The 144179-nt window shown below is 41.5% G+C and overlaps 1 protein-coding gene, 1 long non-coding RNA gene and 1 pseudogene across 4 annotated transcripts in view; 2 read left to right on the forward strand and 1 right to left on the reverse strand.

Annotated features, from left to right (window-relative positions):
- The first annotated feature begins 19378 nt into the window (after positions 1–19378).
- USP12 (ubiquitin specific peptidase 12) lies at positions 19379–113564 on the forward strand. 3 transcript variants are annotated; one of them, XM_078070542.1, is made up of 9 exons: positions 19379–19624; positions 70345–70425; positions 82923–83136; positions 90955–91187; positions 96476–96606; positions 96724–96807; positions 105489–105686; positions 109142–109220; positions 110373–113564. In XM_078070542.1, the coding sequence occupies exons 1-9, from the start codon at positions 19577–19579 to the stop codon at positions 110472–110474; spliced, it is 1170 nt and encodes a 389-aa protein (XP_077926668.1). In that variant the 5' UTR covers positions 19379–19576; the 3' UTR covers positions 110475–113564. The 3 variants fall into 3 exon arrangements, with proteins under 3 accessions (XP_077926668.1, XP_035932915.1, XP_077926670.1); XM_036077022.2 differs by having other exon boundaries at positions 19382–19624; positions 96530–96606; XM_078070544.1 differs by lacking the exons at positions 19379–19624; positions 70345–70425; positions 82923–83136 and adding an exon at positions 90438–90551.
- Positions 113565–134430: 20866 nt separating this feature from the next.
- On the reverse strand, positions 134431–135253 carry LOC118526053 (protein max pseudogene; annotated as a pseudogene).
- A 6743-nt stretch (positions 135254–141996) lies between these two features.
- Positions 141997–144179, forward strand: part of LOC144381486 (uncharacterized) — a 31583-nt gene continuing 29400 nt past the window's right edge. The window contains exon 1 of the long non-coding RNA XR_013446737.1: positions 141997–142617. This is a non-coding gene — a long non-coding RNA (uncharacterized LOC144381486). The remainder of the gene's footprint in view (positions 142618–144179) is intronic.

The following is a 144179-nucleotide window of genomic DNA, read 5'->3' on the forward strand; positions in this document are numbered from 1 at the left end:
GGATGAAATGCATCTTATTGTACCATCTTGGACTAGAAAGCCATTGTGTTACTTTTATAATTTAAGAAACAATGTATCTTAAAACAAAATCCATTCCTCTCTCCTTGTAGCATCTATTTTGTGATATATTGATACTGTGTAGTTATTCTTTTGTACACATGCAAACCAGGACTTAACTTTCAAGTCAACGTAGCATTTGTCTTCTGAACTCCAAAACGTAGTATTCCATGAGGGAAACTGAGGCACAGGAAAGCAAGCCGTAGATGTTCAAGTCGCTCACCTGCCCTCTGCCTGTGCCCTGCTCCTCCAATCCCCCAACCCCCCAACCCCCCAATCCCCTAATCCCTGCCCTCAGGAGGGGCATATGCAAATATCTCAGCATTCAGAGAGTTCACTGTATAATCTCCACATGCAGTATTTTTTTTTAAAGATTTTATTTATTTGACACAGAGAGAGAGCACAACCAGGGGGAGTGGCAGAGGGAGAGGGAGAAGCAGACTCCTCACTGAGCCAGGACCCTGGGATCCTGACTGAGAGGAAGGCAGAGGCTTAACCCCCTGAGCCACCCAGGTGCCGCCCCCCCCCACAGTATTTTAGTAGCCAATCCCTGCCAGCACATTTCTCCTTACAAATCACCTTAAGTCACTTCTGCCCCCCCTTCCCCTCCTCAGTCCTTAGTGGAAATGAACAGCTGACCAGCCTCCTTGTCCTCCCTCTCTCCCTCTTCCTCTGCATCAGAATCCTTTATGTAGCAGAACATCATTATGTAGTCACCTTCTAGCCATTCCTTTCTCTGGCTGACCCATTCCCATTCCTGAAAGTCCATCCTAGGTCTTATTGTTTTGAGCTGTGAGTCATTCTGATGGCTTTTCTTTGAAATCCTCCCAAGAGCTTTCCTTCTCTTTTAAGCCAAGGAGAGCAGAATGGGAAGGATACTCTGGTGAACATTTCTAGGGGGACAGAGAACATAATCCTTTTTATGATTTTTTGGACCAAAGCATAAAATGCAATAAAATAAACCATTGATTGTGCCCTAACAGATAAGTAAGCAAATACATAAATCTTGGGGTTGTCTTCATTTCTCTTGAATATTATCATTATGTTTCTCGCTCAGAGCCAGCTTGTTATCTATTAGGCTGTGGTAGGGAACTCTGTTTTCCTCCCTAATATCCATTCTCTCCTTTGTTGTACTAGAGTCCCCAATTATTGGCTGGGCATGGAACCTCTCAGAGGAAAGATGACTTCCTAGTCTTCCTTGTAGCTGGATGGGACTCTGAGACCAAGTTCTGGCCAATGGAATGTTCATGGAAGTGTTGGATGCAACTACTGGCAAATATTTTTAAAGGGTTGGGGCAAGCCCATCCGCCTATCCCCCTTCTTCTTTCCACTGCTTGGACAAGGAGATCAGGTGGTTAAGCTACCTTCCAGAGCCATGAGGCAGTTCACTAAGGAGGGAGAAGCAGTTTGAGAAAAGAAACTTAGATCCAGATAACGGTGAACCCATTAGAGCTGCCCTGGGCTGCCTACCTCCTGGTTTATTTTATGCATGAGAGAAATTAATTTCTATTTTTCTAAACTGCTGGTTTGAATGTATATATGTGGGGAAGGGGTATTTATTCATTTCATGCAGCTAAACTTAACCCTGATGGATTCAATAGCCTTGAGAATGGGTTTATATATACTTTGTTTTGCTTTGTTTTACTTGCATAGGCTGATACAGATAGGAAATATCTAGCAGGTTATGCTTTTCTTTCCTCTGTGTATGAATAGCTCAAGTATAACAAATGCTTACGATCTTCCAGTTCTTTTTATGCTTTGTCTCATTTAATCCTGACACAAAGCTATAATGCTAACCGACACCCAGAAGTTAGGTAAGCATGTTCAAGGTCACACAGTTGATAAATAGCAGATCTGGGATCTGCATCTGGACAGCCTGGCCCTAGAGCCCACCCTCTTGGTACACCTTTTCAATGTGGATTCTGTTCCCCAAGTACCTACCAAAAGGTGTTCTCCTAATAGCTACCATCCACTGAGTTCCCCCGCTAAGCAGGCACTGTGCTGGTACGGAAAGCAAATTCTAGAAAAGCTGAACTGAACTGAACTGAACATGGGGCAAGCAGAGTCAGCCAAGCAGCCAGGGTCCTTTACATGTTCAGAGCACCTTTCAGCTGTGCTGTTTAGTGCAATTTTCTTCTCCCTCCGCTGATGTGTTTTGAAATTGTGATTGATGAATTCTTTTTGAAGTTCAGTAATCCAGGGCTCTTTTTTATACTTTTGTCTAAATTATTCTTTTAAATTGCTTCATCTGGACTTTCCCTTTGTTTTACGTTGAGCATCTTGGTATCATAAAAATCTTATTCATCGTATGCTTATAATAATTCTGGAAAATAGTTACTCTGAGGTACATCTTGTCTCATTGACTCACATCCAACTCATTATCAGAAAAGAGAATATGGGATATAGTAAAAATCCAGTAGTTTAGCAGCTATTAACCTGGAGATATTCTATATGAGTTAAGCTCCAAATGAACTAAAATAAAAGATTCTTTAGTGTCACTTTTACAAAACAGACTAACATTTAAATAATTATCCCCTTTTAGAGTAACAACCTTTGGAAAATTCAATACTCAGTATACTCAGTAAACTCTATTGATTGAGGACACATGAAAATAACTTCTTATTTGTTCTCCTTACTCTGGAGCTATTCTTGAACAGGAGAAAACACTTCTCTCTTTCCATTTTGAACAGTTAGTAAGGTGAAATTTGATCCAAATTAAACTATTTTTCCCTGTGAAGTTCTATCACAAAATTTTATGTTTCTATATAATTTTTTAAAAAAGATTTTGGCTCTATTTTATTGGTTCAGACAAGAAGAGATGATGCTCCTTAGCTACTATATGATTCTTGAATACCAACCTCATCATCCTACTGAGTTTTATAGATGAAAACATGGCCCAGAACTGAGCATGTGTAATCCTACACATTATAACTTTGAACCAGTATTGCAAATTGGGTTCTCTGAGCCATTTTTTTTTTCTTGTCGATGCACCATAATGACACAAATAGTGCTGGTTGTAAGATGTGAGAACTACTTTTCATAGAAAAATTGGTTATTGAAATCATAGGGCTGTGTACTAGCCAACTAGTTCTTGAATATAGAAGCGATTTAGTTTCTGTAGTATCATACGGTACTGTTTGAAAAAAAAAAGGTTATTCTCTGGGCTGGGACCTAGTTTGCAGAAACTTGGTAAAACACATCAAGAAGGTAGGAATCATTGATAAATATGGATCCCCTTCACCCAATTATGGTGCCTCCTTCAGGAAAATGGTGATGAAAATTGAAAGAAGCCAACATGCCAAATACACTTGCTCCTTCTGTGGCAAAACCAAGATGAAGGGACGAGCTGTGGGGTTATGGCACCATGGTTCCCACATAAGAACAGTAGTCCGTGGTGCCTGGAACCTCAACACCTGACTCCTGACGCCACTGCCAAGTCAGCGGAATTGAGGGGATGCCTGGCTGGCTCAGTCAGTAGAGCATGTGACTCTTAATCTCAGGGCTGTGAGTTCAAGCCCCACGTTGGGTGTGGAGCCTACTTAAAAAAAAAAAATACTAGAGGATTTGAAATACAAGTAGTAGCTCCACTGTTTGAAACCTGGCTAGCCTATAATAAATGTGTCAATTTATATAACAACAACAACAACAAAAAGAAGAAGACATGCATAAATGCAATTTAAAAAGAGAGACTCAATAGTTTCTCTCACAAAAAATAAAATAAAATGAAATAAAGTTCTCTGTAGCAAAAGTAATGACATTCAAAAAAAAGGCAAACAACAAAATTTGTAGAAATAAATATAAATACAAAAATTCGGGCAGTTTACAGAAATAACTTAAAAAGCCCTAGGACACCAATGGGCAAAGACTACGGATACATAATTCACAGAAGAGAAAATGCAAACTACTAATAAACAAATCACTGTGGCAAAGAAATGCAAATTAAAGAGTACAGTGGTTTTAAATATCTCCTATTAGTAAATATTAAAAATAATACGCTGTTGAATAAAAGTGGTGGGAGTGGACATCCCTGCTTTGTTCCTGGTCTTGGGGGGAAAGCATCTGGTCTGTCCTTGTTAAGCATGAAGCTAGCTGTACATTTTTCACAGATGCTCTTGATTGCATTGAGAGCTTTTTTCATGCCTAAATTCCTTTTTGTTCTCTATTTTAACAATAATGCACCATGTTGGCAACAGTCGAAAAGACAGACGCAGTCTGCTCTGCTGTGGAGTGCTAAGGTCACACGCTTTTAGCGATCAAGTTAGCAATATGCATCCGCTGATTTTAGGCCATATTTTATGTCAATACATTTACTTCCACATATCTGACTTAAGGAAATGATCTGATACAAGATTAAAGAAAAGTTCATCATGATATTCATTACAAAATTATTCATAATACTGACAAAGTGAAACTAACATAAAGTCAGTATCAGGAGAATGGTTGAGATAATAAGGAGAATAATACGCAACTATGCAATTTTAATTTACAAAGGCTTTTTAATGGCATGGGAAAATGTTGATATATGAAAAAAAAATTATAGTAAAGACCAGATGTGGCCCAAGAACTTGGTTTCAAGTCAAAGCAGTAAGGTAAATGGATACAAAGTGATAGGGCTCTGAGATCCTGATTAGGGTTATGATGTTGGGACCAGAGATTGGAGTAAAGACTCCAATTAGGGTCACAGGATCAGAACTCTGGGTTTGGTGGGAAAAGAGCAAGAACAAAAGGCAGGAAAAAAGAGAGTCATCAGTGAGGAGAGTCAGAATAAAGACACCACTGCTTTAATATTTAGGTCCACCCATTCTCAGCACCAATGTGAAATCTAGCACTCCGAGCAACCTTTTTCTACTTGCAGAGAAAAAAGACTAGAAAGAAACACACCAAAATGTTAAGACCGATTTTTGTCTGACTGGTGGATTATGGGTGAGTCTAATTTTCTCCTTTATGTCTTGTTATGTTTTCAAATGCTTATGATAGAGAAGTATTTTTAAAGATTTCTTATTGCAGAAAATCAGCTTTTTAATTCCAGGTGCCAAGTTCAGAAACATACCCTAATGGAACAAGATAACTAAAAGATGGAAAAGACTTTGAGGTATATCCTTTTGATCTCTAGGCCAATTCTCAATTGCTTTATACATGGACTTTTAGCCCCAAGTGTCCTCAAAGCACCGCAATCACTTTTACAAGTTGAGGAATAGCAAATGTCTCAAATATACCTTTTTTTTAAAACAGTTGGTTCAGGTTTAGCAGTCAGTGGGTGATTTTTTTGTGTTCCTTTGTTTTTTCTTAGCGTTCCTGATATACCCTTTCTTTTTTTTTTTTAAGATTTTATTTATTTGAGGGAGAGCACGAGCAAGAGAGCACGCACGCACGAGAGAGCGCACCCACAAGACAGCACACGCACGAGGGAGCACGTACAGGGGGAGGGGCAGAGGGAAGGGGCAGAGGGAGAGGGAGAAGCAGACTCCCTACTGAGCAGAGAGCCCGATATGGGGCTCCATCCCAGGACCCTGAGATTGTGACCTGAGCCAAAGGCAGATGCTTAACCAGTTGAGCCACCCAGGCACCCCCTGTTATGCCCTTTCTTTTTGCCAACATAATATTAGGCCAGACCAACTGCTAACAAAGGTTAGGAGCTGTCCTCCCTGAGGATTGAACTCAGGACCTTCACATGTTGAGACTGACACACTGTCAGCAGCGCTAAGAGGGCAGGCTGAGAGCTTGGGCTTGTGTGTTTTGTAACTGTTCTTAATATATTCATTTACTCATTCATTATGTTCCCATTAGATGTTGAAGGTCTTACAAAGATAAAGTAATTATCTCTACATGTCTTCTGTTCAGATTCCTTATGTGGTACATACTCAAGGAGCAGTTCAAATGAAGCAAAGCAGGAATTTTAGAGGCGTGAGAGAATATTTCTGCCTGAAGAGGTCAGGGCAGACAGAGGAGATGACATTTGCACTTCATATTTAAGTGCATGGGATTCCAGCAAGTAGAGAGGGGAGGATGCCATAATCTCCCTGTGAGGGTGAGATTTGTGCTTATCTTGTTTACTACTGGATTCTCTAGCTACTAACTAGTCCCTGATGCCTAGTAGGTGTTCAACAAAGATTTATTGAATGAACATTTGTATGCAGGCTAAAGAGACGAGACACATAATCAAATTCTCAGAGCCGTGGAAGCCAGGTTTATTCATACAAAAACCAGTTTACTTTTGCTGAAGGATAAGCTGCATGAAGAGGAAAACTGGAAACTGAAATTGGAAGTTATATATTGAATCCAGGTTCTACTAGACTAAGAAGTATTCAGTAGATAATCATGACAACGGATTGGAAATATTCATCCAGGGTGTTTTTTTAAAATCAATGGGATAGATCAAAGGTAAAGAAACCAATTCTAAATCTATTAAAAGAGAACTGCAGAGATGTGGACACGGGCTGGATATTTGATAATGTTAACAAATTATTGTTCATTTAAGTGTAATATTTTAGTTATTTTTTGGGGAAATACAAGGAAATATTTACAGATAAAATAATCTGATGTCTGGATTTGTTTCAAAGTCATCCTGGGAGTTGTGGGGTATGGGTACAGATGAAAACAAGCATGGTCATGTATTGATAACTACTAAAACTGGGGGATGGCAAAGGAACTTTCTGGGGTGATGGAAATGTTCTATATGTTGATTGGGGGTGGTAGTTAAACAGATATATACATTTGTCAAAACACATTGTACACTTAAAGTTTATGCATTTTACTATATGTACGTTTTATGTAGAAAAACTGGGTGATGGTTAAGTTGAGTTCATCTTACTATTCTGCTTTTTAAAATATATTTGAACATTTCATAATAAAAAGTAAAAGGAAAGGAAGAAAGGGAAAAGAAAAAAATAGAGAGGAAGACATCTACTGCAGTACTGGGAGCAGGAAACTTACTCCAAGTGGTGGCATGGAATAAAAGGGGATCGATTGAGGGTCACATTTTTCAGGTCAAAACAGCTGATCACTTGGACTGAGCAGGGTTCTGCCTCATTGTAACACTAGCGCGGTATCGCAGAAAACGGGATGGGCAGCGTTGACCCAGGCATTAAAAGGAAAAAGCACACAGAAGGGTTTTCTGATCCAGTTCCCATTTTCTCCAACCAACTTCATGATCAACATCATCAAAATGCCTACTTGTTATTCTCATCCACAAACTAGTTACTCCATCATCTCATAAGGAAAAAAACGATTTGAAGAAATTTTCTTTGATGTGCTTTTGGTAGGATTGAGACTTTCTTAGACCATAATTATGGACCCAAGAAGAAAGGTATTTAGGGCTTTCCAGGTGGGGGCCTAATCCTAAAGAGATCTCTCTTAGAGATTAGCGTCCCCGGGTGCCTTGCTTCTAGCAGAACTATGTCTGTGGAATAGACTATATTATCATTTTCATGTTTGTAGATCCATTTTTATTTTAATATTTGAATGGTAGCAATTTCTGTGGGTATGTTTTTCTATAGATTTGATATTATGATGACTAAAAATACTATTGATGCAAAAGTTAGGGAGCAGCAACAAAGAAAGTTTTAATGATAAGGCTGACCGATCTTGACCATGAACAAATATGAACAAACAGGCTCTCATGTCATGCGTGCCAAGGAAGCCATTCATCCAAGCCTCTACAATAATGTTCTGAGTTATATTCAGATGAGGTTAAACATACTGTCCCAGAGATACCCTGACAGGATTGAAAGAAGGAAGACATTACCAGATGCAGCTATGGCCCGGAAGTGAATTATTCCCCCCAATCCTACCCCAAATGGACACTGTTTAGCTGGCATCTATTCTTTGCATCTTCTCTTCTGACAGAATGCCTGTATTGTCCAGGGTGGCCCCCATTCCTCGGACAGCCCCGTGCCTCAAGGGAAGCTGACTCCCAGCCCCAGTTCCAGGAGCGAAACTGCTTAATCAAAGCGAACCCCATACTTACACCATCACCAGTAATTTGTTCAGAAATTAACTTATGTCTGTTTCCTCCACTTAAATGTAAACTCGATGAGAATGTGGATGTTCATCTGTCTTGCCGAGAACCTGGATCAGCGCCTGGCATGTAGTTCTTCATAAACATCTCATGAATTCATTTTTCCATTCCTCTTCAGCAAATTTTAAATGAACACCTATTACATGTCGGGGGCTCTTCTGAGCACTGGGGATGCAAAAACACACAAGACTCAACAAGTCTAGTAAGGAAGATGGACATATAAACAATTCTCTAACAATACAACATGGTAAACACTGTCATGAGCTATATACATTGAAGGCTGAAGGAGCATGGGAGGAGAAACTGGCTTCCTCCATAGGACTCAGGCAAGGCTTCCCAGCACTTCTTCCAGCACTAGGAGCAGACTTAGAAGATGAGCAGAGATTTTCCAGGTGAAGAATTGGGGCAAATGCGGCGTGACCACATAATCTGTTGACCAAACCAGAACATTTGGAGAGTGAAAGGGAGGCTATTAATAATTACACTGAATTACAAGTGTAAACAGAGACTGTTCTGGGCAAACCAAGCCATATGGTCAGTCTTGGAAGAAGGAGCAACATGGGAGAGGGTGGAGGATGGTGGAAGCTCAGGGGAAGGCCAGCACTCTGGTGTGTGGGAGTAAAGAGTGTGGCACAGTGGGGGGAGGGGCTGCAGCTGGGGTGGGGGTGAGGGTCGCTGTGTGAGGGACCTATTCTGGCAACCAAAGAACTTCAACTTGGTCCTCCAGCATCCGGGTCCTGTGGAGCTTTCTCAGCAGGAGAACACCATTACCAGATTTGCATCTGGGGACAATAGCTCTGGCAGGCATGTAGAGAAAGAACTGGAGGGGCACAGACTAGAGAAGAGAAACCAGACAGGAGGCTGGTGCCGTGGCTCCTCAGGGGATGACGGGCCCCTGGTCTCAGGCAGCATGGGAGGGTGGGTTCAGAAGGAAATACATACTCCAGGTAATGCTGAGGGAGAATTGACCGATTGTATGGAGGGGCAGGGGGTTCGAGGAACAGAAGAAATAGATGATGCTAAAGTTTCCAGACCAGGTAACTGGTGGCTTCTGTTGTCCTTTCCCGTGGGTGGAGACAAGTAGAAAATTACCTCAGCTGATGGCAGACTGAGAGTTGACAGGGAGCGGATACAGGAAGCTGAATTTTGTAGGAGCCAAGTGCCAAGCCAAGAGGCCAATCCAAAAGCTGAGTCACTATATCCAAAGGGGTCAGCACAGATGGGAAAGAAAGAGTCAAGGTGCCTCTTGGAACCAGGGAACCCCGTGAAGGAGAAGTACTGAAGCAGATGGGGAGGGAAGCAGGTACCCAAGGGCAGACCCATTGAAGAACAGGTAAGACATGCCACCTATGTTTGGAGAAGTAGACTTGGTGGCAGAAGAGGTGAATCTGTAGGCAAGTCAACATAATAGAAGTGATTGGTGTTTTTGGTGCCCAGAGGAGGAAGAAACTCAGCATAAATGAACAAATTGGGTGCCTGAGTGACTCAGTGGGTTAAGCATTGCCTTCGGCTCAGGTCATGATCTCAGGGTCCTGGGATCGAGTCCCATGTCAGGCTCCCTGCTCAGCGTGGAGCCTGCTTCTCCCTCTCCCTCTGCCTGCCATTCCCCCTGCTTGTGCTCTCTCTCTCTGTCAAATAAATAAATAAAACCTTTAAAAAAATAAATGAACAAATTGGCATCCTGTTTTGTCTACAAGCCCTGGGTGATTTTTTAAAAATTATTGTTTTTTATTGGGGTAAAATATACATGTATTTTATTTTTTACCATTTTAACCATTTTTAAGTGTACAGTTCAGTGGTACTAAGTGTAAGTACATCCACATTGTTGTGCAACCATCACCAGTATCTATACCCAAAACTTTTTCCATCATCCATCCTTGATAGAAACTCTGTCCCCCCTTAAACAGCAACTGTTCCCTGCTCCCCCCAGCTCTTGGCAACCACCATTCTACTTCCTGCCTCTATGAATTTGACTTCCCTAGGTATCTCATATAGGTGGAATCAAATAGTATTTGTCTTTCTGTGACTGGCTGATTTCACTTAGCATCATATCTTTAAGGTTCATCCATGTTGTAGCATGTGCAGGATTTCCTTCTTTGCCAGGCTGAATAATATTCCACTGTAAGGATATACCAATTTTGTTTAACCATTCATCCCTCGATGGACACGTGGGTTGTTTCTACATTTGGCTATTGTGATAGTTTTCAAATTAAGCAATCACACACTATTTTTTTTTTTTTAAGATTTTACTTATTTATTTGACAGAGAGAGACACAGCGAGAGAGGGAACACAAGCAGGGGGAGTGGGAGAGGGAGAAGCAGGCTCCCCACTGAGCAGGGAGCCCGATGTGGGGCTTGATCCCAGGACCCTGAGATCATGACCTGAGCCAAAGGCAGACGCTTAGCCATCTGAGCCACCCAGGCTCCCTACAATCACACACTATTCTGACTAACTGGTCTTACTGAGGAGAGGAGAGGAAAGATTCCAGGTGAACAATGGCATATTCCTTTTATCTCATTCATCCTATGATGGCCCACTGTGGTTCTGAGCACTTATGCACAGTTTCTCATTTAACCCTCAACAACGTGATGAAATAGGGAACTTTTCCTTTGTATAACGATGACACTGGAGCTTAGAGGGTTAAGAGCTTTTTCAGCATCGCAAACTGAATTGGACATCCTGGGGGGTGAGGTTGGGGAGAGGAGATTCAACTGAGCGTTCTGATGCCCTAATTATTATTATTTTTTTAAGTAATCTCTACACCCAACGTGGGGCTCAAACTCAAAACCCCAAGATCAAGAGTCCCATACTCTACTGACTGAGCCAGTCAGGAGCTACTGATGCCCTAATTCTTAACTTGGGGCACCTGGGTGGCTCAGTCGGTTGAGCTTCTGGCTCAGGTCATGATGTCAGGGTGATGAGATCGAGCCCCACGTGGGGCTTCGTGCTCAGCAGGGAGTCTGCTTGGAGTCTGCTTCTCCCTCTGTTCTTCACCACCCACCCCGTGTGCGCTTGCTCAGTGTCTCTCTCTAAAATAAATAAATAACATCTTAAAAAAACAAAAACAAAAACAAACCTTGCCCTTTAATTCATGTGTAAAGAGACTGTTGTCTTTCTTTACTAGGAGTCTCTGAGCCACTGAAGGCATAAGGGCTCTAAGAGGGTCCTAAGGAAGGAAGTGTCGAGTTCAAGTGCATGTTCCATTTAGGCAGGGAGACCAGAATTAAACCAGGCTCACACTGATAAGTTACTTTTAAAAAGAAAACATTTTTAGATTGTGCCTAGTAATTAAAAAATATTGTCACATAGGGGCGCCTGGGTGGCTCAGTCGTTAAGCGTCTGCCTTCGGCTCAGGTCATGATCCCAGGGCCCTGGGATCGAGTCCTGCATTGAATTCCCTGCTTAGCAGGGAGTCTGCTTCTCCCTCTCCCTCTGCTGCTTCCCTCTCTTGTGCTCTCTCTCTCTCAATAAATAAATGGATAAAATCTTAAAAAAAATATTGTCATATAAATACGTTGCTTAAGCTTTAAAAATATTCAATCTATTTAATTTTTGAAATAATTATACATTTGTGTGATTCAAAACCCAAAAAGTATAAAAAAATAAATGGTAAAAATTCCTATTTCCATCTTGTCCCTTAACTCACACATTCCCACTTCCTCAATCCTGGGACTATGAACTGTTTCTTGTGTATCTGACAGGAGTTTCTTTATGCTAAATATATTTTGGAATTTTTGCTTTTGTTCAGCTTTGCAAAGCTTGGCTATTTTAATAGAGTATTTTTTAGAAAGAAGAAGTGGAAGCCACGCCTGTTTCTCTCAAGTGATGACAAAGTTTGAACATTTCAGGAAACCCCCAGGTGATACACTACCTCTTACCAGGTGCCCTGGGTAGGCTGATCAAGGTCAAGGGGCGGGGAGGCTTGGTGGGTGCTAAGATACAAATCTGGCAGTGAAATCACAAGTTAGAGCCATACTTTTACAATACAAACTCCAAACATACGGTTAAACTCTGGTAAAGCGTACAGAAACGCCATCCTGAGAAGTTTCCGAGGGAGAGGGCATGATGAAAGAAGAAGCTGTCTCCATGGGAAAAAACCTAAAGACACAAGAAGGAAAATCAGAGTTCTGATTGGGGAAGTAAGACATAGGTGCTTGAGACTTTTTAGAGTCCAGAGAGTGTTATATTTTCTTTTCTTTCTTTTTTTTTTTCTGATGAATTTCCTCAAAAGAACCGAGCAAATGCCGAGGTGAAAATGGGAAATTCCGACATGATGAGAGTCAGAGAAGCAGCAGAGCATCCGGGAGTGCTTTGGGAGCCTTCAGATCTGTTGTGTTGATTAAAGAAGATAAAACACCTCTATGGACCAGAATTATTTTATTTTTCTTTGCTCCGGAGTTGGACCTATGGAAAGGTGTTTAGGAGAAGCAGGCTCCCCACTGAGCAGGGAGCCCGATGTGGGGCTCGATCCCAGGACCCTGAGATCATGACCTGAGCCAAAGGCAGACACTTAGCCATCTGAACTAAGGTGTTTATCGGTTCCGGCCCACAGAATAACAGGTGTTTATTCAGCACTTACTATTCTTCTGCAGCCTTGGGGATAGAGCTCTCCAGACAGATGAGGGTCCAGTTCTTGTGGGGGTCATGCTGAAAGGAGGGTGTCCAGTGACAGCAAGGACGTGACTGTGTGAGGGAGGGACAGTGCTCCGGGGACGAGGAATACCTAGGGTGAGCCCTCGTAGGTGGCACGGAGCTTGTTGGTGTTTGAGGAACAGAATGGAGGCCCATGTGATAGGAACATAGTGAATGAAGGGGAGGAATATGAGATGAAGCTGGAAAGATAGAAAGGAGGAGGAGGAGGAAGGAGAAGAGGTAGAGGAGGAGGGGGGTATAACAGAAGTATCTGTTCCTTAAGTGTCAGGTGCTGTTTTAAGTACTTTACAAGTATTAATTAATTTAATTCTCAAAAGACGTCAGGAGGTAGGTAATATCGTTATACCCATTTTACATAGGAAGAGATTTTTCTTTAACGATTAGTTATGAGATGTAATTAGGTTACTCTTTGAAATTTTCCAACTTTTCCCTTCGGATCAGGTGACCTGATTCTCTAGTACGCGGTAGCATTTTTTGACGTCCTAAAGAAGAAACGATCTTTCTCTTCTCTGAACCCTTATGATACTGTAAATCACACAATTGGCACTTGTCTAATTGAAAGTTGTTTGGGTACACATCTTCTCTCTCAACTAGTTGGCATACTTTTTGAAGGCAGGACTGCCCTTCCCTAAGCGCCTACCACAAGCCTTCACAAGTAGGAGGTATTCAAGGATAGGTATTGAATACAAAATGCAATTCAGATATACATTGTTGAATAATTGTGTGACCAGAACAGACCATGTTCCTCATGTTCCTATCCAAGGTTGTCAATGTGCTCTACACTTTACGGCTCTATTTCTCTCTGTTCTGCAATTTGCGTAGAAGAAAGGGGTGGCTCATGAAAGCATTTGAAAGGACATCCTCTTCTCAAGTTAAGCTCAGCAACTTTTGACTTTTTACAAACAGCTGAGATAATTGTGTCATCCTTCCCAGCATCTGGATAGTCAGGCCCTGCTTAATGAGGAGCTGAGTACATGAAGAAAATATTCTGGTTTACTTCTGTGCTCACCAGAACTCAAGGTTTTCTCCCCAGTTGTAAACCTGGGAGCTTGATGTCTCCTTGAAATTCTCTGCCATGTTTGGTCTCAAGAAATTGCAGGACTGGGAAATGAAATCGATATGATGACGAACAAGGAACAAGGAACTTCTTGAGGTTCGCTGATTCTACCACTTAGTATTGATGGATTTGACAGAGGAGATCAGAGACTCTAATCTTTGCTGACGTCACTGTGGATCGGATCGTCCCCTTGGCATTCCTCACTCATCTTCACAAGCTCCCTGCAACATGCCCGGTGCTGAAGCCTTAGACACATGCCGTGCTCTTTCAAGGTTGGTGCATGAGACCCTCTCTCTGCCTGGGAGACCACTGCCTTCTCTTCCCCCACCGCTGTTCATCCTATTCTTCTGGATCACGATGCTGTCCTCAGCTTGTCCCCCCCCACCCCCCCACCCCCCATGGGCAGAGCTCTTCTCACCCCCTCTGGGAGCTGCCAGGACTTTGTTCTTCATTTTCTCAGTGCATTTTCCGTAAATGAAGTCATCTGTCTATCCCAATGGCCTGGGTGCTTCCTGAGGGTGCAGAATTCTCTTATTCATCAGTAGGTGACCAATAGATATTTGTTTTAATGAATTCACTCACATTTCAGTTTTAAATAGAGTATAACAGGATTGTATCCTTTTAAAACCTAGATTTAAATGGCGAAGTTTTAGATACATTAGCTATATGCCATCCTGCCCAGCATATCAACGTCTTATATCCTTGGTGCAGATGACTCAACTTTACTCATCAGAATTAGAAGTCAGCCTCGAAAAGTAAGTCACTGATTTGTTGATTTGAACCAACAAAGAACATCACTGTTTTCATTAACATCTACCTCTGAACAACGGGACGATGTTAATGCCACCAAGAAAGTTGATTCATTGGACTGTCAATGGGCAGGGTAAAGAAGGGGAGAGATTATGGGTTTTCAAGTCCGAGTGTGTGGTGTGCTCCTGGGTCTGCACTGGCTAGGCAGCGCCATGATGAATGTGGTAAAATGAGCCCAAAATGATCAAGTTCCAAGGGCACTGGGAGGCTTACATTAGAAAATGTACCTAAGGGCACCTGGGTGGCTCAGTCAGTTAAACATCTGCCTTTGGCTCAGGTCATGATCCCAGGGTCCTGGGATGGAGCCCTGCATCAGGCTCCCTGCTCAGCAGGGAATCTGCTTCTCCCTCTCCCTCTGCCTGCTTGTGTGTGCTCTCTCTGCCTGTCAAATAAATAAATAAATAAAATCTTAAAAAAAAAAAAAAGAAAATGTACCTAAAGTACTAATTAGGTGTCTGGCACATAGCAGAGGCTAATTCTGGGGGAGTAAACTGGCAGACTGAGGGCTGTATGTGCCCACCCTGATTTTTAAAATATTGATTTTCAAGTGGTCATTCAAAGCTCTCCAATTTGTGCTGAGTGCCAGGCACTGTTCTAGACACGTCTGCACGTTTTATCCTTGCTGCACCCCTCTGAGGTAGACATGATTATTACCCTTCTTTTCCGGAGAGGGAAACTGAGAAAAAAAATATTTGAATATATTTCATAACTAAAACCTGCATGTGGGTCCCAAAGGAGTCAATACCTCTCAACCTACCTCATCCTACTAGAATCAAAATGAGGCATTTTTACATGAGCTGATATAGCAGAGTGGACACAAACGTGGCCTCTGCAGCCAGGTTCAAATCCTGGTTCCACTGCTTACTAGTTGTGCAATCTAGGAAAGTTATCTCTGTGCCTCAGTTTCCCTACCTAGAAAATGGGGATTAATAATAGCACTTACCTCACTGGGTTATGATGAGGATTTGATAAATCGTTTGGTGTATAGAAAAGTCCTCAAGTCATTTGATAGTTACCTGTCATTATGGTTGTCATACACCCCAACTCTACCTCCTTCTGCCTACTTCCTTCCCCACCCCACCACAGGCAACATTTCATTTATTTATGCTAGTTGGTACAAACACAAATGCCTTCAGGGAGAAGAGAAATAGCAAGAAGTACACAAGCGTACCTCATTTTATTGCTCTTCACCTGTATTGTGCTTCACAGATATTGTGGTTTTTTACACTGAACGTCTGAGGCAATCGTGTGTCCAGCCATTCTGCCAACATCACGTGCTCACTTCGTGTCTCTGGGTCCCATTTTGCTAGTTCTTGCAATATTTCAACGGTTTTCATTCTTATTGTATCTGTTATTGTGATCTGTGGTCAGTGATCTTGCAATAATTGTTTTGGGTTGCCCATATGAGACAATGAACTTAATCACTACGTGTGTTCTGACTGCTCAGGTTGTTCTCCCTTCTCTCTCCCTCTCCGCTGGCCTCCCTGTTCCCTGAGACACAACAATATTGAAATTAGGCCAGTTAGTAACCCTACAGTAGCCTCTAAGTGCTCAAATGAAAGGAAAGGTCTCTCACTTTAAATCAAAACTAGAAGTGATTAAGCTTAGTGAGGAAGCCATGTTGAAAGCCGAGATAGGCCCAAAACTAAGCCTCTTGCGCCAAACATTAGTCAAGTTGGGAATGCAAAGGAAACAATCTTGAAGGAAATTAAAAGTGCTATGTTATGATAATATGGAAGTGACGCAGCCTTACTGCTGATATGGAGAAAGTTCGAGTGGTCTGGAGAGAAGAGCAAACCAGCCCCAGCATTCCCTTAAGCCGAAGCCTAATCCAGAGCAAGGCCCTAGCTAGCTCTCTGTAATTCTGTGAGGGCTGAGAGAGGTGAGGAGGCTGCAGAAGGAAAGTCTGAAGCGGCAGAGGTTGGTTCACGAGGTCGAAGGAAAGAAGCCAGCTCCACAACAGAAAGCACAAGGTGAAGCAGCAAGGGCTGGTGGAGAAGCTGCAGCAAGTTCTCCAGAAGGTCCAGCTACGATAGCAATGAAGGTGGCTACACTCCACAGCAGGTTTCCAGTGTAGACAAGACAGCCTTCTACTGGAAGAAGATGCCATCGAGGACTTTCACAGCTCCAGAGGAGAAGTCAGTACCCGGCTTCAGAGCTTCAAAGGCCAGGCTGACTGTCCTGTCAGGGGCTAACGCAGCTGGTGACCTCAGTTGAAGCCAGTGCTCACTGACCGTTCCGGAAATCCTAGGGCCCTTCAGAACGATGCTCAGCCTACTCTACCTGTGCTCTGTACGTGGAACGACAAAGCCCGGATGACAGCACGTCTGTTTACAACATGGTTCACCGAATATTGGAAGTCCACTGTTGAGACCTGCTGCTGAGAAAAATGATTCCTATCTAAATATTACTGCGCACTGACAATGCAGTTGAACACATACCCATCTTTCTCTAGGTACAGTGAAGGTTGTGGTAAAGCTGATACAGCTGCAGGTAAAAACTGGGTTCTAAACCCAGATGACCCCTTCTAAGCTCTGGGTACAAAAGGGTTGTGTTTCAGTCAAATCTTTTTTTTTTTTTTTTAATATTTATTTATTTATTTATTTATTTATTTATTTATTTATTTGCTTGTGAGAGAGAGAGAACATGGAGGAAGAGGGAGAGGGAGAAGCAGACTGCCTGCTGAGTAGGGAGCCCAGAACCCTGGGATCATGACCTGAGCTGAAGGCAGACTCTTAAACGACTGAGCCATCCAGGAACCCTCAATCAAATCTTAACTGTATTACATATTGTTAAAAAACACCCTGTTGCTGTGCTTAGCACATAGAAGAATCTCTTTTTATATCTGTGCCTCTCCGATAAACTTCAGGCTGGGGAGACAAGTCATCGTGAAGTTCTGCAGTTCGGATCTACGGCATCCCTTCTGAATTTAGATGGTTATGACATCACCTAGACACAACTCTTGCTAATTCTACCAGGAATCCATTTTTTAAAAGTCCTGTTCTTATGTAAAATTATGTGTAAAGCTGGCGGCTTCTGTTCCTGTGACATTTTAGGATTCATGGACAAAGAGGCATGTTGGTGGACAGCGTAGATGGAGGCAGGGCTCAAATTCTGGCACATCAGACCTGTTTCCTGGAACAGAATAGTAGAAGGGGAGGGCAGGATTACAATAGGCATTTACCCAAATAGGCAAGACAGGGTCTGGGAGCATGGTGACACTGGTAGGCCCTGGGGGTCTAAGCAGAATAGAACATAGAAAGAATTCAGGTGGGTGATACTTCCAAGTCTTAGGCAGGGAGACAGGGAGGCAAGACTCCAAGATCCTGAATGTGTGGTGGTGAAAAGCAGGGTCCTAGCCACTGGCTTGGGTATCAGGGCAAAGAGGGAGCGCCCCAGCTTCCATGGAGGTAGGTGCCTGGAGAACCAGGCCAGCTACTATGGGACTTGGCTATATTCTATTTGCAATTTTTTTCCCAAGCAAGCTTATAATGGAAATCACTATGGAAACAGCATTCATGTACCAGAAGTCTGTTTTGCACCTAAATTTTGTTTGCTTTGTTTTGTGTTTCGAATGCTTTGAACCTATTGGGCAAGGCATATCTGATTTTGGAGCTTCATCTGAATTCAGGCCTCAGCCACACTGAAATGGGGGAACCCAAAAAGCACCCCATCACTGCAGCTCACCAATTGGGAAGTATTACAAGCTTTCCAATATAATAAAATTATTCTAACTTGAACTACTTTCTCAAATAGGAAGAAATAAAGCTGAGCTTCCTGACATGAAGAACAGGATGCAATGATGTATTTTATAAAAGTAGAAAAGAGGAACTCTACCCCTAACTGACCCTGCTTAAGTATTTCTCACAGGACATTTTGCTCACTCAGGAAACTTCTTGTCTATGGTAACATCATCATCGGTGTTGGGTTGAGATCTTCCCTGTTTTGCAACTCAACTTTCAGAACAAATATATTTAGGTACTATATTTATAAACATATTCTAAATTTATGGCCAGCAAGGAGGCGGGAAGGCTGCTTGGCCCCCTTTCCCCATTACTTATCTTTCTTCCTAATTCAAGGAGCTAAATATATAGTTTCATTTTTAATTACCTTTTGCTAAGTTATGGTGTTTTGACCCAGGTGATTCACCCACTATATGTCAAAGAGACAGACTACCTGACATTTTGTTAAATGCTTGGGATGTTGGATTGCCCGGTTATTTCAAACGTACAGAAGCAGGTTTCCTCCCACCCCACCCAGAATTATCCAGATCATCACGTCCGTTTTCTATTTGGGGAGTGGGGACCAGCTGTCCTCTCACCCTTAGTGGAGGCTGCGGGTCAGTCCTTTCCTGGACTTACCCAGGTCGCCGCAGCCCGTGCAGCGAGAGGACGACCCCCCCTCCTCCCGTTCCCCTGCTCCCCCCGACTCCACTCGCCGCCAGGGCTCTGCGGGTACTCGGGCTCTAGGACCGCGAGGGACGCGGGCGGGAGGCGGGGTCCGGCCGAGCGCGGGGTGGGGCCGCGCCGGAGTTTCCCTGCTCGCGCGCTCCGGGGCCGAAGAGTCGTGCGAGGCGGAGTGGGCGGGGCCGCGCGGCGGGTGGGCGGGGCGCGCCGCTGGGCCGCGCAGCTGCCGGGCAGGCCGGGCAGTAGGGCCTCGGCAGAGCCCGCTCCCCAGCGCGCAGGGCGGGGTGTACGGGCGGGCGGCTTCGCGGGCAGGCGCGGGCCCCGAGGCAGCGGCTGCGCCCTGCGCCGGGGAGGAGCCGGGGGCGGGCTGGCGAGCGGCAGGCGGGGACTGGGGCCCGAGGCGGGGAGTGCCGGAGCGCCGGCGGCGAGGACGGCAGCGGCGGCAGAGCAGGCTCGGTGCGTGGGTCCGCGGCGGCTCGGGGTCCGCCCGCGGGCTGCGGTGCGAGCGGGCGGCCCGGCTCCTCTCCTCCCCCGCCCGCGGCTGCTGTGATTGGGTGGAAGATGGCGTTGGGCGGATGGAAATCCTAATGACAGTCTCCAAATTCGCCTCCATCTGTACCATGGTAAGTGCGGCGGGAGGGCGGCGGGGGCGGCCCCGGGACCCCCGCGGGCGGGCGGTGTCGGCTCGGCCCTTGTCCCCGCCCCTCGCCCGGGCGGCCCGCGGGGCCTAGCGCGGGGGCCCGCGGCCCGGGCGGGGGCGGTTGGACGGCGGCGGGCGGGGAGCGCGGGGGCTCAGCTCTCCCCGGGAAGCGGGGAGGCACCCGGCGAGCCGGGGCGGCGCAAGGGTGGCCGGCGCGGGGGCGACCGTGCCGGACGCGGCGGGGCGCGGGCACCGATCGTCAGCTCCCCCGGGCTCAACTGTCCGAGTCTTCCCGCGGCGCCGGGGCGGAGCGGCGAGGCGCACCCCGAGCTGTGGGCGCGCGGACCGGCGCGCGGCCCCCGGCTGGGGTCGGAGGTGGAAGGACGCGGAGCAGCGCCTCTCCATTTCCGTCTGGCGGTGCGCGGAGCGGGGAGGTGGCCCTGAGCGGGGGTGGGGGGTCCGCCGGCAGGAAGGCAGGGTCTCATTCCTGCCGGGAGAGGACGGAAGTCAAGTGCAGATTTCCTCCGCGCGCCTCTGGCGAGGCCGAGGCCCCCACCCGGTGCTTAGGGGAAGGGGGTGTGTGTGAAGGTGGAAACTTTAAATAAGTGCTGTTAAAAAATTTCCCATTTTCTACTCTTCCTGAGCAACGAGCTCTCCGTTTTCCAACCATGTGTCCAGGTGGCAGTCTTGTCTTTACGAATCCACGCTAATCTTGAAAACAGCTTAAGCTTCCCCGTCGATTGTTTACTTTAATACATCAGACACATCTGTGTGTGGCTGGAAGTATTTCTGTGCAGGGACTGACTGTGAGGGTTGTTGTTGGCGTTCCGTTGGGGCATTTAAATAGACCTTAAGGGAAAAGTGCTAATGCCTGTTGCAAAGTCCCGAATTAATTACAGCAAAACGTGGGTGCGTTTAAATCTTGGTGTTTTCGTGATTGGCCAGAAGGGCCACAGTTTTCCACACGATGGGGCAAATTCGTTTCGTTAGCTCCTTATGAGCTTACATCTAGGGATCATAATTGTGAACCCTCGCAGAAAAAAAGTTATTCTTTGCAATGTGGGCCTAGGGATTATGTTATTAAAGATTTCTGAAATCTTTCCTTCTGCTCTGTCTTACTGGCTTTTTTTGTGCACCCGATTGCATAAGGAGATCCCCGAGCAATCTTCGATTTAAGGGTAGTACATTTTATATACCTTTTTTTAAGGAGTGGTGAATCAGATTGGAAGGATGCTTTAGAGGCAGATTCTACACTGCACGCTGAGGAACAGTACAAAAAATGGCTGAAGTCAGGTGGGATTAAAATCTACAGTATTAAATCATGTTGAAGAGTGAATCACTGAAGAATCCAAATGGATGTTTGTTCTTTCTCACAATTTACATTTTAGGAAATCATTGATATTAAAGGGACTTTATTAAAAACGATTCCCCAGGATCATTTGGATTAATTATTTTTAGATATGCCAGTTATTATCGTATTCTGTTTCAGAAGGAATGTGATAATTAATTCTTTGAGAGTGATAATCTTGCCAGATTGCTGAGCTATACAGATTGCCTGGTCATAGTTCGTTGTTAAAGTTTATTGCTTCGGGAGTGATGTGTTACTCTTTCCTCACCATTCATTCACTCAAGTATGTAAGGTACATACACTCAAGTATGTAAGGTACATACACTCAAGTATGTAAGGTACATACTTAGCCCTTGCTAAGGGAGAGAGACTGGCCTCAGCCGCTGGGGGGAAACAGTAGTGATCAGGGCAGTCCCTGCTTTCATGGTGTTTACAATCTAGTTGAGGGACGCAAACAGTATTCAGGTAAACATATTAATAAATATATATGTTCTAATTAGGTTAGGAAGATAGGGAGAGATTTGCCAAATCAAACGCTGAGTAAGGAATTCTGAGTAAGGGATTCTGAGCTGAAGAATGCAGGCTCCAAAGCTCTTTCTGGGGCTTTCACTCAAGTGCATTAATTGATTGCATGTGGTGTGTGTGTATTGTTGGTGAATATGGAAACATCAGTGCCTGGTCAAATAAGATTGTTCGAAAACTAGTGTTAGAATTGGGTGTGTCTCTAGTCATATTTGGGTAAATTCTGATGCACTCCCAAAATAATGCTGAATATCTCAAAGTAATCTGTAATCTTATTCTTTAAAGAAGACTGCAACTCATCTTAGAATTAGAAAATTGACAGTCAAGAAAAGTAAAAGTATTTTACCTTTATGGCTTTGTAGATGCTATTTTGGTAGACTTTGAACACTCCCTCTTTACTTCTTGTCTGGTGAGTTTTTCCTGGTCTCTCAAGCTGGTAGCCTTACTTGGATAATCCTACTCCTGTCCATCCCCACCCTCCTCTATCCCCCTCATAATTTCATGGAGTTTTTGTAATCTCAATAGCATTTATCATCCTTGCTGTGTTGTAAATTTTTCTCTCGTCTCCTCATTAGACTGGGAAGGCCTTAAGTGGAAGGACTGTTGTTTATTTCTGCAGTTTGGTGGATCACTAACTTCTGCAAACCAGAGAACAGTTTCCCCGAGTCCCTCATTTCTCCTACCAGAGTCTGGGGGGAAGGGAGTTTGTTTAGCATGGATGAGGTTGGGGCTATATGTGTGTGGAGTGGTAAAGAGGAGGCGTTGGATCTAAAGAGAATGATAGTACTACTCAGGGAGTCAACATCTGTGAAAATATTTATGATGAATTGGAATTTTATTTTAGAAATAGTAAAGTTTACCTGATTTTTTTCATTTGTCAATTTAAGGCATCTGGGCAAATTGGCAGTACCTTAATTGGATTAAGTAACTGTTAAAAACACATCTCTTCAGGTATGTCTTATTCTAGGTCACTCTTGTGCTAACATGTGAAAATCAGTTTTTCTTAAGTTAGTGTTATAGCCTGACCCAAATGAGTGATTCTTTTTAGATTGCAGTGAATAAATTTGCAAAGGTCCCTCTCGAAATGCCTCTTGTTATTTGTCCGTGAACTGATATATTTTCAGTATCACATGGTGTTTGTTTTGCCACTCAAGTGGCTTCAGATTTCACATAGTAGTTACCTAATATTAAATAGTGTACTTAATAATTATGAGATGGTGGGAAAAGTGGCCTGGTACATATTAAGAGGGGCCACGGTTTGGAAATTGAGGTGCAAGCTGTAGAGCAGTTTTGGGTGGCCTAGGACTCGAAAGTTATAATATGGGTCATGGACTGGTACACGAAGGCAGGTCTGTAATCATTGTTAGCACCAACTGGGACCATTACGTCCCTTCCTGTTCGGGTTGCAGAAGTCCTGGTTGGGAAGAGATTGCTGAGGAGGGGGATTGGGTAAAGGAGAAGTTGGTAAGGGTGGTAGGTCCTGGGGTGGCACTGGCCTGGCTGCTTGCCCACTCCCAGTCACAGCAGGGGGAGGTAGAGCCGTCGGAACGTGGTGAGGCCAAGGCCACAAGTCAGCTCTGCGTGGGTCTGACAGGTTTACTTCTTAAAAGCCTGTACCTAACACAGCACCCTACACACGGGAACCTTTAAACTACTTATTGAAGGAAAGTCACAGGTGGAGCAGGCTATTTGTCTTTTCTCATTGTTTTGCGTCTCAATGGGGTCACTCAGTAAGAGTTAAGATGTGTGCAAGGTCAGTGCAATTTATCATCACTCCAGAGAGAAAGGAAAGGGAGGAAGAACCCTCAAAGCCTGTGCCCTGTTGATTGTCCCCCCGGGGTGGCGATGGGTGTGTGTGCGCACGCGCTCAGGCTGCTCTCCTCTTACGCAGTCCGAATATTGTATTAAATAATAAAATGCTTTGTTCCTTCTCGGGAAATAGGGTGGGTGTATTTCTTTTATTAGTAAAATAACTAATTTTTATTAATATTTTATTAGTAAAATAGTACTTCTATGATAGGAACATTCAGAGTGAGTTGCCATTGTTTTACTAATTTTTGCTGTTTTTACCATAAATGTTAATTCTAGACAGGAAAATTTCAAAAAGAAGGGTTTTTCTAATCATGTAAATGGTTAAATACTGATAAGGAATGTTTGAGCATGTGTTTGAGGAGGCTTAGTGGAGAGAACATTTAGAACAAGTTATAAAAGTTTTATTTAAGCTTGCTAATCTGATTTTGGCTAAAGTACATTTTGGTTATTAAAAATTATACATTCTCATTATAGAAAATTTGGAAAATATTTTGTAAAAAGCATTTGAAAGCTCTTAAGCAAAAGGAAAGAACTGCTTTACCTCCCAGAGCATATTTTGTCTTTTAAAAAAAAACTTAATTGAGCTTATACCCTAGATAAAATTTTCCATTTCAGTTTTCCCCATGAATGGTTGTCTTGCTAGTTTTAAAATTTGTACAATTGCAGGATAAGCATGGAGAGTTTAATGTTTAAAATGATAATATGACAAGATAGTTAACACAGAAAGGTATAGTGATAGGCTACCAGGTTGTTGACAGGTTATTTATCGATCGTTAGAGGATAAAGTTATATAGTTAGGAGAAAAGGAATTTTGTAAAAGATGATGGGTTTAGTCTAATCTTAGGCACTTATTAGTTATCACAAAGGTAAGACCATTGGGATTTGAAACTTTTAATATGCTTAAAAAGTATAGTTTTAAACACCATATTCAGGTGTGTAGAATGTGTCTAAAGACTGGTTTTATTTTATATCATGTGGTTTTGCTTACCTTCAGCTTCTAGCTAATCTTTTTATAATAGATCTCAGAACAGGTTAATTATTTACCCTACCATGATCCATGTGGCCGGTTTTAGCCAGACTTGATCACAACATGTCTGTTGTCTTATTTGATTTCAGGCTTTTGACCAGGCCCCCGGAGATGGAAAACCTCCATTTTTGTTACTTGCAAGTTTCTTTCTTCCTGCCTTTGAGATAATTTTTATTCTAGTTCTTCTGAAATTTTTACTGTCTCAGGAAAGATTATTTAAGCACTTGTTCACTTAGTAGCATTAATTCCTTTCCAGAAACCTTCATTTTTCCAGATTTAGATGGTCTAATTTAGATAGTCTAACCTAAAATCTAATTTAGATTTTCTTTTAGTAACTTAATTCCAGAAACTTAATATTTAATATTTTATTATGTATCCTACGGCATGGTATATTAAAAAGAGCAGTTGAACCAGAAGATAAATTCTAGTTCACATTTTGACATTTAGATCTATATAGATGGGAAAATCTCTTAAAACTTTCTGAGTTCATTTTTCTCATCTGTGAGATAAAGGGATTAGATTGGACACTTTGATAAATATTTTTTGTATATTTGTTTCCTTTCAGATCTAAAACTGATACTTTGATCCCTTCAGGGTTTATAAATTATTATTGATATCATCAGTATTTTGGAAGCTCTAATCAGGTTTTATCTATTAATTTTTTTCTTCTGACTTTTTGACCACCTTCACCCCCCTGCACCTCTGCAACCACCAATCTGTTCTCTGTATCTGTGAGTTTGGTGGGGTTTTTTGTTTGTTTGTTTTTAAGATTCCACATATGAGAGATCATCTGGTATTTGTCTTTCTCTGATTTACTTCACTTAGCATAATGCCCTCTAGGTCCATCCGTGGTGTTGCATATGGCAAGATTTCATTCTTTTTTTCTGGCTGAGTAATATTCCATGGTTGTGTATATACCATAATTTCTTTTATCCAGTCATCTATCAGTAGACACTTAGGTTGCTTCTATGTCTTGGCTATTGTAAATAATGCTGCAGTGAACACAAGGGTGCAGATATCTCTTCGAGTTAGTGTTTTCATTCTCTTCAGATAAATACCCAGAAGTGGGATTGCAGGATCATGGTTGTTCTATTTTTATTTTTTTTGAGGAACTTCCATACTATTTGCCATAGTGGTTGTACCAATTTACATTCTCACCAACAGTGCATAAAGGTTCCCTCTTCTTCATATCCTCACCAATACTTATTTCTTGTCTTTTTGATAATACATTCTAACAGGTACGAGGCCGTACCTCATTGTGGTTTTGATTTGCGTTTCTTTGAGGATTAATGATGAGTATCTTTTCATATACCTGTTGGCTATCTGTGTGTCTTTGGAAAAATGTTTATTCAGATCTTCTGCCCATTTAAAAAATCAGATTTTTCTTTTTTTTTTTTTTTACTGTTGAGCTGTATGAGTGAGTTCTTTATATATCTTGGATATTAGTCCCTTACCAGATACGTGATTTGCAAATATTTCTCCCATTTAGTAGGTTGCGTCCAGTCATGTTTTAGATAATATAAGGAGCATGGAATTAGATATAGTTAAATATGAATTATGCCTAGTTCCCCAGTTTTGTTCATGGAAAATTGCAGTCCAAATTAATATCTATTTCTAACTTTAAAAGCATTTAGTGGAGGTTAGTGAAATTGCCATTTTATTCATTAACAGGCTATTCTATGTAACTATTTACTCATGTTTCAACATTTTTTCTTTTCCAGTACCATTAAAACGAATTTGAATTGGTGCCATTTCTTGAGAGTCTACATTTGTTTCCTTAGGTGTGAGTGTAACCTTGGACAAATTAATTGTGCCATGGTTTCCTTATCTGTAAAATGGGGATAAAATGATAGCTGGTTCATAGTAATCACTCTGTAATGGTGGTGGAGGTTCTTTAATACCCCTCTAAAGTGATTTGCTCCCTCAGTGTGGAAAGGACTCTTTGGCGCTACTGATTAATGTTAGCTCAACAAATATTAGTAAGCAAAACTGAAATTTGTTTTATGAAATGCAATTATTGCAGTTCATTTTCATCACAAGAAACAGCTCATTAGTAATATATGCCTCTGAAAGCACAGATTTATTTTGAAGTGGATTAGATTATGATACTGTAAACTAAGAATGAAGATGATCTTTCTCTGTTTTAAATAGTTTGTAGAAAGATTTTATTCTTTTTACCTGGGAATAAAAATGTCCTAATTTGTGACATTCTCGAACGTGTTTGAGAAGTTTAGATAAGTTGGGAATACTACTTTTAGAAGAAAAATCTTGCCTTATTTTTTATACTAGAAAAAAAGCAACCCAACTTTTTGTTTGTTCGAGCTGTGTGTATCAAAGTCAACTTCAGGCCTTATTTTCTTTTGTGTTTTCCTATTGTTCCTGCCTCTGTCCTTTCTTGGAATAACATCTCTTGTTGGCCTGCCATGCAGTTACCCAGTCTGCTTTCATATCTTGTCGAAAACCTGTTCTCTCCTTGTCTCATGGGCTGGAAGAGGATTAAATATCTGTAAAGTGCTTTAAGGTGTTGTAAGAAAAGGGTAAATGATAGATGTTATGAAGTTATGTATGGGTTGCTGGATTGAAAACTCGCAACCAGAGACAAAGTGTTGTTGAAAATACCTAAAACTAGAGTTTGAGCATTTAAAATCTTATGCTTAGAATTTGTGTTAGGAGGAGGTGAGGGACACAGTTTATAGACATAATTTGTTTTGGAAGAAAAACTATTAAGTCTTTGTTTTCACGAAAGTACTCAGTCAAGAATTTTGTGATAGTGTCAAGTACAAGATATTTAATAGGAAACCTAATTGAGTGAGGTGCTCTAGCTTTTCATAGTCCTCTGTGTTCACTGGCTTATGCTTTTCTGTTGCTTTTTTGTAAGAAAGACCATTAACTTTTTCTAAAAATTGTGTAGTGTCTGCAGTGTACAAGCTTGCCTAGACTCCCCATCTGTAGTAATCCACATGTCGAAGGCTGCATGCCAGTAAACATTTATTTCCAACTTAGAAGAAGAAGTGGATGTTTATTTCCGTGATAGCTGACAGATGTTCTTATTGAAATGCTTCATAGGTGCAGGAATCATCCATGCATTTCCTACTTGTGAATACTGGTTTAAATCACAGTATCTTTTAACTGAGTTATTGACTGTTGCCTTTGATTTTATTTTGGTGTTTTAGTGACCTAATCAGTCTTCTGCCTGATAGTAAGTGTTTTTCATGGGAGGATGGGGAGGATTTTTTATAAGCCAGTAGTGACACGCTTTGTTTGTTTTTTTTGTTTTTGTTTTTTTGGTAGAGACTGCCTTTTCTTCAGTAAGTACTTTTAGGAAGTATTAATGGAGAATTACATTATATTAGGGTTTATATGGGTACTGAGAATACAAAGATGACAATGATAGGCCCTGGTATTTACAGAGCTTCCCATTTAGTGTGTCCTGAATGGGTTCGAGTTGTGCTGAGAAAGTAATCCTGGTGGCCTCTGGGCAGCCAGGAGGCATGTGGATTGACCAGATCCCTTGACTAGTCTCATCCAGGTGAGAACATTTTTATCTGTATATTTTTGTGGGCTCCACAGTTACTACTGCTTATGTATGTCGTGATGAGAAAAAGGTTGAGAAAGAGGGTAGACATATAGAACAAATTAGTGCAAGGAGATGGTTTTTCTGTAAGTAATGATACATACATGAGAAAGAGAAAGTGGTTCTAAGAGAAAAGAGGAGATTTGAACTTTGTGAAATGAAGTCATATATTGTATAGACAAGAAGGGGTGGGATTCCAGATGGGAGCAAAGGTCATGAGATAATGTGCTACTTTTAAAATCTGTAGCTGGTTTGGCATGGAAGGAATCCTGGGAGAATTTAGGCTGGAAAGGAGGAAGGGACAGATCTGAAGAAGTACGAAGAGAGTTTACCAACCATTGACTTTCATTAAAATATCATTAAAATATGTATTTAACCTGAGAAAATGTAAGTTCAGAGGAAAGTTGTAGGGATAATGAAACAATGGAATTGATAAAAATATGTCAGTAATTTTATTACATTGATTGTTAAAAGTTACTTGTATTATTATTATTTTTTTAAAGATGACAGTAACAAGATGGGGTAGAAGGCTATTCAGTGGGTGGTTAAAACCTGATAAAGGTTTGATCCCCTGGAAAACCCCAGTATTAGAAATTTTAAAGTTATATAGGCATGTTAAAAATGAAGGATAGATAAATACACACCCACACAAGAAATGAATTTTCTTGCATCCAGACCAGCAGGAAATTAAACTATCACTCAAAGTCTGAGGGCAGGAAAATAGAAAAAGCAAGATGCAGAATTAAAAAAAAAAACAAAAAACAGAAAACCAAAATAAAGTGGAATAAGCCCTATTTCATTAATTACAATAAACTTAAATGGGTTAAATTTATCTGTATTACAGTAAAGGGACTATCAAATTGGATAAAAACCAAAATATTGCTAAATAAGAAACCTGCCTAAAACAAAAAGACAACATATATAACCATACAATCCTATTATCATTCCTAAGAAAACCAGTTATATAGATTGAGATATTTCAAAGTTATTTAGTCCTTTTTCTCTTAGCTTCATACTTTCTCGTAACTGTTGTCTTGGAGATCCATTTAGGGCTAGGAAAGCTCAAGTAATATTAACCCCGTTTTCACAGATTGGAGAAATAGGCTTCAGGTCATCCCCACACTCACTAGGGATGAGGTCTGAATTTCTTGACCCCCAAATCCGTAATGGTATCTACAAGCCAATATGTTGAATCTTTCATGGTTGGAACAAAATTGTTTTTCCTTCCTTTTTAAAGAAGAATTTGGGAATTTTTGTCCCTAACTTCCAAGCTTTCTGTGTGTGTGTGTGTGTGTGCGCGCGCGCGCGCACGAGCGCACGCGCGTGTCTAGCTTTGAGTCCCACTTCATTACCTATTGGTACTTGGATTTCAGCTATGAAATGGCATAGTCATTCCCATTAGATCGCATAAGGGGATGCATGTGAAATGAGATGATTCATATAGACATCCTTTGTGCTATAAAATAGAACCTAAAATCATTATATGACCATTATTAGTAGGACTCCTTGTCCTCCTAAGGAGAGAATGGAAGGCACATTAAGGTGCCATAGTCCGGGAGTTACAACAGGGCTCACAAGTTCACTTTCACAAAGTGTAGTCGTGTCAAAATTTGAAAATGTTGTTAATTTCTTCAGTACTGGTCCACCTGGGTTTTTCAGGGGTCCTTGACAAGAGAACTTTTGTAATTCTTTCAAGTTAGGATCTTATAAAGAGCCCATCTCAGCACAAATAAACTAAGCAGTGAAGGGGCAAGGAGAGAGTAAAATAAAAGCCTTCTGTTCTTTGGAATGGTAAATATGTTTGTAATATGAGATTCTGTAGACAAAAACATTTATTCTGATTTGTATGTGATTATGTCAGGCATTATAACTGAAGAAGTTACTATCTTTTTTCCTAGAGTGTTGTTCCACAGTTTTGTTTTTGTTTTTGTTTTTGTTTAGTTTTTTGCTGATGTCGGACAGATTCCCTGGTATTTAATTTGCTTCATGAGGGTACTCATGCAGGATGATTACGGTGGTACCTTGGGGGTAGCAATTGGTACTTTGAAGTTTGCATGAGGGTGCTTGCTTCGGCAGCACATATACTAAAAATTGAAGTTTGCCTGAGGAAAATGTGTTTTGAAAGAGTAGGGAAGAAGGGTGTTCTTGTTTCTGCAAAACAGGATATAATATTTAGGTTTCCAACTTAGAGCTTTGAATGATGAAGCTTTGGTTCATCTAGGAACAGGTATGGAATAGAAATGGGGTGTTTCATCATTCATTATTTGATGGACTTAGGGTGATATTCTCAGACTGATGGTTGTCAGGGTTATTTCTTTAAAGGTGAACAAAAGTTGGAACAATTTTGAAATGTCAGAGGCTCAAAACTAGATATAATTGATTAAAAACAAAACCAGAAATACTGTGCTTTGATTCTCCTAGGCAAATTTATTATTCTTGTTGTTAGTATTTGCATATGTTTTTTTAAAAGACCGTTCACTCTTTTTTTTTTTTTTACTAGTTTCTTTAGTTTACTAGTTAGTTTTGTTTGTTTTACCACATTTTTTTTTTTTTTTAATTTGAGGAGGTTTACATATCTCTCACAGGGAACCCAGTTCAGTGAAGACCTGACATATTCCCATGCCCGGTAAAGCAGATGCCTGGACTTTGACTGTCAGTTTTACAAAGAGAAAGTTGAAGGAAGTAATCTTAACTTCTGATTGATTTTTTTCTCCCCCTGTGAAAATCAAGCCTTAGCCTAGTAACCCCACTTGCGAATTGGCAATATTGTCATCTTGTTTGAAGATGCGCTAGATTGCCCTTTTAAACTAACAAGTAAAATCTGTCACTTGTTTGTTCTGTCTGTAATTTTATTGTTTTTGTTCCTTAAAGACTACATGGCCGCCTTTGCTGAGGTCACTGGTTCTCCCAGCACTCCGTGGTCCTGCTGTGCCAGCCTACTTGTTTTAATTCTCTCCTGTCTCTCCCTTCCTTCTGGAGCTAGACCATTTCAGCCCTGACAGCCTGGCTTTGTTGTGATGTTCTTGCCATTTTCTGTTAGTGACGACTTAGATCATCTTAGCAGACTTTGGAAAGTTGAATATGACTTCAGTAATTTTCAGCTTTCCCAGAGAGCTTAGATATAGATTTCTTGGTGAGAATTTTTTGCATCCATGTTCATCAGAAATATTGGTCTGTAATTCTCCCTTTTGGTGGGGTATTTGTCTGGTTTTGGGATCAAGGTAATACTGGTCTCATAGAATGAGTTTGGAAATTTTCCTTCCGTTTTTATTTTTTTGAAACAGTTTCCGAAGAATAGGTATTAATTCTTCTTTAAATGTTTGGTAGAATTCCCCTGGGAAACCCTCTGGTCCTGGACTTTGTTAGGAGATTTTTGATGACTGCTTCAATTTCTTTGCTGATTATGGGTCTGTTCAGGTTTTCTATTTCTTCCTGTTTCAGTTTCGGTAGTTTGTTTCTAGGAATGCATCCATTTTTTCCAGAGTGCCTAATTTGTTGACATATAGTTCATAATATGTTCTTATAATTGTTTGTATTTCTTTGGTGTTGGTTGTGATCTTTCTTCTTTGATTCGTGATTTTGTATATTTGGGTCCTTTCTCTTTTTGATAAGTCGGCTAGGGGTTTATCAATCTTACTAATTCTTTCAAAGAACCAGCTCCTAGTTTTGTTGGTCTGCTTTACTGTTCTTTTGATATCTGCTTCATTGATTTCTGTTCTAATCTTTATTATTTTTCTGCTGGATTTAGGCTTTATTTGCTGTTCTTTTTCTGTCTGCTCTAGGTGTAAGGTTAGGTTGTGTATTTGAGATTTTCTTGTTTCTTGAGAAAGGCTTGTATTGCTGTATACTAGATTTAGATTTCTAACATTTATTGAGTGGCTACTTTCTGGTGATGTTGCTAGGTAAACTCACAATTTGAGATCTTATAAATAAAGGTGAAAAAACAGTTTGGACTTAGGTAAATTTATAGATGATAAATCTAGAATGAATTATTCAAGAAAGGATATTTGGGTATGTTTTTGGTTGACATCAAAGTTAACAAGGCTCTCTTTAAATGTTACTTGGTACTGTAACAGGGAGAAGGCTGGACTGAATAGGTGTGGCACAGTTGAAAAGTGAAATGTAATGATGGAACTTTTGTAAAACCTCCAGAATTATACGCCTGGTAGACATGGAGTGGTTGGTAAATGTTGCCTTATTTTCCTTCTGTCATTTTTACAAACGAAATATATTTAATACTGACTCTGAAATATGACGATGAGGTCAGTTTTAGAAATGGAGTTGTAAATATGCCTTTGTAGATTAGTAACTAATGAATTCTTTTGAATTGTCAAAATAAGGAATTTAAAAGGGAAGTAAATCACTTAGGTTTAACAGTGTGTGTTGTTAAAGAACATGACATCTGATTACCTTGGAAACAATAGTTTCTTTTAATTCTGCATTTCTAATAAGTTAAAAAAATTAAACCATTTAGTATTTTAAAAAGTACGAAGCTGTGTGAAGTAAAAAAAAAAATTCATCTTCTGCAAAGAGGAGAGGCAGTCTTTCCCAAGAGTTAACTGCTTGTGAGAGTCTGTGTGTTTGTGTACTTAGACGTTTCTTATGCACGTACAAACATGATGTGTGTGTGTCACCTTTCCACCCCCAACAAAATCTGCAGATTTATTTGCATCTTGCTCTTTTTACTTCATGTATAATGGCTATTTTTCTTTGTCATTTGGTTGCTTCCTTCTAGGTCAAAACTGCTCATTTTATTCTCCGTTATTTTCAGTGTCCCTCATATTAGACCTTATACAGTACTATTGCACATTTTCATTTTCTTAAACCCCAATTGTATCAGTTTCTTAGAGCTGCCCAAACAAAACTCCAAAAGCTCTGTGGCTTAAAAATCACAAAAGTGTATTGTCTCCCAGTTCTGGAGGCCAGAAGTCCAAAATCAAGGAGTCAGCAGAGTTGGTTCCTTTGGAGGGCAGTCAAGAGAGTCCTCTCTGCCTTTCTCGAAGCTTCTGGTGTTTGCTGGCAGTCTTTGGCGTGTAGACGCATCCCGCCTTCATCTTTTCTTTATTTTTTTTAAGATTTTATTTATTTATTTGAAAGAGAGAGAGCACAAGCAGAGGGAGAGGGAGAAGCAGGTTCCCGTGGAGCAGGGAGCCTGATGTGGGGCTTGATCCCGGGACCCTGGGATCATGACCTGCACCGAAGGCAGATGCTTAACCGACTGAGCCACCCAGGCGTCCCCCCTGCTGCCTTCATCTTTACTTGGCGTTTTCCATGTTTCTATCTCTCCCATCGCTGTCCCTCTGCACATGTCTATCTCCGTGTCCACGTTTCCCCTTTACATAAAGACACCAGGCATTGGATTAGGGCCCACTCTAGTGACCTCTAACTTGATGACTTTCTAAAGACCCTGTATCCAAATAAGGTTGCTTTCTGAGGTCCTGGGGGTTAGGACTTCAGATGCCTTTATTGGGGGGTCCCATTCATCCCATAACAGCAGTGGAGCAGTCCGGCCCATTTCTGCAGTCAGAATCTGTGAATGGTCATGAAGTCAGGCTATGTCCCAGACACTCGGGATGCAAAGCTCTTTACCTCTTTACCAGTCTTTGTTCTCAAAGGACTTGAAGTCTAGTTGGGAAGACCAGACTCACCATGGCAAGGTAAGCAGTGATACAGACTTCAGATTTGTTGCTTAAATGGAAGACAAGCTGGCCTTTAGTTCGAACAAAGCCTGGACCAGCTGGAGGCTTTTGGGAATGTTGGAGAGGGGAGCTTGCTGGGATTCGAAAGGTAACAGGAAGGACAATGAGGGTGGGGAAGGGGCTTTGGAGAGGAGGCAAGAATGTATGAATGAATGAAAAACAGCTAACAAATAAGGGTTTAGTGATTAAAATGACATAAGTAGTTTAATGCTTCAGTAATTTTGTCCTCAGATTTGTTAAGTGGATTCCGTTGTATTGGTTTAGGCAAAAACCTCCTGTGAAGGTTGTCTGGTAGTTTTAAAAAAGCCATGTGTATGTGGTTAATAATCACACGTGTAGCCTACAGGACTCATTTTTGCTACAGTGAGTTAATGCAGTGGGTAAAGGAAAGTGGGAGACATCATAAATAGGACACTCACTCCTTTCCTTGCCAAAGTAGTGACAGAGAAAGACAAGTCTAAAAACCTTTGGTCCTTTTCAGCTATGGCACTATTCCTCTTTTTTTTTTTTTTAGCTTATTATATGTAAAACTTAACAAGCAAAAAAGGGATCAGAGGAAGTGGTTTCATAAAAAATTTATCTTAAAAAGTCAACAAAACCAGGTTACTGTGGGTCAGTCATTAGTAAAAATAACTTATGCAGAATATATTTTCATGGCAGATACTTGCTATGAAGAAGCCTCACCAAGATCGTTTTCATTTTAGACCACTGTATTACTTTATTTTTTCTGAACAGCAACTGTAAAATCTGTGAAATGGGCCAGTAGGTAGTAGTGTTCTGTTTCACAAATGAGAAAATGGACGAATAGCTTACTTCAGACTACAGTTATATGATCAGTAATTCGGGATTAGGAATCTGCCTGGGATCTCTCCAGATTCCATCTAGTGCTTTTGCCACTGGACTGTACTGCTAGTAATGTAAATGTGGAATTCCCCCATCCCCCAGTACAACCACAGTATCATTTACTGCCCCCCCATTTCACAATTTCTTAATACCTCAATCCAGTTATTATTGAAATTGCCTGATTATCTGAAATGGTTTTACATAGCTGGGTCCGTACATTGCATTTGGATGTTCTGTCTCTTAAGTATGGATCTCTTACTCCTTTTATAAATAACAGCTTATCTATTGAAGAAATTCGATTGTCCCATAGCTTTTCTCATATTCTGCATTTTGCTGACTATATTCTTTTAGTGGTATCCCTCCATCCTGTGTATTTCTGGAAACTGGTAGATCTGGATGCTTGATCCAGAATCCTTGTTTTTTGTTGTTGTTTTGGTTGTTTTTTTTCTCTCCCCCCCAGCAAGGGTGGAATGAGTGAGTAGGTGGGTGGTGGTGAGAAGAATATATCATAACTGATGTGTACTTGTGGTTCCATCACTTCGGGGGGTACACGTGTCTTCTCTTTTTGTGCCAGTGAAGTTGACGGTGGGTTCAGGTGTTGTCAGCATCATTCCTATTATGCAGCTCCCCAGCAGCTTTTCACCTAATGATTTTAGCAACTGTTGGTAATAATGGCCTAGGTCCAGCATTTCATTAGAGGTTAAGAATAGAGTTTTAAATGCTTTTATCGGTTTTCGTATTTGAAGAAAGTATTATAGAAAACATTTAGAGAGAATGTAGATTTATTCTTCATATCATGTTTAAAGCTACGTAGATGTAAATTTCTTACATATGCTGAATATTTTCATAATTGCACTCTCAAAGTAATAGGCTAAGTTTTAAAATAAAGTTTAACTTTTTTCATACCTAAATATGATTTTGTGATATTACAAGTGGATAAGTACCTGGGATCCTAATAAAATTCTTGCATCTGAACTATAATAAGACTTGACTGTGATTGTACACTCGTGCTAGACAAAGTAGTTTTTCTTTTCTTTTCCCCTTTTTAGTATGTACTTGTTATAATAACTCTTGTTATTAAAGCAACTTCAAATTTTTAATCATATGATTGAGAATACTAGATAAACTAACCAGATACAGTCACTTTTAGGCTATTAGAGTGCATTGATTTCTGTTTGTAATGTTTAAAATGGACCAGAAATTTGTGTGTACGTAACAGATTACCACCAATTTAGTGGCTGAAAACAACATAAACTTCTTATCGTTCTGGAGGTCAGAAGTTTGAAATGGGTCTCACTGGGCTAAAATGAAGATGTCAGTAGAGCTCTGGTCCCTCTGGAGGCTCTAGGGGTGAGACTCTTTCCTTGCCTTTTCCTGCTTCTGGAGGCCACTCTCGTTCCTGGGCTGCTGGCTCCTCCGTTTTACAAAGCCAGAGAGGGTGGGTCAGTCTTTTTCACATCACATCATCCTGACCCTGACTCTCCTGCCAACCTCTTGCACTAACAAGGACCTTGTGATTGCATTGGGCCCATTTGTGAAATGCACGATAATTTCCCGTCTCAAAGTGAGTTGATTAGTAACCTTAATTTCTCCCCCCCATTGTGTAACCTAACATATTCTCAGGTCCTGAGGATTAATGATATGGACATTTGTCATTTGGGAGGGCGGTAGTGCTATTATTTTTCTGTGAGCACAGTGTGTATGCATCTTTAACTTCAAAAAATAAAGCCAGCATTATATTTAATGTGGGAAATTCATTCCTGATATGCTTGTAATGAAGTTTGGGCTGTGGTGAAGTATTAGAAGGGAGTTTGAGTGGATTAGTAAACATAGGCCTTTTGCACTAAGTGGGTGTTAAGAGGTCATTAGCTGTTGCAACGGTAGGAGTGGAAATGTGAATTTTTACTTCAAGAACTGTTGGCACATCACCAATCTTAGCAGGAGAAATGTAAAGATACAACAGGGCATTTAAAGTGCTCCATTCAGTGGGTTTTGTATATTGTCAGAGTTGTACAACTCGGACCAGCGTTGGTTTACAACATTTCTGTCACCTCTACTATAGAGTGAATACAAGTTGTGTCTCCCCAGAATTCATCTGTTGAAAATGGTGGGTATTTAGGAGGGCACTTGTGATGATGAGCACTGGGCGTTGTATGTAAGTGATGAGTCATTGAATTCTCCTCCTGAAGCCAATATTACACTGTATGTTAACTAAGTATAATTTAAATAAAAATTTGGAAAAAAAAATGGTGGTGGTGATATATTCGAAGGTGGGGCCTTTGGGAGGTGATTAATTCATGAGGGTGGAGCCCTCACAAATGGGCTTACTGTCCTTAGAAAAGACACCCCAGAGTCCACTGCCCCTCTGCTATGTGAGCAGTGTGCCATTTGGAAGAGGGCTCTCACCAGAACTCAGCTGTGCTGCCATCATCTGGGACTTCAGCCTCAGAACTGTGAGAAGTAAGGACGTGCTGTTTAAGCCCACCCAGTCTGTGGTGACTGGTTACAGCAGCCCGAGCAGACTAAGGCAGCTGCCTTAAATTTTATAAATTTTTTCCCCTACTCGTGTCTTTTTTTTCCTCTCCTGTATTCCCCCTTTACTGCTCTCTTTTGCATAGAGTGAATGTTTTCTAATGTAGCATATTTTCATTATTGATGTTTTACTCTGTGTGCGTATATATATATTTTTAGTGGTTGCTCTAGATTTTACCATATGCATTTTAAATGATCCGAATCAATTTCAAATTTATTCTGACTTAATTCCAGTGAAATAGAGGAATGACTCCTGTGTGGGCTTATTTTCTTTCTCCCCTTTTTGTGGCATTATTTTTGTACGGATTTCATCTGTTAATGTTATAAACTCATCAATACATGATTATAATTAATACTTTACCATTTCTGTTTCCTAAGCCCATTGCCCGTTATTGATACATATATGTATATTACAGTATATTACATTTATATATATTATAGTCCCAACACTACTTTATGTACATATTATCTTATGTAATTGCTTTTTAAGTCAGTTAAGAGAGGAAAGGAGGAAAACAATGTGTTTATAGTGGTCTTTGTAGTGAAACAGTTACCATTACAGTCCTCTTTTTTTTTTTTTTGGTTCATGTGCGCTTGAATTCCTGTCTGAGGTCACTTGCTTTCAGCCTGAACAACCTCCTTTAGTATTTCTTGTTAAGTGTGGTTGCTGGAAAAAATTGTCAAGTTTTCTTCTTTCTTTCTTTTTCTTTTCTTTCTTTCTTTTTTTTTTTTTTTTGGTTTAAGAAAGTCTATTTCACAGTTGGTTTGAAAGCTTTGCCAGATTTAGTATTCTTGGTTGATAGTTTTTTTTCTTTGAGCACTTTGAATATGTTACCCCACTGCCTTCTTGCCATTGTTTCTGCTGAGAAGTCAGCTGTCAATCCTATTGGCGGTCCAGTGTAAGTGACAACTCCTTTTTCTGTTGCTGCTTTCAAGATTTTCTCCTTGTCTTTGACTCTCAGTGTCTCTGGGTCTCTTTGTGTTTATGACCTATATATTCTTAAATTCTGATTTATGTTAAATGCCTCTGCCTTTCAGTTGAAAGTATTGCTTTTTTTATTTTGACATTTCAGTTATACTATATCAACTTTGTAACTCAGAATGATTAGATTAATTCAGAATTGTTTTGTCTCAGCTGAGAATCTATTATTGTTAAATATTGTAGACATTCTCACAGAAGGCATTTATAAGAACATTCGATGCAAACTAAAACAGAATGATAATATGAATTCTTTTCATGAGTTGTATGTTGTTGTGCCTATAGGTTAGTTTCACTGTATTCTGCAAATAAATTTGTTCCATGCTAGCTCTTTTAAAAAGGCAGTGGATGTGAGGGTGTCTAGATGCATAGAATTTATAAGATGGGGTATTAGTTGCATAGGTCTTTGTAACAAGTACCAGAGACAGTGCTTAGAACAAGGAAAATGTATTGTCTTATAGCTTTGAGGGCCAGAAGTTGGATCAGGGTGTCAGCAGGGTTATGCCCCCTCTGAAGGTACTAGAGAAGCATCTGTTACAGGTTTCTCTCCTAGCTTCTGACAACTTCAGATGTTCCTTAGTTTATAGAAGGCTCTCTTCTCAGTCTCTCTTCAGATTGTTTTCCCTCTGCGTGTGTCTGTGTCTACTTTTCTCCTTTTTGGAAGGACATCAGTGATATTGGATTAGGGCTTACCTTAATGGCCTCATTTTAACTTCATTACTTCTGCAAAGACCCTATTTCTAAATTAGATCACAGCCTGTGCTACTGGGAGGTCAGACTTTAATGACTTTTGGGGGAACACAGTTCTGCCCATAACAGATGGGTTAAAGGGGTGTTGCCATCTGAAGTCCTTTCAGAAACAAGGTAGGGACTTAAGGAACTGTACTTTTTGAAGAGGAGTAGCAATTACTTTGTTTAGGTCTCTTTTAAACTAACTAGTTTAAGTACCTCTAACTTCACTTACAAGCCAGCATTGGAGCTCTACAGCTCTGATTTCACATTAATCTCATAATGGCTGACATCTTCTGGAAGTGGTTAACCAACTGCTTGATCCCCTCCCCCCCTTTTTGTAACTGCTCAACCCCCTACTTTCCACCCCCTGAACCTTTCACAGCTATGCAATATTTTCATTAATTACATGGATACTTAATAAGAAATTTTATTGTTTTACTGATAATAAAAAGAATATATGTGATGAACAGGAATGTGTAAAGAAGAAACTAAAAGTACTTATAGCCCATTAATTAATTACTAGTAATTGATAACGTGTTTTTGTATGTTCTCCTGGTCTTATCCATACATAGCAAATATGATTTTTAAAACAAATTTGTGTGATTACATAGCCTTTTAACTGGGCTGTGGGTAATTGGATTAATTATTAATGCTAGTGCTCTTAAATTAGGCATTTTTAAATTTATTGCTATCTTCTCCTCTTCTGTTACCTTTTGGAGCCCAAGATAGACTTACTTTTATTGTTTCTCATCTTCCCTACTGCCAACAGAAATGTGGTTTTTATAGAGTTTTGGAGTTAAAAGGGACCTTAGGACAGCTAGCCCTTTATGGCGACAGGTACTGCACGGGAGCTAAATCTGGGATCATGATATTCACTGTGATGAGCAGATTCTAAATGAACTCCTTCAACATAGTAATTTAGATGGAAGCTATGTGGGAGCTAGTTTACATTATTATTAATTTGCCCTTCCTTCTGAAAAGCTACCAAACCGGAATAACAAACACTGGGGAGAAAATGGTTATGCAGGAAGTCTTCAGCTAACAGATTGGTTTCCAAAGATTCTTTTTTGATGTCAGTTGATTGGAGCTCATTATTCATTTTCTCAGAAACAGTGTGTCAATTCAGTTCCTTAGCCAAACAGGGTGTGTTTTAGCACCGATTACTACCATATTTCACAACGTTATGGCATAGAGTTCATTCACAGGGGCCGCTGTTGCCACATGGAGAAAAAAGTGTGGCTCAGAATTTCATGTCTTTTGCTGCCTGTCATTCTTCAAGAAGGAAACTCATGGGATATAGTTGGATAGTTGGATAGTTATCTGAGGAGAACCTGACAGTTGGGGAGGCAGGGAAGTAGGTGGAAGGAGTGGGATCTCTGCATTTGACCCAGACTTGTGTTCAGGTTTCCCCTCTCCCATTTTAGTTACAGCCCTGGGCACATGACCTTAAACTCTTTGAGTTCATCTAGAAAAATGGGCAAAAATAAAACGTGTAACCGTTAGTTACCTTACTTCAAGCTTGACATTATTCTAAGACCTCTACACATATTAACTCATTTAATCCGCACAACAACTCTGAGGTTGGTACTATTGTTGTCTTTTATGGATAAGAAAACTGAGGCACAAAATAGCTTAAGGAATTTCCCCAGTGTCCTACAGTAATTAAGCTGGTGGAGCTGGGAATCCTGTCCTTGAAGTCTGGATCCAGAGTCTTTGTAATGACCATACTTAACTGCTTGTCCCAAAACACTGCTTTCAGGGTTGTTGGGAGGAGTAAATAAGATGGCGTGTGTCAGGCGGCCAGTTCAGTGAGTGTTCGTTCCCTTCAACTCTTTAGGTGTGTGCTAGGAACCCTGCATTTTCCTGGCGGCCTCTGCTTATAATCACAAATTATGAGTTCCCTGTATTAGCAAAAGCAAGTTGTAATAATGTAGTACCTCTCTTGACTTGTCTACACATTACCTTCTTATGGCAGGTGAAAATCCCCAGTCACAGTTGAGGGCAGTTTCAGGGTGAGTGGAAAGGGGAAGGGAAAACACTGGGGAAAGTCTGATCAGCACAGTGGCAGTGTGACTTAATGTTGGGGCTAATCAGTGACTGGGAACCCTGGACACAGCAGAGCACCTCTCCCTGCTGGGAACTGAGAGCCTTTTCTTTGTAGTCTTAAATTAAATTTATCTCTTCCTTATATAGGCTCTAAAGAAAAAAATTAACCTTTAGATAAAAAATTATAGACCTTTTTGATGAAGGGATTGAATTCTAAGGAATGATTAAGTAGGCAGACCCTGATGGATCATCTAAAAATAATGACATACTTCTACCTGACAGCTCCCATTTTCTCACCCAAGAAAAATAATGGCCATTTTCCAATGTTGTCTAATATTTAGACCATATTCTAGTCATCCCAGTTGTTTTAAAAATGTCTTCTGTGGTCTTTTGTGGGTTTTTCTGAACAACAGTCCAATCAAGGTTCACGCTCTGCCTTTGTCTCTGTAGTCTTTTTAAATCTAGAATAGTCCCTTAAGTTCTTTTTTTTTCTCAATGACCCTGACTTTTCCAACAGACAGGACAAATTGTCTCATTTAATGACCCTGTCTGAATTTGTCTGAACATTTCTTTGTGGTATCTCTTAATTTGTTCTTCTATCTCTTGTATTTTTTATCAAGTTGAAATTAGGCCACAAGGCTTGATTAGACTGAGGTTAAACATTCTTCAACAAGGATACTTCGTGAGTAATGTTACGCACCTCATATTGCAGCATCTAATGTGGAACATGATGGTAGTTGTGTCTGTAAGTGTGATGTTGAATTTGATACTATGATTAAAGTAGAGACCATCAGCTCTCTTCATTATAGGTGAAATATTTCACTTTGCAGTTACCAAGTAATCTGAGGTATTTGGCACTTTGCTGATATCCTATTCCCCTATGCACCCACTGATGATGAGGGCAGTTTCAAACATTTCTTTGGGTTTTGCAAAATGGTATTTTTCTGTCATTCCTTCCATGCTTGTTAGCAGGCATTCCTCTGTAAAGAATTTTCTTTCGTTATCTGGAGTTGAAGTATACCTCTTCCTATAAAGGCAGAATAAATGTTTAAGTCTTCAATGATCAGTTTTTAGAATAAGGAATCAGTATGTCATTCCCCACCAGTGGTATGAATGAGTTTTCCAGTTTCTCGTTCTTTTACTGGCTTTTGAGTATCATGATGGATTTTTGAATGTTTTATAGTCAGTTACAGTTGGCTTAATATTTATAATTATTCTTTCTGATGCTTAAATTATTCTGGATTTTGCCAGTGAGAGCCCCTCACTGGCTGCTGCATGACTTGTTGATATATAGAAGTTGCAAGAGTGGTACAGGGAATTCCCAAATAGCCTTTCCTCAGATTCACTGATTGTTTACATTTTGCTAAATTTGCTTGGCACGCATAAACACATGATTTTATCTGAACCATTTAAGAATAAATTGGAGAATTGTGTCACTTTACTCTTAAGTTCTTCAGCATGCATTTCCCAAGAGCAAGGATGTTCTTTCATAAGCACAGTATAATTTAGAAAATTAATACTGTTAGCTAATCTGTAGTGCATTTTTAAATCTAGCCAGTTGTCCCAGTAACATTCAATATCAAATTAAAGATTATCATAGTGTATTTACTTAGCTTTTTTTTTTTTAGTGTCCTTTAATAACTGTTCCTCAGGGAGCCTGGGTGGCTCAGTCGTTAAGAGCGTCTGCCTTCGGCTCAGGTCATGATCCCAGTGTCCTGGGATCGAGCCCCGCATCGGGCTCCCTGCTCGGCGGGGAGCCTGCTTCTCTCTCTCCCACTCCCCCTGCTTGTGTTCCCTCTCTCGCTGTCTCTCTCTCTCTGTCAAATAAATAAATAAAATCTTTAAAAAAAAAAATAACTGTTCCTCAGCCTTTTTTTGTCTTTGTTGCCCTTGACACTTTTGTGGAGTATCAGCCAAATAGTTTGTATACTGTTCCTTACTTTGGGTTTGGTGATAATTCTTTATGATTATATTTTTAACAGGAATACCACAGAAGTGATGTGTCCTATTCAGGAGGCCTATGATCTTGATTTTGTTCGAATATTGGTGATGGTAGCTTTGATCATTTGGTTGTGGTTTCCCTTTCATCATCAAATTACTGTATTTACTTTGTAATTAATTTGGGGGGAGATACTTTTGATACAAAATATATATACTGCTTCTTATCACATTTCACTGGCTAGTTTTAGGACTGTCATTTTTTCTGTCGGTATGATTTGGTATTCTCCTGCCACAAAGAGGCTCCCTTCCTTCTATGTATTTATTCATGTGTTTATTTAAGCAGTCTGGGCTTTTATTTTGTTCAATACATTATGATCTACTGTTACTAATTTTGATGTGTAAATTGCCCCCGACCTGGCCAGTGGACATTAAGCTGGCTCTTCTTTCCCTTTGTCATATTTTTATCATTCTTTGAACACTTATTAAACTTCCTGGCATAAAGTATTCTAGGTTCATCTCGTACTTTCCTTTCCCTGGCCCTGCAAACAGTTTTTTCTGTAAAGTGTCTTGGTTCCTTTTAGTGGAGAATGGTATTTAGAAACCAAGACGTGGATTCTAGGTGTGCTCATTGCTATGGTGTGTCATGGTTTTGAGGTTCTTTTCTTTTAGTGGACCTATAGCAAGGGAAATTTTTCCACATTAGTTCACATTGATATTTTCAAATCAAATTTAACATTAGAGTGCTTTTTTTCTTTGAATTTTAATTTCTGCATTTTTAATTGGAATAGCTACAGAAGACTTTAGAGAAATTCATTAGTAATCTAGTTTTTCAGTATGTTGTTTTGGCTATATAGTCACTGTCAGTGGGTGGAAATAATTGTGAAGCCTGCTGATCTCATTAGAACGGATGGATGTTTTGCAATTAAAAAAATTTTAAATTTCATGTTATGAACTTTTAAAATGAAACCTATTATATCTAGATATTGTTCTTTTTATACATGAAGAAAAAGTAGCATTGATCAAATTTCCAGTCTTTGAAGGATTCAAAGTGCTAACTTCAATTTTGTTATTTATAAAATTAGGATAATATCTAAAAGGGTTGTTATGAAGATAAAATAGATAATGCATATAAAGGACCTAGGATAGTCTTTGGCCTTTCATAGATACTTAATAAATGGTATCTATTATTATTATTATACTGTTTTTGTCTTGAATATTGCCTATAGGGACATAGTAAGCACTATAAATTACTCTAAAAACTACTCATTTGATTAAATTCCTTGTTGATGTAGATCTAAGATTTTGTATTCTAAAACTTTTGACTTTCTGTGTTTTCATAACTATACCGATTTGTTTAACATATAAGCCTAAGCCTCAGTGAATTTTCAGACTACATATACCCCGGTAACCAACACCAATATTAAGAAACATTATCAGCACTTCTGAAGTCACCTTCATGTTCTCTTCCAGTGACTACCTACCATTCTCTTTCTCCAGGGACAGTGCATGACTTTTTCTCTCTTACACGCTACCCAAAACATAAAGAATATATTAAAGAAACTATTTTTGAGATTAGAATTGTATTGGATGAGAAACTTTATATTTTCTTTTCAAAATTAAAAAAAATTTTTTTTTTAGATTTTATTTGAGAGAGAGCACGTGAGAGAGAGAGAGAATGAGTGGGGGGGCAAGGGGCAGAGGGAGAGGGAGAAGCAGGCTCCCTGCAGGGAGCCTGATGTGGGGTTTAATCCCAGAACCCCGGGATTATGACCTGAGCCAAAGTCAGACGCTTAGCCAACTGAGCCATGCAGGCGCGCCTCTTTTCAAATTTTTATTTAAATTCTAGTTAATATACAGTGCAATATTGGTTTCAGGAGTAGAATTCAGTGGTTCGTCACTTACATAGAATACCCAGTGCTCATCATAACAAGTGTCCTCCTTAATACCCATCACCCATCTAGCCCATCCCCCACCCAGAACCCTCCATCAACCCTCAGTTTGTTCTCTATCATTAAAAGTCTCTTATGGTTGGTTTCCCTCTCTCTCCTTTTTTTTCCGTCCCCTTCCATATGTTCATCTGTTCCCATGTATGAGTGAGATCATATGGTATTTGTCTTTCTCTGACTTATTTCGCTTAGCATTATGTACTCTAGCCCCATCCATGTCATTGCAGATGGCAAGACTTCATTCTTTTCGATGGCTGAGTAATATTCTATTCTGTGTACCTATCACATCTTCTTTATCCATTCATCAGTTGATGGACATTTGGGCTCTTTCTGTAGTTTGGCTGTTGTTGCTAATACTGCTATAAACATTGGGGTGCATGCACCCCTTCGAATCAGTATTTCTGTATACTTTGGGTAAATACTTAGTAGTGCAGTTGCTGGATCATAGGGTAGTTCTATTTTTAACTTTTTGAGGAACCTCCATACTGTTTTCCAGAGTGGCTGCACCAGTTTGCATTTCCAGTGACAGTGCAAGAGGGTTCCCCTTTCTCCACATCCTCACCAACACCTGTTGTTTCTTGTGTTGTTAATTTTAGCCATTTGGACAGGTGCGAGGTGGTATCTCATCGTGGTTTTGATTTGTATTTCTCTGATGTTGAGTGATGTTGAGCATCTTCTCATGTGTCTGTTAGCTATCTGGATGTCTTCTTTGGAAAAATGTCTATTCATGTCTTCTGCCCATTTCTTAACTGGATAATTTTTTTTTTGGGTGTTGAGTTTGATAAGTTCTTTATAAGTTTTGGATACTAACCCTATATTATATATGTCATTTGTAAATATCTTCTTCCGTTCCGTAGGCTGCCTTTTAGTTTTGTTGATTGTTTTCTTTGCTGTGCAGAAGCTTTTTCTCTTGATGAAGTCCCACTGGTTCATTTTTGCTTTTGTTTCCCTTGCCTGTGCTGGTGTGTCTAGTTAAGAAGTTGCTGTGGCCGAGGTCAAGAGAGGTTGCTGCCTGTGTTCTTCTCTAGGATTTTGATGGTTTCCTGTCTCACATTGAGATCTTTCATCCATTTTGAATTTATTTTTGTGTATGGTGTAAGAAAGTGGTCCAGTTTCATTCTTCTGCATGTGGCTGTCCAGTTTTCCCAACACCACTTGTTGAAGAAACTGTGTTTTTTCTATTGGATACTCTTGTTGAAGATGAGTTGACCTAGATGAGAGACTTTAAATGGGCTTTGTAAATAGCTTTTTGCCTAAATTGCATATTGTAATTTTTAATGTCAATACACTAGTGATATATTTTACATGTAGGAAGTAAACTTTAATTTGTATTTTACTTTATTAAAGGGTAATTATAATAAGTAGAACCTCTTTGAGGGACAAGGAAGTTAGACTGTCTCTTCAGTATCACTTGTTTATTAATAGTCTGTGAACAACAAAAGTGGAACCTCAGTTTGCTTTTCTGTAGGGATAAATCAACTTCGTATCTCTTATAATAGTATGTACCTAGTGCACATAAGTTGTATAAGAAAATGTTTTTAAGATAAATATATGAATCAGTATAGGCAGTGACTTATGTATGACTTCACTTGCATTTATTTATATTTTACTTATATAAAATCGTTTAAGTTGGGACTTGCATGTGTGAAATTGCTATAGGAAAGCTCTGTCTTTCTAAAGAAATTTTAGGTATTACTGATTTATATAAGAGTGACTTTTAGAAAACATTTTATTCAAGTATGTAGCATAAGCTTTGGGAAACTACCACAGTTATAGGAATATAGGGTATATCAGCATTATAGAAATTAATCATACTCCATTCAAATGTAAAGTAAGGCTCTATTAAGTGTGTCTGCATCTTAAGTATTATATTTTGATCTGTATGCTAAACTTCTTCGCTGAAGAAATCATCAATCAGGGAAAAGTCCAGCAACATGTTACTGTAATGATTAGAGATATGAAGTATATGCAGTAAGAGCAAACTGAAAAGAAAAGATTAAGATAAACTTGCCTGGAATGATAATGGGTAATATGTAGAATGTGATTATAAGACTGAGTGACCATTTATTGTCTAAACTGGGCACTTAGGGAGTGAAAAGATGTGCTCTTATTTATGCCATGACAACTGACACACATTGTCTCAGGCAAACCGGGACATCTGGTCATCCTATTAGAGGGTTAACATGGATTTCTCAGTCATGTCCTAGAGTTCTAGAATTACTCTTTCTTTAAACTCAAAAGAAGTGATAGTAGCCCAACTAAAGGGGCAAACATTACATGAAACATGGCAAACATGAGGTCTTCAAACAGAAAATACGAGGGAAAGTTTATAGGTAAATGGATGATTGTATTTTTCTATGGTATGTAACAAATTGCCATAAATTTAGCAACTTAAGCCGACACACGTTTATTATATAATAGCTTCTGTGGGTAAGCTGTGCCCTCTGGAAGGCTGCATTGAGTGGGTTGGCCAGAGCTTAGTTCTCATCTGGAGTCTCACCTGGCAATGGATCTGTTTTCCAAGCTCACTTAGGGTGTTGCGGAATTTGTTGTAAGGCTGAGTAAGGGCCCTGGGTTTTTGCTGGCCACTCTCAGCGCTGAGAGACTTTCTGCAGTTTGTTTCCATGTGGGCTTCTCCGCAAGCCCTCTGACAGCTTGGCAGCTTGGTGCTTTAGAACCAGTCAGTGAGTCAGAGAGCAAGGCTGGGAGCAATATGGAGTCTTCTGTAACGTAATCCAGTCGCAGGAGTGATGTTCCCTCACCTTTGTCATATTCGGTTAGAGGCAAGTCACAGGTCCTGCCTGCACTCAAGGGAACAATTTCTGTCCACCACAGTGAGGCGTTCCCAGTAGCTTATCGGCGAGGAGCTTCAGTCTGACAGGTTTAATTCTTACGTGGTGTGGTAAATACCTTACTTGTGATTGTCTTAGGTGAGGTGAGTGGCTGTCTCTTTCTGAACTAATGTAGTTGTTACCTCTCTCACTTGTTGGGCAGTTAATCATGTGTTGCATTTTGTTTTAACCAAACCTAATCTTTATTATAGAAAAACTTAAACGTATATTAGGGGAGACAAAATAGTATTGTATACTGACATATTCCTATCAACTAGCTACAGCAAAAAGCATCTCTTGGCCAACCGTGTGTCTTCTTTGTTCCTGCCTACCTTAAACCTTCCTAGATCATTTTGAGGCAAATCCCAGTATTTAAATATTGTATGATTTAACTTTTTTTTTTTAAAAAAAGATTTTATTTGTTTATGAGAGAGAGAGCGTGTGCGGGAGTGGGGGGGAGGGGCAGAGGGAGAAGCAGACTCCCTGCTGAGCAGGGAGCCCGACACGGGCCTCCATCTCAGGACCCTGGGATCATGACCTGAGCTGAAGGCAGATGCTTAACTGACTGAGCCACCCAGCCACCCTTAACTTTTTTTTTCTTAAGATTTTATTTATTTTAGAGAGAGAGTGGGAAGGTGAGCGGAGGGGCGGGGGCGCAGAGGGAGAGAGAGAGAGGGAGAGAATCTCAAGCCACTCCATGCTGAGCGTGGAGACTGACATGGGGCTCAGTTCCGTGATCCTGAGATCATGACCTGAGCCGAAACTGAGAGTCAGATGCTTAACTGACTGAGGTTCTCAGGCCCCCCATGGTTTAGCTTTTTATGTGTTTGATTTAGGTTCTCCTCTTGTATATTGTATATTCCCTGAGGTTCTGGAACATATATATTCCATATATTGCTATGTTCTAGTGGTGCTTTATATAAACTTAGAAGTCAGAAAGTTCTGTATTCTCAAGTTTGAGTTCAGTCTACAAACCAACCTAGGATAAGTTACTTTTCTATTTTGTTCTCTCCATTGAAGAATTTCACTTTATTAAACTACCTAAAGGGTCTTTATTAAGGTCTGTTTTGTTCTAGTTATTTATAAAACGTGGACTTAGATTGTTAGAGTCCCCCCAACTCTGCCATCCTCAGCAGTGTGACGGAAAATTAGGTTCTGCTTAAAGTAATCTTTTTATCTCAGCAAGAATCATTTCAGAGTCCTGCAAGCAGTGGGGCCTGGGAGCTGGGCCCCTCTTCCTGACTGCTTTCTCACAGCTGGCTTGTGCTGGGGAAACAGTCCCAGCTCAGGGACAACGGAGGCCTCCAGCGGGTAGGATGGTGGCGACGGGGGGACTGCTGGTTCCTGAAGTCGAGCCAGAACGAGCCCTAGGAAAACAGAGTTTATGTGTTTCAGGGTGGGCTGTTCTTATCCAATGCGGCAAGTAAAGAAAAGCAAGTTTTCCTTCACACTCCCCTCCTTCACCAGCTTGCTTCTGGCAGTCGTTGTTTCTATATGGTTATATGCCTATATATAAAATAGCAGATATCATAAGATAACATTGAACACTTAAGTGTTTGAGTAGAATATAAATGTTTAGAGATTCAGATGCTATAGGAGAGGGTTACTTACATTTAATTTATAAATGTTGTTTCATAAAGAGATTTGAGATAAAATGTAAATTGTTAATGTTTTCATTTTATGGTATGTTTTAATTCATATTCAAATTGCTCATAGGTATCTTTTTTTTTTTTGCTCATAGGTGTCTTTAACATTAGTGGTGGGTTCATTTCTAGTTATTTTTGTGACCTAGAGCATAGTTTGTCAGAGCATGTCATCTTTACTTTAGGTGTTTCCCTATGTATAGCACTTTTAAATTCATTTTTGATGGCGTCAGTGGGTACTGCAGCTTGGGATAATAGCATTTCTATTTTTATAACATTGACAATGAGTGTATTGTATTCTCTTTATTAAACTATAACATGATAGAGGATAAATGGTGCTACCAATGGACCAGATATTTTCGAGGAATTCCTAGAGGAGTGAAAAGTAGTAGGAAGGATTCAAGAGACAGCAGCGAGTGCGAAGAGTTAGAGCAGGGAAGAGAATAACCGATAAAGAACCTCGGGCCATAGCCTTCTCCGGAGAGCCTTGAAGGTTGCATTTGGAATCTGTAGCTGCTGTTGGAGTGTGGCTGTGATGTGGTCACCACGGTAGTCAATTAAAGAAGGGGGTTTGCCGGAGCTGGCTCAGCCGAGCCTTGTGTTTTCTGTTCAGAGTAGCTGGCATGGCAGGCTTTGACCTTGAGGGGGAAGCCAGAGACATGGTCCTTGTGGGGAGTGGGTGACCTCTTACCTGAGGAGAGCTGACAGGCTCCTGGGCCTCGCGACTGGAGAGAGCAGAGAGGGCCTATGGTAGTTTGGTTCTCCCACCCGAGTGGGGGGCAGGGTGCGGTGCCACCCCACTTGTTAGCTTGCCTGCCGACTGCTCACACTCAGCTGCCTCTCTAGAACGTGCGGCCGCCGCTCTCTGGACAAGTGCACGGGAAGCCCGTGCCAGGTCCTTCTGCTAATCATCTTCCATTCACAAACCAGAACACCTAACCAAGGATTTCCAGACACTTGACGAAAACCGAGAGCTTGAAAGAGAACAAGAAACTTGAAAGATTCTCCTTTGAGTGGCAGTAGTGTAATGAGTAGGGTCACATTTCTGTTCCTTTTCTTTTTCCTTCCTTCCCTCCCTCCCTCCTTCCCTCCCTCCTTCCTTCCTTCTCTCCCTCCCTCCCTCCTTCCTTCCTTCCTCCCTCTCTCCTTCCTTCCTTCTCTCCCTCCCTCCCTCCTTCCTTCCTTCCTCCCTCTCTCCTTCCTTCCTTCTCTCCCTCCCTCCCTCCCTCCTTCCCTCCCTCCCTCCTTCCTTCCTTCCTCCCTCCCTCCCTCACTTCCATCCCTCTCTCCCTTCTTCTACCTTTTTTTTTTAATTTTTGCTTTCCTGAACTGCTTTTTGTTAGAGTGATGGCATTTTCTTTATTTTTTGCTAGTTACCTATAAAATTTTTAGCATATGTGACTAAAATTTTCTTATGTCTTAAGTTATTCAATATCTCTGTCTTCTCCTCTTTACAAGGCAAGCTCCTTAGCATGCATTAGCTACTCTTTCAGTAATCTCTCTTTCTAGTTGTTTTTTGAATAAATCATGGCAGATTTAGTTGTAATTATAGCAATGAATGTTTAAGTGTTACAGTCCCTGAGTACATAAAGAATTAATTGGGAGGTGGAAGAAATAAGAGGTAGAAGGAAAGATACACCTGTTTTCTTTTGCTTCATGGCAGGAATTTCTTAAGTACTATATGAAATTGGTAAATCTAGCTAGAGATATAAATGTGGAATTACTAGAAGCCCTAGAGCAATATTGTATCCAATAATACACAGTAAAAATTAAAAGGTGACCTGGAGAAGTGGAGTTTGGAGGTACTGTGTGTGTGTGTGTGTGTGTGTGTGTGTGTGTGTGTGTGCGCGCGCGCGCACGCACGCACACCACTTTCTCATCTTGCGTAGCAGATTTAAAAGGTTTTCACTGAGGCATATGTTAAAGTGACAATAATCACCATAAAAACTAAAACCTCACTGTTAACAGTGGTTGTCCCTGGGGAAAGGAATGTAAAGGGAAGGAGTGGTAAATAAAACTTCTGTGTTTTCATTTTTTGCCCCCTTTACGGTTTGCATTGCCTTTCAGATTGTGAACATGCAGTATTTATTAAAGTCTTGTACAAGGCTCACAGAAGGGATTTGATACTAATTCTAGTATTTTTAACAACTGTCCATAGGGAGCCAACTCCAAATTTTTGAGTAGATTGAAGATTGGCATACCTGCCTTTCTGCCTACACAGTTGCTATCGAAACAAAGTGCACTTAAAGAAAGTACTGTCCTCTACTGGAATTTTCCATCATGTTGCTCAGTTTGGTAAAATGACCACTTAGAAAAACCTCAGTGACTAATGCTTTCATCCTACCTTTACATCGTGCTTTAATCTTCTAGAGAAGTTTCACATTCATTATTTGATTTCCACGACAACCCTGTGAGGTAGGCAGAGTAGATGTTTTTCCTGCATTATAAGGCGAGGAAATGGAGACTGACAAAGTGACTTGCTAAGGTCGTAGGGCTTGTAAAGTGGCGACGGCACCTGCAGTCCAGCTTCTGTGGTGCCCTGCACGTCCCACACCACTGTAACAGTTCGAGTCCTGCGCGGCTGCCCATGGCCCCCGGTGTCTGAAGTGTCTCTCTTACCAGCGTACATCTTTCTTCTTCATAACGTGACCCAAACTCCAGTTCCGACATTAATGGCCTTGATTTCTTCCTGCATTCTGAAATTTGTATTCTCATTGTGTTTAAAATATTTAAATCTGTGTTAATTGTGGAAGATGAATTTTACTGCAGTTTTTGAGAAGGTGCCACACATAAACGTTGGGTATTATTCAGCCTCTTGCTATTTCAGCAGCTGGACAGCCCTTATTCCTTACCCTGCTGAGCCGATCTTTTCTCAGAGACATAGATGCCTTCCAGATTTTTCTCATATCCTTGTTTGGCCCTGTTGTGGTTTGCTGAATCAAGCAGTGGAATTTAAATGTTTTTTACTTCAAGAATTAACTTATCATTTTGGGCTTGCCTGAACCCTACAGTTATGTTTTTTACCCAAGGAATTTTGATTTCAACTCGTGACTTGCTCTCCAGGAAAACAAGAGTGGGGAAGTAAGTGTATTTAGCTCTTGTCTTGGGAGCCCAGTGTAATACTCTTGTCCCTTGATCATGGGTTTTTTAAAAATTGTGGTAGAAACATAGAATGTAAAATTTGTCATTTTAACTGATTTTAAGGGTACACTTCGGTGACATTAGTTACTTCACCATGTTGTGTAACCATCACCACTCTCTCATTCCAAAACTTTTTCATTACCCCAAACAGAAACTCTAAGCCATTTGGTGGTAGCTCCCCATTCCTCCCTCTCTCCAAACCTTGCTGTCCTGTACTCTACTTTCTGTCTTCTATGAATTTGCCTACTGTAGGTATGTCATGTAAGTGGAAGCAGACAGTATCTGTCCTTTTGTGTCTTCTTTCACTTAGCATACTGTTTTCAAGGTTCATTCATTTGTTGCATGACTCAGTACTTGATGTTTTTAAGTGGCCGAATAATATCCCACCACATTGCATTGTATCATCCATAGCTTGTTTATCCATTCAGCTCTTGATGGGCGTTTGGAGTTGTTTCCACCTTCTGGCTGTTATGAATAATGCTGCTGTGAACATTGACAAATGTGTGTCTATTTGACTTCCTGACTTCAAATCTTTTGGATATGTATACCTAGGACTGAAGTTATTGAGCCATATGGTTATCCTGTATTTAACTTTTTGAGGAACCACCAAATCTCCCAACATCCTCATCATGACTTCTTTTATTTTTTATTTTTATTATTATTATTATCTTTTTTAAGATTTTATTTATTTATTTGAGAGAGAGAGAATGAGAGACAGAGAGCGTGAGAGGGAGGAGGATCAGAGGGAGAAGCAGACTCCCTGCTGAGCAGGGAGCCCGATGCGGGACTCGATCCCGGGACTCCAGGATCATGACCTGAGCTGAAGGCAGTCGCTTAACCGACTGAGCCACCCAGGCGCCCTATTTTTATTATCTTGATTCTAGCCATCCTGATGGGTGTTGAAGTGGTACCTTGTGATTTTGATTTGCATTTGCCTAAAGAGTATTGATATTAAGCGTCTTTTCATGTACTTAGCTGCCAGCTGGGTTGTCTTTTTGTTTTTGTTTTTTTAAGAGAGGGGTGGGGGTGGGACAAAGGGAGAGAGAGAATCTTTTTTTTTTTTAAGTTTTTTTTTATTTATTATTTTAGAGAGAGAGAGAGCAGGGGGCAGGGCAGAGGTGGAGAAGGAGAATCTTAAGCAGGTGGGAGCCTAATGGGGGCTCGATCTCACGACCCTGAAATTATGACCTGAGCCAAAATCAAGAGTTGGACGCTTAACTGACTGAGCCACCCAGGTGCTGCCCCAGTTGTCTTTTTCTTCTTGAGTTATAGAAGTTCTTTATATATTCTGGATTTTAATCCCACTTGGTCATGGTCAAGAACCCTTTTAATGTGTTGTGAATTTGGTTTTGCTAGTATTTTGTTGAGTATTTTTGCATCTCCATTCATAAGGCATATTGGTCTGTAGTTTTCTTATAGTGTCTTAGTCTGGCTTCAGTGTAAGGGTAATGCTGGCCTCATTAAATGAATTAGGAAGTGTTCCCTCCTCTTCAGTTTTTTGGAAGAGTTTGAGAAAGATTGGTGTTAATTCTTCTTTAAATGTTTCATAGAATTCACCAGTGGAGACATCTGGTGCTGGACTTTTCTTTGTTGAGAGGTTTTCAGTTACTGACTCAATCTCCTTACTTGTTTTAAGTCCTCAGATTTTCAGTTTTTTTCTTGAGTCAATTGGCAATTTGTATTTTTAGGAATTTGTCCATTTCATCTGGATTTTCCAGTTTGTTGGCATACAGTTGTTCATTATATTCTCTTATAATCTTTTTATTTCTGTCATGTTGGTAAGTAATATTCTCTCTCTTCTGATTTTATTAATTTGAATCTTTTCTCTTTTTTCTTCATTAGTCTAGCTAAAGGTTTGTCAAATGTGTTGATCTTTCCAAAGAATCAACTTTTGGTTTTGTTGATTTTCTCTATTCTTCTAACTTCTGTTTTATTTACTTACATGTGACTCTTCATTACTTCCTTCTGCTAGCTTTGGGTTAGATTGCTCTTCTTTTTCTACTTTCTTAAGCTGGACAGTGAGATCTTTCTTCGTTGTTAATGTAGGCTTTTCCAGCTATAAATTTCTCTCTGAGCATTGCTTTTGCTGTATCCCATTTGTTACACATATATTGTGTTTTTGTTTTCATTCATCTTAAGGTATTTTCTAATTCCCTTTGGTTTTTTCTTTACCTCTTGGTTAAGAGTATGCTGTTTAATTTCCACTACTTGTGAGTTTTTCAGTTTTCCTTGTTTTATCAGTTTGTAGTCTTACTACGGTGTGGTTAGAAAAGATACTTTGTATGGTTTCAGTCTTTTACTATTCATTAAGGCTTGTTTTAGGGTCTAACGTGATGTATTCTGGAGAATCTTCCAACTGCACTTGAGAAGAATGTATACTCTGTTGTTGGGTGGAGTGTTCCATTTATGTCTGTTAGGTTTATTTGGTTAACAGCGTTATTTAAGTACTGTTTACTTCTTGAGCTTCTGTCTGGTTGTTATATCCATTACTGAAAGAGAGTATTAAGTTATCCACCTATTGTACAACTGCCCCCTTTCCCTTCAATTTTGTCAGTTTTTAAAATGTCTTTTTTTAATTGAGGTATGATTGGCCCATAACATAGAGGTGTACAACATAATGATTTGATACTCATTGTGAAGCAGTTATCACAATAAGTGTAGTTACTATCCATCTTCATAAAGAATTACAAAAAAATTTTTTTTGTGTGTGATAAGAACTTTCAAGATCTGTTCTCAGCAACTTTCAAATATGCAGTGCAGTATTACTGACTGTAGTCATCATGAGGTGTATTATTTATTTATTATAAATAAATGACTTATTTATTTTATAATTGGAAATTTTTACCTTTTGATCCTCTTCACCCATTTTACCCATTCCCTCCCACCCCTCTGGCAGTCACCAGTCTGTTATCTCTGTCAGTGAGTTTTTTTTTTTTTTTCCAGTTCCACACAAAAGTGAAATCATATGGTGTTTGACTTATTTCACTTAGCATAATAATCTCAAGGTCCATCCATGGTGTTGCAAATGACAAGATTACATTCTTTTTTTATGGCTGAGTAGTATTCCATTTTGTGTGTGTGTGTGTGTGTGTGTGTGTGTGTGTGTGTGTGTGTGTGTATATATATATATATATATATATATATATATAAAACATATATCACATTTTTGTCCATTTATCCATCAGTGGACATTTAGGTTGTTTCTGTATCTGTGCTGTTGTAAATAATGAATGGCACCATGAACATTGAGGTACATACATATTTTCAAATTAGTGTTTCCATTTTCTTTGGATATATACCCAGGAGTAGAATTGCTGGATCATATGGTAGTTCTATTTTCAATTTTTAATTTTTTGAAGAACCTCTGTACTGTATATGATTATGTTGAGGTACATTCCATCTATACCCACTTTGAGAGTTTTTATCATACATGGATGTTGAATTTTGTCAGATGCCTTTCCTGCAACTGTGGAGATACAATTTTTATCCTTCATTTTGTTAATGTGGAGTATCATGTTGATTTTGTAGATGTTGAACCATTCTTGCATCTCCGGAATAAATGCCACTTGATCATGGTGTACGATCATTTCAGTGTGTTGTTGACTTCCGTTTGCTAATACTTTGTCGAGGATTTTTGCATCTGTGTTCATCAGGGATACTGACCTGTAATTTTCTCCTTTTTTGTTGTTCTTATTTGGTTTTGATATCATGGTAATGCTGGCCTTGTAAAATGGGTTTGGAAGTTTGGGAAGAGTTTGAGAAGGATAGGTATTGAATGTTCTTTGAATGTTTGGTAGAATTCACCAGTGAAGTCCATCTGATCCTGGACTTTTGCTTGTTGGGAGGATTTTGATTACTGATTCAGTCTCTTTACTAGTAATCAGTCTTTTCAGACTTCTTGTTTCTTCAGGATTCTGTCTTGGAAGATTTATGTTTCCAGGAATTTATCCATTTCTTCTAGGTTGTCCAATTCGTTGGCATATAATTGCTCATAATAGTCTCTTTGATCCTTTGTATTTCTTTGTTATCATTTGTAACTTCTCTTTCATTTCTAATTTTATTTATTTGAGCCCTGTTTATGTTGATCTTAGTCTAGCTAAAGCATTTTCAATTTTTTTTATCTTTTCAAGGAAAAGAGACTCTTCATTTCATTGATCTTTTTTCTACTTTTTGTCTCTATTTTTGCTGTGATCTGTGTTATTTTCTTCTTTCTACTAACTTTGGCCTTTTTCCTTTTCTAGTTACTTTAGGTATAAAGTTAGATTGCTTATTTGAGATTTTTCTTGTTTCTTGAGGTAGACCTGTATTGCTATAATCTTCCCTCTTAGAACTGCTTTTTCTCCATCCCATAGATTTTAGTGGGTTGTATTTCCATTTTAATTTGTTTCAAGATTTTAAAAAGTTTTTTTTCCTTTGATTTCTTCATTGACCCATTGGTTGTTTAGGAACGTGTTGTTTGATCGCCACATATTTGTGATATTTTGGTTTTGTTTTCTTCTTATAATTGCTTTCTAGTCATACTGTTGTAGTTGGAAAAAATACTTGATAAGATTTCAGTTTTCTTACATTAATTATTGAGAATGTTTTGTGGGCTAACATACCTGTTTTGGAGAATGTTTCAGGGGTACTTGAGAAAAAAGTCTATTCTGCTTTTGGATGGAATGTTCTGTATATGTTTATTAAGTTCATCTAATCTAATGTGTTGTTTAAGACTGTTATTTCCTTACTGATTTTTTTGGTTTGGGTTATCTATCCATTGCTGTCACTATTGTATTGCTGTCAGTTTCTCTCTTTAGGTCTGTTAATAGTGATAGTGATAAATCCTTTAGCTATTGCTTGTTTGGAAAACTCTTATCTCTCCTTGAGTTCTGAATGATAACCTTGCTGGATAGAGTTCTTGGTTGGAAGTTTTTTCCTTCCAGCACTTTGAATATATCCTTCCACTCCCTCTGGCCTGCAAATAAATCTCCTTCATGTGGTTTAGGTGTTTTTCAACCTGCTGCTTTTTCCCTGGATCTGGGAGTGAATGAGTCTGCACACAAGCCCTCTAAGAGCAGAATCTTTGTTTCCTACAGCCCTGTGTTTCTCCTGGATGTAAGCCCCATTGGTTTTCCAAACCAGATGTTTTGAGGGTTCGTCTCTCTGGTGTAGGTCCCAAGGGTTCAGGTGCTTGAAGGAAAGCTCCATATTTGTGAGATCTCTCTCAACTCCTTCTGATTGTGGATCATTGCACCAGGGGTGGGGTTTTTGGAAAGATAGTGTCTCTCTGCCTCTCTTTCCCTTGTTGATGTGGCCTTTTTATTCTTTGTTGTGGAGGCTATGTTCAGCTAATTTTCAGTCCCCCTCCCCCCCCAAATTGTTGCATATGTAGCTGTAGATTTGTTTTGTCCATGGAAGGAGGTAAGTTCAGGATTCTCCTAGGAGACCATCTTTAACTGTTTCAATTTTGTCAATTGTTGGTTGGTGCATGTTATGTTTGTAATTGTTATATTGTCTTGATGGATTAAACCTTTTATTAATATGTAATGTTCTTTGTCTCTTATCTTCCCCACCATCCCCCCCAGCTTTACTGAGATATTGATGTAAGACATGCAAGTTTAAGGTGGTGATATGATACATGTGTGTATTGCAAAATGGTTACCACCTTAAGATTAATTAACAACTCCATCTCACATAATTGCCGTGTGTGTGTGTGTGGGGGGGTGATAACATTTAAGAATTACTTTCTTAGATCTTTCAAGTATATAATAGAGTATTTTTGTAAGTTTTTGGGGAGTGTATTTCACATTGGTTTCAGGTGTACATATAACTTTTTTTGACTTAAAAATCTATCTTGTCTGATAATAATAGCTTCCTTCCCTTCAGCCCTCTTTTAGTTACTATTTGCTTAGAATATCTTTTTGCATTTTTTTAATTTCAATCTCTTGGTGTCTGTTTATCTAAAATGAGTCTGTTGTAGACATCCTATAGTTAGATCATGTTTTTTATCTGTTCTGCCAATCTCTACCAGTTAGAGAGCTGAATCCATTTACATTGAAAAGTAATTACTGATAAGGACTCTGCATTTAAGTATTTGTGGTTTGTTTTGTTTTGTTTTTTGTTCTTTAATCCCTCTAGTAGTGACTTTTTGGTATTTACTTGATTTCTTTTAATGTACCATTTTGATTCCCTTATTTCCTGTATATATTTTAGGTTTTTTTTTTTAGTTTTCTTGAGTGTTAGAATTAGCATCTTAAATTTATAACAACCTAGTTTGAATACCAATTCAGTTTCAGTAGTATACAAACATTCTGTGCCTGTATGTCCCTGTTCCTCCACCTTTATATTGTTGTCACAGATTACATGTGTACATTTTGCATGTATTAACACAAATCTATATTTATTGTTTAATATATTTGTCTTTTAAATCCTATATGAAGAAAAGGGGAGTTAAAAGCAGAAGTACAGTAATACTGGCTATTGTATTTACCTCTGTTCTTTATTTCTTTACATGGCTTTGAGTGATTTCCTAGCTTTTTTTTCCATCTTGACCTGAGGGACTCCTTTTAGTATTTTCTTGGAGGTCAGGTCTACTAGGCCTATCTTGGAATGTCCTAATTCTTCATTGCTGAAAGACAGTCTGCAGTTAGAGAATTGTTGGACACTTTTTCTTTTTCAGCACTTGATTCCTGAAAAAGAAGCTCTTAATCTTATTGTGGATCCCTGGTATGTGATGAGTTGTTTCTGTCTTGCTGATTTCAAGATTTTTCTTTGTCCTTTGGTAGTTTGACTGTAATGTGTGGCTCTCTTTGAGGTTTTCCTGCTTGGAATTTGTTGAATTCCTTGGATATGTAGATTCAGGTCTTTAATCAAATTTGGGAAGTTTGGGGCCATTATAATAATCTTCAGATTTTTTTTTACTGCATGCTTTTTCCCTCCCCCTCCACTTCTTTGGGGATTCTCCTGTGGTATATGTTGGTATGTTTGATGGTGTCCCATATGTCCCTCAGTCATTTTTCTGCATTCTTTTTTCATTGTGCTCTTCAGCCTGGATAATTTTAATTTCCTTATTTTCAAGTTTGCTGATTATTTTTCCTGCCTGCTCAAATCTGCCATTGGACCTCTCTAACGAATTTCTTCGTCAGAGATTCTACTTAGTAATTCCAAATGTTCTCTTCAGCTTCTTTTTTATTATAATCTCTATTGGCATTCCCTGTTTATTCATACAGCATTCTCTTGATATCCTTTGTTAGTTCTTTGGACATATTTAGGACCGTTGATTTAACATCTTAGTAATTCTGACATCTAGCATTCCTCAGGGGTAGTTTTTGTCAAATTCTTTTTCTCCTCCCGAAGTGCTGTGGTTTTCTGTTTCTTTGTATGTTTTGTAACTTTCTGTTGAGAACTGGACCATTTGAATATTGCAGTGTGGTGACTGAGGAATCAGATTCTCCCCTTTCTCAGTGATTGCTGTTGAGGGTTGCAGTCTCTGTTTGTGTGGTGACTTTTCCGAAATAACTTTGCAAACTCTGTATTCTTTGTTGTGTGTGTGGTTACTGCAGTTTCTTTTACATTATCTGTGGTCAGCTTGTGGCCTGGTGGAGATTTATTTAAATGTCTAGGTCTCCCCTCCCACCACTCAGAAAATCCAGAAGGGGAAGTTCATGCAGCCCAGGAGGGTGGAAACAAATGTAAGCGTCCGTGTTGTTTCCCTAGGCTACCTCCAGTATGACAGGATAGACAACCCAGTGTTAGGAGGGCAGGGTCCCCATTGCCCACCCTGGCACCAGCCAGTGCTCGAGGCACATGGGCCCTGTGCCTCCTTGTGCTGCGGGGTGGAGCGACGGGGACTGGTAGCTGGTTTGTGCACTCTACCCTCTGCCCTGGGTTGAGCAGCCTCTGGGTTGGTGTTAAGTGTTCTGAACTAGGTGATTCGGACGGGTTTTCCAGCTTAATGGTTTTGTGGAGGCACCGACCCCAGGAGTTTGAATTTTCTGTGCGACGTCACTGCACCCGTGGTTGTGTTTTGGACGTGCAGTGGTGGCACCTGCATTCAGTTCCTTTCTATGTTTGACAAAACTATTTAAGTTTGATGGTATTTTTACTTTTTATTAGGGTGAGCAGGAGTACCGTTAGCCTCTGGAATCTGGACTATGAACGCTGTTGCAGTAACAGAGTCACTCAGGAAATAATTTTGATTTCACTTCAACGTAATAATATCTTGTATCTATGTAGTGATTTTCTTCACAGGAATGTGGGAGACTTTACATATAGGTCATTATACTATAACCTAGGAGTTGGGGAAAAATAGAAGTGTTCCTGTTTTTATAAGTGGAAAAGCATTGAACACGTGTTTTCTGATTGAGCATTATCATACAATCACTTATCCAAGTCAGGTGTCTGAAGTTGGCCTAGTACTAGTCCAGGGCTCCTTACTTTTTATAGAGCAAAATATTTTGTTCTATTATTTGGTAAAATAGAATATAAAAACTATAAAGAATATGGTAGAAAGAGCTTAAAATAATGTCACATTTCTTGTTATTTGTTCACCAAAGTAGGTGAATCTCTGCAGAGAGGCTGTAAAAACGAAATCTTAACCTTTTTTTGTCGTAGGTAAGGTGCCAGGAAGGGACTTCAGATATGGTTAAGTTTTAAATGTGTAACTGTTCATGAGAGTGTCTTATAAATTTCTCAGGGAAGTTTTTTGGTATTGATATGAATAGGATTTGTAAAATTCAGTGTACTCACTCAAATTAAGTATGTCATTATGCTAAGTTTGGTCGTATTTGAGAATTTTCTTTTTGATGTTATTGTTAAGCTAAATGTGAAGGCTTGGCAGAGTAATTCTTGCTAAGCCCAGTATCACCACCATTACTTTCTGCCAGAGATGAATTAATGAGAGCATATTCAGTAACTCATTGTCTCGTGAACATTTACAGATTAAAAACATAGGGGTTTTTTGTTGTTGTTGTTGGCACCAAGTCAGTGTTCTTTTTTTTTGTTGTTGTTTTTGTTTTTTTTAAAGTTTTATTATTTTTTTTTAAAGATTTTTATTTATTTATTGAGAGAGAGAGAATGATAGAGAGAGAGCATGAGAGGGAGGAGGGTCAGAGGGAGAAGCAGACTCCCTGCTGAGCAGGGAACCCGATGCGGGACTCGATCCTGGGACTCCAGGAACATGACCTGAGCCAAAGGCAGTCGCTTAACCAACTGAGCCACCCAGGCGCCCCCAAGTCAGTGTTCTTACTTTCTCATTCCTTGACTGATTTAAAAGACTTAAAAATGAATCTGAATCTTATTTTATTCTCTACATATAAATGTTCTCTACAAATAACACATTAGCTTGTGAATTATATAGCTAAACTTTTCATTTGAAGATATTAGATCAAATAATAAAAAGATCATAGCTTTTAAAATGTTCCAATGGATATGTGAACTTCTGGAGGTTAAAATGATATGTCTAATGTTTTGGGGTTGGTCATTTATCATTGAATTATAATAATGATTCAGATACGTAACTTGCTTAGCTTCTGTTTCTTACATGGTATGTTTGTATATATATTACTGTTAGATGAAAAGGATTATATAAGTGTAGTTCTGAGTAAATTTACATTTGCAGTCATTTGGCCAGTGATTAATCATAGAATTGAATTTTCCTTAATTGCTTAGCTGGGGAATGTTACCTGTGTAACTTACATGTTGCATGTATGTTCCCGTAGCAGCAGCTGAAGAAGGGAGTAAGCTGCTTTAATTTCTTCTGAATTCTTGAAAACTCGCCACACGTCTTCCCTGCTGGGTTGAAGATTTTTGGGGTGGTGTGGAGGATGGAGGGAAAATGGGAGGGACACGTGAGCATGTACACATGAGCATCATTGGAAGAAAGTTTTTATGGCTTCTCCTTCTCTGTGGAACTTAACGCAAATGGCTTTCAGAAGACCTGTGATGGAACAGAGGCCAGAGCCCTTCAGGAGTGTAATTCATTTCCAGAGGCTGATAACTGGTTGTATAGTAGTTCAGAGATAGGGCGGCGTGTTGAGTGCTCCCTTCATGTTGGAGGCTGTCCCTCCCTCCCTGTGTATGCTGTTTATACCATATGCTGTCTTGTCAGGGGTGGCTTTGCTTTGTGCCCATCTCACATTCTCAGCATTGCAGCCCTCTGTGAGATGCCTCGAGGGCGCCGCTCCACTCTTAGGTCTGGCTCAATCTTAAGAATCCCATGTACTTTCTGTGGAGCACATCTTCACTTTGATGGCAGAGTTAAAACCAGAGGAGGCCAGTGTAGAGGTCCTAGACCAAGATTCTTAGAATGACAGCACACCAGTGTGGAACCTCCAAATACTTTCTCAGTTACTTTGACAATTTCAGTCTCTTGGGGGGTTGATCTGAAGGTGGGAGTAAGAAGGGGTAAAGAAACTATTGGTTTAGTGCCTGCTGTGCTGGACATTGTTCTAAATCTTCTGTACAGTTTTTAGAAACAGGACATAATAAGTAAGGGTATCGTCTGCCCTGTTTTGCAGATTTGGAAATTGGAGCACAAAGGGGTGAAATATTTTGCCCTAAGTTCACACTGTGATTGTGATTCTGTGTTGCTGCTAACTAACCGTCTTAGAATTCTAGCATTTTAGATTTACAGTAGATGCCGTAAATCTGGTCTGGCTTACCTTGCTGATGAGAAGAGCAAGGCGGAGTGATTTTGGAAGGTTACACTATGGTTAACTCCTATTAGGCGGGGGATGCAGGCCTCCTGCTTACAGGCCATTTACTCAGTCCACTGCGCAGCCAGCAGTTGGAATGGTTAAGTGCCTCCTCATGTTCTCTGGGCTCTCATTTTACCAGCATGGAAAGCTATAATGGAAATACTTTGAAGAAAAATTTAAGGCTTGACTCTTTTAGTTACATCTGAAGCCTTTCCCAAATTCTCCAGCTCTTGGAGTCATTCCTGTCCTGATATCCTGTAGTACATACTGTATACTAGCATAGTTTGACATTTATTTTCCCCTCTGTAACTTTAAAACAAATTGAAAACCAATGTTTAGTTACTGTATACTCCCCAATTGGATTATGACTTTGCAGTTTTTTCTTACTCTTTTAAATCTTTGGTAGCACTGTATATATCAAAACTTTTTTTATTTAAACTCACAATGAAAATAGATTTTATAGTTAGACCTAATACAGACATACTTAATTTTTGGAACAAAAGTTTCACAAACCATTGTTTACTTGTAAGGAGATACACCATGACCTCTTCTGTTTTACTAAAAAAGCAAATGGTAGATCCACCACATTGATCTCACTGTCCACTAGTGGTATTACAATTTGACAGTCATGTTCTACAAGTTTTCACACAGGGCTGGGGAGAAAGTAGATATTCAGATACTTGGTGAATTTCACCTTTTGTGAAGGACTGCTGCTTTGAGATTATTTTTATGATGCCTGAAACTTAGGGTGTGGAAATGTTTTTTTTTTTTAATACAAATTTTTGTTGTCTCTGATACAGTTTCAGGGACATGGTATCTTCCAGGAGAGCAGATGTGGGCTTTTAGCCTTCCTGTTCTTTTCCATTCTCTCATTTAAGATACTTGCTTCTTGTATCTTCTTTATTTTGGATTCATCCTTTCACTGCTTAGATTCACTTCTTCTGTGTTTGTTCATATGCTCACATGGGCTCTTCCTGTGCCTCCAGAACTTTTCTTAGTTTTACCAAGGTCACTTGATTGTCTCCTCTTCGGGAAGCCTTTCCTGCCTGTTCTGGCAGTTCTCCTTTGGGTACTGACCTGGTGTGACCCTTCGGTGTTACACTTGGAATGATAAACACTGAATTCTAAGATATGATTTGAAACATGAGAGTGGGGGAAAATGTATTTTATCATATTTGTTTTAAACAAAAAGTTGTCTGGGAACTAATAGTTCAATGCACCTATCTAGTATAAAAAAAGGAAGTATTCTTGATAAGTATATTTTCTAGGTAGTAGATATTCATCTTTTTACAATTTACCATTTTTTATTTCTTGCTCAAATGTATTGTGTTGTCTTGTGTCTTTCTCATAATGACAGAATGGAGGGCGGTCAGAGAGGCGTGGTTTCCATGGTTAACCATGTAAAAATTGTTTAATCAGAAACAGCCTTCCCCTGGGTTATGTTCTTTTTTCCTGTTTGCACATGGTATCTTCAGAATGATAGATCAAAGACATCCTTATAGTTTCAACTTACTCTTCCTTCACTTGGATGGTTATTTTTTGGCATGAAAAAGAAGCGTTGCTCAGCTTTCTAAGAATTCATAGTAGGCAGGTTTAAGGAGGCACTTAACTCCATGACCTATACATTCTTGGACTGCATGACTGTTTCTGGGGATGTGATCATATATCCTAACTTTTATTTAGAACTTAATGTTTGACCTTTAATAGACTGTCCAGACATTTTCCCTTAATGTCTTAATGAGAAGAACCAATAGATTCACACATTGCTAGACACATGGGGATGGGAGGTACTGTAGATTTTGAGGTCTTACGTATGAGATAACCAAGGTCCAGAGAGAGAAGCATTTTGCCTCAAGTGGTTACAGCTAGTTAGTGGCAAGGCCCGGACCAGACCCAAGTCTGTAGCTTTGCTAGGTCAGTGCCATGGTAGTGTTCCATGGTCTTGCTACAGCAGCTCCCAACGGACCCATTCTTCTGTGAAATATTTTCCATAAAACAACATTTCCTATTTTTAATAAAATGGTAGTTTGAATTACTAGCATTATATTGACAGGAATGTTGACTAAAAAAATATTACCCAGGGGAGCCCGGGTGGCTCAGTCAGTTAGGCATCCAACTCTTGATCTCAGCTCAGGCCTTGATCTCAGAGTCACGAGTTCAAGCCTCACGTTGGGCTCCATTTAAAAAAAAAGAAAAAATATTACTCAGTATTAACCTTGTTTCTTAGGTACAGCCATTGAGTTTTTTCTTTTTTCTGATTTAATTAATTTATCTTATTAAGACTTTCTTTTGGGGGGGGGTAGGGTAGTACAGGGATTTCCCATATAGCCCTGCCCCTATGCGTGCATAGCCTCCCTCATTATCAACATCCCCCGCCAGAGTGGTACATTTGTCATAACTGATGAACTGCACTGAAACATCATAATCACCTAAAGTCCATAGTTCATGTTACTGTGTACTTTTGGTATACGTTCTGAACAAATGTATAATGACCTATCCATCATTATAGTATTATACAGAATATTGTCACTGCCCTAAAAATCCTCTGTGCTCTGCCTATTCATCCCTCCTTCTCCCCAACTTCCAATTTTTTTACTGCCTTCCATAGTTACCATTGAGTTTTTAGTTTCAATTATTATAATTTTTATATTTAGAAGTTTGATTCAGTTCTTTCACAAAATCTGCTTAGGCTTTAGAGTCTCATCTCTGTTCTTATAATCAAGCAATTGTTATTTCCTGGCACATAGTAAGCATTTGTTTTGTGTCCTGTCTGAAATAGTTCTGATAGTTAATATATTGAGAGTCTAATTCTGCTGTCTGTGCTTCTGCTGGCTTTTATTCACAGTGCTCTGTTTTCCTCTTGTTTTGTGTATGTGTAGGAGTTTTGATTTTGAACTCAAATCTCTTGGAGTTTTAGTTGTGGGAGTTTTTTGCGGGGTGGATTAACTTCATCTTCCAGATTGAACTTGTGGTTCTGCTAGTTGTTGGGTGAAGAGGGTGCCATCAGCTCAGGGTCTCTCTGAATATCATTACCTGCTTGAGTGGTTCTGTTTAAGATCATGCAGCTTGCGTGGATTTGGGTTACAGTCTTTCATGAGGGTCAGCTTGGGGTTATGAATTTTTTGAAGCTATCCTCCACCCCCAGTGCCAAGGACATGTCACGCATGTTTCCTTGCTGCCTCCTCTTGTGGTAGAGGATTATTTCTTGCTCCCCCTGACATGAAGATCCAGCCCTTTTGGAATCTTAGTGTCATGCTCAGGTCTTCTGTTAGCCTTCCTGTCGTCCCAAGTTTTAGGTTTCCCTGCCACTCCCATTTCATTCAGCTGTCAGAAAAGAGTGTAAAGGTCATTAGTGTTGACAAATACCCTCAGTGTAAAATCTGTCTTTGGCATTGGCCTATCTCCCAGGGTTCTCCCATCATTTTGTTCTTTCTTTCCTGCAGAGTCCTCATTTTCTCACCAGCTCAGTAAATTATTATTTTTTTAATATTAAAATTCATCCACCTTCTTGTTTTCATCAGGAGGGTCATGAATACCTCATTGCTTCTTTATGATGAATTCTGTAGTAATAGGTACTGACTCTAAAATAATCTTTTGTGTAAGTTACAAAAATGGAGACAGAATGATCAGAAAAGTGTATCTTCTTCCTTCTGTGTCGTGTACTCATACAAAAGAGAAGAATCCTGATACCTATGAAAGCTTTAGAGCAGAAATTTTTTTTTTTAAAGATTTTATTTATTTATTTGACAGAGACACAGCAAGAGAGGGAACACGAGCAGGGGGAGTGGGAGAGGGAGAAGCAGGCTTCCCGCCGAGCAGGGAGCCCGATGCGGGGCTCGATCCCAGGACCCTGAGCCAAAGGCAGCCACTTAACGGACTGAGCCACCCAGGCGCCCCTAGAGCAGAAATTCTTAACCTGAGCACGGCCACCATTTCTTTCCTTTTTCCTGGTAAATCATCACTGATTTAATAAACCACTGTTAATTGTGGTGGGATCATATTTCTCAAGTGTAGAGATGGAGAATTGTTCAGAGCCATTACTATTGGATATTGACTTGTTCTAGGTTCAATTTAAACCTTGGGGTGCTTCGTTGACCATTATTTGACATGATAGGGTTTGTCAGCCTTCAACAAAATCTTCAACGGATGACGTTGAGAACGCTTCTGAAGATACTAAACATTATACAGCAAACTTCTGGCTTGGTGGCTGTTTTTCCCAGCTATATCTAATTCTAGTGCTGAAAACCAGTCACCAGAGTCTGAATTACTTAGTCTCCTCTTTGCCTTTGTAGTTAGCATTCAGCTAGAGGTAGAGATGGACTCTGATTGTTTCTGCAGAGAAAATCTTGAATTCATGCCGTAAGAATAACCTCCTGCACGTTCACAGAATCTGCATTATACAGCATCATTATCATGGTAAAGTATATGTTACTATGCTGCACTTTAATTTAGAACTGTCATGAAGTAAATTCCATTCTCTCTTTGAACTTTCTTTTTGGATCTGCTCCCCTTACTCCATCTGTCGCTATAATCTCTCCCTTTTGAACAGTGTTGTTTGGCATATATTGGTTGGCTTGGACTTCCATGGAGCTTTGTGTTGATATAGTAAATGTCCTCAGAAATGTTGATGAAAGTGATTGGTAATGTTAGAATGTTGAGTTAGAAGAGACTTTAGAAATTACCTAGTCTTAATTTTCTAAACATACTTAGCTGTGAAAACCTTAATTTGGGTAAAGGATTACTTGAAACCCAACAGATAAACTTGGAGCTGGGGTTTTTGAAAATCAGTGGGAGATGAACCCTTTTATTTCGCAAATGAAGCTTCTTAAATCCAGAAAGGTTAAATGACTATGGTTTATGGCTGTTTCCATTTTATCACACTTAGCATCCTCTTCCCAGACCTCTGATTGGATTGTGGTTTTGCTTTACTGTCAGCCCTTTGGAGCGTACAGTGACTGTGCCTTTGGGCCTCTAGGTGGAATTGGCTAGAGTGAGGAGAGCCAGTTTTTTAATAATAGCTATCTCATTTTTTCTTCTGACTTGTTTTCTTCTCTTATTTCTTAGCTGTTGCACGGAGCAGATACTTATTACCATTACTGGCTAATGAGGGTAGTTTTTTGCCCCCTTGAATTTGAAGGGAAGGGGAAGAAGGAAACCAACGTTTATGGGACATCTGCCTATGGAACGGGCACTGCAGGATGCTGTCACAGAGGTTTAAATTCCTTTCATTTGTAGCTATCCTATAAAGGAGTTGGTGACATTTTCCTTTTGTAGTTAAGGAAACTGAGGTGCAGAGAAGCTAATAATTTGATCCATAGTCAGACTTACCTTGAGGATGCAGGACAGCTGGAGGATTTTCTAAGCAGTGCGTGAAAGTCTTATGATGTGGGCGGCGGAGGGGGGGAACACGGATAAGTGGATCGTCTGGCATGGTTAGAATACACGGTCTGTTGTGTGTGATTGGCATTAGCCTGGGCAGAGAATGTTCACATATTATTCTGTTCATCCTAAGGGCCAGAAATGCTTTCCTGAGTTATGTGTACTGGCATTTTACTGTTCCACATAAATAGATGTAATAAGATTGTATTTTGGATAATAGAACCTTTCCTCTTTCTCCTTCTCCCCCTCTTCCTCCCCCTCCTCCTCTTCTGTTTTGTGGGGAAGGGGTTATACTTATTTGAATAAACTAATATCAGTTTGAATTATTATAGTAAGTGGTAAACATCTGGGCTTATTGATACTTTTCAGCGTATGTGAGGAAATTTTATGACGTGATAACTTGAGCTGGCAGGGGTGGGGAGTGGGGCTTGCAACATTTCCACCAAGACAGATTTGTTCAGTAGATCTTGAAGTTGCTGTGATAATTGAATTTGATGTTGTTACAAAACAGTGGATGGCCAAATTAGAAATAAATGGTTATCTATAAACTAGCGATTATATCAAGGTTTTGTAGAAAGCCTAAAATAAGTTCTAAATTAAAAAAAAAATAAAGGCAGTATCATGTTTATATACAAGTGCTGGATGGCTGGAGGATATTAAAGGAAATGTCTTGTTTTGGTAGAATTTGACCACCGGTCCACCAGGTCCCTTTAATCAGTACTTACGATCAGGAAGTTGAGGATGTGTTGTCTAACAGAGGTTGGGCTTCCCCAGTCCAGGAGTGGAGCTCAGTCAGGAAACAACAGGGGTGGGCTTCTGAGCACGGGGTGTTAACCTCATGTCCGTGCCTTGGAGGAGGCATAGTGTGTGTGTTGTCTTCTGTGCAACTTTGCAAAGTGGTGTTCAGGTAGTTTGTGAATAAAACTGATACGGTGTCATGTCTGTGGTGGTATGTTTTCTTGGGAATTTTCAAGTAAACATAGGGTTATGTGTTCAGAATTGCTGTCATTTCTCTTTCCAGCTGTGTTCGGAGTCCATTTAGTGGCATGTGTCAGTACGCAGGGGCACCCCGCCCCCGCCCTCTTTTTCAGGGACCTCCGTGCACAGAGTTGAGTCAGTCGTATTCCCAAGACCATGACACTCAATCGTTGTCTGGGCAAGGCCCTTCTTTTGTTGGGTTTCATTTTATTTTTTTCCTTTCTTATCCTTCATCCCCAATTCCATGTCCCAGTCCTCTTTCAGCACCCATTCAAGTATGTTTAATGTACGTTCTTCAGCCCATTGGCCATGTGCTATTTTTTATATATGTGTTAATCTCATTTTTTTTCTTTAACATTATGTTTTTGAGACATGCTTTTGTATGTGAACCCAGTTCCGTTGTTCTGTCTCTGCTACGTAGTATGCTGTTTGTCTGCTGGGCAATCATCAGTGCTACTTCACACAGCATTCCTGTCACTTTGGGCTCTGTGTGGGGACTTTTCAGGTATATACCGCCAAAGAATTGTTAGGTCATTGACTATCTGCATACGTGATTCCAGCTCTCCTGTTACAGCAGGGGCTTTAGTCCATTACCTAGAAAAAAAGTAGCACATTATAAATATAATTTCTTGATCCACGCTTCGGTTTCCTGAGGAAGTTCTTGTGAACTGGTTTTTAGTCATATTATTAATATCCTTTACTCTTCACTATCTTCCTTTATTTTCCTCCAGTAATGTTAGGGAGTCAGAGGGAACATAGTTTTTTAAAGGATTTCTCTGTTGGGGTACCTGGGTGGCTCAGCCGTTAAGCGTCTGCCTTTGGCTCAGGTCATGATCCCAGGGTCCTGGGATCGAGTTCCGCGTCGGGCTCCCTGCTCAGCCGGAAGCCTGCTTCTCCCTCTCCTTCTGTCTGCCATTCCCCCTGCTTGCTCTCTCTCTCTCTATGTCTCTCTCTGTCAAATAAATAAAATCTTAAAAAATAAAGGATTTCTCTGTAATGCCTATATAACTATGAAAATACTACAAATACTAACATTTGTTTTTTTATTTTATAGGGCGCCAATGCCTCGGCATTAGAGAAAGAGATTGGTCCAGAACAGTTTCCAGTCAATGAGCACTATTTTGGATTAGTCAATGTAAGTATCCGTTGATACTTAGCCTTCACCAGTATCGTTGGAAATAGTTTTAAAAATGATGAATGCGTTTCATAATTTATTAAAGGAAAATTGTTTATTTGCATCAGTAGGATTAAGGCCAAGAAACTTGATTTGAATTCTCTTTTTAATGGAAGGGAAATAAAGTTGCCCAAGGTCTTAAGAGTTTTAAAACAGTTTCGTTTTTCCTATTTTTTTCCTTTTTTTCCCCCGTTTTGTGTCAGAATTTATCATAACCAAAATTTTGTATGGCCTACACCAAATGATCTCTTGCTTCTTTGAGAATCCTTTAAATGTCTAAATATAAGTGGCCCAAATGTACAGGTATAATAAACTTTTGCAAGTGCCTCCGTGTGTCTGTAGAGTATTTGTCAACTTACTTCTGGCAGTGTCCCACTAGTATAGATATACAAGTGCAAAATATAAGAAAAGGGTACATTCCCCAGTCCTTGTGGAAGTAGTTCTAGCAATTATACATCATGAAAACTTTGGAAGAACTTTCTTTAGAATTTTCAACTCTTTTCTGAATCATCAGCACACAGCACAGCTCTGTGTTGATGTGTACTGTTAGGTAGATCCATGATGAGTGTTTTAGACTACATATAGAGAGGTGATAATACAGGTGACAAAGTAAGTTCCATCGAACACACCTGTGTGTCACTGAACACTAGTACGTAATTGTAACATAGGAGGTGGATTTCTTGTCTGATTTGAGGAAAATAGTTAAAGTGATGTGGGTGTTTACTCTTGCTCTGGGAGTCCCCTCGTGGGTGTGAAGCTTGTAACGCATTCAGCAGTCCCCACTCCACAGTGCCTCTTCCCCAGAGGAGGCTGCTCCTTCCTCCATGGGCTGGTTTTCCTGGAATCTACCCCTACATTCTAAGTGAAGTGCCTGTGCTGCTATTAAAAACAGTCCATTGACTTCCTGTTACGGTGGGTAAGAAACTTCGCCCTCTTCAACCATCATCCCTGCCCATTCTCCAGTATGGAATTAACCATTTATTTTCCATGTCATTAATTTTCATTTATTCTTCCCAAAGTCTTCAGCGCTAAAAAAGCTGAGAAGACTTCCTCAGTACCAGTTTGCACTGCATCGTCCTCAAGGCCTTGACATCCCTCTGGAGCCCTGTCATCCCGCCATGCGGCCTCTGCAGCCTTCTCTTCCCTTCACCCTAGACATCCCTTCACTTCTCTCCTTCCCTAGATCCCCTCTTCTGCTTGGGTTTTTCCCTGCTTTGTGGAACATGTTCTGTAGTAGCTTCTTTAGGGAGTGTGCCTAGGAGGTAAACATTGAGATCTTGTGTATTTATCTTGTTTTGGTTATTGTCAAAGCTAGATATAGATCCTAAGTTATAACCGTCCTTTAGAATTTGTAAGGGATTACTCTATGGCTTTCTGGCTTCTGTTGACATCAACAGGGCTGATGCCATTCTGATTCTTCATCTCTTCTGTGTGGCCTTTTCCCCTTTAAAAAAATGTTTGGGAGGCTTTCAGAATGTGGATGGATATCCACAGGGTTCTGAAATTTCATGATGCGTCTTTGTGCTCCCCCCGCCCCCCCCCACTGGTATTGCATTGGCTATTTATCAACCCATTTAGACATTTTTCATTTTCTTCAGTTCTAGAACATTTCTGATACTAGTATTTGGATAATTTCCTTCCTATCAGTGTTATCTCTTTGTTCTGTCCTTTTTCATATACTCTTAGTTGCATTTGAAATGCAGACTGATTCTTTGTTTTTCCTACCTTTTCCATTTTTTTGATCATCTGATATTATTCTACATTGCCCTTTTTTGTCCAGTTCATTGCACTTTTTTTTTAAAGATTTTATTTATTTATTTATTAGAGAGAGAGAGATAGGGAGGGAACACAAGCAGGAGGAGTGGGAGAGGTAGAAGTAGGCTTCCCGCTGAGCAGGGAGCCCAATGTGGGGCTCCATCCCAGGACCCCGGGATTATGACCTGAGGCGAAGGCAGACACTTAACGACTGAGCCACCCAGGCGCCCCTGCGCTTTTATTTTGTAGAGTTTTACCTTAATTTTTTGATCTTGTTTTATGGAGGCAGTATTCTCTGTTATTTTTCTCAGGATATTATTTATAATTTTTGTTGTTGAGGTTTTCTTATGCTTACTGGATTGTTTTGAGGCCCCCATTCCTCCCCCCCACCATTTTTTTTAAAGATTTTATTTATTTATTTGAGAGAGAGAGAGCATGAGGGGGGAGGGTCAGAGGGAGAAGCAGACTTCCCGCCGAGCAGGGAGCCTGATGTGGGACTCGATCCTGGGACTCCAGGATCATGACCTGAGCTGAAGGCAGTCGCTTAACCAACTGAGCCACCCAGGCGCCCCCCCCCCCCCATTTTAAATTCTGTCTTTCCTAATGGGATCTTTCCTCAAATTTCATCCATACGTAAAAGTGAAATTCTGAAAAGCTGACTGGGACTTGGTGTATTATGGGTGGAGCTTGTCTGCTATGGGTTTCCCTCTAGGGTGACCCCTTGGCAAGCAGGCTTTAGAAATAGCTGCACCCATCCCCCATTCTAGTGGCTAGAGCATTTCCTCTGGGGCTATTCCTTGGTGCTGGGGGACTTTCAGGTTCTGTCGAGGGGTGGCTTATTCAGGGTTTTGTTGAGCCCTCTGTTTTCTGTCCGGTGCCTTGCTGCTGTCCTCTGCTGTCCTTAAGGGCTCTTGAACCAGACTCTCCTGGGCAGCTTCTGTGGAGACTAAACCTGCAGTTGAAAGAAAGGTTAAGTATCTAGGGGTCTGAATGGTCCTTTTAAAAGACTTACAACCAGACCTCTGTTTTTAGGTGAACCCCTACCCCCCATTTTTTTTTTTTTTTTGGCCTTTTGAGTTTTTTGCTTAATTTATTCTTTTACTGTCATTTTATTGGGGTTTTGTGGGGAGGGCGGGGAGTTAATGGACTATTTAATTTCCCTGGTTTAACATGACCTGGCCTCTACTTCTAATATCTAAAATGTTCGTGCTTACGTGCAGAGGCGTCTGGTGATCAGAAGCCTGGTGTCCATTCTGGCAAAGGCAGAACCCCAGCTTCTTCACTCTCATGAACTACTTCCCTGCGGCTCCCACCCTTACTCGGTTCATGCTCTAAAGCTAATGGTCTTGAATTGTAGGAAAGTTGTGCTCACTGATAGTGTCTCAGAACCCATTTTCTTCAGCACAGGAGTATTTTATATATTGAAGGCTGTTTTACCTTTAATCTTCTCCAGTTTAAATATTTCAGTCTCTCCGTTTTGTGTCCGACTGTAACTCTTTTTGTAGATAGCCTCAGAACAACTAAAACAACATCCTTGAGAAAAATCTTATTATAAATTGAGTTTAAAAGTCTTTTTTTTTGTTACGTTGTTTTTACTCTCATGTATCACTTTGAGAATACCATTGTCAATTGTGTAAAAAAAAAAAAAGGATTTCTAAGAAGGTTTCATTTTTATTATTCCCTGTGGATCAATCCAAATTAAAAGGGCAGTATTTGTGCTTCTCCCTGAAGCTGACTAACCGAGATTCAGTAAAACCCAAGAGAAACAGGAGGGAGTGAAGTTAGTAAGGGACCTTTAGAGGAAGCTTTGTCTTTTACCCCTTCCAGAGACTCATTTGATGGGTAGAAATGTAGTTTCTGATCTCTGTGCCTAGTTACTATGATGAAGAATTGGGATCTCTAAGGTAGCCAGGGCTCAGTCAACTATGAAAGACTGATGAACACCTGAGTTAAATTGAGAAATTAATTGGTGGTCAGAGTAGATGCAGCAGAACTAGTGTAGTGATTAACTCTTTCTGTGATTTAAACTTTCAGGCTACCTTGCAACTGTGTTCTGTACTGTTAACTTTTTGCTATAGGTCCTATTTTCCAGTTCTTAAAATATCATCACTCTTTCTCTTTGTTTCCCTCCCCCTTCCTCCTTTTTAAAAAAAAATTTATGGAGTTAATCATTCTATTTATAGGAGTCCCTTAAAAATGAAGGGTGGAGCTTTGGGATGGGTAGGGGAGGGTAGCTTACTTAATTCAGAGATCAACATTTTAACTTCTTTTTCTCTCTCTGTACCTGTCTGCCAGGTAGGTAGTGTTGAAACAACACTGGAATGCAACTGCTTTAAGAAACTGTGGTTTATCTTTTCCAATAATTGGATTTTGTTAAAATGAGGCACACATATATTTTCTTTTTATCAGTATGTTCTCAGCTAAGTATGCATTTCCAAGGTTCATTTTAATTGCTCTTAACAAAAAGCTTACCCCGAGAAGAGTTCCTATTAGACCTGCCCTTTTGGAGCCTTTTTGTGACTGGCGAGTGACACAGTCATTCACTAGCACTTGCCTTTGGGAAATAGTACATGTATTTGGGCAGTTAGAAAATCAGACTTTTTTTTTTTGTTAATGGGCAGAAGAAAAATAACCACAGTTTGATTAACTAGCACAAAATTCAACATAGGGGTTACTCTCGACATTGTTAATATAACCTATTTTCCATTACTTTCAGTTGCAGTTATCTTTTTCTTGGAAGAATATTTTCACAAATGATCCTTTTATAGCAGTTCACTCTTAATAGTTCTGATGTCTATCACTGTACTTTGCATAATACATAGAGTGGGGATTTCTTTTTGGTTTAACTCTTGAGCATGCTTTAATATTTTCAGAGATGAGAAATATTAGTGTGGTGTGGGGGTTCGGGAACTGTCTTTTGAGTAGGCAAGGGAGCCTTTTGGAAGCTTTCTCTTGCAGCAGAATATCTTACTTAAATGTCCCCTGTTTATAGGGTCAGCTAAATTCTTTAAAAATGAATTGTTTTAATCTGATGAACGAGATGGCCTGTTTCCCCTTATATCTTGCAGCTAGTGAGTACTTATTTTCGTAAAGTTGATAGAAAAGGAGTGATTTCAATTAGTAGTATCTCTTTCCTACTTTTGTGTGCAGTCTCCATTTTTAAATAGCCTTTTTCCATTGTTTTATTATATGGTTCTGTATTAATTCTCTAATACAGTAGGAGCCAACAGACATATGGCCTCAATAAATCTGTTTGTGAGGCTACAGTGGAATGTGCTTTTCCGTAAAATCTTTGTTATGAAATAACAATTGTGTTCCTTAGACCATCTTACAAAAGACATTTAATCCTGAATTGCTAGTAGTCATTGGTTGGAATTCTGGATGCAGGGAACAGGAGCCATCATGAAGGAGAGAGACAAATAAAAATGAAACTTTCTTTCCCTTTGTAGGTTATAAAGTTGATTAGGCAAATGTCTCTTGGTTCTGTTTTCATTTGAATTGATTCATTCTCATTTAGTTTCTCTCCACCTGATGGCCATAGGCTACTTGAGGGTTATGTTATCAGAGATCCCAGAGAATGTTCATAATAGACTTGACAAGACAACTCTGCCCCAAGTACTCTGCTGAGATTGGATCAGGTGTCCAGCCCTGTTGCAGGGTCTATAAAAGGGTTTGTGATTGACAACCCCAGAATTTATGTAGAAAAGTCACTTTCTATAAGGAAGGGTGGGACAGTGGAGTAAGAGTGTGGAGTGAGGAATGGATGTCCACTAGCATGTGGAAGGACACTTTTAGATTAGGTCCACTTGGCTGTAGTGAGAATAGTGGGTAGGGGAATGTGGGGTATAGTGTTAAAAAAACAGAGCCACCTAAACAAACTGCAGGAGGGGAAGAGGGTCTTTCCTTAGAAGGGGATGTTCACAGGACAGGCATCATCATCACCAGCCTCCGTGGGGGACAGTGGAGCATTTAAACATTTTAAAACATTTTTTGAAGGCAAAATTGTTGAGCTAATGGTAAACAACAGTAGTCTCCAAATGACATATGTAAGATGAACAATTGGGCTTTGGGAAGAACTATAGAATTGCTAATGTTTATTTTTATCTAAAAATGAGAGATAAGCCTTACTAATTCTTGTTTTTAAAGTTTTTTATTCATTTGAGAGAGAGAGAGAGCATGTAAGGGGGACGGTGGTGGGAGGGGCAGAGGGAGAGGGAGAGAATCTCAAGCAGACTTCCCCACTGAGTGTGGAGTCCTGTGTGGGGCTCGATCCCAGGACTCTGAGATCATGACCTGAGCCGAAATCAAGAGTCAAATGCTCAACTGACTGAGCCACCCAGGCGCCCCAGCTTTACTGATTCCTAATAAATGGATGATACAGGTCTCCGTACTCCATTCATATGTGAAGTGGTCCTATGATGCTTCAAGTTCAATAGCGCCAAAGACTTGACAGTATAACCGTCTCTTATTCATTTATGTGGTTACAAACTATTATCATTTCAATGTAGATTTAGAGATTATATGATTTAATTTCGGTTAATCTACTTTTTCCAAAATGGACAAATGACTTAAAAAGTTGGTTTCAAAAAATAACAATGCAATGATGAAGTCCTGGGAACCGTTGTCTGTGCTTCATGTGGATTATTAATTTAATCCTTTACAAGAGTTTAGAAGGTGGGCACTGTATCATAAACCCCATTTACAGACGAGGAAGCGGATGAACAGAGTGGTTTAGTAGTTTGCCAAGGTCAGAGAGCAGAGCCAGTCTTGAACCTAGGTTTCGTTTCAGAGCCTGGGCGCTTAGTTACTGTGCTGTGCTGCTTTCAAGGCAGGTAATTACTCAAATGAATTCAAACAAATTCGGTAGGTAGGATTGGGAATTTAATTTAGAAAGTAAAGTAAGGCCCTTGGACCTATCTATGTATCTGTGTACCTATCTTTGATTGCCATTAAACGCACATACCGAAATAACTGAATATAAACAGACTATCAGTCAGAGTATTAAAATCTGTAACCCACAGTTTACCAAAAGGCATACTCTGTTTCATTGCTCTCACTCAAAAAGTAATAATTTTTAGTGAAAAACAAAATCAGTGTAAATAAGATAAAAATTGTACGCATTTACTTTGTCTTAATCACATTTGTTCTACAGTTAGCTATTGAACAACACAGGTTTGAGCTGCCCAGGTCCATCTATATGCAGATTTTTTTTTTTTTTTTGGTATAAATACAGTATAGTATTGTAAATGTATTTTCTTTTATGATTTTCTTAATAGCATTTTCTTTTCTCTAGCTTGCTTTATTGTAACAACATGGTATATCATACATATAACATACAAAATATGTGTTAACTGTTTGTTATAGGTAAGGCTTCTGGTAAACAGTAGTCTATTATTAGTGAAGTTTTTGGGAAGTCGAAAGTTACACGCAGATTTTTGACTGTGTTGAGGGGTCAGCGCCCCTAACTCCTACATTGTTGAAAGGCCAACTATATGGAATGTATATTTTTATGTCTATAAATTTTGCATTTTATAAAAGTATACTTTGATGTATATGATGTAGCACGTACATTATTTTTATTTGTATTTATTAGGGATGTGTGCTCAAAATGATCTTAGAGATGGGGATACGATAAATATTTGTGGAGGGGGCATTTATTTTAAAACTAGGAGAAAAAAGGCATTAGAGAAAGCAAGCACAGGTCATTGTGTTCAGTAAGCAACTGAAAAATCAATGCTCAGACCTTGAGGAGGGTGGCAGCTTTTTAAAATTTGTTTCCCCTGATTTTAAACCTGGTTATACCTTTGATCTTCAGAACTAGCTGAGAAGACACAGGGTAGGTTTCAACCCTAAAGCAATGTCTTTTTTTTTTTTTTTAAGATTTTATTTATTTATTTGACAGAGAGAGATAGCAAGGGCAGGACCACAGCAGGGGGAGTGGGAGAGGGAGAAGCAGGCTTCCTGCTGAGCAGAGAGCCCGATGTGGGACTCGATCCCAGGACCCTGGGATCATGACCTGAGCCGAAGGCAGCCGCTTAACGACTGAGCCACCCCGGCGCCCCAAGCAATGTCTTTTTTAGAAATTGAGCATTCGAAAACAGGAATGTGGGGGAAATCACCCCAGACAATCTTTTGCATGAAAGCTACACATTAGAAAGGTATAGTTTTAGGCTTTAGGAACTTGAAAGAAAGTTACTATCAGGGAAGCTGAAGGAAAAGTTTAATAAGAGTTATGATTAAGATTGAAAGTTATTGTTTAGTCTGGAGAAATTGTAGTAGTTTCAAGCTTTAATTTTTCTTTAATGGGATTGATGAAGATAAGTGCAAGACTGTAAGAGAAGACCTCAAAGAATTGATTATAATGTTACCTATTGCTTTATGTTCAGAAGATGAGCAAGAGTCTACCTTCCAGCATTCTGTACAAAATAATAGACTCCCTCTGGTTCCTTAGCTTATCCATTGGTCAACCGTTATTGTAAATTTTTCTAATATACTGTGAGAGGCTATCTTTTGTTTTTACCTACTCTTTGGAAGTCATTAGAATCCCTATTGCTTATTCTTTTTTTAATTTTTAATTTTTATTTAATTTTTATTTATTTTTTCCCTATTGCTTATTCTTTAATAAAAATGTCCAAATAATGGCGATTGAATCTTCTCTTCAATGGACAGAGGCATAGTTTGTTGGTCATTAGCATCATTAGACTGTGATACAAATACTAGTATTTTTTAGACTAATTAATATTGAATAATTGATAAATTAATCTTAGTAATATTGTAGATTCTACTGCAGGTGTACTTAGCCCCTGGATAGGTTTTATTAAAGTATATCCATAGTTATATTTATCAATAGTATCAGTGCATCATCTGCTTATCATCTACTTCTTTTAGCATTTCCCTGGAAAGCCTTTAAAGCATCCGTTTATATGAAACCACTTATTGACTCTGACCACCAATATGAATGTAAAAATCATGTATCCTCACTGGGCCATATGTTCTGTTCTTTTTTTGTGGTATTGTTTAACTCATTTCTCTGTTCCTTAAATATCTGGTAAATTGGTAGATAGGTCTAGACACTTGATTAAAATTTAGTAGTTGTTTTTTTTTTAAAGATTTTATTTATTTATTTGACAGAGAGAGACAGCAAGAGAGGGAACACAGGCAGGTGGAGTGGGAGAGGGAGAAGCAGGCTTCCCGCTGAGCAGGGAGCCTGATGTGGGGCTCGATACCAGGACCCTGGGATCATGACCTAAGCCGAAAGCAGAAGCTTAAGGACTGAGCCACCCAGGCGCCCCAGTAGTTTTGTTTTTTAAGATAAGAATACTTTGTAAGAATTGCTACATATTTCTTCTGCAAGAGACATAAAAGTTTGGCTGCTCATTTTTAATGATGCTGGAATGCACTGGGGGTTCAGGAACTTTTTAAAGTTCCCCCTCAGCCTTTAATGCTTTTGGTATCTGTTGATAATTATTTCCTAATCCATTATTTACAGTCATTTCTTCTGAATTTATTAGCTGGATTTATTCTATAAGCTGGAACTTCGTTCATCAACTATTTAGTTCCCCGTGAAATACTGTTCTTATAAGAAAGACAAGGGCGCCTGGGTGGCTGAGTCGATTAAGCGTTCGACTCTTGATTTTGGCTCAGGTCATGATCTCAGGATCCTGGGATTGAGCCCCTCATCTGGCTCCACGCTGGGTGTGGAGCTTGCTTGAGATTCTGTCTCTCCCTCTGCCCCTACCCCCCACCCCACGCTCATGCTCTCTCTCGCTAAAAAAAAAAAAAAAAAAGATAAAACTTTGATGTTTTCCTTTTATATATTAGTTTACGACTTCCATGGAGACTAATGAAAGGTTTTTTAAAATGTCATTATTAATTCATAAATTTTTATGTAGTTGATATGCTTTTTATCAATTGTGCGGTATTTCTTTTTGATGAAAGTGGCTCTTCAGTCTACGCAAAAAGATATTCCAGGCTGATCTACATTTGTATATTTCCTATCCCAGACCTAGTGTATCCATATCTGCAAGGCCTCCTAGTTCCTTTTTGTGGGAAAAAGGTTTTTAGAGACTACAATCTGTGCGCCAGGGGAAACTTGGTGCTGCTAGGCCTTTCAGTGGATAGAGGTTGAAAAAACACACACACACACTTACAAAAAGACATGAGTTTATACTGATACCTCAAATTCCAATTTAAGTTTATAGGGCTTTTACTCTTATCTTTATTATTGTATCTTTTTTCCTTTGCATTAACAATTTTGGTTCCTAAGGATATTAATGCTTGCTTTGTCCTACAGAAATCTATAGTAGTTTCAAAATAATAATGTTACTAGATTAGTTCTAACAATGTGATTACTGAATGCACTTAAAATTCCTTTTTTTTATTCTTAGACTATTTCAGTAGGCATGTATAGTAAAAATTCCATGTTTTAAAGTTGCTCGAGCTAATTTTTTGTGTAGTTCTCCACGGACTGGATAAACAGTTAGGTTTCCCTGATCTCTTTTGCCTTTCAACTTTAGGAATTTCTTTTTTTCCTCTGAAATCTTTTCAATTTAATTTAGTAAAAAAATCGGTGCTGGGGCGCCTGGGTGGCTCAGTCCTTAAGCGTCTGCCTTCAGCTCAGGTCATCATCCCGGGGTCCTGGGATTGAGCCCCGCATCGGGCTCCCTGCTCAGCGGGAAGCCTGCTTCTCGCTCTCCCACTCTCCCTGCTTGTGTTCCCTCTCACACTGTCTCTCTCTCTCTGTCAAATAAATAAATAAAATCTTAAAAAAAAAAAATCGGTGCAAAGCAAATGTTTTTAAAAATATACTTTGATTCCTCTGCACTCTTCCCTCTTTCTCTATAGATAACCATTTTTATTTTTGATTTATCCTTCCTGGTTTTTAAATATAAGCAAATATGTACATGTCTGTGGATGTGTGTTTGACATTGCCCTTTTTTTAAAAAAAGATTTATTTATTTATTTTTAGAGAGAGAGTGTGTGTGTGAGTGGGGGGTGTGTGGAGGGACAGAGGGAGAGGCAGAGAGAATCTCCAGAAGACTCTGCACTGAATGCAGAGCCCGAATTGGGGCCTGATCCCAGGACCCGAGATCATGATGAGATCAGCACCCGAGTAGAAACCAGGAGTCTGGCGCTTAACCTTCAGAGCCACCCAGGTACCTCGACATTGCCCATTCTTAAAAGTCTTCTCTGCCTGGGGCACCTGGGTGGCTCAGTCGTTAAGCGTCTGCCTTCAGCTCAGGTCATGATCCCAGAGTCCTGGGATCGAGCCCCACATCGGGCTCCCTGCTCCACAGGAAGCCTGCTTCTCCTTCTCCCACTCCCCCTGCTTGTATTCCCTCTCTTGCTGTCTCTCTCTGTCAAATAAATAAATAAAAATCTTTAAAAAAAAAAAAAAAGTCTTCTCTGCCTACGCTTTTTTGGGTAGTGAGTGTGTGACCTGGACGCATGGTAGCACTGTGAGAATTGTCCTCTTTCCTTTTTTTATGCTTTCAAAGTCTCCCCCAAGTCCTCATCGATTAACTTTTGGGTGTTTTGTCAGCTGGCTTTGGGAGCCAGTGTCTATTAATGAGAAGGGAAAAGGAAGACAATAAATGTTTATCAAACTGTGTCATTTTCTCATAAGGTGGGATTATTTTTCCCCATTATTAAAGAGGAGGAAGTTGAAGTTCAGTGAAGGCTGTAGTTACACACACACCAGATCACATGGCCGGTAAGAAGTCAGTTATAGTTGAGGATTTAATGCACCTGAAGTCTCTTTGTAATGTATCAAGAATGATGTGTGGGCATCTCAGCATTTCAGTGGTGGTTGTGCTAGCATATTGAACAGTTTTTGTTTTTTTTTAAAGATTTTTATTTATTTATTTGATAGAACACGAGCGGGGTTGGGGGGAGGAGGAGAGGGAGAAGCAGACTCCCCACTGGGCAGGGAGCCTGATGTGGGGCTCGATCCCAGGACCCCAGGATCATGACCTGAGCTGAAGGCAGGAGCCCAACTGACCGAGCCAGCCAGGCGCCCCTGATATTTTTAATCTAACATTTCAGAGGATCTAATTTTATTTCGCTTTTTGGTTTTATTTTTTATTTTATTTTATTTTAAGATTTTTTATTCATTTGAGAAAGAGCACGAGCGGGGGGGGAAGGTCAGAAGGAGAGAAAGGAGCAGACTCCCCATTGAGCAGGGAAGCCTGATGCGGGGCTCAATCCTAGGACCCTGGGATCATGACCTGAGCCGAGGGCAGATGCTTCACCGACTGAGCCACCCAGGCGCCCCTTGTTTATATTTTTTGAGTGGCACTTAAGAATCTGATAGAAAACCTCACTTTTGTGTTTTTTTAAAAGAATTTTTGAGAGTTATATTTTAAAATGTATAATATATGAAATGCTTAATATCCAGAATGTAACCATGGGAATTGAAAAAGAAAAAAATTACAGAGAATTTTTAAATCCGTTTTCATGAAGGCCAAATTTATTGCATATATTTTCCTTCAATTTTAACCTGAAACCAATGCCTAGAGCATCTGTTTAATGTTAAAATGGCAGATTTGCTGTCAGAATAATTATTTCTACTCTCAGATACCTTTTAATTTATGAGGATCATAAATTCCCTATCTCCTCTCTGTTCTCTTAACTATACATGGAAATTCTTTCTCTTGATAATGTGTTGCCCCAAATTTAACAAGATTTTTTTTTTTCTATTCTAGTTTGGGAATACCTGCTACTGTAATTCAGTTCTTCAAGCACTTTATTTTTGTCGTCCATTTCGGGAAAAAGTTCTAGCATACAAGAGCCAACCTAGGAAGAAGGAGAACCTTCTTACCTGCCTAGCAGACCTCTTCCATAGCATAGCCACTCAGAAGAAGAAGGTTGGGGTGATTCCTCCTAAGAAGTTCATAACAAGATTACGGAAGGAAAATGGTAATTCTTCTACTTCTGAATGTATTCTTACATAGCAGAAAGGGTAAATACAGCACACTACACTTCAGCAAGCACTGACCGAGCATCTTCTAAGCCTGAAAGTATTTTAGCCATTGAAAAACCAAAGCTGACGTTCTTTAAGGAAGTGCTAGTTTAGTGAGGAGGTAGTCACACAGTAATTAATATGAGGTGTGATTAATGCTGGAAGTATGTTCTACAAAGACCAAATGCTGTATGCCAGGAAATGAGAAATGATTTTTTTTTTTTTTTTGCTTGCTTGGCTTTTCTATTGAGAATGTAGTTGGGTTCCCTCCCCACCCCGCATTGTTTGTTTTGTAGTTCTTTCGTGTATATTGACCCATTTGATCCTTACACTGCCCTGATTTAGAGAGCATGTTATTTCCCCCATTTTAGCCATGCAAAGAACAGAGGCTAAAAAGCTTTCCAGGAGTCATACTCCAGGGAAAGAGCCAGAATAATAAAACTTTTTGGCCTAGGGTAAGTGGTTTTAACTCCACTCACCCCCTTCTTTAAATAGTTACTGATTAAGCCCCACTTCTCTTTTCTCTCTTAAATGTTGTTTAATGCTCACAGCAAGCCCAGAAGTCAGATGTTATTACCTCACTTTACATGAGATAGTGGACGCTCAGAGAAGTTAAAATGGCTTGTCAGGGTCCCACACATCTTCCAGACATCTAAATCCCATATTCTGTCTAGTGTGGTATGTTACCTCAAAAAATTCAAGTGGGGTTTAAATAACATGTAGAATTCTGTGTTTTGTTTGATTTAGGCATTTTAGTCATTGTAGAAATAAAATTGAGTGATATTTTTAGTTTGATTTGTTATCAAAAGATGCCCACAGAAATAAGATTTGAGAAGTCTTTAAGATTGGTTATTAAACACACCATTGAATAATCCTGTCCTTAACTGAGTTGACAATGTTCATTGTCCCATGAACTGAGATAAGCCTGGGTCATATCTAGTTTCCTGAAATGTAAGGAGACACTGAGATAATATGGCGACAGGCTCTTATTCTTGAATCTGATTCACGTGTTAAAGATTTTATTCATTTCCTCCATATACAGATACAAAGCAGTTTATCATTTATTCACAAAAATACATTTTTTTATTTTTTCCCTATCAAAGCCAAACATCTTTCTTAAATTATAAATCTGTAGTATCTTCTATTTTTAAGAACACCATATACAGCTCGTTAGAATGTGGCTGAGTGATTCAAGTCCTCTCAGTCTTTTTGTCTGTATTGGTATGAAATTTCAAGAATTTTGTCCTGGTAGAAAATTCATGAGCATGGTAATTGAATGTGCCATCCTTTCTCAGTGATTTTGTTAGTATTTTAGAAATGTTCAGCATCAGAAACATGAAACACAGAATACACATTATTTTTCTTTTTCAGTTAATAGTGCGTTTTTCTTGACCTTATTCTTTTTTTTAAAGATTTATTTATTTGAGTGGGTGGGAGGAGCAGAGGGAGAGGAAGAGGGAGAGAATCTCAAGTAGACTCCCCACTAAGCGTGGAGCTGGGCACAGGGCTCAGATGCAGGGCTTGGTCTCACAACCCTGAGATCGTGACCTGAGCCAAAATCAAGAGTCGGACGCTTAACCAACTGAGCCACCCAGGTGCCCCTTGACCTTATTCTTTAATATGTTGTATGTGCTCTTAGTTTGGGCCGCTGTAACAAAAGTACCACAGACTGGGTGGCTTAAACAATAGACGTGTATTTCTCACAGTAACATGCTGGCAGCTTCAGTGTGATGCGGGCCGTCTTCCTTGTTTGCAGATGGCTACCTTCTTGCCGTGTCCCCACATGGTGAAGAGAGAGAAGCAAGCTCTCTCATGTCTGTTCTTAAAAGGGCACTAATCCCAGTCTTCAAGACCTGAAGGTCCTCCCAAGGCCCCATTTCCAAAGAGCATCACACTGGGGGTTAGGGTTTCAAAGTGAATGTTGGTGGAGGTACATGCATGTGGCCCTCAACATGATCTTTAAGTGTGCAGTGACTTTTTAAATTTAGATTAAGTCATGCTGAACACAGAGCTCAAGTTACTGTGTTTTGAAAGTTGTGTATGTGTGGCTTTATATGTTTGCTTGGCAAAGCTGGGATGTTTTTACTGTGTTTATTATTTTTTAATAATTCAGTATTTTCTGAAAATTTTTTATATGTTTAGGCAGAGTAAATTGATATACAGTAGACTTCTTAAATATTTTTTTCAATGAAATTTGATTCCAGAATGAATATTCCAAACTTATCTTCTCATAGTTTTGTTTCATTTTTCTATACCTCAAACAATATTTAATGGAAAAACATGTTTATTATTTGATGTTGCTCACATTTTTATGTTTTGAAATACAGTTTTGCCTTTTGATTTTTTTCCTGATAATTTTGTAGAGGAGAGCATACAAATTAAAGAGGATTTAATGGGTTATCCATTGCTTAACTCTCCTTCTGAGATTATGTTTGCTAGTTTTTTTTTTTTTTTAATCTCTGGAAGAAACGGATGTTGCCCATTTTAGAATTTCCACTAACTTTCACTGTTGGACTGTTGTTCTTAAATCAGTTTTCTTCCATGGGATGCTGTAAACATGTTTTATATTTTCAGTAGATATTAGCTCCATATTGTGTTAAACACTGTTACTTTATATAACTAATCATTTTGATATTACTTGGGAAGAATCTATTTTAATTTCAGTAATGGATTTTTGTTTTCAAAATTTTATTTCATGTTACCTAATCATAGCATATGAGACTATAGCATAGTACTTTTACAGTGTGATAAAACACTTGCTCCATAAATGTGTTATCCTTGATGATGGGAAACTAGTTGAATGTTTGAATTGATTATTATATATTTAGCTTCTGCTGAGTGCCATAAACTAGGGGAGAAGACAAACAATCATGTAATATAATGTATTATCGCCATGAAAAAAAATTAAGCATGGAAAGGGAGTTGGTAGGTTATGTTAGTTCAGAGAGTTGGAGAAGCCATTGAAAGGTCTCAGGCAAAATCGTTCTAAGCGGATAGAATAGAAATTGCAGTTGCCCTGAGTGCTTGAAGGATGACAAGGAAATTAATGTGGCTCAAGTGGAGTAAGATGAAGATAGAGAAAAAAGGTAAGGGCCTAGCACTTGGGTTTTATTTTGAAAGCCATGGCAAGCCATTGGAGGGTGCTGAGCAGGTGGGTGATGTGTTTTGATCTGCATTAGGAAGTGATCTCTCTGGTTGCTGGGTGGTGTGGTGGTGGGAATGAGTGGGCATGGGCCGCATGAGTACACACAGGTAGACCAGCCAGGAGGCTGTTTCACTAATGTAGGTAAGAAATGAAGCCCTCTGTTTCACACTGCTAACTTCCTGTAGAAGAATTAAAACCTGGACTGATGATCTACTTCTGTGCTAGCTAGTAGTGACTCAGCTTGGGATCATTTATGGTGGGTTTGAAAGTCACATCAGCTGGCATGTGTAGCTGTGGGCTCTGACTCACCGAGCCTTCGCGGCACACCCTGTTCACACTGTTGTCTGGGGCCAGATTTATTCTCATGTCATTGTAGCTGTTTCAGCCCCTGTTGTTCATTTGGTAGTTCATTTGTTCGCCCATTCATTCATTCATTCATAAAATGTCAAGCACATCTAAATATGTGGCAAGGACTGTTCTGGGTGCTGGGGATACAGTACTGAATGAGATAGAAAAGATCCTTATTCTCAAGAAACCTGTATGTACATAGCGATGCTTCAGGTGATGTAGATATTAATAGTATATATATTTAAGGATGGGTATTCCTTAAGTGAGGATATAATTACAAATAATACCTATTAAGTAGATTTGAGTGAATAATTTCCCATATTCATTTTAATCCTTTTTCTCCAGAAGAGCACGAAAGATTTTTTGTATTAATGAAAGCTTCCTATTTCTGAATTATGAAGAACACATAAGATTTTTAAGCATTGATTTAGTTTTTTTTTTTTTTGCATTAATGTTGCAGCTATATTAGGACTTTAATAATTTATACCTTTCATATACATTTATTTAATAATGAAATTGTCTGTCTCTCCCACTAGACTGTCAGTTCCATGATGGAGGGATCCCATTTGTTTTTGCTCACCATTGTATTCCCAGCACATAATCCAGTTCCTGGTACATAGTAGGTGCTTACTAAATATTTGATGAGTGAGTGAATGAATGAGTGAATTTGTTTAATTTGCCAAAGCAACTTTGAAGTCCACCTTTCCCATCATGCTACTTAGCAGAGAAGAAAGCAAAGCATAAGGAAACCAAGATTTTAGAAATTAAATGTAATACAGTTTATGGGGATTGTCTGCGGCCATTTAGTTGATGTTGTTTTTTTTTTTTTTTTTTTTTAGATTTTATTTATTTATTTGACAGAGAGAGACACAGCGAGAGAGGGAACACAAGCAGGGGGAGTGGGAGAGAGAGAAGCAGGCTTCCCGCGGAGCAGGGAGCCTGATGCGGGGCTCGATCCCAGGACCCTGGGATCATGACCTGAGCCGAAGGCAGACGCTTAACGACTGAGCCACCCAGGCGCCCCTAGTTGATGTTGTTTTGATGTTTATGTGGTCCTGGCTGAAGTTTTTAAATCTGTATTGGCTACTCTTAGGCACAGCGAGAGTCTGGCACATTCAGCGTACTGTGTTTATAGAAAATGGAGTATAAATTGTTTTAAATATTTCAACAAAATGCTTAAAAAGAGTATTTTCTGGTTTACTTTACATCTCATTTGCGGAGCATTCAAGTCAGTTGAGGTATATTTGTGAATGTGAAGTCATTGTTCTGTGTTCAAAGAACATCCAAAAAAAGATGTTTCAAGTTTTTAAAAAAACAAAAACATTTGTACATTTTTGCTTTACAAATTATTTTGAAAGACATGCATAGATGCTAAAATAATTTTAAACAGGAAAAAAAATGAGACTTCTTTATTATTTTTTTATTTAGAACTTTTTAGTTATTTTTTTAATTTTGTAGTTTATTTTAAATATATATGGCAAGAATGTATTCTTTAAAACTTTGGTTATAAAAAACCTGATTTAGGGGAAAAGAGACTACTTTAGACTGTGGCGTTGAGCCAGCAGATAGAGATCCACCTCAATGAATTGTTCATATCTCACTTCAACTAGGCCCTTAGAGTGTTGATAAAATATTTTTACTGGTCCTCTCCCATTATCCTTCCTTTTAGATTCCTCCCTGACTTTTCCAATTTGTTTGTATTTTCCTTGAGCCCCCTAATCAACTTTAGCATATTTCCTTTCAGTTCTTATCTTAGCAGACCTGGGTGGTTCTAGATTTGTGACCTGGGGATGGGTGAGTGAGAGATGAAAAGGGGACTTTGAAGGGTGTCCTGTGCACTTCTGGAAGCTGCCCCGACACTCAAAGTGTCAGGGTTGGTGAGGGAGTTGGGATGGACAAAGAGACCACGAATCAGGCCATCAGTGGGTGAGGGGAAGTTGGCAGATGACCACAGAAAGATCTTAATAGCTTTTTTGACTGAGGGCGAGTTTTTCATATGCAAAGGAAAGGTAATGATTGAGAAGTGGCTGCAGGGAGCTCAGAAATGCCAAAGGTTGAAGAGATGGGGAGTTTAGAACAGAAAGTGATTTCTGGAGGGAACAGCAGAAAGGGTTGAGAAAGAAGAACATCCCAACGATGAGGAAGGAAATAAGGAACAATAAACGATTGAAAGTAGTAGAGGATGGGAGAGTAGGGTTGGGAGGTGGACTAGTATTTTCAGGGATGAAGTATCGTTGCATTGAGAGGCAAAGTGAAAGGTAATTGACTTCAGTTATCCCAGCCTTGGCCTAGACCAGTCCAGTGGTGGAACCATCTAAAAGTTCTGAGCGTGACTTGGTCTGGTCTCAGGGAGATGGAGTAGACGGCCAGGAGGCTTTGCGGTGAGCTGTGTCACAGTGTCGGTCGGGAGTGACACACGGACTTTTGCTGGGAATAGGGGACGGGGAATGGTGTCCACAGTGCTTGGATCTATCCCTCATGGGCAAAAACCACTGGACAGACACAATACCAAATTATCATCAGTTAGATGTTAAGTCCACATAGGCTAATGCAGTATCTCTTAGGACCCAGGGCTTTTATTGTTCTAAAAAATAACATAAGGGGTTTGTTTAAGGCTAATCAAATCCCTTAGGACAAGCTTACAGCAGAGAAATGAAGTGTGGCTCTAACTGCGTTAATATTATTGTGTTTGACTTGAACTCCAAGAAAGAGGTTAAATAAATTGCCTGTGACATACATGTAATTAAAGGTAGAACCATCCTAGGAATCCAGACAGTCTTGCTCTAGCGGCTGCACCTTACATCTGAGGCTTTTTAAAGGTCTTACTGACACCAAGATTAAAAATCAGTCTTTATTTTCTTTGACTATACCTCCCATTTTCACTTGTTCCCATTCTATTTGTACAGTCCCTTTGCAAAGGAAGATGGTGTTCCATTTTACAGACTGCAAAATCAAGGCCTTTTTGATTACCATGAGAGGGTGAACGTTTTCTCATGTTTCTTAACCTTTTGAATTTTGTGTCTATAAATTGTTGATTTCCACCCATTGTATTTCCTTTTGTATAAGCTCTTTCTGTGTTGAAGATGTTAATAGTTTTTGTTTTAATTTTTTTAACTTTTTCAATGATTTCTAATGCACAGAACTTAATTTTATGCAGTCATAACTGTAGCTCTTCTAAAATGTAATGTTTTGTTCTTTTTATCTTAGACCTTCCCTAAGTTTTGTTCCTAATTTGCCTTTTATTTAAAAAATGTTAGCTGTAATCTTTCTGGAATGTATTAAATGTGCATCGAGGATCTAAAGGTAACATTTTGCTGAGCGGGTTGTCTTCTGTGTGTGCTGGATGGCCAAGCCGCAGGGGCCGTTGCGTGGCTGGGTCTCCCTGGCACGCTGCTTTGTATGCGGCTTGCGGCGTTGGACTGCCACTTCCCGGCAGCATGACTTTCCCTCTCTGATCCCATTCCCTCATTTGGAAGATGACAATAACAGTGTCACAGAGTTGTTCAAAAATCAAATGGGATACTGCCTGTGAAGTCCTTACCTTTCAGTTTCAGGTTGTGTAATGTCAAGCTCGGGGTATAAAGCCCTTCATGTTCGTGACTGTTTTTCCGTGATATTTATTCATTTGTATAGTGACAGGGAACGTTTCATAGAGTTATAAAATCGCACATTTTAGAGATTATCTGGATTGAAGAGAGAATTTGTGATACCCTTGTTTCCTATACCTGACTGCAGATCAGAGTCGCCTGGAGGAACTTTGAAAGTCCCAGGTTCCAGGCCTCACCTCTGACTGAGTCCCTAGGATGCATGGCCCCGTCATCATCATTTCCACAACCTTTCTGTGTAGTTCTTACCCAGTTGGCTTCGCATTGACAAGAGGTTGTCCAGCTTCTGTTTTAAAGCTTGCTGTGTCAAACAAATAAATAAAGAATAAAACTTGCCATGTTTTAATCATTGTGGAATAATAAGATGAGCTAATAAAAAGTAGTAGTTTTTGATCTCTTCCATATATTATATAAATGTATGAGGTTAAAAGTTTTGCCTTTTTCTCATGGATCACTTAGTATTGTTGCTTTAAAAAGAAGATTCTCATTCATCTTAACTGGATTTTTCTCCAAGTTTAGTCATATTTTTATGTGAAAGCTAATCTGTTTCTTGTACATGACTGACAATACCAAACGTTTGTACTTAGTTCTGATAGAATATTGGGTATTTGTTTTAAATTTAGTTTTAATCAAGTTACTAAGTCTGAAGTAATTCTCTAATATATTTTTATTTTTAGAGCTTTTTGACAACTACATGCAGCAAGATGCCCATGAATTCTTAAATTACCTACTAAATACAATTGCTGATATTTTACAAGAAGAAAGAAAGCAGGAAAAACAAAATGGCCGTTTACCTAACGGTAATATTGACAGTGAGAACAACAACAACAGCACACCAGACCCAACGTGGGTTCATGAGATTTTTCAGGGAACATTGACAAATGAAACCAGATGTCTTACTTGTGAAACTGTAAGTATGTCATAAAATTTTGTGTAGACCAGATTTAATTCATTTTTATTAAAAGTTCTTTGAGGATGAGTGTGAGAGATGAACGTGAAGGTTGTAATTTCTTAGGTATAGTATAAATGAATTATCAAAGATGTACTTGTCTGTTGAAAGGACTGTGTATACTCTTTTGTAATGCTGCTTATTAACAGTGAATACCTGAGGTGACAGAAAAATACTTACTGCGGTTTGGACTGTAGTTGACCCTTGAACAACAGGGGTTCGAACTGCATGGGTCCACTTATTTGTGGAATTTTTTTTTATATATAGTACTGTAAATGTATTTTCTTTATGATTTTCTTAATGACATTTTCTTTTCTCTAGCTAACTTTATTGTAATACTACGATACATATACAAAATGTGTGTTAATCAAGTATTTATGTTATTGGTAAGGCTTCTGGTCAACAGAAAGCTATTAGTGGTTAGGTTTTTGGAGAGTCAAAAGTTACACATGGATTTTCGACTGCGGGGACGGGGGTAGGAGGTTTCGGCACCCCTAACCTCTGCATTGCTCAAGAGTCAACTGTATTTGATTTTATTTCAGCATAAGGAGCAATAGAGCCATGTTCTGGAAATTATATGTCTGTGTCTTAGTTAAGCTCATAAGAAACTTCCAGGTTAGGGAGGTACATTAATTTGTTTTCCCTTTCCCTACAATTATGTTTATTGTTGGAATAAAAACTAAAGCATACTGTGTACACTCAAGTGGGGGAAGTACCCACTTGCTGGATACTTTGTGAAGATGAGCAGTAGGGAAGAAGCATGAAAATGGATTTTATGTGGGATCAGATAGCCCAGTCCCTTTGTTGTATCATTGCCTTGTTACTTCATTTCTCATTTGAGGAATGAAAGATCAGGCATCCATTATTCACCTTTGCTGGTGGAGCCAACATACCCTTTCCAGCCTGTCTTCAGCACAGGATCCAGTTTAGAGTTTAGTAGTTTGCATTGCATATACTTGTCGTGTTTTCTCTAGCCTCCTTTAATCTGGAACATTTCCATAGTTGTTTTTGTCTTTTATGACATTTACATTTTTAAAGAATATGTCTTTTTTTAAAAAAAATCTAACATTTCTCATATTGAGTTTGATGTTTCCCTCTGCTGAGATGCAGGTATACATTCTTGGCTGGAGTGATTCAGTTAATGTTGTGCCTTTCTCAGGGTCTCACATCTGGGCACACGATATCCGTCTGCCTCTTATTGGTGAAATTAATTTTGATCTCTCATTCAAGGTGTACTTCACTTTCTCCGATTGATAATGACTGGCTTTTATGCCCTGGTAACTAGTAGGCTGTCTGTGGGGAGACACAAATATCTTGTTCATCAAAATCTCCCCCGAGATTTAGCATCCACTAAATGGATGGGTTTTTTTTGCCTGATCCAGTTTTACTATGATGGTTCTATGACTAGTTTTTAATAGCTTAGAAGAGTAGCATCGTCCATTGGAAAAGAGAATTCACAAGCAAGAAAATAAGATGTTTTATGGATGTTTGGAAGACTGGCATAGTTACTTGTTTGACTAAATCAGATAAATAAACACTAGTGGAGGCTACTAAGAAACTGTATTTTTTTTTTTTTTTATTAATGGACTTCAGAAAAATTGAGTGGGAAGTACAGAAGTTCCCAAATATCTCTCTCCTTTCCTCCACTTTCCCCTATGATTAACGTTTTGCATTAATGAGGTACATTTGTTGCAGTTGATGGGCCAGTAATGATACATTATTAACTAAAATCTGTAGTTCATATTTGAGTTCAGTTTTAGTGTTGTCTGTTCTTTGGTTCCGTATATTTTGACAAATGTATAGTGACACATGTCTGTCATTACAGTATCATAGAGTAGTGTCACTCTGTGTTTCACAAATTCATCCCTCCTTCCTCCCCAAATCCCTGGCAACCACTGATCATTTTACTGCCTCCATAGTTTTGACTTTTCCAGAATGTCGTATATTTGGAATCGTAGAGTATGAGGCCTTTTCAGATTGTCTTCTTTGACTTAGCAGTATGTATTTAAGGTGCCTCCATGTCTTTTTGTAGCTTTATAGCTCATTTCTTTTTATCACTTAATTATATTTCATTATGTGGATATACCACAGTTTATCCGTTCATTTATTGAAGGACACTATTGAAGGACAACTTGCCTTCAAGTTTTGATGATTATTGCTTTGTCTTCTCTGGGCCTTTTGCCTCTCCATATATACTATGGAATCATACGAAATTTAGAAACTAGTTTATTATCCGTAATACAGTGTGCTGTGATTTCAAAGGCGATTGTGTTGAATCTCTAGATCAAGTTGGGAAGAACTGACATCTTGACAGTCTTGAATCTTACTGTCCATTTACATGGACTGTACACTTATTTACATCGTCTTTGATTTAGAAAGAAATCATCTTGTAGTTTTCCTCATGTCGATCTTGTACTTATTTTATTATGTTTATATAGGTAAGTGTGGTTTTTGTTTTTGGTGCTAATGTAAATAGTATTGTGGTTTCTTTCTCTCTCTATCTCTTAAAGCAGATGGTGACCCTTTTGGTTCAACCATGAATAAAAAGTTAGGGTCTTTAAATAGAACTATAACCCATATCGATGAGTGATCTATTGACTGTTGATTATGCATTGATCTTTTCAACTATAACCAGGCATTTGGAAAATGATTGTTGCCAGTAGTGTGATTTTAGTTAATGAAGGACACAGTAGTCATAAATGAATAAAATTCTCTTGTGGAAATACATTTTTATTGGTGACCCTCTCTCACATCAAGTGAAAGAGGTATAATTGAGTGTTTGAATACATTAACATCCCGTGAAGATGTTTTTGGGTTAGAGTAAGGACTGTTGCTCATTGCTGCAGCCATTAGTTAATTGTAGTAAGAATCTGGGCAATGTTTGATGACAGGAATTGGTCTCAGTACTCATATTTGTTCAATCTAACCAACTCCAGTTATTTTAACAGAAGTTTTGTAGATACATCTTATAAAGAAAAATTTTATTGTAGCTGAGTTCTAAGCTTTAGGAAATAAATATACTGTCCAATTATTAGAGCAGTATTTCAGTTGGAATAGTAGGTATAATCAGAGAATTTGGCAGTTGCTTCATGTTTGGTATGATGGAATTTGGTCCGTGTTACAAGATATGTGTAATTTACCCTCTTCAATAAAAGAGAAAATAATTAAATTTGCATTGCATGTTGAGAAATGCAGTAATAGGTGAGGCTGGCATAGTAGATTTGGGAGGTCTTTGGGATACTGTGGTGTAAGGCCTTTGAAGTTTACTGAGGATGATGGGGAGTGAGGATTAGATGGAGAAGGTGATATCACCCATCCTTGTTTGCTCAAATATTTATTAATTTTATTTGTGATGGATGGATAGTGATCCTTCCACCCATTCTTCACTAGGTCCTCCTGTGGTCAACAATATATATTTGCAGATAGTCTCCCAAGAATTAAGGGTATGACTTGAGAATATTTCCTCAAAATCTCCATCATCATCTTGCAGATTCAGTAAATGATCATTAGTACCATGCCTTTATCAAATTCAGCTAGAGGGATGAAATTGAGGATTTCTCAGAGTGAATATATATCATTTCTTCATTTAGTTTTGCACAAATACTTGAGTACCGGCTATGCCAGGTAGAAGATGGGTAGAGGTTGGCAGAAGATGAATAAGGGAGTGGGAAGGAGTTGTGAAGGTTCAGAGTTGGCTTCTTGGAGGAGACAGTATTTGTATGGCAGATTTTAGTAATGCAGTTGTAAATACCCCACTTGGTAGGAGGTTGGGTTTCTGTAACAGCGCCCTCTTCTTGTGTTCTTTTGTTCTTTGGTGCTTTCTTCTGGTCCCATTCCTTTTCTACTGTTTATTCTTCAAGTGTGGGCATCCTCCAGGGTTTCATTTTGGGCTGCTTTTCACTCTGCCTTGGGAGGATCATGTTCCATTTCCTTACCACCTGTGCTGATGACTCCCCACCCACATCTCCAGCCTACACTTCTTTACTGAGGCTCCCACATCCTGGGTGTGACCTGACCTTAGAACATGGGAGTCCCAACAACAACCAGACGTGTTTACAAACACTTTTAAAAGTTAAATACTGCCCCACTTGGTGGTTTTCCAGTACCAACACAATTGTAAACCCAAACGTAGTAACTCAGGTGTATCCAGATGATCCAGAACAATCCTTATGTCAGATTTTTTATGTTATAATAAAGATGGAAATCTAAAATGAAGACCCCTGAGGCAGTGCCTGAGAACCACAAACCTCATTTTGAGAAACAACCAGACTCTTTAATCTTCATTTCTCTTTAGCTTACATATAAGGCCCTGCTCAGTCTGGCTTTAGCCTGTCTCTGCCATACTATCCCTCGCCACCCTGCTCTCCTTCCTCCAAAACTGGGCTGATTCTTTTTCCTCAGCACCTCACATTCCCTTTCCTCTCTCTGTGTTGTCTTTCTTATTCTTTTTCACTGAATCTTTTGAGACCCAGATCACTTATCTTGTGGTGCCCCTAGGCCGTGCATACATGGTACTCCCAGCTACTCCTCTTCGATACAGCCACATAATCTGTCACAAGTTAATGATACTGAGCTTATAAAACTGATGCACTATTGAGGCAGGAAAGCATTTACTACACCAGATGTATAGCCCTTGTGGGTGAGAGGCACAGTCAGAGATCTCCTGTTGTGTGCTCACCTTAAGCATAGAGTCTTTGAAGGAAAGAACTAGGAAAATTGATGTCTGAAGTTCTGTCCTAATCCAATTCAAATGAATTAAGTAATAACTTGAATTTTTTTATCAGAGGGTTTGCCCATAATTCAAACAGAACTTTATATTAGATTTTTTTTTTTTTTTTTGGAGAAGGATTAAAGAAGGTCCTCAATGAAGATTGTAATTTGGCATTTTAGGCTAAATGATTTCCTTGAATGATGAAACAACACAGGTTGATGCCCTTTGCCAAGCATCCCCATTCAGTCTTAGCCTGTGTTTTTTTAAGAATTAGTATATATGGGCAGTTTGTTTCATGCTTTACCATAATACCGAGGTTTTGGAAAGTAATGGGATTTCACGTGCTAGCCTTTGCCAGAAAGGGAATCAGTCACAGGTGCACTTTGCTGTTTAACCTGTACGTGTGTTGAGAGTCATTTACTCAGTGTCCTTTTGGATAATCCAGATTCGGTAGATTTCTTTTGAACTCGGGGAAGATGAATTCTTCATGTACTTACTACTAATAAGAGAATGAATGCATTTAATTCTGTCATTTCAGAACAGTGATTTACTGATATTTAAAGAAATCAAAGGTAATTCCCTATTTTTACAGATAAGCAGCAAAGATGAAGATTTTTTAGACCTTTCTGTTGACGTGGAACAAAACACATCGATCACTCACTGCTTAAGGTAACTGGAGAGTTATTTATTTTGAAATTTAATGAATATCTTTGGTTTAGAGTATTTTTAAATGAATACACGGTTTTCTGGTATAGACAAAATAAATTTATTTTGAATTTTACACAGGGGTTTCAGCAACACAGAAACTCTGTGCAGTGAATACAAATATTACTGTGAAGAATGTCGCAGCAAACAGGAAGCACACAAACGGTAATTTAGTGTTTTTAAAAATTTGTTAGTGATTCTCTGGCAGTGGGTGTTGTAGATGGGCCTTTCCAGCTGAAAGTGATGTCTGAAAATTTACACTGAGTAAAAATTCCTAATTTTATCATTAAGTAATTAAGACTCACTAAGTTATTACTAGATAAACAATATTCAGCTCTGCAACCTCCGGTGATTTTCTACACTTAGTAAAAGTCGTTTAAGAGTCATAAACCAGTACAGTTAAAATATTTGACTTTGAAGCTTGCCTGCTTAAGTAAACTTTTTCTTGGTGAGGAGAGAGAAGGGGGAAGATCCTTTCCTTGCCCCTACCCTAGCTTCTGCTAATCCTACACGGGATCTTGTACCTTCTCTTATTTGGTATTTGGTGTCAAAGAATGGAATTGTCATCATCATTCTTGTTACTTTACTTTTCATTTTGAAATAATCTCAAGCTCAAAGAAAAGTTGTATGAACAGTACCAAGAATGTTTTTTTTTTTTTTTTGTACCCAAAACCACTTGAAAATAAGGTCCTAATATGATGTCCCATGATCCTGGACACTTGAGTGGCTATTTTCGACCGACGAGGAAGTTTTCCTATTGCCATATTCACCCACATGGGGCAAGCAACACTGACACGTTAACTGTTTTCGTGGAACTTACTTCATTAGCACGGATGTCCCAGTAATGTCCTTTATAGAACAAAAGGATCCAGTCCAGAAACACACATTACATTTAGTATTCATGTCTGTTTCGTCTTTTTACATTTGGAACAGTCTTTTCTTGATTTTAAAAATCTTGACACTTTTGAAAATTGTAGATTATTTTATAGACTGTCCCTCTTGGGCTTCATCTCGTGTTTTCTTATGATGGGGTTCAGGTTATATATTCTGGTGGGAAATCTCACAGAAGTGATGCTCTGTTCTCCTCCTTGTATCCTCTTATCCACAATTCTGATTTGTCTCATGTGTGGGGGTCCCTCAGACCATTCCTGAGATGCACTGGAAGGACTCTCAGGACTCAGCATGTATAGTCAGGCCCACAGCCAAGACTCCTTACAGGGAAAGACGGCAAAGCATCGCAGCAGAGCAGAAAGCCAGGGGAGCTTCCAAGAAGAGTTCAGTGCAGTGGAGTCACACAAGACACACTGAACTCCTTCAGCACTGAATATTGACATGGGGAAGTGTTGTCTCCCCTGAGGCTCATTACAGACTCAGTGTCCAAGGTTTTAAACTGAGGGCTGGGCACATGGGCACGCTCTGTCTAGCATGTACCAAAATTCCAGACTCTCAGAAGGAAAGTAGGTGTTGAGCATAAACCATGTTGTTTGTCCAGACAATTTAGGCATGTTGAGACACTCTATATCATTTAGGAAGTGGTGGAAACACCCCTCAAATCCAAGTTGTCATACGTTAACCAATTTTGTCATACTACAACATGGTTGAATCTTGAGCATGTTATGCTAAGTGAAATAAGCTAATCACAAAAAGGCAAATTCTGTATGACTCTAGTTATATGAGGAATCTTAAGTAGTCACATTTTTAGTAACAAAGTAAAATGTTGGTTGCCAGTGTCTGGGGAGAGGGGGAAAAAGGGGAGTTGTTCAGTGGGTATAGAGTTTCAGTTTGCAAGATGAAAAAGTTCTCGAGATCTGTTGCACCACAACATGCTAATCGGGAACACTACTGTACATCTAGAAAGGGTTAAGGTGGTAAAGTTTATGTTATTTGTTTTTTAACCACAGTAGAAAAATGCATGTGGTTTGGCCTTCATTCAGAATATATCTATGTTTGTATTAACATAAAGACAATGTCTTCTTCAGAACCAAAGGTTTCAATCTTGGAACACTGAAGAATGATTTCTGGAAATGTTACTGTAAAATAAGTATTCCATGATCAAATGAATTTTCTGTATAATAAAATTTCCTCTTCATTATTTATTCATGCTTCATATTATAGACTCTGAGAGGACCCACAGAATAGGAGAAATTTATCTTCTTATCTAGCTTAATACAGAATTTATCTGCACATAGATTCCTTTTTATATGGCACACCTGTTGAACTATATATAGCACAGCCCAGGAAAAATACCGGCTTGGTAAATGTAGGTGAAACAACCATAAGCTGTTACCCAATGGGAGGATAAAGCATCTAGGGAAAAGCAAAGTGATGTCCCCGGGGAGCTGGAATGAGAGGATTCAATGGCTTTGTTTCTGGTGGTGTTTCCCTGTCCTCTGGGCATTGGGGTGGGAGTGGTGCGGGAGATTTTTAAAGAGCACTCCTCTGTCAGTCCTCTCTGCCTTAGCGCGGGATCCGACGATGAGTGGCTGGACTGGGAGCTGAGCCGGCCTGCTCAGGCTGTTCTCTTCTCTGCTACACATCCTTCCTCTCTTCACTCCCCGTCCGCTCCCTTTGTGCCAGATGCAGCTTAGCCCACCTCCAGGCCCAGTGCTGTGTGAGGCACGGGGGAAGACTCTCGCAGTGCCCAGCTCAGCCCGCATCAAGGTGTCATGGCCACTGTCTGTCTCCGTCTACCCTGGATCTAGTAATTGAGGTTCTTCCTGTTTCTGAGGGCAAGTTCTTCCCTTTTGCTCTGTTTTCATAACGAGATCCATAGCTTATTCCTCCATGTGCAGGTCCTAATCACGATTAGTGTCCTGTCAGCAGCCATGATGTAGTCAACATCCCCAGCCAGCCCTGGCACGTACCCTGCCTTAGTCCACTGAGACTGCTGTCACAAAATAGCATAGACTGGGTGGATTATAAACAGCAGAAATGGCCTCCTTAGAGTTCTGGAGGCTAGCAGTCCAAAATCGAGGCACCAGCATGCCATGTGCCGGTGAGGGCTCTCTTCCTGCTTCCTAGTGGGTGCCCTCTCGTCGTGTCCTCACGTGGTGGAAGGATGCTAGCAAACTCTGGCGTCTCTTTGATAAGGATACCAATTCCATTCCTGAGGGCTCCACCGTCATGACCTAAGCACCTCCCAGAGGCCCCGCCTCCTAGTACCATCACGTGGGGCCTTAGGTGTTGAACACAGGACTTTTGGGGGGACGCAAGCATTCAGACTGCAGCACCCCTTCCCCATTAGAATCCTCCTGAATCTGACCTGTGTTCTGGTTTCCTGGGTCCTTGCGTCTTTTGACAGGTTGATGCTGTCTGGGTGCACAGCTGGTAGCATCTCCAGACAGCACTCAGTACTCTTCCCCCTCTGCTCCGGGCACTCCACGCCCACCTCCCCTGGCCGCTGACCCGCCTTCCTTGAGCACACGTGCTGGCGGTCAGGCTCCGTCGTGTCTGACTTTCCTCTCAGTGCTGCCAACTCCGTCATCTGGTGTCTTCCTCACATCTAGTCCTAGCTTCTGTTCTCTCACCCTCAGCCTGACCTGCCCCAGGTAGGCCCTGTGGATGTGATAGTATATGAGAATGTGGGATTTTATGTTTGTACAACTACTAAACTCTTCTGGGTGGTCAAGACTTCTCTGCCGGGGCGCCTGGGTGGCTCAGTCGTTAAGCGTCTGCCTTCGGCTCAGGTCATGATCCCAGGGTCCTGGGATCGAGCCCCGCATCTGGCTCCCTGCTCAGCAGGAAGCCTGCTTCTCCCTCTCCCTCTGTGCTTCTCTCTCTCTCTCTCTGTCAAATAAATAAAAATCTAAAAAAAAAAAAAAAAGACTTCTCTGCCAACAGAATTTTAAGTTCTTATGTGCTTGTGCTGGGATGTTAAATTTCTCTGTGGCAGAGTTTGCATATTAGTGCCCTTTGGCCCACATTCAACATATAGACCTCTTGGCTGGGCTCACACAATTTATACAAATGGGCAATTTTACTTTAAAAATGGTTCCGGCTTTTCTTGGCAGGGGGAGGGGTAAAGAAATCAAAGCAGCAGAGAGCACTGGAATCTGGAACCTGCGTTCCTGGGGCCACCTGTAGCCTGCAGCGGAGTAGCTGGTGTTCTGGGCCGGGAATGGTTGCAGACAGTGTTCTCCACGCCCCCACTCCTGTAGGATGCTCTCGCTCTGCCTCTTCTCTGGGGACCTCCCCTTGGTCTGCTGCTGAAGGAAGCTCCTGAGAGTTTCTTTCCCCCGTGACCTTTGACCAGCAGATGGAGAAGTCCCTCTGTGGGACTTTTCCAGAGAGTGAACCCTTAGCTGCTTCTTCCCCTTCCTTCTTGGCTCCCCGGGTCAGGGTCTGCTTCTGGGTAATAAGACCCCAAATAGGAAGGATGTGCTCCTCATCGCTGTGGTCCTGCCGCCTGTTCTTACAGCGGCTGCTGCAGATTTGAGTTCATAACCTGATATGTACGCGGGCAGTGCATTTTTGCTAAGAAAGTAAGTCTGCTCATTCCTGGTTTTCTGGCAAAATATTTTGATTAGGTTGGAAGAGGACATGCTTGTTTTTAAAAATCACATTGTTGATAAGCATAAGTTTTCTGCCGAGATCTAAAATTTCTTGGAAAATTTAAGTAGGGGGCAAGGTTGCTTTTTTCAGGAGGATAAATATGCTAATCTAATATTTTAAGATGCCCCTTACATATTTATTATTATTATTTTGCTAATTTAGGAATATAAAGGAATCTTTCCATTTTTACAGTTACTGGTCTTTATTTAGAAAGAACCTGAGGAAAATACATCGTCATTTCATTTAGTAGAACTAGTGTTATCATCACCAAGTGAGGTTTATATGTTGCTGGATTCAGTTTGCTAATGTTGTCTTGATTTTCACATCTTTGAAATAAATACCATGAGGGGTATTATTAGTCTGTAATTCTCTTATACCTTTGTCAGAGTTTGGTATCAGGTCCATGCTGGTCTCAAAAATGAGCTGATGACGATTCCCTCCTGGATAAAGGAGTTTGTATAAGCTAGGTACAGGTGGACCTTGCTTTATTGCACTTCACAGATACTGCGTTTTCTACAACTTGAACGTTTATGGCATCCGTGAAGCAAACAAGTCTATTACTGCCCATTTTCCAGCAGCGTTTGCTGACTTCATGTCTGTGTGTCATATTTTGGTAATTCCCACGGTATTTCAGACTTTCTCATCATTATTACATTTGTTATGCTGATCTGTGATCAGTGATCTTTGATGTCGCTGTTGTAATTGTTTGGGGGTACCACAGACTGTGCCCGTATGAGGTGATGAGCTTACCTGATAATATGTGTGTGTTCTGACTGCTCTGCCCACTGCCCATTCCCCCACCTCTTTTCCTCTCCTTTGGCCTCTCTGTTCCCTGAGACACAACGAAATTGAAATTAGGCCAGTTAGTAACCCCATAGTGGTGTCTGAGTGCTCAAGTGGGAAGAAGAATCACGTGTCTCTCACTTTGAATCAAAAGCTAGAAATGGTTAAGCTTAGTGAGGAAGGCATGTTGAAACTGAGATAGGCTGAAAGCTAGGTCTTTTGTGCCAAACATCAGCCAAGTTGTGAGTGCAAGGGAAACATGCCTGAAGGACATTAAAAGTGCTCCTCCAGTGAGCACATGAATCATAAGAAGGCGGAAAGAGTTTTATTGCTGATAAGGAGAAATTCTGAGAGGAATTTGATCTCCTCTGGAGAGAAGAGCAAACCAGCCCCAGCATTCCCTTAAGCCAAAGCCTAATCCAGAGCAAGGCCCTAGCTAGCTCTCTGTAATCCTGTGAGGGCTCAGAGAGGTGAGGAGGCTGCAGAAGGAAAGTCTGAAGCGGCAGAGGTTGGTTCATGAGGTCGAAGGAAAGAAGCCAGCTCCACAACAGAAAGCATAAGGTGAAGCAGCGAGGGCTGGTGGAGAAGCTGCAGCAAGTTCTCCAGAAGGTCCAGCTACGACAGGCTTTCAGTGTAGACAAGACAGCCTTCTACTGGAAGAAGATGCCATCGAGGACTTTCACAGCTCCAGAGGAGAAGTCAGTACCCGGCTTCAGAGCTTCAAAGGCCAGGCTGACTGTCCTGTCAGGGGCTAACGCAGCTGGTGACCTCAGTTGAAGCCAGTGCTCACGGACCGTTCCGGAAATCCTAGGGCCCTTCAGAACGATGCTCAGCCTACTCTACCTGTGCTCTGTACGTGGAACGACAAAGCCCGGATGACAGCACGTCTGTTTACAACATGGTTCACCGAATATTGGAAGTCCACTGTTGAGACCTGCTGCTGAGAAAAATGATTCCTATCTAAATATTACTGTGTACTGACCGTGCACCCGGTCCTCCAGGAGCTCTGACGGAGACGCACCAGATGAATGTTGTTTTCATGTCTGCTGACAGAGCATCCATTCTGCAGCCCCTGGATCACGGAGTCATCTTGACTTCCAAGTTTTATTTTTTATTTTATTATTGTTATTATTATTTTTAATACTTTTTTCTTGTGTTGAGGGCTGACTTTTAATAGATTGCTGTGAGGGAGCTGCTCGGCTACATACGAAACCCTGAAGGTCTTATATTTCAATAAATACATTTTGTAAGGTTAGAGCTGTCATAGATAGTGATTCCTCTGATAGATGTGGGCTAAGCAAATAAAACCCTCCGGAAAGGATTCACCATTCCAGATGCTTTTAAAATATTTATGGGAAGAGGTCAAAATCTCCACATTCACAGGAGTTTGGGAGAGGTTGGTTCCCACCCACACGGAGGACTTGGAGGGGTTCAGGACATCAGTGGGGGCAGTCACTGCAGAGGTGGTAGAAACAGCAAGAGAACTGCAAATAGAAGTGGGGCCTGAAGGTGGAACCGCATTGCTGCAATCTCATGATCCAACTTGAACGGATGAGGAGCTGCTTCTTGTGGATGAGCAAAGAAAGTGGATTCTTGAGATGGAATCTGTTGGTGAAGATGCTGTGAAAACTGTTGAGATGACCACAAAGGATTAAGAATCTTACATCAACTTAGCTGATAAAGCAGCAGCAGGGTTTGACAAGACTGACTCTACTTTTGAAAGACGTTCTGTGGATGAAATGCTCTCAAACAGTGTCCCATGCTACAGAGAAATGGTTCATGAAAGGAAGAGCCAGTCACTGTGGCAAACTTTATTGTCTTCTTTTAAGAAACTGCCACAGCCACCCAGCCTTCAGGAGCCACCGCCCTGATTGGTCACCAGCTACCAGCAGTGAGCCAAGACCCTTGTCCCCAGCAAAAAGATTATGACTTGTTGAAGTTGTAGATGATGGTTTGCCTTTTTTAGCAATGAGGTATTTTTAAATTAAGGTATCTGCATTGTTTTTCTAGACATAATGCTATTGTGCATTTAATAGATACAGTATAGTGTAAATCTAACTTTTGTATGCGCTGGGAAACCAAAAATTTCACTTCATTGGCTTTATTGCGATATTTACTTTACTGTGGTGGTCTGGAACTGAACACACAATATCTCTGTGATATGCCTGTCTCCTGGACTTCCTCAGTTTTTCACGATATAAAATAACCCTAGAAGTGAATTATTTTTTTCAGAAGTCTTGTATTCGAGATGATATATTTCAGTTCTAGAAGTGGGATTCCTGAGGCAAAGGCCATAAAGACTCTTATACTGCTAGATTTCTTTCCAGGAATGACTATCTGTTTATTCTTGCTAATGTTTTTCAAAGGCCAGGGTAGAATAGTAAATGTTTCTGAAATAATAAGCTGCCCACCACATTTAAGATTTGTAGGATGCAGATTTAGTAAATGCTACAAAATGATTTTTGTTTTCACTTCATTAGAGGCAATGGCTTAGTAAATTTCATTTTTTAATTATGAAAAGCGTTATGCTTCATTGAACACCTGTAGAATTCGGTTCCGCTACATTTGTCAAGTATCTGTCATGTGCCAGGCATGTTGCTCGATAGAGAAATAAAATGGAAAAAAAAAAAAAAGTTTCTACCTGCCAAGACTTCAGATCCTAGAAGAAGAGAAAGACCCATAATCATCTAAATATTTTATGGTGTTGTAAATGGTACACACACACACACACACAGTGAATCTGTGAAGTGCCGATGGGGGATTGAAGGGAGGAGATACTTATGTCAGGGGTTATAACGTGAGCTGAGCCTTCAGAAGAATAAACTGTCGTTAGATGAAGTAGGAGTGCAGAGGTCGTATCAGGGAGAAATGGCATTTAAGGGCATACTAAAGATTATTTAAAATGTGGAAGATAGCCAGTTAAAAATTTATCTCCTAAATTTGCAGGTTATTAACTCCCTTTCTAGAATACATGTAGTCATCATTCTTGATATGGAGTTATTTCTTAATCTCTGGCAAACACCTTCCATAGAATGGTCTTTAATGCTTTCTCATCATTTGTCCTGTTCTCCATCCGTTATTGAATTATATAGACCGATAGAACAAATGGCTCTGTCTGCACTCACGTCCAAAGGAGTTAGCAGCTGTAAAGAACTGGTTTTCTTCCACCCATCGTCGGCCTCATGTGCAGTTAGCCTGATCCTCAGGGGCCTGTATTTCAGAATAAGGATTTCTGAACAAAGGACTGATGCCGGTCCATCTACTTTGAAGTTGTATGGAGTACAAAGTCATATTATGTCATTTAGTGATGATGGGTGGGATAGTCAAGATGTTCAGAATGTTGCTTCGCCACTATAAAAATAATTGGTAGGAATATGCAAAAGTGGGCAGTGCTGGGCTATTAAAACCGACCATGAACTATTTGTTAATGGAATCATAAAGTTTGATAGTTCTTTTAAGGACATGGTATGAGTGCCTTTCATGAAATTTTGTTTCCATGTTTATTTGAATAGGATGAAAGTTAAAAAACTGCCCATGATTCTAGCCCTACACCTGAAGAGGTTTAAATACATGGATCAACTTCATCGATACACAAAACTGTCTTATCGGGTAGTTTTTCCTTTAGAACTTCGTCTATTTAACACCTCTGGTGATGCGACCAACCCTGACAGAATGTACGACCTTGTCGCCGTGGTGGTTCACTGTGGAAGGTAACTGCAACTGTGGGCCGCGCGGGCGAGGGTCTCTGTCTGGGGGCAGGTGTTCAGGATGGGCCCGAGTGCTTCCGCTCTAGACCTTCTGGGGCTTTAGCATCAGGATAACTTGATTGCAAAATGGGATCTTTCAGATACAGTGCATTTATCATTTCCTCCTTACACTTTTATATATTGAAATATTATTGCCCAGATTTGATTTTCACTCTTACTCTGTAAATATTACTCTAAAGGAACTTTAAGACCTCTTAGATTTTCTTATTTCAATTCTTCTCTTCTCCCTTCTTTTCATCTCTTTTTTTCTTTTCCTCTTTTTCTTTTCAGTAAAAATGATGCCTAAATAGATTTTGCAAAATAAATTCTTTCTGAGATTAATTGCATATGTTCATCATTACAATGGTTATGAAAAAATTTAAAATGGCTTTGGAAATAATCTTCAAAGACAAGTTTTCTGATTTTATCAATCAGTATGTTTATTTTGATAGTTTAGTGTGCTATCTCATTCTATATATGTGCATTTATAAAATAGCTCAAAAAATTCTCAAAACTACAGGGGCATCACACAGTCAAAATGTATATTTGGAATATGCAGTCTTCATTGACTGTTTAGAATTTCCTGTATAATTTAAAGAGAGACACTCACTCTTTTCCCCCTGGCTTGGGGAAGCTTGTACTAACAGCATGTTTCAGCCAATGAAAAAAGTCCCTGGCCTTCTCACCTTAAGCTGCCCCTCTCAGCTTTCTGTTGAGAAAATGTAAGGACAGCCTGGGTGGTAACCTTGCTGTAACTCCACTGTCCCTTTCAGCCTGCCTCCTTGTCTTCCGTCCTCAGCAGTAATCTTTCTTTTCCATGCTTGGAACATCCTGTTCTAAAGGAAGGCTGGAGACCTCTGAATGGAGGAAAACCTTACCAGACAACTTAACCTTGGTGGAGTGATTCAAACCAGAGGTTTTAGAGTCAGAGAAACCCGGCTTTCGGTTCTGTCCTGCCATTTAGGGCTGGTGTGACTTCACACAGTACTCCCTGAGTGTCTACTTTCTCTTGTGTAAAATGCAAATCATATTACCGACCTCGCTGTGGCGTTAGGGTTAAAGGGGGAATGCAAATCACTTAGCTGCTGCTACTGTTTTCTTAACAATAACAACATCATAGTATTACCTTTTCACATCCTAACTTAACTGTTCCTTAGCCTCTTCAAATTCGGGGACAGTTATTATTTCACTTTACTTAGATTATACTAGGGTTCTTGGAATTGTTCTACTCACAAGACCATGAACTCTGAGATTCCTGATCACAATCAGGGCCCCCTCCCTGACTCCTTATTCCTCTTCTCTCACTGTGATTCCCCCCTGCCTTCCTCCCCTCCCGGCCTCTCTAAACCTCTCTGGAAGCCTCTCTGGAAGCCGTGCTGGGTGCTCTTCTATCCAGCCCAGCTCCATCTGGTGCCCTGCCTCCGTGTTCACATAACTGCTACCGAATTGTATTTATCAGATTGGAGGTCCGTTTCCGTTACGAGAACAGGCACTTCTTAAAACAGGAAATGATTTGTCCATTAACAGATTAAAAACATTTTCAAATCTTATTTTTTACTTATCAGATTTACTCATAGTTCTGTCTCAGATGAGAGTAGAAAGGGTGTACTTTGCCCGCATCCTTCACCTGTGGACGATGCTCGTTGTTAGCAAGCCTGTGCCAGTCCAGCTCCTGCGTGCTCTCTCCTGAATGTCTGCCATATAGTAGATTTCTAACAGGTGCTTGCAGAATGATTACGTGTGATCCTTTCAGCCCATCTCCAGCCTCGATTCCTCAGGCCTCTCCCTCCCACCTCCTCTCTCCCCTCTCCTTTCTCGCTGGATGAGGTCTGTGGGTTGCACTACGCCTGCAGCTCTGCTTTTATATCCTTTGGAGCCTGTATTGTGTTTTGGGAGGGCTCTCTCCTGTACTCACTGTGTCTTCGGGGCAGGAAGTTGTTGGTGCCTTTCTAATCCCCACAGCCACCAGCACAGGTATTTGCACACACGAGGCATTCATACATCCTGAACTGAGCATGTCTCGTGTTCAGAATGCAAGTCCCTGATCCACGGTTTTCTTAGGTAGAAGTTTATCAGCCTCAGCCCTTCCTCATCTTACTGGTTTCTGTAATTAACTTTTGTCTTTTGTTCTTCAAACTACCTCTTTGCCAGAGGAAGCAGCTGCCTACCCTTTTCAGTCTTAAACCTACCGGCCCTCAGCCCACCTGTCTCCTTCCCTCTCAGGCTCTGTTCCTCAGCCTTTCTGATTTTTCTTTATGTTCACCACCTCAAAAATTAAAAAAAAAAAAAAAAAAAATTAAAAATTCTTACCCTCTCACTATAAAACACAAGACTCTTTAGATGAACCCTAGAGAAATGGGGAAAATATATATATTTTTTTTAGTTCTTATTTTTAAATTTATTTTAGCATTAAAAGCCTTTAAAAAAAAGTTGTGAGGTATTTTCTTCTGTGGAGAAAGAGAGGTACTCTTGTTTTTGTCATTTTGCCAGGGTCAGAGGGGCCGAGACAAGGACACACAGGAGGCTGCTGATTCTGTTATCTGATCTTGCTGTTCACCAGAGACAGCAGTGTGTGTTGAAAATTATCTCAAATTCTATAATGTAATAATTACAATGGAATTATAACTTAATAAAGAATTATAGAAGCTTTTATAATGAGTCATACTTCAACTGGGAGAGGTTAAAATCTTTGCCATGTCCTTTATAAAGCAAAGGATATTTTTGAAAAGAAATAATCCCGCCTGCATTTTTATGCATTTCTAGATTTCTTTATTCCAGATTTGTTTAAAATGAGATGCAGAGGCAATTCTAAGAATTACAATGGTGCTAAGATCCAGGTACTTAAAAATAGCACTAATAATACTAACAAAATGTCATTTGTTTTTAAAGAAGTTTATGAAGGCCAGGCTTGATTTCAGAACTATAGATGTGATATCTTTGCTTTTTTAGGCATCACATGGTATGGTATCTTTCCTCAAGAGAAAAACTATGGCCAAGGGAATAAGACTTAGAAAAAAAAATTCTACATGTGTTGTTCTGTAGTTAAACTCAGGGGGCTGTGACCCTCTATCATCCCCCCCAAATGCTAAAAAATATATTTAAATTTTTCATAGAAGCAAATTTGAAAATTATTTTAAAAATTATAATTAAATTATTACAAAGACAACAGATAATTTTAATAGCATAGCTTTATATAAATAGAATGCTGGTTATAGCTCTCAAAGTAGAGTACTAATTATTTGGTTATAAAATTGAATGCCAAGTCACATCAATGTAGCTTGATATTTTGGGGAAGAATAGATAAGGAGTATTTTTATCGGTTTCAGTTATTCTCCTTTATAGAACATGAAGTTGAGGACATAGAAGAGTGATATTAATAAACATTGTATAAAACTAACTTCTCTTTCTCTTTGTTTTAGTGGTCCCAATCGAGGACATTATATTGCAATAGTTAAGAGTCATGATTTTTGGTTGTTGTTTGATGACGACATTGTAGAAGTAAGTAGTTCCTGAATTTCTTATTTTTCTTCAAAGTTGTTTATTTTACTCTTCTCTTTTTTCTCCCAGCCTCTCATTCTGAGAATATCACAGGTGATAAATATTGGGCAAATGTCGAGGTCTTCAGATTGTAGTCGGATTCCTACTTCTTACTCCCCAACAGGCAATCCCAATGCTTGAATGGTCAGGTGACCTTCAAAATGCTTAGAATAAAACAAAGAAAAGCTTTCAACAAGAGAGCTAGTTTAAAGAAAATCTCTCATTGTCTAAAAAAAATTATTGAGCTGTAACATACGTACAGAAAGTACACAGATCTTAAGCAACACTTGAATTTTTTACATGTGAGTGTGCACACACACGTGGTACACGCACACACACACACTCTAACCACTGTCCAGATCAAGGTGCGGTACATTCTCACACCCTTCAGTAAGCCCCCTTACCCTCTTCCTGGTCAGTCTTCACAGCTTTCCGTCCCTCTCCCCACCGTCCTCTGAACCCACTGTTGTGACTTTTATCGTTACGATGCATTTTGCCTCTGTTTGACTATAAATGGACTCGTCCAGTAGGACTTCTTTTGTATCCAGCAGTTCATTCTTGTTGCCTGTAGTAGTGGTTCTTTTTTATTGCTGTGTAATTTCCCATTGTAAGAGTATAACAAGTTAGAAATTTGCCTTTTCGTCCCTTACGGACTCTTACGATAAAACTGCCTTGATCACCCTTGTCTAATGCTGGACATATGCACTCATTTTTCTTGGGTGTATGTTAGGTGGGACCATACGAAATTGCCATTTTCACAGGTCACAAATGGTTGGGAATTGGTGGTTTCATATAGTTCAGGTAATTCTGTTCCCTAGGAATAGAATTGCTGGATCAAAGGGTATTTGTATGTTCAGCCTTAGAAGATAATGCTAAACATTTCCCTAAGGTCTCTGTCCCATCCTGCCTTCCTGCCAGCTATGTATGAGAGCGCTGTTTGCTTCACGTTCTCACCACTACTTGGCATGATCAGTCTTTTTAATTTGAGCCATTCTCGTTGTGCAGAGCCGTTTTATAAACAAGAAAATGAAAGGCATGATTCTAAGAAATGTGGAAGACTTTACTGGACTGAAGAGCTCATTTCTGTACTAATATTTCCATTTTGCCTCACAGAAAATAGATGCACAAGCTATTGAAGAATTCTACGGGTTGACATCAGATATCTCAAAGAACTCTGAGTCTGGTTACATCCTTTTCTATCAGTCTCGGGACTGAGAAGGGACCGTGATGAAGAGAGATACTTTCTGCCTCATTTCTTCTCTGGTTATTTTGGAAAGGATCAAGCACTGATTTTTCAAGACAAGAGAAATGCAGGAAGCTCAGGGGGCAGTAGCACACTTTGCACACAATAAAGCAAAGACTATGGATTAACACGCTCTTCCTATCATGGTAGTTGATTTATTTGCTCAGGTATCATGCTGTCCGTGCAGTTCCACACAACAAGGAAGTGAAATCAGAGATAGCAGCTCCTCTTGTAAAACAGCCTTCCAGTAATTGACATGCATTTCTATTAATTGCACCAGTAATGATTTGAACTCCTTGGGGGTGCAGTAGAAAGACTAGGAATCTGTGCTAGGTTGTAATGATCATTTAAGGAGATCATACTGAACACACTGCGTAAATTTGCCCGTGTTGAAGATACACAGAAGGAATATTCGGTGGTCTTTTCAAGCGTAAACCAGAACTTCATTTGGGCCCAACACTTGCAGTTGCCTTCCTGATGTAAGAACTAACAGATCACTAGAATCCAGTGTCAGGAAGACAAATATGTTTTGCTTCTCTGAAGAAGCTTATAATAATATACAGTATATGTATATGTAGGGAACAATTGGTCAAAAGTGGCTTTTTGTTTCCCCAAGGGGAAAGACTGGCTTTGTAATTATAATTTTTTTTTCTTATTTATTTTACTTAAAACTGGTAGAGTCTAAGTATTGTGTGAAGTGCCCATGATTATGTCAGTAAATTTGAGCATATTTTTATTAGTTTTTGTCAGTTTAACTAGTCCTTTTATTTGTTTCTATTTTTAAGGCGAATTTTAAGCTCTATTTTAAATTGTAGGATACCTTAAGAAAAATTTGCAACGAGAGGAGGTAAATATTCTTTTTCAGGAGGAACTGATATCTCTGGCTAAATATTTGTCCTTTTGTTATAGTTTATAAATCAGTTATTCAGCTTTAATTTCAGTACCACAAAAAACTATCCAAAATTCCGTGTCACGGTTGGGACGACAAAGAAGTTGTGGCTCCGTGGTGGTGCATCAGTCTTGAGAAGTCTCAAGCGCTCTCACGTGTCAGGTTGAGGCCGTGTTTGGAAAATTGGTGTCATAGCAAGTTATGTTCTTTTCAAATGTCATTCTTTACCCTGGAGAGAAGTAATGTGTCAGAACCCCAGCAGCCCACGAGGCTCGCCGCGAACCCGACGAGGATGAAGTGTTTGTGACACAGGCCAGGAACACACCGAGCAAGTCCTTTTCTCCCCCCCGCCCTCCTCCTTCATCTTTACCAATCTTACTGGAAGAGTGTTCAGAAATTACACTTTGCATTTGTTAAGACTTCCTTCTGTTGGGAGTTTTAAGAATTAATATATGTAATGTAAAACGTATGTGAACCATTGCGGTCGACACTTTTCCACGCATCAGTAAGTTGTCTGACGGTGGCCAAATGTAACGTGCAGGAAATGATTGAATATATATTCAAAATAATAGCGACCAGGCCTTGGATGTTCTTTAAGTCCTTTTCGGCAGTAATTTTTTTTTAATTGCTGTAATTTTCTAAACTTCTTTTACTAGTACTGTTGAATATGAAAAAAAAAAAATTTTTTTGTCTGCTGCTATTTATTAACATTTATTATCTGTATCTTTTAGCTCAGGAAATGACTTCACCTATTCGTTGCATGAACTGATCTTTAACAGGGTCACTTGGCTAATCGGGCTGTTTAAGCAGATGCGCTGGGAGAAAATGATGATGTGTTTTGACAACTTGCTTTTTAAGATTATAGTCGCTAAAGCCTTACGCTGGCTGGAGTGGGTTTATACAAATTACGTAGCCTGCCCGATGACAACATTGCACAGAGAATCACGACTGAGAATGTGGGGAAGGTCACAGACGTGGAAGTGGATACATTTTTTTATTTTGAGGGCTTAAACCAAATTGTCTTGGAATTCGAGGCTGTGTTTCTGCAGCGTTCAGTGCAGAGAGACGCAAAGTGAGGCTGAGTCAGTCTTTACTTGAGTCAGGCCACAGCATGGACGAGAGAGATAGATGAAGTCATTTGCATAGAGGTACAGCATTGGAATACAACGCTGTGTTTGTTTCTACATTTTGCATTTAAAAAAATACAGTAAAAGCAAGGTTAAATTTCATATTAAAGTAAGTTCTAGCATTTTTATTGAGTTCCTTGGTAGTCACACACTGTTCACATCTACATCGTGTTTAATAGTATGATTTGTCAGGGGAGGGACTGTGGGGTGATGGTTCTCAATTTCCTTTTTACTCTTAGTACAGCTGCATCTACATAAAATGTTTTGAAGCTTATCAGAAACTCATTATACTTTAAAAACATAGGGTTAAGGGTGGGGGAAAAAATGCAGGTATTTAGTAAGAGAAGTGACCCATATAGAAAGCATTGTGAGGTTGTATGTTGGTTGACTGTGATTGAAATGAGGGGCGGGGTTAGGTTGTAAATGGTGGCTGATTGCCCTCTAACCATGTACATGTTTGTTGGGATGGCTGTCCCATATTTTTTGTATATTGGAATAAAAATTTCTATAAATTATCGTAACTGAAAGTAAATATTCTAAATTAAGTCTCACTGCTAAGTCATATGGCTTCTGTCTTGGAAACTTTACCTTTAGAAGATTGCTTAAGACGGGGGCCGTGAGACTTCAGGAAAAGGGAAAAAAAGGAAATGTGTAATATATGGGTCTTGTTGCCTTTAACCATCAGTATCGGGTTTTTTCTTTTCCGTGATGGCAGTAGAAAGACCTCACTTTCATAACATACTACTCTTGATACTTTCTTTAAGGATACTTTTCATTAAAGATTCTCTCATGAGGTATTTAACTGGGAGCCGGGAGGCTAAGGCGCTCAGGTCCTGGCTCTTCAGTGAATTTAACTGTGTGACCTTGGGCAAGTCACTTAACCTCTCTGTGCTTCAGTCTCCCTATCTTGTAAAATGGGAGTAATACCTACCTCACAGGGTTGTTGTGGGGATTAATTAGATATAATGTCTGTAAAGCATCTAAGGTTCTTGAAGAAGGCGCTATATAAATACAAAATAATATCTATTAAAGTTGGTTTATTTGTGCTTGTGGGGTTTTAAGTGTGTTTTTTCCTTTTTGCGTAAAATGTCTTTGCAAATTAGAAGAAGGGTTGACCCATGAACAACACAGGTTTGGGCTGTGTGGGTCCACTTGTAAGTGGATCTTTTTTGATAATACAGTACTGTGAACGTAGTTTCTCTTAGGATTTTTCTTTTTTTTTTTTTTTTTTTAAAGATTTTATTTATTTGACAGAGAGAGACACAGCGAGAGAGGGAACACGAGCAGGGGGAGTGGGAGAGGGAGAAGCAGGCTTCCCGCCGAGTGGGGAGCCCGATGCGGGGCTCGATCCCAGGACCCTGGGATCATGACCTGAGCTGAAGGCAGACGCTTAACAACTGAGCCACCCAGGCACCCCTCTCTTAGGATTTTTCTTAACATTTTCTTTTCTCTAGCTTTATTGTCAGAACACAGTGTATAAAACATAGACACACTGTGTGTTAATGGCCTGCTTATGTTGTCGGTAAGCCTTCAGGACAACAGTAGGCTCTTAATGGTTACGTTTTGGGGAGTCAAACATTAGATGAGGTTTTTTTGACTGCCCAGACACGGTGCCCGTTACCCCTGGGTTGTTGCAGTTCAACTGGATACGCTTGGGCAACTGCCGTACTGCTTTGGCTGCGAACTTACCACTTCTGTTATCCAGAGATTGTCCCAGAACCGCATTCCGTGTGTACCCCGGCACCTGCAATCCCATGCCCGCACGTGATCATCTCGTACCTTGCATCTGTCTTTACATAGCACTGTCTTTAAAAATGTAAATTTAGGATCATAGAATCTTAGAGGGGCAAATATGTTAGAAGGCATTATTTTTAGCGCTCCTTGTCCCTTCCAGCCTAGTGAATTGCTCCAGCGAAATCTGTAACTTGGGGGTATTCCCCCTGTGCTGGAGTACTTGAAGCCCTGCTCCCCTGCTGAGTAAGTAGTTGCTAATACTGCCTTCATTCGTAATCCACCTTCCTCACTCTTGGGAGACTGGCCTGGAAACACTCTTGTGTATTCATCTCTCTGAAGGAGCGTTCTTACAATCCGTGCAGAACAGGTGAACTAGACTGTCACTGGGGACCTAAGACGGCATTCTCTCGTTCAAACATCTGTATCACACACCTCGTGTTGAAATTTTAATAAATGAAATTCTCTGTACTCGAGAGAGCTTCTTGGGAACTGTTGCAAAGCCAAGACTGCCCTTCCCTTGATTTTCAAGTTCCCTTGTTACCCAGTACCTGTTTCTCTTCTTTTGAAGCTTTTTTTTTTTTAACCTTTGTTCATTTATGTTTTCTATGATAACATACTACCTTTTTTTATTTCCAGAGCTGCTAAACATCATTTGTTGGTTGATGGCATGATAGGCCCTATACTCAGCATTTTACTTTTTCCTTTTTTATTTTATTTTATTTTTTTTAAAGATTTTTTATTTATTTATCTGAGAGAGAGAATGGGAGACAGCATGAGAGGGGGAGGGTCAGAGGGAGAAGCAGACTCCCCGCTGAGCAGGGAGTCCGATGCGGGACTCGATCCCGGGACTCCAGGATCATGACCCGAGCCGAAGGCAGTTGCTTAACCAACTGAGCCACCCAGGCGCCCCTTACTTTTTCCTTTTTAATGCTGATCTTGACTTTCACCTCATGAATGTGTGATATCCTCATTTTACAAGAAGAAACTAAAACTCTTAAGAGGTTGAGTCATTTTCCCAAAGTCACTCAGCTGGGACGTAGTAGATCCAGGGGCTGTCATTATCAAAGTATTGTGGAAAATACACATGACATAGTTTGCCATTTTAACCATTTTTAAGTGTGCAGTGGAGTGACATTAAGCACATTTGCAATGTACAATTCTCACCACCGTTGATTTCTAGGATTTTTCATCTTTCCAAACAGAAACTCTGTACCCATTAAATAATAACTTCCCATTTCCTCCCCTTCCCCGGCTCCTAGTAACTCCTTTTCTGCTTTGTGTCTTTATGACTTTGACTGCTCTAGGTAACTCATGTAAGTGGAATCCTACAGTATTTGTACTCTTGCGTCTGGCTTATTGCGCTTACATAACATTTTTAAGCTTCATTCATGTTGAGGCACGGGTCAGCATCTCCTTCCTTGTTAGGGCTCGGTGATATTCCACTGCATGGATATGCCACATTTTTATCCATTCATCTCTTGATGGACATTTGAGTGGTTTCCACTTTTGAGCCTTTGTGAGGAACGCCGCTACGAGCACGTACAAATACCTGAGTCCTTGACTTCAGTTCTTTTAGGTATATACAAGAGATTGCTGGATCATGTGGTAATTCTGTTTTAACTTTTTTTTTTTTAAGATTTTATTTATTTGAGAGGGAGGGAGGGCAAGAGAGAGAGAAATCGAGAGAACAAGTGGGAGGAGGGGCAGAGGGAGAAGCAGACTCCCCGAGGAGCAGGGAGCCTGACGCGGGACTCGATCCCAGGACCCCGAGATCATGACCTGAGCCGAAGGTAGACGCTTAACTGACTAAGCCACCCAGACGCCCCTGTTTTAACTTTTTAAGGACCTGTTTTCTATACTCCTCTACATTCCCCACCAGTGATGCACCAGCACTGCAGTTTCTGTATATCGCTGCCAGCGATTGTTACCTTTTCTGCAGTGTTCTTGGTCGTGGCCATCCCAGCTGGTGTGAGATGATCTCACTGTGGTTTCGATTTGCATTTCCCTGACGAAGAGTGATGTTGAGCATCTTTTCCTGGGCTCCATGGCCATTTGTATAACTTCTTTGGAGAAATGTCTATTCAAGCTCTTTGTCTATTTTTTAAATTGGGTTGTTTCTTTGTAGGGGTTCTTTATAAGTGCTGAATATTAATCCCTTTTCAGAGAGAGATTTTCTCCCCATTTCTTTTCACTCTTACGGATCGTATCCTTTGATGCACAGAAGTTTTTAATTTTTATGTAGTCCAGTTGACCAATTTTTTTCTTCTGTTGCCTTTGGTGTCATATCTAAGAAATCACTACCAAACCCACTGTCGTGAAACTTCCCCTCTGTGTTTTCTAGTAAAAGTTTTGGAGTTTTAGCTCTTAACATTTAGGTCTTTGATCTATTTTGAGTTAATTTTTCAATGTGGTGTTAGATAAGGGTCCCACTTCATTGTCTTGCGTGTGGATATCCAGTTTTCCCAGCACTACTTGTTGAAAAGACTGTTCTTTCCCCATTGAATGATCTTGGCATTTTTATCAAAAATCCATTGGCCATATATGTGAGGGTTTATTTCTGGGCTCTATTTTGTTCCACTGGTCAGTATGTCTGTTCTTAGGCCACTACGACACTGTTTTTATTACTGTAGTAAGTTTTGAAATCAGGAAGTATGAGGCCTCTAACTTTGTTGTTCTTTTTCAAGAGTGTTTTGGCTGTTTGGGGTCCCATGAAATTTCATATGAATTTTGGGATTTTTAAAAAAATTTATGCAAAAGTTGCTGTTGAGATTTTGAGAGGGATTGCATTGACAATGTCTTCCACGTTGAACACAAGAATGTCTTCTGTTTATTTGTGTTGCCTTTCATTTCTTTCAGCGATATTTTATTTGTAGTTTTCAATGTAATAATCTTTCACCTCCTTGGTTAAGTTTATTCCTAATTATTTTATTTGTTTTGATGGTATTATAAATGGATTGTTCTCTTAATTTTCTTTGTCGGATTGTTCATTGTTAGTGCATAGAAATGCAACTGATTTTTGTATATTGATTTTATATCTTGCAATGTTGCTGAATTTGTTTGTTTTGACAGTTTTGGGGGAAATCTTTAGGGTTTTCTACATCTAAGATCGCGTCATTTGCAAATAGATAATTTTACTTCATCTTTTTCAAATTTGTATGCCTTTTATTTCTTACTGTTGCCTTATTGCTCTGGCTAGAACTTTCAATACTGCATTGAATAAAAGTGGTGAAATCAGGCATCCTTGCCTTGTTCCTGATCTTCGAGAAAAAGCTTTCAACCTTGCACCACTGAGTGTGATGGTAGCTGTGCGTTTCTCATGTATGGCCTTCATGTTGAGGAAGTTTCTCTCTTATCTCTAGTTTGAGTGTTTGTATCAAGAAAGGGTATTGAGTTTTGTGAAATGGCTTTTTCTGTATCATTGAGATGATCCTGTGGGGTTTGTTTTTGTTTTGCTTTGTTTGTATTATAGTGATTTTCATATGTTGAACAATCCTTGCATTTTGGGAGTAAATCCCATGTGGTCTTGGTATACAAACCCTGTAATATGCTGCTGAATTCGCTTTGTCAGTACTTTGTACATGATTTTTACATGAATATTTTAAGGGATACTGGTCTGTAGTTTTTTAAATTATCTTGGGCTTGGGCATCAGGGTAATGCTGGCCTCACAGAATGAGTTAGGAAGTATTCCCTCCTTTTCAACTTTTTGGAAGAGTTGGAGAATATCAAAGATTTTTCCAAATAACCAATACTTACATGCTCACTGTACGTCGTTATGTAGGTCATTAAGAAAGGTGAAGGTGTAGTCTTTGCCCTTGAGGAATCCACCACCTAGGAAGGAGTCACAGGAAACAGCTTGCTAGGAAAGTCAGCTGTATGCTTCAGCATACACACAACTGTACAGAACAGGTGGAGAAGAAAGGTATTAACATCCACACAGATGCAGTCAGATTGCTAGGCCCACAGAGATCGGGAAATCAAAAACAGTCAAGGGATTGGATATACTAAATGTAATGAGAAATTAAGACTATTAACTCATAATACTCTTCAGTAGTAGAATTTCTAAGGCTGACTCAAATACTTATTTTCCCTCCTTGTTCCCTAAGGAGAGGCTCTAACTTACTCACAGGAATTCACCCAGGCAGCTACTATGGGACTGATTTCCTGAGGAAACCAGCTTATGCTATTCTGCATCATATGTTGCTCATTATATTTCACCTTAAAAATTGGTTCCTTTTTTGAATTTCCTCACCTGTTGTGATTTGCCCCATAATTAAACCCTGACATTAAGACTTAGTTAAAGCTTCCTACCTCCTAATTGTTTTCAAATAAGCAAAATTCTGTTTTAAGATCAAGAAAAACGGTCCCACTCTACTGATTTGATGAGTCGTCCCCAAATCTGGGTGATGAGCAGAATCACTGGGGAGTTGTACAGATATTCAGATGCCTGAGACCCGTGCCCAGCGATTTTGATTCTCTGGGGAGGAGAAATCTAGTTCTGGAAAGTTCACAGGTGATTCTAATCATCCGGGTTCGGGACTCGCTGGGGTAGAACTCCTCTCAAGTTCTGTATCATTTTTCTGTAAGGTCACTGCCAATCTGGAGTTGACCTGGAGCATTATCAAAAAACCAAATTACTTAAGGAATTAAGTAATTTGGCTAGGAGGCTGTGCCAGACAACCCCGTGCTCCCAGATGAGGCAGGGAGACGGGCGATGAGCAGCCAGCCGGGTGTTGTATTCCAGGGCTCATACTCAGTTCTGTATCCACACGTAGTTGGACATAGGGTGCTATGATTTACTGTGGGGAGAGTTCAGGTTGCCACTCATCGTTAGGATGGAAAGCAGCCCGTCCCCAGTTGCTAGCTTGAAAGGAGGGAGGTGGGTTGAATAAAACACCAGTCTGGAGATTTCAAACGTGGCAGTCGTGGAATTCATTCTGCCTTCAGTTGGAGCAGGCAGGATGCCTTGGGCGAATCTACCCTCATAAATCCAGCGCTTCCCACTATCTCTCCAAACGCTTTCTTTTGAGGAGCCTTCAGGTCCTTTGGATTTAGGGACCTCTGAATTGTGGCTGACGTTAACAGAAGACCTGTTCAAAACGGACTGAGGTGTGACCTGCTCACCTCCGTGAGGGACATCCTGCTCACCCAACAAATCCGGGAAATCGTGTGTTAGGTCATTTTTAAGTAAAACTGCAGAAAAGCCAAGTACAATCTTGATTTTACTATACTCAGCCATGTCATTACAAAAGTCTTTCTCCACCGTCTGCAAGGCCCAGAAACAAGACAGTAAAATCATGCTGTCTGTGCACAGTTCGGGACAAATGCAATGATTTTGTTGTTTTTAACTGAAACTTGTTTGCTGGGAGCCTTTCCCTTCAGGTAGAAACCATTTTCCAAACGGTGTTTATTTTCGGCTGCAGAAACGAACATTTTCTTGGCTGGACTTCTATGGCTAGTTTTGTTTAACCTGCCAGAGTTTTTGCACGGATTTTAAGGAAAAATACAGGGACGATAGAACGATGAGGAAGGTAAATTTGCAAAATTGCATGTCAGTGGGTTAGATTATTAGATGTAATAATGGAAGCTTCAGAAAATATAACTATAGGTAAGCCCCCTTACCTTTTTTTCCCAGTGTTACATAGAGTTATCATTCTAAAAGTCTTACCGGTTGTTGCACTCTGTTCAACAGATGTATTTTTAAATTCCTGTCATGAACACAGTAGGGGCAGCGTAGTATCTGATTTCTGTACGCAATCTATGCTCCGTATACTCTATATACAGCTAGTGATTAGAACTGGTGTGAAATTACATTACTGAATGCAAAGCTAGTTACAAACTGGGATCGGGTTTATGATCCTCTGCCAAAGCAGGCAGGGGTGGGGAGATTTGTACTCCCAGAACATACTGCTGGCTGTGGTGTGGAAGGAGCTAGAGTGGGTGTGATGAGGCCTCAGGGGGACAGGACTTGGCATTAAGTTAGCTGGCGGGGGACGAGGGCAGAGGCGTGTCAGGGAGGACTCTTAGCCCGCACAACGGGGAGGAGAGGAGCCTCTTGCTGGGAGCCCACGAAGAGGACCAGGCTTGGGGGTCAGGTCACGGTGCTCCATGGTATGGAGGTACCCCAATTTTACAAGCAATTGCCCTTAACAGACGGACATTGCCCGGCAGGGTGGGCAGGCCCGGCCGCAGAGGTGTGTACACCACGAGGAATTCTCGCGCTCAGGCTGTCCCCCACGCGCCACACGTGCAAAGCTGTGACTTCAGAAGTTAAGATTTGGTAAAAAGCTGAAATGCCTGTTGTACTTCGGAGGTAATTACCCTGTTTGGGTGAACTCACCGAATGTCTCCCAGAGCCCGCAGTGATTCTGAGGCATTTAATAACCGAGGACAGACTGATAAAATGTGCAGCCTCATGTCGAAGAATGCTGGGTGCCTTTTGAAAGCTTTTACTGGAAATAATTGTATCATTTGCTCTGGCATTAAAAAAGCTTCCTTTCCTTTATGGACAGTTGATACATTTTAAGGACCCTGGAGACGCCTGAGGATAAGAAAGAAAGAAAAAAAAAAGTGCAGCTGACGGGCAACTTGAAAACTTTGGGAAGGAAGTTTTGCGAAATGAATGTGATGCTGGAGAGTTGAAAGCCCGGTCCCGAGAGGTCTGAAGAAACCCCCCGCAGGCGGCTGCTGGCCTCTGTGGGAGGCAGAGGGTGCAGTCCCGTCGGGAGGTGGGAGGGCTCTCCAGGAGGATCTCCGCAAGGGTCTCTGGCAGACGTCTCTTGTGTCTTTCCCAGCACCAGTCGGGGCCTGAGCTGTTGCTCGCTCGGGGACCCTGATGTCTCCTGCCTGCCTTGCGTGTCACGTCCTCACACGCGCTCCAACAGCGAGCCGATCCTTCCAGACTCAGGACCTCGAGCAAGTGACGCAGCGCCCTGAGCCCACATTCCTCATTCGTAAAACGGCAGAAGTAACGGTATCATGTAGGAATGTCGTGAAGGGGCTCCAGGTACACTTGGTACGCTTCAGGCAACAGCTGCTCGAATAGCGTTGTCTAGAAACTTGGGCTGAAACCCCGCACTGATTTCTTTCTTTCTTTAAGATTTTACTTAGTTATTTGAGAGAGAGAGACCCACAGCGAGAGCAGGAATACAAGCAGGGGGAGTGGGAGAGGGAGAAGCAGGCTCCCCGCCGAGCAGGGAGCCCGATGCGGGGCTCGATCCCAGGACCCCGGGACCATGACCTGAGCCGAGGGCAGACGCTGAACTGACTGAGCCCCCCAGGCACCCCCTGCACTGATTTCTTAGGTACTTAATGACCTAGGGGGAGGAGGCATTATGGGAAAAGCATCGTATCCGTTGTTGCAAGGGACGTAAAGATGACAAAGACACGGCTTCTGTTCTCATGGAGCTTACAGTGTAGAACATAAGTTCATTTAAAAAAAAAACGAAATGTAAGTAAAATGTTCAGAAGGAGTTTAGCGGTCGCATAGTGTGGTTAAGAGCGCAGGTTCTGGAAGCAGACCACCTCAGAGCCCAACCCCACCACTGCCTGTGTTCGCTTGAGCAAACTCCTGTGCTTCAGGCCCCGTCTATAACATAGAGAAATTTTGTGGGTGTCTACTTAGCGCATAGTGTGACGATGATTCAGGGAGTGAGGATTCCTTTGAAGGTGCTCAATAAATGTTAGCAATGATGTATTTATTCAGTGCATATTTATTGAATGTCTACTACTATGCACCAATTGCTGAGAACACAAAGTTGAACAAGACTTTGTATATTCAGGTCGGCGAAGGAAACAGACAAATCAATAATTGATTGCAGTGATACGGAGTGTTGAGAGCCATAATGGGAACATAAATAAGATAATGTGGGAACACAGAGGAAGAGCATCTAAATCAGATTGCTGGGCAGGGAAGGCCTCCTGGAGGAAATGCTACTTGAACGGAGCTTTCAAGAAGGAAGGTTATTCGGATCCAGGAAAGGAGAGAGGGGGAAGCATCAGGTTTAAAGAAACAGGATGTGGGAGGGCACCTGGCACGGAAGGGCATTGCGTATTTGGGCAGTGTGGGTTTCATGTGGCTACAGCGGACTACATTTGGCAATATGGAGCAAGAAAGGTAGAGTTCTAAATCCAAAAGGCCTGATTTATTAAGCTAATAAGTTTGGGTTTTATGAAAATAGACATAGGGGACTTCTGAAGTATTTCAAGTAGATGACTAATTTCTCAGAATGACGTTTTGGGAAGATCATTTTAGTTGCAGTGTGGAAGTAAATTAGAAGGGGAAGACCAGTGAGAAGCTTGTAGTGATCCTATCAAGAAGGCACGAGCGCCTAGACAAGGTGGCGTCAGGAATGGAGGTGGGGGCACTGGGACACAAGATACTGAGGTAGAACCTAAAGGACCTGCTGGAAGAATTAGCTGTGGAAGTCGGCATGGGGAAGGGTTCTGCTTGGGCCCCTGGGGGTTGGTGTTCTCCAGGGTTCTCTTCTAGGTTATTTGCCCCCTTCTCTTCACACTTCTGGACAGTGTCAGTCATCACCTGATGCCAGTGACTATCAGAGCCTCACCTCTAGCCCAGGTGCCTCCTGGGCAGCTCCACCAAGGTGTTACACAGACACCTCAAACTCAGCTCACAGAATGGCAGCTGGGATCCAAGAGAGCAAGGCGAAAGCACACGGCGTTGTAATGATCTCTCCTCGGAGGTCACCTAGCATCGCTTCAGCCTTACAGCATTGGTTGAGTCGGCCCCACAGCGTCACCCAGATGGAAAGGAAGCGGACATAAATCCCATCACGTGGTGGGAGGGGTGTCAGCGTCACACCCCAGGAAGAGCAGGTGGGATGGGAGATACTGTGGCCATCTTCGGGAAATCCGGTCTGCCAGAGTCGTTCTCCCGTTTCTTCTCTGTTTGACTTTGCTGAGGAGAGCTGTCATCTAGAGAGCATATTTATTGAGTAGAAACATTTTGGTTATGCCCCTCATAGATGTTCAAGGTGCAGAGGAAAGAGCGAAAGAGCAGAAAGGAGTTTTGGGCCTGGAGATGCCAATAGGGAAAGGTGTTGGGAGCAGGTCACATCATGTAAGGGGAGTTCACAGCCACAGGGAGTAGTCTTCCCGTGGATACGTGTCTGGGTCTGATGCTGCTGTAAGCACATGACAAAGAAGCAGGGAGAGGGTGTGTGTCTTGTACACAGCGAGCAGCACACACAGTCACACCCCTTCTGCAGTCTGTGTAGGCAGAACGCTGACCGATGGAGCCCCTTTGCCTATGACAGTCCACCATGAACTCCTGAGTGTGGGGACAGCAGGCTAAGGGTGCATCAGAAAGTGAACAAAGAGGCTTTGGTTTGGAGGCAATATCTGTCATCTTTTGGCGTCAAAGTATTAAATAAAATCAGCAACACATTAGTTGCCGAAGTTATGAATCCGTGCCTTTTCAAAGACCTAGTGCTCCAATAAGTAGAATTTCTTCAACTCAAGATATACGAGAGAGAAACCAAGCACAGGTGGTTAGGCATTTAAAAATGAAACAGAAGATTGAAAACAGGTTTATTAGTAAGGGTTCTATTATGGTTAAGAGAAAAACATGTCAGCTTCCTTGAAAGAGAGTGTTACTCAGACACTGGACAGATACTTAAACCGAAGAAGGGGTCATTCATTCATTGCTTCATTCAAGAAATATGGTTAAGCAGGTAATGTGTGCTCAGCACTATTCCAAGCAATAAAGAAGTGAATGAGACTGGCTGTCTTCAAGGAATTTATGCTCTACTGGGGGCAAACAAGACAGAGCATTAGATACCGCGATGTGTGGGAAGGAAATAGATGGGGCCGTGTGCTAGAGTGACTGAACTGGGGTGGCCTGCCATAAATGGGGTGACAGGCAAGGCCTCTCTGAGGAGCTGAACTTGAAGGGTGAGAAAGAGTCAGCTATGCCAAGTGCTGGGTGGAGAGCATCCCGGCGCCTGTGGTGGCCGGCAAACACACAAGCCCTGAAATGGCAACAAGTTTGCGGTGCAGGACGAGGTCATGCGGCTGATTCATTGGGAATCCTAAGCACGATTGGCTTTACTGCTGTGTTCAAACAGCGAGTCTTTTTTGCGGAGCATGAAAGTTTGACTAGTCACTAGGTGGGGATTTAAAAAATGACCTAAAAATTATTACATCTGTTTTCCGTGCACATCGTAGAATCTTTGGTGTATGGAATGAAGGAGGAAATGAAACAGCCAGCTAGTTTTCTCAATGCCGTTCACTGGGTAAAATGTCTTTTCCCCATTGGGTTGATAAAACACAGTCTCTGTCGCGTACTGAAATCCCACACGAATCTGTGGCTCCTTGGGGCCCTGTCTTCAGTTTCATCCATCTGCCTGTCTGGCCCTGATCCCAGGACCATCCTGATGGAATCGCCGTGCTCCTCGGTCTCAGCGGCACCTTCTTGAAAACTAGCATAGACTACCATATAGCAGTGCTTAGCGTTTGGGGTTTTTGATAGGTTGTCATAGAACACTATTAGCATCCCACAGAACACGTGTGTTCCCTGGATCTCAGTTTGAGAAATACTAAGCTTGTACCGTCTTGCTTCGGAAAGGACTGGCAGGCCTGGAGTTGGCTCTGGAAGAAGCCACATTTGCACAACATTTACACATGTCAGACATTGTACAGCATGCTTTTGGGTGTATCATCTCCTTTAATCCATACCTCTACCCTTTGGAGTAGCTATTACGGCTCCTGTTTTACCAGGAAGGGTCCACGAGGTTAAGGGGCTGTGTTCTAAAGGATGTCTAATAGATACCAAGCAGTGGGCCAAGTGCTCTGGATGGAAAGACACTTCTGCCCATATCCTACTGCAGTCAAATCGGACTGCTTGATGGACCCCCAAACACTAAAAATAATAGCTGATGTTTCTGGAGCACTTCTATGTGCGAGAATCGGGCCTCGCCCTCCACATGCATTATCTCATCCTACCCTCCTACCACGGGATGGTTTTCTCCTGTGGGAACTCCAGCTTGTCCATAAGTGGCGTGGAAGATAGTGTAGCCAGCTTGAAGGGAGGCAGATTACTTCTCATTTTGCAGGTGAGGAAATGAGGATGGGGACGGTTAATGCACTCACTGGCAGAGTCACAGTGCTCACGAAGTGGCGAGGCTGAGATTTGGACCCAGGAGAAGCAGGGTTGGAGTCCATCCATGGTACAGTGGACCATCCCCTGAGTCCTGAGCTTTTCCGCTTTGGGGCCTCCGTTTCCCTTTCGAGGCCTATCTGGAACCCCAGCCGCTTCATGAGACCTCACTGATGGCTCAGCTGGACGAAATTGCTTTCTTTCATCTCCCCTGACCTGCTGTACTGGTAATTGGGCTAGCCTGGCTACTGGATTTCAGCCTCCCCAGGGGCCGGGGCCACATCTGGCTCATCCCTGGCCACACGTGGCACAATGCCCCGCAGACAGACGGATATGTATTGAATGTTTTGAGCTGACGCTCTCAAGGGGCCAAACCCAAGACCTTGTATAGGGAGGATAGCTGGGCAAAAGTCGGAGCCCATCATCCCAACAGACAACAAGTCCTCTCTTGCGATACTCCTAGTAAGTGGTGCAGAAAAGAGTATGAGGCCCAAAGGCAGACAGAACCGATTTGAAAATTGCTTCCACCAAGTAGAAGCTATGTGCTCCCTGCAGCTCGGTTTCCTCACTTGGGAATCGTTGTGAGATTTATACAATGCAATAATGCAATAAATACAAAAAGTCCCAGGGACATGCCATCTCCGTCTCCAACTCCCTCATTTACTCAACAAATATTTATGGACCTCCCATGAAGCTCGAGGCACTGTGCTAACCATTATATTTATCAGTTGTTTCTATGGAATAGTATTTCAGAGTTCAGGCTGGGAGTACCCCAAGAGTGGATCATATCCCCAACACTGTGCTCCTCGTTGACCCTGAATGTGGAAGCCTCATTGTCCAGTTTACAAGGTGATGTTACCTTCATAAGCAATGTGTGATTTTATCAAAGTTCTACATGAGCTGGTGTTCGGGTAACTCAGCTCAGCTCTTTGGTTTCTCACAATTGTTATGGAACCCAGAGCTGGTGCAGCCAACCCTGGGATGAATCCAAACAGGGCTGTCAATCTGGGGGTGTGGAGAGTGAAGGGAGGCCTCTCCCCACAAGCTCTTCTAGAGTAATGCTATGGATTCTTTATCCCTCAGGAGTTACTTCTGCAATTAGAAGGGCTCTCCGTTTCGATATTTTATGCACCTAATTTCATGCATGAGGTGGTCAGACCCAGGCCTTGCAATAAGTCTCCAAAATCAGGGCCAGAGTGAGTTTAATGGGGAAGGTTACTGTTTCCTCAAGGATTAAAAGAAGCAAAGAGGATGGGTTATTACATAATCAATAACATTGGCCCCTTGATTAAAAACACAAATGTAATTTATCTCCAAATGATCCTCTAGTTTGTTGTTCTCCAAAATTAGATTACAATAACAAATGTGTTGAGCTTCTTGAACAGACAGTTATTCTCATGTCAACAGCCTCCGGAGGAACAGTCTTCCCAGCCCAGATTTTCTATGGATGGAATTTTGGGGAAAAAAGCCCTTCGAATCCGAACATTCGAACCACGGTTCTTGACAGCATGACCTAATGGGGAAAGCCTGGACTTCGGAATCAGATAAACCTGGATGGAAATTCTGGCTTCCTTACTGACCCAGCTGTGTGAGTTTTGTTCGACTTCACCTTTTGGAGTCTGTCTTCTTAGCTAAAAAATAAAACACTTAAAAAGGGGAATAACAATATCTACCTTACAGGATTGTTTTTAGGTTTCAGATACTGTATATGAATGTACATGACATAGTACCTGGCGCATATCAGGCCCGCGGTCTAGGCTAAGACTACAAGTGCTTAGTAGAATACAGAGTAAAAGACTAAATTGGTTCCAGGATCCGAGGGCTCTGTCTCCATCTTAGAAAGAGAGAAACACTTAGCCAGTGGTTCTCAACTCCGGCAGCTCAGAATCTGCTGGGGAGCTTCTAAGAAAGGCCACTGCCCTGGTCTTGCCTCCAAAGATTTTGCTTCTAATTGATTTGAGCTGAGGCTGGGTGTCAGGATGCCCTGCAGTGCCAAGGCTGAGAACCCTGCCCGCGTCCTCACCAGCTAGGGCTGGCAGACCACACGCCGGGAAGCCTCGCAGAGATGTCTATCAGGGAGCTGGCCTTTAGCCTCCCAAGTTCAGAAACCCTCTTGTTAGACCTTCAAGGTGAACAGACTCAGACACATGCTGAAAAGGAAATGGAGAGGCTTTTAATTTATAATTAAAAATGTACCTGCCAAACAGACCAAGTACGTGCATTGGCCTGAACAGCGTATTCTCCCTTTAAGCAGACTCCAAAGGAAGCCCAATGATGGAGAAATGACTCAGAGCAGAGGAAGTGGTTACACAGTTTAAATGGTGCCTGGCATCTGGTCTGATGGCTCAGCAAGGGCATGTGCCCTTCAGGCAGGCTGGTGGCACTATCTTCCCACGTGGCCCCTTCTCACCCGTGAATGGGGTTTACGGGCACGTCCAGGGTTTGCTGCTGGAACAACCCTTTCTGTGGGCTTCAGGGTCTCCCCTGCATGCCACCATCCTCAGGTCATTGCGAAGTGGGCCCCGTAATGTGAGAGCAGTAGAACTAGCTCACATCTGCATCTAACAAACTGACTTGCCAATGCACCAGAGAGAGCAGGGTGTGAACCTCAGCTACGGTCTGATGAAAGTGAGGGTCATAAACATGCGTGGGAATGCCCCAGAGGAAAGGATTTTGGCTTTGACCTTCATCCTTGTCATTCCACAGGAGGATTTGAAAGCTGTAGCTAAAACGCCTGCAGGACCATAAACATCTGACGTTGCTTTTAGAGCCCATTACTGATCCCACAGTTGCCTCGCCAGTAGGGAGAGGGTCTCAGTGAACGATGGGATGAGGAGTGTGGTTGGGTCCATAGCCAAGGCCAACACCCCCATTAGCATGGGGGTGACAAATGGGCAGAACAACAGGGCGGTTGAGACGTCTGGGTTTGGTATAAAATGTTACCAGGTGAAGAAAGCAAGAGTCAAAAGTTAGGGTCACTCTGGACTCAGAAGTCTAAATACCTGGAGGGAATAATTTATTCAGAATTGAGAATCACTGTTCAGTCATTCTTACCAGAGAGTGAGAACTATGTTCAGTTTATTAACTGATGATACGGGATAATTACATTTATCAAAACCCAACTTTCATCACGGCTGTAAACTAATTCCTGTTCCTTCGCATGTTATTTCTTTGGCCAGGAGAGGCAGAAGGAAATTTCTTGCCCGGGTTCTGTTTGGATCCTTGTTTCACTGAGCTGACCTAATTTTGCTTTGCCCATTCTCTTGGGTGGGGTCCACACTGGTTTCCATCAGAGTGGCCATGTGCTGGTGCCAGGATTTTTACACTGCAGAACAGGTTTTATTTTCCTCCCTCCTCTAAGTCGACTCACCAGGCCCGATGAACATGGCGGCCCTCCAGCTCACCCGCACCCCTTTGAGTTGAGCGGTGTCTGTTCCTAAACCAGTTTATGCCCACAGTACATGTTATAGTAATTAAGTGACTTACTTACCTACTACGTCAATCAACTTAATATTATGTAAACCAATACGATGAGTATGAAAAGAAAAGGTTATTTCTTTGAGAACTAAGTGAAATTATTTGGAAAGACTCAATAAAGGCAAATTGACTTAAAGATTTGCTTTAAGTGTGCGGAGATTGGGGGAAAATAAGAAGAATATGGAAGAATTCTGTACTGGAAGTCCTTTTTAAGACTCTAAGATTTCATGCCACTCTAAAGAAGTTGAAATTTAAAATTGTAGATAACACGTTATAGGTGTGATTTATGCAAAAAAGAGACAGCAAGGATCCCCAGTGAGGGCACCAGGCTCAAAAAAAAGGCTTTGGCCCTATGTCAAAATATTGGCAAACTGGGGCGCCTGCCTGGCTCAGTTGATAGAACACACGACTCTTGATCTTGGGGTTCAGTTCGAGCCCCATGTGAGCATAGAGCTTTCTTTAAAGAAATAAATATGATATATGTGTTTTAAGCTAAAATGCTTTAAGTATATAATATATATTTTTATCCTTGATTCATCATTTAACATATATTATTGAGTGCATCCCGTGTGTCAGAATTCTAGGTCCTGGGAATGCAGAAATGAGTAAGGCCGACAAAGTCCCTGCCCTCAGATGGACATTCTGGTGAAGGAGACAGTGGAGGATGGCGTCTAGTACGCTGTATATAATGTAAACCACCATGCACACGTGTGGACTCAGGGTAAGCAGACTCATGATGGGGTGGACAGGCAGTCACAGGACAAGCCTTGCCAGTGAGGAAACAGAGTGGAGATGCAGCTCTGTGGGCAGAGGGGAGCCATGTGGAGATCTAGGGGAGACTCTCTGGGGTGGAGGGGCCAATGAGGCTGAGACCCCAAGCCGGGACTGAGCTGGTATTTAAGGAACAGCAAGAAGGAGCAGGTTGGAAGGCAAGAGCCAAAGGGTAAAGTGAGCCCTAGGGTCATCCAGGGCATGGGGATCCTGGGAAAGACTTTGGATCGGGCCCTGAAAATGAGAAGAAGCCACTGGGGTTTCTGCGAAGGGGACTGGCCAGGTCTGATTGCTATGTTTAAAAGGTCACCCTGCTGCTGTCTGAAGAGAATTGACGACGAGGGGCAAGAGTGGAAGCGAAAAGCCGCAAACGGGACAGACAAGGAAGAGTCAGCGATGTGGGAGGGGACCAGTGGAGAGGCGCTCCCAGAGAGCAAAGCTGCGGAAGCATCCCAGGCTCGCAGGACTGGAAGTCGCTCTGGAGGCCTAGCGAGCCCGTGGGGAGAAGCCTCGGAGGAACCAGGGGCCAGAAGCCACTGTCCAGGAGCACAGGAAGTAGCCGCTGGGGAGTCTGAGCCCTTTCGAGGGGCTTTAAGGGAAAGGGCAGGAGAGACAAGGGCTGGAGAGAGAAGGACCGGGGTCCGGGAGAGGTGCAGGTAAGAGGCTGGCGGCAAGGAACGCGCAGGTGGCCCCGCAGGCCTCCCAGAGTCCTCCGCGCCGGATGTGGAGCTTCCTGTGAATAAGCAGAGAGATGGCCTTGTTTATGGCTAGGAGATAACGGGGCAGAACTTGACTTATTCACCATTAGAAGCAGTTTGCCTGACTTAGGAGCTACTTCCTTATTGTCTTCCGCTCTTCCGGTTTTCTTCTCCCTCCAGTGGGGAGGGCCGAGGCAGGAAGCCCACAGAAGCCTGCTTTTTGTTTGTGTTTGCAGCAGACTTGACTGGAGAGGGGGGGCTCTGGGGCCTGTGGTGGGGCCTGCAGAGTATCAGGGAGATGGCCTGGTGCCCGAGGGGGCTGATCTTGCCCATTTTTGGCCGTCACTGTTGGGGAATGCTACTGGGCAGAGTTCCCATGTCAGAGGGAAAATAAGCTCAAGGCTTAAATTTCTCAGGCTTTAGGTAGACTCTCTGTGGTTTTCAAGCTTTTGAAAAATGTCTGTTTATGGGAATCTATTTTATATATAGGTGTCAGCAATCTGACTGGAGAGAAAGAGGTTCCTGGCAGCCTTAGGACCTGGCTGGGACCCCAGTGTGGACTGGAAATGTCCAGGCATTGCATCACTTTTGAGGATTGGATCTTTCTGGCTGGGGAATGGAAAGAGCCTGGTTCAGAAATTTTTACCCTAAAGGCCTGGCCTTAATTTTTCACCCTCTTTGCCTCCACCCCTAGGTACTGACTGGCCTTTGGGAACAGTTGAGGCAAGGGGTTGAAGATCTTCAGGCTTGGAATTCTGCCCCAACACAGCCCTTCCTCCTTTTGATGTGCCCAACACAGGGAGGTGAAGGCAAACGTGTGCTTTTGATGACAACAAAGCCTAATGCGGACCCTCATAAGCTAGTGTTGGCCCCGGGGAGTATGCCTCTTTCCTGGTCTGGACGCAGGCCTAGGGCCCAGAATCAAAGCAGGTGGAGTGGACATTCCCTCCAAGCCCACACCTGAATCTTTCCAGTAGGCATCCCAGGAAAGGCCTGCACAGTGGGGAGAAGCCAGAGCCAGAAGCCTTCCCAGCCAGACCTGTAGCCTGCTACCGTGCCCTAGGCCACCTGGGGGTAGGGGGAGGACTCATGTGGGAGGAGGCTGAAGGTGGGAGGAAGAGCAGGCGAGTGAAGGGAGCAGAGAAAGAGAAGGGCAGAGCTTCTCTGGTGGGGACAGCTCCCAGGGGGCGCCTTTCTTAAGTTTTTTTTTTTTAGATTTTATTTATTTATTTGACAGAGAGAGACACAGTGAGAGAGGGAACACAAGCAGAGGGAGTGGGAGAGGGAGAAGCAGGCTTCCCGCTGAGCAGGGAGCCCGATGCGGGGCTCGATCCCAGGACCCTGGGATCATGACCTGAGCCGAAGGCAGACGCTTAACGACTGAGCCACCCAGGCACTCTTAAGTTTTTGAACCATTGCTTTTATTGGTGAACACAACCAACATACATATACGCGCATAAAAGTATCTGTATGGTTTAATAAAGAATTCTAGAGGGAACACCTGGGTAATCATTGCTTAGTCAAGAAGCAGAAGAGGGCCTGCACCCTAGACGCCCCTGGGCAACCCCTACCACCCCACCCAGAGTGACGATTGTCCTAACTCGTGGTAACATCTCTTTACTTTCCTTTATAGTGTGATCACTTATATATGTATCTTTTTTTTCTAATTTTTTAAAGATTTTGTTTATTTTTGTGAAAGAGAGAGAGAGCTGAGTTGGAGGAATGGCAGAGGGAGTAGCAGACTCTCCACCGAGCTGGGAGCCTCATACAGGACTCAGTCCCAGGACCCGGGGATCATGACCTGAGCTGAAGGCAGACACTTAACTGACTGAGCCACCCAGGCACCCTTATGTATGTATCTTAAACAATGAACTCTAGCTTTGATTGTTTTTAAACGGTATGGGAATAGAATCATACTCTATATGTCCTTTTATCTTGCCTCTTTCCCTCAACATTATTCCTTGAGACTCATCCGTACTGTTATGTTAGTTCCCTGATTTTCACTAAGGTGTATGATTCTCTCGTATGAATATGCCATGATCACTTATCCATTTGACTGTAGTTGGGAGATTGGCTGTCGTGCAGGGCTGTTGGCAATGCGCAAGGCTGCGATGAGTATCTTTGACTGTGAGTCACAGTGCGCATGTGGCCAGGTTTCTCTGCAGTGCCTATGGAGAATTGGAAGTTCTGGGTTCACTGATCCATAATCTTAAAGAAGTGCCGAACTGTTTTCCAGAAAGATGAATTGGGTTGTCCAAGGTTATATCCTTGCTGGTTCTTCTCTGTTTGTTAATTCCTGAAAGAAGCGTGTCAAAATCTCCCACTATGTTTGTGGATTTGTCTGTTTATCGTGTGAGTCTTGTTGGGGTTTTTCTGCTTTTATATTTGAAGCTATGTTATTAGATACGTAAAATTGTTATATCTTTTGGTGAATTGATCGTATTCAAAACAGTTTGGAGGTTCAAGAACATTTATAAGGGCATTATGCATTGCCAAGGACACTGAACCACAGCCCCAGATGAGAAATTGTCCAAATGTTACTTTAGCACTAGGAAATGACCCTAATTACCTCTGCTAATGCTTTTTGCATTAAAGTCTATTTTGTGCTTCTAACCTTGTTGCTTCCAGGATCTTGGGAGGAAGAGAGCCCAAGACAAAGTGAAGTTGCTACGAGTAAATCAAAGAGAGAGAAAAATAAGGCTCCTCCCCAGTGAACCACCCAGCCCCTCTGGGCTCAGGGAAGTTGAGGGATCCTCAGTTCACTGCCTTGGGGGGACTGGAATGAGGCCAAGGAGGAGGAGCAGAGCCTTAAGGGAGGCCACTTCCCATCAGAACACCTGCTAGACTGGGGATCAGAGCATGGGAAACTCAACTGTGTGCATACATGGCCTCTCCACGTGCTCACCCCACAGCTCCAGGGGTTTGTGGCCAGTGGGAGAGATGATGCTCTCAGGTGTGTGCGAGGATGTACTTCCTGTCAGCTCACGCTAGAACTCCAGATATTTGGGAATTTGTCATTCTCTTCTTCATGTACGTACTTATCCAGTCAACAATACTTTTTTTTAAGGATAAAATACATTTTTATTTATAGTCTTATGGTAAAGGGGAAAGCCTTAACTTCTAAGAAATTCTTGGGCAGTACATACAACATACTTTTTACTTCCACGGAAGGGACTCAAACACGGACTGAGACTACAGAGTACACACTGGAAATCAGCAAATGCCAGGAACGGAGTAGGAAGAAGACAAAGAAATGAGACCTAAACATGCAAACCCCTTCACGGGGATCTGCTGACTGCAGCCAGGACCAGGGCTGGATCCCACGACAGGAACGGGGTCCAGGACACGTGGAACAGGAGTGGGGTGAGGGCGGGGAAGGGTCCGCACTGGGCGGTGGGTTTAGCACCAGGTCAGTTGCTCTTGGTATTTACATACAAAATCAGTTGGCTCTATTCCTTAGAAATGCACATGGAAAGAAAGGAAGATTTGATCACTGCTTTATGAATCTCCCGCTTGGCAATACCGACATCATCAGAAATAGGGACAATTCACTCAGATTCAAATTCCGGTAGCAGGAAAGAGTATCAAAACATCATCGCTGGCCCCCAGTACAAAACCTCTCCCCGACGCGATCCTCCCTCCTTGTCCCACCCCCTACCGCCCCTGGGCGGCTACCACGTCACCGCTGCCCGCTGCCCCCCACGTGCCACACGAGTGTCACGCACCCCCAAGATGGGAGAGAAGCAGGAGTGAAACAGGCCAAAGACTGTGCTGCAACTCTCTCCCCACTTGTTTTTATACCACAGACTTCTTCAAGGATCTGGTCATTCAATAGGAACGGTAAATAGCTTTTTAGGAAAAAAAAAATCCTCAAAAAGAAGGGGGATTAATTATGATGACTCCAAACCAGTCACCTTCTTGAAGTAGAGCAGTCCACAGATTTCACCAAGTCTATGAAACGGAGGTGGGGGGGGGCCCGGGAGGAAGGGCCTGGGAGGGGCTGGAGCCCTTGGGGCCTGTGCCCGCCAGGGCTGGAGGATCTGGTGGCCGGTCAGGACACCATGTGCTCGGAGGGCCGGCCGTCTGTCCTCCACAGAAAAGGCTGCCAAGCTGGGGTGTCTTGGTTTAAAAATACCTGGTGGGGACAGGGAATCCCTGAAGGAAACATCAAAAAAAATTGTGGAAATGGGGAGGGAGAATGAGAGCTGTTGGCCAAGAGCTTCTACATAAAGATGAAATTTGAGAAAAAGAGGAAACCAAGTCTCTTAAATGATGTGAGGGTTCTAGGGAGGAACTGAAAGGCGGCTGGGACGATGGGGGAGACGGTCAGTTGGTGCTGCTGGCCTGCCCCGCAGAGCTTAGCTGGCCTCCATCCGGGGCTCCTCCCTGCTCTGGGGCTCCTGGGGCTCCCCCTCGAGCCGGAGAGATGGTGCTGCCCTTGGCGCTGGGGTAGAGGCTGTTGTTGGAGGAGGGACAGTTGGTCGAGTTGGGCACCGGGCCTCGCCTTCTCCACTGCACAGACTCGCTGCTCCCAAGGAGCATCCCCCTGCTTGAGGTCGTCAATGTCTTGCTGGTGTGTGTGGTTTTTCCTTCGCATACCCAGGATGTACCCTGTGGCTCTGTCTAGGACTTGGGCCCGGGATGCCTTCTGTCCTTGGAGTGACGGGCCGAGTCCCGCAAACTGTGAAAGCTGTCTCGATGTGCTCCCTGTGTTTTCGTTCCGGTGCATTATGATGAGCCCATTTGTCAGCCTCGGATTGAAACCTCGGTTGCTCTTTGTCGCTCTCCACCTCCATGTCGTGTCATCCTTATCCCTCATTTCCTGGGGCTCAGACGGCCTGAGGAGGCAGGGGGAAGTCACCTCACTGACAGCAAGAAGCCCGGTCCCCCCACACACTCACTTGCTCACACACACACACACAACATGGGCAAGAACCACTTCCTCACTCCAGTCAACAAACACTTATGAAGTGCCTACTGTGCGCAGACACTGGGCCCATTCAGGGTCTTCTCTTTGAGTTTCCTGATCCCTGCTCAGGGGACGCTGGACAAAATCTCCCATCCTTGAAAGGCCCGAGCCGCTCTCTGCGGTCCTGGGGTGACCGGGAAGGCTTTGGCCAGTTAGCAGGGGAGAGCAAGAGACTAAGGCTTCCCATTCCCTCGGACCCCTCTCTCCCCTCAAAAGCTGGAAACCTCTGATACGGACATTTCTTGCTCTGGAGCAGTTCTCTGCTCCTAAGAACTGAGAAGGCTGGTGACCGGGAGTCGCCATCTGAAACCGGCTGGGGATCTCCACTTTGAGGGTGACATGAGGTGAGGCGTGTGCTGCAAAATGTCCCTTATTCTTTCTCCTCAAAGTGACAAGATCTTCATTAGGCTTCAGCCCGGGGGAAAACTCAAGAATAAACCAACCACCGATGCCACGGGGGTTCTAGAAGCCCAGAGGTGTCGCAGCCATCACCTAGGCCGAGGATAACTATATAAAGTTGTTGCCAGAGTGGGACACTTTTGAGAACGACAGGGAGTGCTGTTAATGTGCACCCCGGAACAACAACTATAACCCCAGACCGTCTTAGGCAAACGGAGAGGCATGGTCACTCTCTCTAGAATGGAGTTCCTCAGAAACGATCTGCAATGGAGAAATTTAGCTCCCCTTCGGCCTTCTCAGAATGTGACTCAGAACTCATGCTAACCAAGAGGAATCTTTCCTAGACAGGCCTGCTCCCTTTTTCCAGAACACACGGCAGGAGAGCATCCCCAAATGCTGCTGGGTTGGGCCACTTTAGAAAGCCACCCTGAGGGACCTCAAAGGCAGAGGAGGACACGGAAAAGATGCATGCAGGGTTCCTGTGAGCAAAGTGCATCAACACTGGAATCTTAGGGAATCTTTGACAATATGCTGGCCGGAGGGGGGAGGTTCTTGTTAGTCAGTGGGGTCAGAACACAGGCCTCCGCTCCACACTGACACTTTGCTAGAAGGTCAAAAATGTGTTTGGGCTTTGTAGATGGTTGGCTGAGATATGATTTAGGGGAAGTTCCAGGCTCTGAGATTCAACTTCCTAGGCTCCTGTCTCTTGTTTCCATGTGGTGATGTGGTTATTGACCATATTTTTAGAAGAGGCTATTTGAAAATGAGAAGACATTTATGACAGTGAAGTGACTCAGCCTTCATTGGCTGTGTCTCTGTTCTGGATGACTCGGGATGGGACAGCATTCAGGATGTGAGTGGGACTCGGAGAGGCCCAGCTCGTTACTGTGAAGTGGGCTGAAACCTAAACCTTTCACCTGAGGGGCAGGCTCCCAGGTAGACCAGAGGCAGGGAAGGACTCTAGAATCTGGACTTACCCGCAGGGCTGGAATGGAGCTGACCTGGCGTGTCTCAGCTCCCATCTGTGCGTGAGTGTCAGGCAGACCACATGGGTATGTGCCCTTCACAAGTGAAAACCTTCCAGATCTGCTCAGCTGTCCCCCTAACCAATAAGTGTCCTCTCTTCTTTAAGTACTGCAGACGTGAGATGCAGCACGCTACCCCTAGCAGAAGAGGGTAGCCCCGCAGTAGAACTGGTGGCTCTGGACAAGGGTGCCTGATCCTCTAGGCTGAGGGAATGGCACCAGGGAAAGATCTGACCTGCCTTTTTGGTCTCTAAAAACTAAAAAGGAAAACCCGGGGAGACCAAGAGAATAGACTTGATAATTGATTCTTACAACTAAAGATAGCCATACTAATAATAGTGTTCATGGTAATAATTACTAGGCACGGTAGCACACATTTACTGAACATGCTTTAATGCGGGGTTTTAATGAATCCTCAGGGTAACCCTCTGAGGTTGGTATCATTATCCCATATTTCAGATGGGGAGACAGGCAGAGAGAGGCTACGTCGCTTGCCTGATATCCCACTGCTGGAGGTGGCACCGGGTAGACCACAGCCTCCATGGCACACAGGACATGATGGCCGTAGGTCAGATGGGAGTGTCCTTGGGCTCCCACCACCACACCTCATGACTGCCCCTCTGTTTCTCCCCATTCCTTCCCCCTTTCTGGCTAGTGAGGAAGGAAGAAGCAGATCCGCCTGGGTACGGCTTACCTTGTTGAGGGACTGTCCTCCCGGCCCAGCCCTGTCTTCAGCCTTTCCCTCCCTTACGGGTCCTTCCCATCACAAAGTCTCTCAGGAAAAAGAACCAGAAACTAAACCCTCTTCCTGGAGCCCATTCCCCTCCACCTCCTCTTCTTTCTCCCCCAACCACTGAACTTCTAGAAGAATTTGTCTGGGTTCTCTGTGCCCACTTCATTTCCTTTTAGTCCATAACCTGCTATAACCTGCATTTTGCCGCATCCCCATCCCATCTCCACCAATAACCTTACACCCAACCCAGCGTCCATCTCTGCCCCTATTGTACTTGCCTTCTGGAAGATTCCATCCCTGTTGATCACTCCCTGCTTACTGAAGGGCCCCCTCTCTGTGATGTCCCTCCTACCACCTTCTCTTAATTTCCTCCTGTTCCTCTAGGTTCCCCTTTGTTGGCTTTACAGGCTTTACCCTTTCTGCCCATCTGTGATGGTTAATTTTATTTGTCAACTTGACTGGGCCATGGGATGCCCAGACATTAGGTTAAGCATCATTCTGGGCGTAACTGTGAGGGAGTTTCAGGATGAGATTAACATGTGAATAAGTGGATTGAATAAAGCAGATTGCCCTTCCCAATGTGGTGGTCCTCATCCAATCCATCAAAGGCCTAAATACACAAAAAGTCCGAAAAAGGGAGAATTTGGTCGCTCTGCCTGTCTTTGAGCTGGGTCATTGGTCTTCCTCTGCCTTTGGACTCAGACTCGGACTGGAATTTACACTGTCAGCTCTCCTGGGTCTCCAGCTTGCCCGCTGTAGATCTTGGTACTTCTCAGCCTCCATAATCACGTGAGCCGATTTATAACCAACCTATCTCTATCTCTATCTACATCTCTATCTACCCATTGCTCCTATAATATATATATATAATCTCCTATCAGTTCTGTCTCTCCAGAGCACTCTGACCAAAGGGCTGGAGCCCCTGAGCACTCTTCACTCCTTGTCCACATAACATTATATCTGTAATAATAGAATTTTTTTCCACATTATCATAGCCTAATGAGCTCCTTAAGGACACTGATTGTGTCTCATTCATCTACCCAGTCGGAAATGTTTGTTGAATGAATGAACAAACTATAAACTTGGATGCACATAGAACTAAGTACGATGTGTATAATCACAGGTGAGGCTCATTTAATGTCCACGTGACCCTCATGTTGGCAGTGCAGATACCATTGAGGGTAAGTAAACTTCATGCATCTTAAATCTAATCTAGAGCCGAAAATCCCCCAAATGCATTACTTCAGTCAGGCCTTCTGTGCTTTGGTCTCCATGGCCAGGCATTCTTGTCGGTTCAGTAAACAATCTTTGGGAAGGAAAAGAGTAAACATACATTATCTTTCTGACCCTACAGACATGATTTCAAAATCTCACCTCCACCGAAGGCCCTAGATTCCCTTTCACTGTGCACTCTGTCACTTTCTCTGTCCACCTGTCCCCTTGCTGTCACTCCATCATATTTGCAGGGCGGAGTTCTTGGAGAAGAGAATAAGCCTGCATGCCGCTTGTCTATAGTTAGAAATTATTTGGCAGGTTAGCAGTCAGCCCTAGGCCTTATTCTCTGTCTTGAATTTATAGGTGAAGTACCTACACTCCTCAGGCTGACATAAAACCACAAGAACCTGTTTTGGCTTTTGTTTGGGATGAGCCGGGACCAGTGTGCTGGGACCTGTACAAACAGGGCGGTGGACATATTAGAAGGCATGTCCAGGCCTGAGGGCTGCGGGTGGTGACAGCAGGAGAGAGTTCTGACAGAAGTCTATAAAACAGAAAAGGGCAGAAAAACAGGTTGTGAGGGTTCATAGGCCAATTAAGTAGAACATTCCGTCACGTTCCTTCTGTGTCTTTCCCAGCGACACAGAACTAGTTTCTCCCCCGTAGGTCATGTGCCTCACCTGGGACCCAAGGTAGGGTGTGAAGTGACAGAGAGGCAGGACCAGCAGTTGCTTCCAGGATGGGCAGCCTGTGGTATCATCGGGGACGGGGCTGCAGCAACTCCTTCCTTGAAGAGACGAAGGAGCAACTGCCTCCAACATCCATTGGCTTCCTACATATAATGTGTGAAGGTCTGCTCCTTTCCCCCAACACGTTTATGACACATCTTTAAGGGCAGTGCCTCCCCCTAAATGTTCATGTTGAAAGTGGCTGGTGAATATTGGTGGTAATCAGACTGACATAACTCCCTGGAGCTTGTATAAAGCTGAAATCCTTCTTAATTTTGAAAGGAACCCTAGCGATAAAAGCAAAAATGCCCACAGTCCAGTGGTACCAAGGACTCCACCTTTGTTGGGTGGGACTTCTCCTGAGCTGTTACCTGTGTGGCTGAGCATGTCCCGCACATCTTTGTTGGGGATAACTCCAAGGCAGCATTGAAATCAGTCACTTGCAAGTTTGAAGTTGATGAATTCTTGGAGCGTCCACCACCCATACCCAACAGTACAGAAGCAGAGCCCGAGGACCTTCGTGACTCTCGGTGATACTAAAGCTACCTCTTAATGACTGTCTCTTCAGGGTCAGGCCCCTAGCATGTTAGGCTTATTCCTAATCAAGCCAGATCTTCTCATGGCTAAGAAAATCTGAGCCTGGAAAATTCTACCTTTAGCTAGTGAGCAGCAGAACTGAGGGTTAGACCCTAGTGCTTCTCACCCATTGTGATCTCCCCATTATTTCCACTCAGTGTATTTTCCATGACTCCTTTGGTCTTTTTCATTCTGTTCTTCTTCTTCCTGCTCTCCACAGAAGCTATGGAGAAGAGCCCCTTGCTTGCCTAGAGGGACACTTTTCTGGCAGTCCTCGGAAGCCCTAACACCTGTCAAATGCCTTTGTACTTAGAGATCCCCGTTGAGCACCTCTGATCCCTCCCCGTCTGCTTCCGTGCACACGCATCGTGCCCCAGGCTGCAGGGTGCTGCTCAGCAGCGCCTGGGTCCTGTTCATCTTTGCATTCCAGGGCTGAGCCCCAACTGGAACACGGTACATGCTCAGTACGGACAGAACCTCCCTCCTTCCTCACGTCCCACATGTCCTGCCGGCCCCTCTGCCCATGTCCCAGTGTCCTGACTGCCCCCTCCAGCCACCTGCCTGGCCTTCTCCAGCACCCTGCACCGGGGGCTTTAAAACCACAAAAATGGATTCTCTCACAGTTTGGGAGGCTAAAAGTCTGAAATCAAGGTGTTGGTGGGGCCCTGCTCCCTCTGAAAGTTCTAGAGGGGAATCTGGTTTTTGCCTTTTCCAGTTCCTGGAAACCCCAGGTGTTCCTCAGCTTGGGGCCACACATCTCCAAACTCTGCCACCCCGGTCACCTGGCCTCTTCTTCTCTCTGTGAACTTTCCCCCAGCCTTTCTCTCATAAGGACACATGCTGACGTTTAGGGTCCACCGGGTACTCCAGAGGAATCTCCTCACCTCAGAATCCTTAACGTAATCACTTCTGCAAAGACCTCCTTCCAGCTAGGTCATATTTACAATTTCCAGGGATCAGGACTTGCTGTCTTTGGGGGCCATTACTCAGAGGATCACAGCCCTTCGAGAATGGGCAGGGAGGGATCCCAGGTGCAAGTGGGGGCTGGAGGTGGGCTGCAGCAGGGGGTCTACCACTGTCGGGGGAGGAAGCAGGTGGCGTTGGGATCCAGGGAAGTGCAGGAAAGGAGTCAGGGGTGAGGGGTAGCGGGGGTAGTGGTAGGAGAGTGCCCACAGGGAGATTAAAGAGAGTGTGAAATAACTTCTGAGAGAATTAGAAAAGTGACTGGAGACCCAGAGAACTGCTGGCAGCGCCGAGGTCGCTTGGGGCTATAGGCCATAGATGTGTAGTGGCACCCAACTCATGCCCGGGGAACATTCTCTGATAGTTTAAGCAGCCTGTGTGTGTGTGTGTGTGTGTGTGTGTGTGTGTGTGTGAGACAGAGAGAGAGAGAGAGAGAGAGAGAGAGAACATGGGGCAGAGAGCCTACCATGTCTTTGGCCAGGTAGGTTTGCAAGGAGGACAGGGAGCCTGGCGGTTGGTGATACTGGTTCAAGTCTGGGCTGCCCAGGAATGCCCAGGGAGGAAGGATCACTGGGAAGAGCACAGATGGACGGAAAGCCGGGCCACCTGGGTGCTGTCAAAGAGCAAGTGTGGTGCCTGTTGCTGGAATGAATGTTTAAAGTTTCAGAAAATTGCCAACTAAGCAGAGTTCAAAGTACGGGATGATGCAGGTGCGGGCTCCTGGGTATGCTGAGAGGGGCTGAGATGTAGGGGAGCCGGGGAGGGCGGGAGCTCTGGGACCAGACTGCTGGATGCACCAGCCGGGGGCGGATGTGACCTGCCAGGTCACAACGGGACTTACAAGGGAGGAAGAATGGGCTCAGGGGCCATGGCGTTCCATGAACACAGGAGGGGTAGACAGACTGCCACGGCACCCATGAGCCCTATGGTGGCAGGGTTTCATTTTTCTAAACAAGGGTAGAGGAAAGGAGTTTAGAAGTGTTTTTTAAAGCAAGAGCGGAGACAGGGATTGGAAGCTGGAAGAGCATAGATAAGCAAAGGCCAGGAAGTAAATGAAACTTCCCTTGATGAGATTAGGGATGTGGGGGACTTTGCCATGAAAGGAGAGTTCCAGAGGCACAGTATTTCCTGTGCAGGCCCGAAAGGAGCAAGAACTGGGGGAGCTTGGGTCAGTGACCAGAAGCCCAGGCATGACAGGGGAGCCTTGAGGGTGATGTAGGGGGCCTGGTGGGGCTGATCCGCCTCAAGGCTGCAAACAGAACTCCAGTCTCTTCAAGGCAGAGCTGTGCCGAGGCCCCAGGCGGTGTGGGGAGTTAGCACTGGTAGTTTCTGTTACACATTCGTTGACTGTGCTATGTTTGAGAGAGGTAGCTAAAGTTGGCATGAGCCACTGAAAGGCAGTTTCAGAACAAAGGAAGAAGAAATGGTCTACTTATCAGTCGGGGCCCGACGTCTGGTTTTGCTGCATAAGGTAGTCATTTATTTGTCAACGCTTAGGCCTCTGCTTGAGAACCCTGTCCAGTCCGGGGAGCTGATGCAAGCTCCGGCAATCAAGGTGAGAAGAAATGCAAGCTCAAGGACTGCCCATGGCCCTTTGGGGTCTGCCCACAGGGGACCCAGCGGCCCCGCCGGAAAACCACCCTTGTGGCTGGACAGACCTGCTCTGCTCGCCGGCAGCAAACTCCCTCGGCGGAGAGGTGAGGCTCGGGGCACGGGAGCTGCGAACACGGGAAGACTTTGTACTAAGACCTTGGAGGAAGGGGTGGCCTTGGGTTAGGCAGGAAGTGACTTTTGACTCGCATAATTTAAGATCTGTGGTGCCACAGAAATAAATACAAAGCAGGAAGACGGGGGCTTCTTAAAGCACATGTCTTTAACTATTATTGTTTATTTTTTTGGCTGAGAGTTGTTTTAAGTGTTCTCCATCATTGGCTTTTTACTATTTTGCAATGTTCTCTCTCCTCAGTTACCAGGGTGGGGGGATCGACGAGCTGGTGTGGGATTCTCCGCTGCATGTTTTGTCACATTTAACTTCTGCTCTGAAGTTAATGGATTTCGGGCAAATTTTTCAGCACCTGCGCATAGTGAATACTTGGATGACATTTTTATCAGCACCAAAAATACTTTCAATTATAACGTTAGCACATGATAAAATAAGAGCATGCCAGTCATCAAAATCACTCACAGGGTTTGCAGGGCTCAAGAACAGCCTGGCCCAGGGGATGGGATACCAAACCCAAACCCAGTCTCCATCTAGAATGGTACCACTGTTGTGATATTGTATATCATAAAATATATATATTTGATCCTTGTCCCTGTTCCTGGCACAGAGCTCCTAATATAATACAATGAATAAATATTTGGTTTTCCTCTCAGGTTCTTGGCACAGAGTTTCTAGGGCCCTTGGAATTTCCCAAATGATAGGAGTGAAAGGAGCTTCTTTTGTTATTCATAACCGAGCCCCTTTGCAACCCCACCTGAGTGTTACTGAGGTGACTCCAGGAGGGTGGGGGCTGGTTGCCAAAGGAACCCACCCAACCGGGTGATTAAAGGGCTGGAACTTTCAGCCCCACCCTTCGACTTCTGGGGAGGGGAGAGGCTGGAGATTGAGTTCAATGACCAGCGGACAACAATGTGTTCTGTGTAAGGGAGAGTTCACAAAGCCTAACTGAAGGGGTTGGAGAGCGTCCAGGTACGTGAACTCGGGGTGGTGCCGGGAAGGTGATGCACCTGGAGAGGGGTGGAAGCTTCGCGCCCCCTTCCACACGCCTTGCCCTATGCATCTCTTCCATCTGGCTGCTCCTGAGCTGAATCCCCCCTCTATAATAAATTAGTAATAGCAAGGGAACCGTTTACTTGGATTCTGTGAGATGTTCTAGCAAATTATTGAACCGGAGGGGCCTGGAGGGGGGAGTTGTGGGAACCTTTGATTTGTAGCCAAGTTGGACAGAAGTTGTGGAAATCTGGGGACCCCACTACTTGCAAATAGTGGCCGAGGCTGGGAGGCAGTCTTGTGGGACTGAGCCCTCAGCCTGTGGGGTCTGGGCTAACTGGGCAGTTTGTGCCAGAATTGAATTAGATATTGGGACACCCAGTCAATGTCCCCTAAGAATTGGAAAATTGCTTGGTATAGAAAAACACATTTTCTCAGTGTCAGAGTATTAGGAGTACAGAAACAGAGGTTTTTCTTTTAACCAAGGTTAACAGCAGAAACACGGCTTATCATTTCCCTGTTCTACCAGCTTTGAAATCCAGTGAC

This window comes from Halichoerus grypus, chromosome 4 (genome assembly GCF_964656455.1).
Source record: "Halichoerus grypus chromosome 4, mHalGry1.hap1.1, whole genome shotgun sequence".
NCBI classification, from domain to species: Eukaryota; Metazoa; Chordata; class Mammalia; order Carnivora; family Phocidae; genus Halichoerus; species Halichoerus grypus.

Excerpts from the sequence above, each read along its gene's own strand:
- USP12 (XM_078070542.1), top strand. The coding sequence starts at position 19,577 with ATGGAAATCCTAATGACAGTCTCCAAATTCGCCTCCATCTGTACCATG. Across the intron at positions 19,625-70,344 it reads TCGCCTCCATCTGTACCATG|GGCGCCAATGCCTCGGCATT; the intron begins GTAAGTGCGGCG and ends TTTATTTTATAG. Across the intron at positions 70,426-82,922 it reads ACTATTTTGGATTAGTCAAT|TTTGGGAATACCTGCTACTG; the intron begins GTAAGTATCCGT and ends TTTCTATTCTAG.